At 41.1% G+C, this 144,179-nt stretch overlaps 4 protein-coding genes across 6 annotated transcripts in view; 1 reads left to right on the top strand and 3 right to left on the bottom strand.

Moving 5' to 3' along the window:
* Nucleotides 1-11,419: 11,419 nt before the first annotated feature.
* Nucleotides 11,420-20,339, bottom strand: LOC133413049 (potassium channel subfamily K member 17-like). Its single transcript, XM_061696933.1, is given in 9 exon segments — nt 11,420-11,558; nt 12,121-12,125; nt 14,949-15,079; nt 15,151-15,311; nt 15,374-15,485; nt 15,824-15,938; nt 19,007-19,092; nt 19,095-19,217; nt 20,315-20,339. Coding segments are annotated over 9 exon segments (897 nt in total).
* Nucleotides 20,340-21,190: 851 nt separating this feature from the next.
* LOC133412935 (potassium channel subfamily K member 16-like) lies at nt 21,191-23,753 on the bottom strand. The gene is made up of 5 exons (XM_061696718.1): nt 23,541-23,753; nt 22,028-22,142; nt 21,785-21,951; nt 21,508-21,676; nt 21,191-21,399 (listed from the first exon to the last, which is right to left on the bottom strand). The coding sequence occupies exons 1-5, from the start codon at nt 23,751-23,753 to the stop codon at nt 21,191-21,193; spliced, it is 873 nt and encodes a 290-aa protein (XP_061552702.1).
* Nucleotides 23,754-31,705: 7,952 nt separating this feature from the next.
* On the bottom strand, nt 31,706-82,930 carry kif6 (kinesin family member 6). Its single transcript, XM_061696934.1, has 22 exons — nt 82,830-82,930; nt 81,009-81,118; nt 79,596-79,670; nt 75,545-75,692; nt 74,900-75,009; nt 71,438-71,567; nt 68,668-68,874; nt 67,910-68,053; nt 67,702-67,788; nt 63,929-64,032; nt 63,084-63,189; nt 61,091-61,247; nt 55,544-55,741; nt 45,905-46,007; nt 45,234-45,289; nt 37,111-37,161; nt 36,881-36,968; nt 36,642-36,777; nt 35,869-35,951; nt 35,046-35,135; nt 34,862-34,930; nt 31,706-31,859 (listed from the first exon to the last, which is right to left on the bottom strand). The coding sequence occupies exons 1-22, from the start codon at nt 82,887-82,889 to the stop codon at nt 31,706-31,708; spliced, it is 2,466 nt and encodes an 821-aa protein (XP_061552918.1). The 5' UTR covers nt 82,890-82,930.
* Nucleotides 82,931-112,046: 29,116 nt separating this feature from the next.
* Nucleotides 112,047-144,179, top strand: part of daam2 (dishevelled associated activator of morphogenesis 2) — a 108,523-nt gene continuing 76,390 nt past the window's right edge. For 2 of the 3 annotated variants that reach the window (XM_061695957.1, XM_061695959.1), the window contains exon 1: nt 112,047-112,202. The gene's annotated coding sequence lies outside the window, so the exon portion shown is untranslated. Of the gene's footprint in view, nt 112,203-140,740; nt 141,014-144,179 lie in introns of those variants that run through there. The other variant, XM_061695958.1, reaches the window with a different exon arrangement.

A 144,179-nucleotide genomic window follows, 5' to 3' on the forward strand; every position in this document is an offset into this window, starting at 1 on the left:
GCCCAATTGATCAAGTCAGGATCACGTTTTTGTTCTACAGCCTGAGATTGCAATTTACATGTGGGAGTATGCAGCGGTTTCCCCTCCCTAAATGGAGAGGCCGAAATGTTGGGGAATGAAATGCAACACTGTATGACAAACTGCATGACAGCCACGAGCAGCAGCTGCACAGCTGATTTAAAAGAGAGCCTTCAGTGTGCTATGAAAACAGTACAAGACATTGTTGACCTAGCTCTGCAGTCATCAAAATGTATTTACTGCGTGTGTGTGTGTTTGTGAGAGAGAGGAGGGATAAATAGATCTCAGGACACACCTTGTACTCGTCTTTTCAAGCTCTTACCACGAAACAATGGTAATGAAGTAAAGCTGTAGTAGATTTTTCATGTACTGCATCTGTACTTGAGTATCTATTTTTCTGATGACTTTTTACTCTTCCTCCCTACATTCGTGTGACTGACTGGCAAGCAGTCCAGGGATAGGCTCCAGCTCGACACTAATGAGGATAACCTGTATAGGAAATAGATGGGTGAATTGACCAGGGGTGTCGAAGTGGGGGGGGACAAATGGGAAGATTTTCCCAAGGTCCCTAGCATGGGGGGTGGGTGTGGGTGGGGGTGGGTTGGTTGGAGGCTTGCTTTTAGGAAATGGTGACCCCCATTATTTGCAAAGTCCTTGAGCCCACCTTTCACCAAATCCTTTCTGATCAGGAAACTCAGTTTCAGGGAAACTATTTTTTTTGTGTAGAAATGTTTTTTGTTTTTTTCCTTGTACCAAATTATCAAAATGGGTTTCGCATATAATTGAATTTTAAAATGCATTTTTGAGTATACTTAGGTCTGTACTGTTTTTACTTTTACTTAAGTAAAGGTGTTGAATAAGTACTTCTGTTTTTACCAGACTTTTTTTTTCTTTCTTTTTTTTAACACGAGTATCTGTACTACTTCTTTTTTTTTTTTGGCCTGTTCGGCTGTTAAGCTAACTTACAATTCCATTGCAACATGCTGCCAATTTCTTTTGTCTGAGTTTGTTGTCACATTTCTGTCGGGCCAATTATACATACTCGTGCACATACTGTAGTCGTCTCGCCACGCTGCACTATTTGCATATCTGTTGTTGACCAATACTGGCCACTCATGCCAAAGTGACATCTGCACCACTTGCACACTGACTGAGGAGTATCTGCAACATTTGCACAATCAACATTGTCAGATTATCAGTCACTTTAAACTGCATACACTTCTTGAAGTCTCGGTGCCCTTTGCACAATGGTCATTGCACCGGACTATTGGTATATTAGTTATTCAAACTGCTCTGAGTGCTAGAGGACTGCATCTTTTTGCACAATTGTCAAAAGAAAATAATAAATTGTACCGGCATTACCAGATAACTCACAACCCTTTATTGCTCAGTGACTGTTTTTCTCAATGACTTTATGTCTCAAAAGTGTTCTCTGTCAATTGACTGTCTGTTGTCGTACTAGAACGGCTCCAACTGCCGGAGACAAATTCCTTGCGTGTTTTTTGGACATACTTGGCAAATAAAGATGATTCTGATTCTGATAATTGTAGAAGTGGCTGTCAAGTTTAACAAGTGCGAAAAGAGCACGTGAAAAAAGGCTGGATCATCTTTATTTGGAGCGTATACATTGACAATTGTATAAAGCTTGTTAAATATTGTAGCCTGTATAATTATATATCGGCCTTCTGGATCTGCTACTGTACTATTTATTGTAAAAAGTAGTCTTTTATGGACTAGTATTGAGACTCCTCTTTGGCTACAGTTACAAAAGGCCGAGATAATTGGCCTTTTGACTCTAAAAAAAGCCGAGATAATTGGCATTGACTCTAATTTCTAAGTGAAATTAGAGTCAATGAGGCATTTTTCTTCTGACTTAGTAAAGTGCGTTTCTTGTAATAGGAGGAGGTCTGTTTTAAGTTTAGTGGTGTAATTCATCATCTTAATTCTCTTTGCCTGTGATCAAATGCCATTGACATTCCAAGAATGTTAATTCTTTTTTGTTTGTTTTTTTGATAGGTTTCGGGAGATTTTTTGGTCTTGTGTTGACGAATGTTATTTAGAGAGGGTGATAGAGATGCTATATTTGAGTACTGCAAAGCCAAGCTACATAGAAAGGTAACGAGCAAACACTGAACATTGGAAACAAACAGTGACAAGGGGATAATATGGTGTGTGGTGGTGGTTTGTGGTGCGCACAAAGAGTTTTGAGCGACTTGTGCGTTTAGTGTGTGTGGAAGCAAGCAGAGCAGGAAAGCAGAGAGATAGGAGTGAGTATTCATGCTGGTGGAATGCGTGATTCTGTTTTTGTTTATCTAAGCAAAGTGGAAAGAATGAAACAAAATACAATACATTTTTGACAATTCATAACGACAACAGATCAAAAGTAGTACTTATCTAGAAGAGCCAGTGCGTGATGTTGGCATCACGAAACAGTTGGCCGTCGCCATATAGCTTTTCTACAACTAACCCCGCTTGTTTGCCTTTGTCGCGGAACCCTACTCCTTCATCAACTGGTACAAAACTCTACGCCTCTCATTAATCTCCTTGGGGAACTGTTCGTTCATTCCAAACGAAGTCCCTTTAAGCTCCCGACCTTTGGATTTTACAAACACGTTTTGCTGAAAATGTTCAAACTTTGCAATGATGGGACGTGGTCAGTTTCCTGGACGAGGGCCTCCCAATCGGTGGACACGGTGAAAAGTAATCTTGTCGACTATATCGTGCTGTATCTTGAGCGCGGACATCATAAACTTTTTAATCTGCACCTTGGGGTCTTCCGGAGCATTGTATGGAACACCTGAGAAAATGAGGTTGTCACGCATGCTTCTTGATTGAATATCCAACGTAGTTTCTTTCATGAGTTTATATAGCAGTCTAAGATTTTGTAGTTCTGCTGACGATGACATCATGTTTGATCGAAGTTTTGTTTTGATCGTTTTATCTAATCTTAGCTCATTCACTTGTTGCGTGAATTCCAAGCTCTTTCTGAGTTCGGTGAGCTCCTGGTGAAGCAAATCAAGTGCAATTGACAATTTCTTGTCGATTGAAAAGAGGACACTCGTCTGTATCTCTGTCGAATCAAGCAAATCCTCAATTGAGCTGGAAGAATCAGCTTTTTACCTCTTCAGTGGCAGCTTGACGCGTTGACTCGGATCCTCGATGGCGAGACGAGCTGGTGTTGACATAGCTGCGCGGATAGCAAGTGGCTCTGTGTAAGTTACTGCTGCTAGCAAAATAAGGAAAAAAGAAAAGAACGAAGTGACCATTCTTCATTGAAAAAGACTTGTGAAAAGAGAAATTTTATCTTGTAGTAGCTGTTTTTTTTTCCAAGACTGCAAGGGGCGCCGCCATGTTTTTCGTCTTCGGAAATCACGCAATCTCTCGCCTTGTCACAGCATGCTCCTGTCCGCCTTCAACTCCATCCGTCCGCCTTCCTTCTTCTTCTACTTCTACTTAAGTACAGTGCGAGTACTTTTGACACCTCTGCCAGACAAGCGCCTCTGAATAATTAGCACACACTGAAACGGACACTAAAAGTGACTGTATGATTGATTGCTGCTGTAAATAATGCAATTACAAAGTCTTCCAAGCCTTGTCACATTGTGAAATGTGTGTAAAATTATTTGATGAAGTTTCAGACTATATTAGATCCTGGTGCCACCATGACACATTAGGTACATTTGCACAATCAAAAGCGTGTTTTATCTCAAGCTTCTGTTTTTGTAAGTCTCAATGAAACTGTCAGAGTAGTAACCATCCATCAATTTCCTAATGGTTATCCTGTTCGGTGTCATGGGTAAACAGGAGTAAGATGACTTGTGTACACCATGGATTGGTTGTCAGTTTATCACAGGGCACATGGAGACAAACAACAATTCACACTCACATTCACACTTCTGGGTAATTTAGAGTCGTCAAGGAACCTGACATCTTTTTTGGACTGACTCTGAGGTATAGGTGCTTCACGTTGCTTGCCACTTGCTCTATTCTGCCACTTCAGCAGCGGTTATTATTGAGTAATAGGCAAAGCAAGGAAAATGTATTTATATAGCATATTTCATACACAAGATAACTATGTGCTTCACACGATTAAAAGCACTTAAAAACAAAAAGCAAAAAGACATTTAAAAACAAAAGTACAGAAAAAAAGGAGTTTTTAGCCTGGACTTAAAAACATTGACACTGAGGGATGACTTCACTTCTGCTGGCAGCTTATTGCATTTGTGTGCAGCATAACAGCAACCTGTACATGCTGCTTCATCTTGTTTGGTTTGGACTCTGTACTCCACTATTTGACTTGAGTCTGTAGCTCTCAGAGCCCTACTGGGTTTATATAACATTAGCATTTATTTCACATATTCAGGACCTAAACCATTGAGTGATTTATAGACCAGTATAAGAACTTTAAGGTCAACTGACTGGGAGCCAGTGTAGAGACTATAGAACTGGTGTAATCTGTTTAGAACAGAACATGCAACCCTTCACTCTGAATATTTTCTTCAGCTAGGAGAAGGCTGTTTTAGTAATTTTATTTGAGATGAGATGTTTAAAGTCAGATCAGAATCTATTAGCCGACCAAGGTGTCAGACTTGGTATGTGGTTTTTAAAGAGAGTGATTCCAGGTATTTACTAAGAGCAATCCTCTTTTCTTTTTTGCCAAAAACAATTACCTCGGTTTTATTGTGTTTTAAGTGAAGGAAATTTTGGTTCACCCAGTTATTTGTTTTAGATAATGACACAACACCTCAATTGAGGTGTGTCGTCATCTCAAGACACTGCTAGATATAACTGTGTGTCTTCTGCATAGCTATGATGGTCAACATTAAAGTGCTGAAGAATCTGACTCAAAGGTACCATATACAGGCTGAACAGAAGAGGTCCAAGAACTGTCCCTTGGGGGACCCCATATGTCACTGCCATTAGAGGGGAGTGAAAACTTCCAATGGTTCCGAAATAACTTCTTTCCTCCAGGTAGGACCTGAAACATTTAAGGATTGTTCCATTTAGTCCTACCCATGTTTCACACCTGTTCAACATTATGTTATGATCTACTGTATCAAACGCCGCACTAAGATCCAGCATTACAAGAACTCATAACTTTCCCAAGTCAGTGTTCAATATTATATCATTTATCACTATGATAAGAGCTAAGTCTGTACTGTGATGAGGTCGGAAACCTGATTGAAATTCGTCAAAATGTCCATTTACCTTTCGTAAATTGCGGAGGTAAAAAACTTTCTTGACAATCTTGGCTATGAAGGGGAGGTTTGAGATGAGTCTATAGTTTGCTAACATGGGAGCGTCCAGTGTTCTCTTTTTTAGAAGTGGCTTCAGAGGTTTAGGAAACTCTCCTGGGTGAAGTGAGCAATTATTTGCTGCAAATCAGCCAGCACGAACTTTGCAATGGTATTGAAAAAGTCAAACCTATCCAAAAGTTCATCAACTGTCCCTGCATTTACAGTTGGTAGCACAGCTATGGCTTCGATAATCTTAGAGCTGGGACTCTCATTTATGTACCTTTTCTTCACAGATCCAGAGGTTGTCTGAACTTTTGGGAGAATCTGTGTTTCAAAGAACACACAGGGCCATGTCCTTAATGTTAACAGATAAAATTTCAACATCCTTCGAGATTACTAGGTGTAAGATGTGACCTTGAGTGTGGGTCGGACTCTTTATATGATGAGAGAGTTCAAATGTGTCCAGTCTAGCAGAGTTCTTTTGAATTTTTTTCCATTTTATTGTCCACATAAATGTTAAAATCTACTGTTATGACAAAATAAGTAGCTGTATTCAGTACAGATAACTGACATCAGTTCTGTAAGTTCCTCCATAAATGTTTTCCTCCAATAGAAAGAATACCTTGATAATGTGATCTGAACAACGTCCGTTCAAATGATGAAATATGAAATTAATTAATTGACATTACGTCTCCATCCTGACAGAACCACCGTGATTTTCTGTCAGCATTTCTTCCATGTCATTTTTAACTCATGTTGCGTCACTAGCACATACTGTAAAGCTGTGTTAATAGGTCGTGGCCATTTCACATGTTCCTGTTAAATCGACTTACGGAAGTACGACACATAGTTTTACCCGACATTCAGTACAGTAGTAAGAAGCACAGAGGTGACTAGTTCCTCACGGCGTGGCTTTGACCTCTTGGTGTGCACGTACAGACATGTTTTTACACGTGTGTGCTATGTCAGAGCACTTAGAGGGGAAGAAGGTGGACTTTTTTGCAGTGTTTTTGTGCAGCTCACAGTGGCCTGGCAGTGTTGTGTGTTTGCATAGATGCTTTGTGCGTACGTAACTGTTTATGTACGGCCTTGCTGCTGCTGCTTGGCCAATGTCCTTCTGTTACATTCACATCTGTCCTGGTATGTTTTGTACATAACATAGGCATGCTGACGTTAAGATAAACACAGATGGGCAGAGGAGCAGCCCCAAGACAAACATGCAGGTCAACGCATGACTCAGCACACGTGTTTTTTTTTCTGGTCAGTGTTGTTTAAATGGCCACATCGTCACATGTAAACATACACTTACTTGCACGTGGCGGCGAAAAGGGCCAGAAGTACACTTATAGGGACAAAAGTATTTGGACGCACACGTGACCTCGAAATCTAAGTTGGATCCCATTTTGCAAGGCATCTAATTGTTTAGAGTGCAATTTTCAATGAAACAGCAGGTCATGTACATGCATATTATGTATATTAATGCTACATTGTTGGATTGTTTTTTGACTGAGCAATGAAATGAAATCAAAGAAACGTTAAATTGGAGATCTCGCTCTAGACGACACAAGAGACGTACTGTCATGGTATCTCAAAGTTACAAGCAATGTGTAAAAAATTGCTACTGAGGATATTGCGGACAGGAGATATGCCAAGTTAAAGAGAGGCTCTATTTGTCAGGAACCTGGCAGAGAAACCACAGCGAGAGAGGCAATATGTGCATTTGTAGTTAATGTCAGACTAGAAGCAGCATCATACTACTGCAAACTGCAAAGGGAAAGATACTTATTTTAGCAGCATAACTCTCCTATTTTCCCTGCAGGTATTGGCACATTCTGATCAATATGGATTTCCCAAAATGATTTTGTTTTATGCGTAATACCTTACATGTCATACAAAGTATAATTTAGGGTGAAAACTGAATTTTCACTCAGGGATAAAAATTCTAATACAATAAATATATATTTTACAAATCCCAATTTCAATTTGCAAAAAAAGCAATAAGGTAGATCAGTTTGAACATTAAATATCGACTATAGGCTGAAAAGGATTTGCAAATCATTCTATTATGTTTTTATTTACGTTTTGCACAATGTCCCAACTTCATTGGAATTGGAGTTCATTCATTCATTCATTTTCCGTTCTGCTTATCCCCACTAGGGGATGTGCTGGAGCCTATCCCAGCTTTCTTCGGTGAGAGGAAGAGCGTCATTTAGTCAGGCCATACCACTGTCTAATAGGAAAATTTTGCTTTGCCACCATCTTGTGACATATTTAGGCAATTACAAACTTTTTGGGGGGTGTCAGTTACTCAGTATTTGTGGCAGGGCATAGTCCCTAGCCGCGGGAAAGATATATATATATATATATATATATATATAAATCTATATAAATATATATAGGTTAGGTTTTAGTTGACTTTATGTTTGCAGGATGTAGGGAAGTATTGTCTTTGACCTCAGAAAATTAATTTTTCACCCTTCTGCGGCTCATAAAAGACCATCTTCTTCAGTTTAGCCCAGAGCCCTCACGCTTCTCTCTGGATGCATGACTCTGTGGTAACACACGTGCCATTCTGCTAGCTCAGCAGTGGCCTGATTACAGTTATCAGCTGATGGAAGTAAAAAAAACAGGTCGGAAAAGAGTGAGTCAGTAGTGGGAGAGGTTGAGGAGGGTCATCACACAGTGTTAAGTGTACTGTATTGCAGAGAAAGAGAGAGAGGTGGGAAATAAATGTTGGAGGCAGGATATGTGTTTTCTCATCCTATTGGTTCCCATAGCAGAAATGTGGACCAATGAGTGTGTTTGAAAAGGGACACACATAAGGCAAACAGATCTTTTGACTAATTTGAAAAAGGAAAAACAATTGGTTACAAGAAACATGTCAAAGTGTCACATGAATGTTTTGGCTGTGTTTGTTTCTTGAATGGCTTTATTTGCCAAGAATGTCCAAAAAAAACACACAAGGAATTTGTCTTCGGTAGTTGGAGCCGCTCGAGTATGACAACAGACAGTCAATTGACAGAGAAGATTTTTGAGACATAAAGACATTGAGAAAAACAGTCACTGAGCAATAAAGGGTTGCTAGTTATCTGGTAATGCCGGTACAATCTATTTATTTTTTTTGACAATTGTGCAAAAAGATGCAGAGTCTGACTAATATAGTAATAGTCCGGTGCAATGACCATTGTGCAAAGGGCGCCGAGACTTCAAGGAGTGTATGCAGTTTAAAGTGACTGATAATTTGGAACATGGTTCCATCCATCCATCCATTTTCTGAGCCGCTTCTCCTCACTAGGGTCACGGGCGTGCTGGAGCCTATCCCAGCTGTCATCGTGCAGGAGGCGGGGTACACCCTGAAGTGGTTGCCAGCCAATCGCATGGCAGGAACACTGTTGATTGTGCAAATATTGCAGATACTCTTCAGTCAGTGTGCAAGTGGTGCAGATGCCACTCTGGCACGAGTGGCCAGTATTGGTCAACAGCAGATATGCAAATAGTGCAGCGTGGCGAGACTACTACAGTGAGTGCACGAATAATGTATAATTGGCCCGACAGAAATGTGCCAACAAACTCAAGACAAACAAAATTGGCAGCATGTTACAATGGAATTGTAGGTTAGGTGTTTAAGAAGTTGATTGCAAGAGGGAAGAAGCTGTTGGAATGTCTGCTACTTCTAGTTTGCATTGATCGCTAGCGTCTGCCTGAGGGAAGGAGCTGGAAGAGCTGGTGACCGGGATGTGGAGGGTCCGAGAGGATTTTGCACGCTCTTGTCTTAGTTCTGGCAGCGTGCAGGTCCTCAAGGGTCGGTAGGGGGGTACCGACAATATTTTCAGCAGTTTTGATTGTCCGTTGCAGTCGGAGTTTGCCCTTTTTTGTAGCAGCACCAAACCAGACTGTGATGGAAGAACACAGGACTGATTCGATGACCGCTGTGTAGAATTGCCTCAGCAGTTCCCGTGGCAGGCCGTGCTTGGTCAGAAGCCAGAGGAAGTACATCCTCTGCTGGGCCTTTTTGAGGACGGAGTTGATGTTGATCGCCCACTTCAGGTCCTGAGAGACTGTAATTTCCAGGAACTTGATGGTCTCGATGGTTGACACAAGGCAGCTGGACAGTCCTTACGCTGTCCAGCTGCCTTGTGTCAGCTGTGGCGAAGGATGCCTCCTGAAGTCCACGATCATCTCTACAGCGTGTTCAGCTCCAGGTTGTGTCAGCCGCACCACAGCTCCAGCCGCTCCACTTCCTGTCGATATGCAGACTCGTCACCGTGTTTGATGAGGCCGATGACAGTGGTGTCATCTGCAAACTTCAGGAGTTTGACAGACGGGTGCATTGAGGTGCAGTCGTTCGTGTAGAGAGAGAAGAGCCTCAGTGCTGATGCTGCGTGTGGATGAGGTGGTCTCCCCCAGCCTCACCTGCTGTGTCCTGCCCGTTAGAAAGCTGTAAATCCACTGGCAGATGGCAGGTGAGACGCTGAGTTGGAGAAGCTTGGAGGAAAGGAGTTCAGGGATGGTGGTGTTGAACGCTGAGCTGAAGTCCACGAACAGGATCCTTGCGTAGGTGTCGAGGTGTTCTAGGATGATGAGTGTTTCCCTGCAGATATTTACTGGAGCTCAACGTCACTGTACTTAAGAAATAACTAGCCTGGTAACTTGTCGTAGCCCGTGATGTTCTTTATAACAATAGAAGTTTGACTTCAGGCATTCCTTTTCTTTGTCTTTAACAAGGAGGACTCCAGTGACACAGATGAAAGTAAGATCTGCCTCCAAACCACAACCTACATTCAGCACTTTGGAATGCTTTAAGAAACAGATTCAAGGAATATGACCTCTGCCTCTTTTTGACTTATCCCCTCTAACCACTGCCGCTTGTTTAAGGACTTTTGCCACTGCACTTGATTTTCTTGGTGTTCGTCGCAGGGCAGCGCGCAAGGACGACTGTGCAAGCTTGCCCATATTTGGAAGTGCTTGTGGAGCCGCAAACCTGTAAGTAATAGGCTTTTCCCGGTGGTTTGTCTGTTGCTGTTAGCACTCAGAAATTATTCAGCCAGCCCCTCTGCTATTGGATGTGCCTTCTGACATCACTGTGATGCCGCTCTCAAATTAAAACATTTTTAATTCAAGGGCAAACGCCCACCTTGCTGTAACGTGACATGGCGTTCCATCCATGCGCCTTCGCAGCACATACACAGTTTGTCAACAGCGCGCTGTGTGTTACTAAGTGCAGAGTGAAAAGGCCTTTAGGCCTTCAAAATCACAACAGAACACCTTTCCAAGATACTGGTTCTGTGCCCATTCTCAGTCGTGCGGTACTGCCCACATTTTTTAAGGGAGTTGGCCTCTACAATCCTTCTAGGTCTCCTTTGGTGCTGTGGCTGTTGGCGCTGGAGCAGTTGTGTTGCTGCTGACACCATTAAATACAAATTTGTCAGCATTTTGACCATCTAGAAATGTAACATTACATTTTCTATTTTTATTTAAGCTCTATTTAACCAGGAATAGTCCCAATGAGATTCAGAATCTCTTTTGCAAGGTAGTCCGGGCCAAGACAGCAGCACAATAGTTCCATATAAAATACACATTAAATACACAATTAAAAACAATCAACAGGAGTTACAGTGTGCAAATCACATCAATACATCAGGATTGTGAAAATAAGAGAATTCAGTACTCAAATGTTCCGTAATGCTTATTTTAAACTGCTTTATACTTTGCAAATAATCCAGTCTAAAATGATGGTGCAAATGCTATGAATGCAATTTCACCAAAGACAGTCATTGTCTGTGGAATGACAAACATAATTTGTCCATCAGATCGCAGATTGGCGCTAGGTGGCTTTTGGAATCAAGTGAGAACATAAATAAGGAGGCAGGTCACACGGAAGAGTCTTAAAAAGGAAACTGTACTAATGTTCCTATCAACGACAGTGTAGAGAAGGCCAACCGACATTTTTGTGTAAACTACAGGGATGAGTGGAGTGACAAATGTTCGATTCCCGATTGGACCTCACCAGGGAGGCATCCTAACCAAATTCCAGAGTAACTCATTTCAGCAGCTTGTATCCACAATTTGGTTCTTTTGGTCACAACCCACAGCTCGTAACCATAGATGAGGGTAGTTACGTAGATCGACAGATAAATCGTTGAACTTTCGGCTCAGCTCCTTCTTCACCACGACAGACACGACGCGACACACACATAGTCCGCATCACTGTAGACCCTGCACCAGTCGAGCTTGCACTCAATTATTCCCTCACTCTTGAACATGACCCCCAGATACTTGTACTCCTCCACTCCACTAGGAATTCTAGACAGATGGGCGATGCAGAGCATAGGATCAAAAAAGGGGTCACGATAGCCCATACATTGCCCGCTCACAACTGTAATTACAATTACAGTATTATTGTTACTCCTTTCACAAGCATGAAACATGATTTCACACGACATTCCCTTTCATCGTTTCAATTAAAGCAAAAACAAAAACAAGATTTCAAAGGAAGCCTTAAAGTCTTCAAATGGTCATGTACTCAGGATCAACACGTGAATGTTGAGGAGATGATGCTACACACTCATAGTACGCTATTGATGCTGTTCAGTACATTGCGGCGTACAGTACCCAAAGGAAGTTGGTCCCAAATAAAAGCAAACAAGCTTTCAAAGGAAGCCTTTGAGACTTCAAACGGCCATGTACTCAGGATCGACACGTGAATGTTGAGAGGACGATGCCGCAGACTCATAGTACACTATTGATGCTGTTCAGTACATTGCGACGTACAGTATTTCCAGACAGCATACAGTACGGTGATGAGCATATTTGGGCTTAGTGTTAAGTAGTGTAAGGCAATGCCATAGCATTGTTGCTGGCTTACCTCTGCTGGAAAAGGCCAAATATTTTGGAAGTGATTAGTGGACACAGAAAAATCATGTAGTGGAACCTCCACAGGCCAACAGCATCATTTTAGGGTCATTATGTCAAATAATTAAAAAAAAGAAAATACAACAATCTTCAGAATTCAAACCAGGATTAATGGTGAAGTTTTGCTTTTGGTTCTTGGCTTCTGGGTGACACTTTTTCCACAAACAACTTAAACAAAGCGTATTCACAGAAGACAAAGACAAGAAGTATAAGACCATATTGCATGTGTTGTCACTTGTTATCATAGTTAAGTATTGTTTTATTTACATTTACAGTGGGTAACTTGAGTTAAATTTAAGAATGGTTTAGAAATTGTCCTAATAAGGTGGACTGGCCTATAGTCTTCTGTCATAAAAGTTTTATGTAGAATGGTATGAGCATGTCAGAAATAGAAATTATAGATACATGCACCAAAATGTAGCAAATACAACATAAAAAATGCAAAATCAGCAACACTATGTACTTTCCCCACTAGAAATAGAACAGCAATAACCCAAATAAATTTTATACTTGTAAGAACCCATGAAATGTAAGTAAAATTGCTAAGACCACAGTGATAGTGTGATTTATTTATTTTAATTTTTTTCCCCCAGCATTCTCTACATACTGGGTAGTTGCTTCAGGCTCCTTTATAGATGTCGGCGTCATCTGGCCTGCCCTCTTAACATATGAAGCTGAGAGTGGCGTCCTCTTCTTCGTCTTCTTTTTTTCTAATGAGTCACCTCGTCTGTGTTAACTGACAAAAAGACATAAGACAACTACTAGCCTCAGAGGCACGAATGAAATCGTCAAGATGATTCAATTTGAAACAGTAAAACTGGATGAAATTTTACCACATTTTATCAGTCAACTTAAGCTGTTTTCAACCTTCATTTTACCACTTAAAAATAGCAGTTAACTTATTTTAACACTTGTATGATGATGAATGACAAAATGTTAGAGTGGTGAACCCCTGTTTATTGCAGGGTTCCAGACCGACCGATATAGAGAAATCAAAATGTAATCAAATGTAACTTTTCATCTTACTGTGAGAAAGTAATTGGAATAGTTACACTACTATTACATTTACAACAGGGTAACTTGTAACCAAGTACATTTCCAAAGTAAACCTCCCAACAATGCCTGTCAGCCTGTCACATTGAAAATGGGTGGGTTCAAACAAAAGGGGCTTCCAAGTTCGAGTCCAAAAACCTTGAAATTAAAGCTAAGATGATGGAATTGTCCTCAATGTTGCAACACGTTAGGGTAGTGTATATGCAAGAAGATGATTTCTTCATGAAAATGAGGCAAATATGTATTGATGCTAACTCCTCCGCGCTGCATACAACATTCCACTTCCTGTCTAACGCTAACATTAGATGTGCATCGTAAAAGAGGACGTGTTATGGAAATTGTACTTTTTATTTCCTTCTAAACTAAAAGCTGGGCCTCTGGAGTGCCTGCCTGGTCATCCATCAAGTGGGAGATTACACAACCCACTTTTGTGAGTTGCCTAATCTTAAAATGTGTCAGGGACAATTGAGCTCATGATGAAAAGCTTTGACACTATTCCTGTTATACCTTTTATATAATAATAAAAATATTTGTACGTACGACATGTTGGATATTTAAAACTATACAATGACAATGTTTCAACAACCCCTTTCATAAGTGACGTGGAAATTAGAGGCACCATTCCCATCACGCAAAGTCACTGAAGCAAGTTCTTTTTGTTTTTGTTTTTTCTCTCTCTCGTGCAATGGTTGCAAACCAGTCACTTTCACTCCCATAGCTTTCCCATAACCAAGCAGAGGAGGGGAAAGACACGCAGAACACCTCCTCCACTGTTTGGAGTTTTTCACTTTTCCCAATATCCCTCCCATTATTCTTTCCCCCCTTGCATGACTCTATATTTGTGGCCTTTGGCATATTCTCATTTTCCATTCTGTCGGTCCTTCTGCCCGCCATCTGTCTTTAACATTGCTCCTCCTCACTGACTTTCCATTAGATTAACAAACAATGAGAGATTTTTGTCCCTTGGAAGGCCCACTGTGACCTGTATGAATATCCAGAAAGCACAGGACTGCACATATTTATTTCCAAGTGGGGTTTATGTCTGTACAATACAAATGATCGCAGTTGTGGTGTGGAAAAACCATTCAGGAGAGCTGACGGTCCAGTTTTGTTTCCATTAGGGTGCTATTTGTGTAATACCACCACCTCGTGGGAAGAGGGCTTATTACAGCACAGATAAACGTACGACTGATCAGTTTAGAAAAAGAGGGGACAAAATAAAATAATTTATTGAGTATTTAAAGCAAATAAAATTGCAAAGGAGTACAACGCCAAACGGGTGTAAAAATTAGTGTTACATGATATCAAAATAATAAAGTAAAATGAGTTGAATGAAAATGTTCGAAAGAAAGAAGAATATTTGGACTTTATTCTCATATTTTCCCCCACAATATTACAATTATATTCTCAGAGTTTTGTTCATGTAATAATAGAAATGTAGCCACATTTTATAGTTGTATCATTTTGAGTTTTTGCTTCATAGTGTTACTTTTTCTTTTCAGTATGCCTTAATATGTCTTCATACTCAGCATGGTTCATTTTAGGCTTCATTAACACAGGTTGCTGCTGGGAAAATGTAAACGTTTTATCTTTGATAGTTTTCTTGAAATACTTCTAATTTCTACTCATTAAAATTCTGGATTTGTTTGCCATAATATTACGAGCTAAAAAGGTTTTTGTTGTCATATATCTTCTTTTGTGTGTATAATATTTTTTAGAATTTTTGACATGAGCTTTGAGCCTCTCCAGGATGTCAATGGAGTGGTTGATAACGAGCGCCAACCAGGTCAGGCCGAAGAATATCCAGGAGGCCATGAGGACACTGTACCACTCTGGGTACACCTTGTCTGGGTTACTGTCTGCAAATGAAACATCCAAATATGATGACGATGGCGGTGATAAAGCCTGATGAGCGTGTACGGAGATGTACCAGCCACAAAGTCTCCAAAGCCGATGGTGCTGAGGGTGATGAAGCAGTAGTAGATGGCCTGTGAGTAGGTCCAACCTTCATGGAGCTGGAACACGACTATTGGAGCGATGAAGAAGATGAGGGCTCCCGACAGGTAGGACACCAAGTGGACGAAGAAGCGTGTAACGCCTCTACGAGGCGAAAAGAGGGAGGTGAAAGGTCAACAAAACCATTGTAAAAAAATGTCCTCACCTGTCTGCCGGTCTTCCCCTCAATGATGCGCATGTACTTGCCCACCCTGTTGAGCAACACCATATTAAGCGGGATGCCAAAAATGGCAAAGATGTCTTTATAATCTGTGACATGTTTTTGTCAAAATACCCAAGGATCCACAATTATGCAACACGTTTTAGGATGTCTTGTGCAAGTGAGCCAGGCCTGATACGGTGTAGCCCGCTGGGCTGCCCTCCTCTACGAAATTACCAACCCCGGTCTAACCCGGCTCAGATGCACAGTTGCACCGTCAGCCATGTCGGATTTGTATCGTTCACGAAAATAGCGCCCATACAAACAGATTACCATTCACACTCACATTGACACTGTTACTGAGGAGGAAACGGAAGTGACCCAGATTGCCTGCGTGGAAGACAAGCAAGTGAACCACCTCACTGTTTGTGAGCAACACTAAACTAACCTACTGTTGTGACCACAGTGGCAGCAAACACAGCTGAGTTGGTGAATTTCCAAAATCCATGTGTGGTGCTGTTGCCTTTCAAACTCAGGCCCACTTTGGACGCATCTTGAATAACCTACAAAACGACAACAACAAGATGAAAAACCAAATGCCTGCAGACACAGTGTTGACGTTTGTTTTCTTGTGGTTTAAGCGAGGGTCAAGACACTTCTCAGAAATCAAGAGTCAGCGAGTTACATAACAGTCATCATCTCTGTGTGAAATACAGCCAGGAAAGACTAAATGTTCACACATCTGCAGCCTTGTGATCTACAAGAAGTGACATATCATCAATGACGTAATGCAACCTCCTCTCACCTTTTGAAAATGTGTCATTTCAACAGTAGCTTGCTGTACTTAAATAGGTTCTTCGTGTCCCTGAACTTTACTTGAAACATTTGTTTTGGGACAGTTTTTTTTGACTTTTACTCCCTACATTTGAAAACCGACATCGGCTTTATACTTCTTACTTTTTTAAGGTCATTTCTTTTTTCAGTCCCTGCGATGCTGTCACATAATGATGATAGCACAACATATTCAGAGAAGCAAGATATTCCCCATCCAATTCTTCATCAATTGTTAGATGTCGTCGGCTCCAAGAATAATTCATGGCGAATGTGCTGTGCCGGCCTAAAAAAACAGATTCTAGTATTCAAAAATGTTGATCATTTCATTCATTTTCCTTTTCATTTCTTCATCATCATCATCATCATCAATCGGATCATTAACTTATCTAGCTATTTTACTTATTCGTCACTTCACAACGCCAGCAATCCTACGGTAACGTTGTTTTGTGTCAAGTTATTGTTTTTCTTATGTAAGTTAATAAATGAGGGAAACATTTTTTGTGTGCAGAGAAGTTTTTGTTGTACCAAGTTACCAAAACAGATATCGCATTTAAAAGACAAAAATTCATTGATGTAAAGTGTACGTTTTTACTTTTTTTTTTTTTTTTTTAAGGAGTTGAATCAGTACTTCAACCTTTATGAGTCTTTTTTTTTTTTTTTTTTTTAAACACAAGTATCTGTATTTCTAAAGTACAGTGGGAGTACATTTTCCACCTTTGGATTTCAATTCACTCCATTTTATTCCTTTTACAAACCTATAGCGACAATTATTAAAAGACTTTTTGTAATCAACTATTTAAGGGTTGGCATAAAATAGTTGAAACTTTTACTACGAAGTCTCCTATTATCATCAAATTAGTCTCTATTGGTCCTGCAATTGGAAAAGAGCAGCAAAATGGAGAGAACAGATTTAGAATATCAGGCATTGAGATCGAATGAACCACTACACCATCAGTGACTCTTTTTATATTTTTGTCAATATGACCTCATAGGTAATGCCAGGGGGGGGCCACTTGTTTCTCCTCCCGAATAAGATGTTGATTCCGCAAATGATAGGAAGTGAATATTAAAGTGTCACTACGAAAGATGTGTTTTAAATCGGCGAGAGCAGTTCGCTTGAAATCTGAAAATTGAGAGTAAAACCATGACATGTAGTTATTCTAGCTGTCATCGTCACCAAAGCAACATTTTCTTTGGCGAGGATGTGCGGTAAAGAAAACTCAAGGATGTGGTGTGCATTTGGAAGTGAATGATGGTTCAAATGTGGCCCAAGGGTCCAACTGCAAACAGGACACGGTCAGGACTTTTCAGCCTATGACTTTTCAATATGACAGTATGACATGCTGTAAATTATTACTGAGCAGCCAGCTCGAGGCTTTGTGGTAATTACATGTCGAATGCAAATGAAGTTGATGCTCCATTAAAACTTGTCTTTCACACACTAAATGAAGCAATTGTGTACCTAGAAGCTGTAGAATCATAGCAAAAAAAAAAAAAAAGAGAGAAAAATCATGTTTTGCGTAGGTACAGCTTAAAAGAGCATCTGTTGAAGTATTTTAATGGGAGACATGCTGTCTGAAAGCAAATTGTAGGAACCGTATAAAAGCAAAGCGGTTAGATGGAAATCAGGTGGTCCCCCATTTAATGCCACAGGGTGTTAAGCTCTTCTCAGTAAAGCTAATGGCAGACTAGGAATGAATCCTTCAAGCACTTGCATGAAATACTTGCCTTGTCTTCAAGTATGGAACGATTCCAGCAGATATCAGATCGCTGGCGAGATCTTTTCTTTTTTTTAAATTCTATGCTCTTTATGCATCCATGATTCACTCATCCGTTTTCGATACCACTCATTATGTTCAGGGTGGAACGGAACTGGAGCCCATCCAGGATGACTTCTGGCGAAAGGCAGACCACACCTGGTCGCCAGTCAAACACCGGGCACATTTTGAAAAACTATTGTTCACACTGTCCAGGATATTTTGGGAATGAGGGAGGGCACCGCACAAGCACAGTAAGACCGAAGGCCGGATTCTCACCCCAAACCGCAGAATTGTGAGGCAGACTTGCACACAACTCATCCACCTTGCTGTCCCCATTTTCTTCCCGGATGTACAATCATTTAAATCAATAATGTATCTATACAATCAATTTGTCTTTCATTAAATCCAATTACAACTTTCTTTATCATCATCACATTTCTTCATTGATAGGCCGGGAGAAATTCCAAGGGTCTACTGTCTTAAAGCTCAATTTTAATTTTCCCAATATGGTGTGCCTTATAATTGCAAGTATGTTGCTAAATACAGAAAAAAAAACAGCCGCCATTTTCTTTGCATTTCCCTGCGCCGGATTTTGGCCACGTGAATTTAGTGGCGGTCCACCAAAATCGCGTTTCACATTGTTTCGTGCATGGTAATAATTTTTCTTTTTTGATTACTTTGCCCATCACCAGCTCGTTTTTGAGATTTTCAATTCAGATGAGATTTTCTGCGGGTCTAACAAAGATGAAAATGTTCCCTGATTTCGGCATCCAAAGTCACACATTCATAGGATTGGGACACAATAGGAATCAATATGGTTGTGATTCACTGTTATTATTCTTGTTTTCTGTGACGTTTTAAGTAAATCTGACGATGCACATAGACTGGTGTTTTGACATTTTTTTGTGACATACCTAGTGTAGGCTCCAATTCACCTGCGACCGGTATAGAAAGTGGATGGATAGATGAATGTGCACGTACACACTGGGACTTAAGGGTTGGATAGCACAGTGCTCACTGTTAGTGTTTGTCATCACCTGACTCACCTCCTCGAGGCCATCTTGGTCCAGACACGTGTACGTCGACAACAGCTTCTGTTTGTTCATCAATAAATCACTGATAATAAATCTCCGAGATCCCCCTCCAACTTCCAAAATACCACCCCGCCAATGAGCACGTAGGCCACATAAACCCCTCCCGGCATAAGGATGGAGGGCACTCGGGCCAAATTGAACATTTCCTTTATTCCTATCTCGATTCCCTGTGGAAGATATTTTTTTTTTTTGGGGGGGGGGGGGGGGGGGGGGTGAATAACTCCAGGTAAACACCAGAGCTCCCTGTATGAGCGTTGACTGCACAAATGTACAGGCAAATCAAACTCCGCCCGCACTACTGTTTCAATCACATCAGAGGCCTGTCATGCAAATTTGGTGTGCGGAGATGAGATGCCGGCTGTGGCTGAACCGCATTATAAAGTCAGATTTCACTATTTGTAGCCACAAACACACAGAATAGCTGACAAAAGTCATTTCAGGACCAGCATTTGAACCACCGGCAGATTTTTCCACGAACCAAACGACAAAGTGATAGAGTATTTACATTTCATCCATAAAGACAAGCTTTCTTACTGGTTGAAAAGTAAGGGGGGTGACAAAGTGTCCATTTTATAAGCAAATACAATGTGACAGGTAGAAGCCACTTTTGTCCTTCTTTTCTGGAGTCACTTCTGTGTGTAATGTGCTCTCAGGCTACCTCGCATCCTGATTAATGTGTTTGCTCGAGATAGCCCAAACACACGCTATTCACCGGATTTGTCCGTCGGCACACAAACACAGCTGTTGACTCACATGTTCATGCATTTATACTGAATACACAAAGTCTCCCTAGCCCTGTTCAAATGCCAGGTGTGACAAAAACAAGACCAAAATAAATAAATCATTTCAAAACCTTTTGCACCATTAATATGATTTATATTCTGTAAGACTAAATTGGAGAAAAAAAGAAATCTTTTCAAGAGGGGAAGTTAAAATAAACAACTGCGATGTGAGTTGCAGAAGTATGCAAACCGTCTTGTAACTGGGGATGTGGACGGGTTCAAAAATGTTAAAGTAAATAAACTAAAACGAATCTTACATGGGAGTCAGCACACATCATTCAAAGTGCCCCTGATTAACCCCAAATAAAGTTAAGATGTTGGAATAGGCTTTTCCCAACATTTTTGTAGTCACATTTTACAGCACAAGCCGTCGTCCGCAAAGAGCTCCCACAGCATCAGAGCCATCTCATTGTTCAAAGGTATTAGTCAAGAGAACAGTACAAAAGAATTTCCAAGCCATTAAATATACCTTGGAACAGAGTGAAGACAGTCATCATCAAGTGGAGAAAATATAGCACAATAGTGACATCACCAAGAACTGGACGCCAACAGCAACATTGAAGGGCAAAGACGGAAAAACATCCAAGCATGGCTACATTGTGTGAAAACACCTAAACACATAATCCAGTTACGGAGATGGAAAGTATATATTTTAAAAGGGCCTTTTCAAAGATAATAATGAAATGTATGTTTATTATTACGTGTATTGTAGATAAGATATTCGACATATCACACAATTCTCAGTAGGATGCAGTACAGTTCTACACCACTGCCAGCTGAAACTAGAATTTGCATTATTGTTAAACAGCATCAATCACAACTGACTTTTATTATCGCTTTGTTTTTGTTTTGATCCAGCTCTTGTATGGTATATCATTAGATTGTGGAGGCTAATAAAGTGTCCAGTATGCACATTCGATGCACGAGAATTTCAGTTCTGCCGAGTCATGTATTACAATAAAAAAAAAAAAAAAAGTACATACAGAATAGTACAAAAACAATATCAGTCTATCAGAATAATTGCAACAAAATACATGGCAATCTCAACGTTTCTTTCTTCTTGAAAGTTTCTACAGTGTGTGGTGACTCCGGTCGGCGTCGTGAGGTAGACTTGTCAAACTGGAGTGTTTTTCTTGCCGAAGCATCGCATGAAAATGGGATGCATAGAGGCGATAATATGAATGACCAAAGGGGGCAATGATTTTTTTGTGAAAGACAGTAATGCATGCCGCACAAAAAGTCTTGAAACGTAATTTGACTTTGCCTACAGGGATAAAATACAATAGCATCAAACCTGTACTTAACATTCATTCCACTATGTCAATATTCCAACCCAGCTCATGTGTCAGATCTTTGAGGTGTCCTCCAGTTTACCGGATGACACAACCCCATCCTCCGCTTGCTTCTTAAAGCCTGGATGAGCCAAGCCGATCACATGCGCCATTATTCTTGATCCCATGCCGAGGATAAGAGCAAGCCAGGCCAAGGCAAAGATGATCCATATACCTGCCAGGCTACGGTACAGAGAGATGTACTCCTTGTCTGGGTCGGTCCCTGTGAGAGTAGACATCTTATTAGGATACAATACTTCTATCGATCACAAAACTAACCAAACCGAAAACCTTTCCCCACCATTACTGCTCGTTTGCGCTCTCTACTCACCCACCACATAATCTCCAAACCCAATGGTGCTGAGGGTAATGAAAGCAAAGTAGAAGCCCTCGCCGAATGTCCAGCCTTCCACGTAACTGAACAGAAGCGGGGGGATGACCAGAAACAGCAGACTACCGGTGATGAAAAAGGAGCTCACTGCCAACGCCTCCAGTGTTTGCTACAGAGGAGCACGGCAAACGCATACTTGAACATTCCGCACGGAGCCCGACATAACAGACGTTACAACCAAAGACCAAACCAAAGTTTATTCTAGGTGTATTACTACCTTGTGTGGAACCACTGAGACCATGCCTCTCTCCAGGCGACCCAGGTGAATGGTGAGACACTTGCCCAACTGTTTGAGGAAGGCCAGGTTGAGCGGGATGCCGCACAGAGCGTAAAAGACACAGAACACCTGACCGGACACAGTGCTGGGAGACAGGTTCCCGTAACCTGTGAATCATACGACGACTTGTCATTCGGCCCAGTTCGGACATAAAACCGCCTGCCAGGCCTACAAGGCTCTCACCTATTGTTGTGACCACAGTGCCGGCAAAAAAGAAGGCGCTGCTGAAATCCCAGTTACTGGGGTTAGTCGAGTTGCCCGACGGATTCACGCCCCGTTCCCATGCATCTAAAATCACCTGCGAATGCATCCGTACATCCGTTCATTTACATCGGATTTGTTTTTACAGAACTAGAAATTGCAGTTTCAATATAAATTCCACGTGAAACCTGAAACATTCTGCTGCCAAACTGAAAAAAAAAAACATAACATACAGTAGTACACTATATACAGTATCATAGCAACCACCATACAAAATGTCCACTCTGATCAGTGATTCACAGCACAAGGGTGTGCCCTAAGAGATTAATTTGTCTGAAAATGATTATCTATTAATCACACATATATCTTTGTTTCTCTATCTATGCCAGCGACGTATCGTGACAGGCAAAACACATGTTTTAGTGTGCTACTAGTAGCACTAGTGGTAAGCAGGCTCCCTTCCGCGGTATGCAAAAAAAAATACTGAATTAAGTGTTCGCACTGCCAATAATGTTCCAGTGGCTTGAACTTCTTTTGAATCCAGTCAGTACATTTTGTGAGGTACATTTCAGTTGTATTAAACTTTTAAGTACAATACATTGTTCATTTAATGTTTTAGAGCTGTTTTGAAGCATTAACTTAGCTAAAAGAATTAAACTTCTATGTGCAATATATTTTAAATGAATTATTATTTCAGTCGGTTTTTCTTGTGTTTTGCTGATTTTCAAACTCCACAATGTTACTTTGGCTTGAAATAATATTAAATGTAATTTATGTTCGCTTTTTTGATGAACACTACCTACTAAGGGCCTACTACGCTACTATATTTTCATGTTGGTCATTGTGGTGGTACTTGGAGTGCCAAGTATTTTTTTTTTTTTTTTTTTTTTTTGACGTGATACTTAGTGTACAGTACAAAGTTTGAGGACCACTGCCTTAAAGGCTGTGAGCTATATAGAGGAAAACATCTGAGTAATCCAACTGGATAAGGGATCACATCAGAATCATGTTGTGACATCAGCGAACTATGGTTGGATGCTAAGGGTGATGTCATGGCATCATTATCGAATCATAGCTTTTGGTGAGAGATGATTAAAAATGTTTTTTTTTTTTTTTAAATCTCACTTGTTCCAAGCAAGCCATCCAATTGCATTCTATTCAAGTTTGAATTGTTGAGAAATAGCAACGGTATTACATCACTGACGCTACTGTCGAGCACATTACATACACACAACCCTGACAAGATTGATCGATTGTTGATTTATTAGGTCAGGCAGTTAAGTGCTCAGCATTTTATTAGTATGTGCTTTGCCCTTTAATTCTATTGATCTTTTGCCGTTTTTTCTTTTCCTCCTCAAATTTACTCAATGATTAAAATAGACAAGCTGTTGACAGGGTTACAACTACACTGACTAAGCTGTCTGTTTACCATCACATTAATGGCAAAGTTTTGTGCTACAGCAGATTAACAGACAGGAACAAAAACAAGCCAAACCTGAACAAACTTCTCCAAGGCCTGTCCATCCAGGCAGGTGTAATTAGCCAAGAAATTCAATTTCTCCAGTTGGAAGTGGTTTCGGTTGTTGCTCTCAGCCTCTCGCTCCAGAATTTGGAAAATGATGGCTCCAAATAGCAGATACGTGAGGTGGGCCAGAGCCAGAAGTACCGTCCAGCTCACTTTGACACGGACCAGCTGGATCCTCGCCATCAAAAACTTGCCCCTAAGCCACAATGGACACACAGGCTGGTGCACAGATTGAGGTTTAGAATTGAAGAAACGGTTTAACATTAAAGGCCTTGAGTAAATATGCAGATTTTTGAAAAGATTCCATGGAGACTGATGCCATTATTGTTGAATAAAAAAGAAGTCTTTTCTTTTATCTATCTTTACGTTCCGACAATATAATACAAGTGTTGTTCTTCAGTAAAGCTGCATCTTGTGACCATGGATTGCCCTCCAAAGGTAGCGCATCCACACTCACTGCTCCTCCTCTGATTGGTCAGAGAAGCCCACTATCTTGTGGGACATGATTTATGGCTCGCTCGGGTGATGACTAAACACCTCTTCTACATTAGGGCGACATCTGGACACAAACACACAACTGTTTAGACCGTTTGCACTAATAAGGAAGCATTTTGTCTGTAGAACAAAAGTTAATATTTCACCTGACTGCTGTTGGGCGGTTCAGCAGTTCAGTAGAGCTGTGTGCACTGTTAACCCTAAGGACACTGTCAAGTCAAGTGGAAACCCAAGGATAATGCAAATCCACCACAAATGATTTAACACCCTTGCGGAAATTGTCAAAGTAATACAGACTGGTGCCACAGCTTGACATGTGTCAAAGGGGAGTAATTTACTTTCATCATATATGGACAATTTGAAAATCTTTGTTTTTTTTCTTTCCTGAAGACGCCTGCTAGAACAATCATACAACGTTTTCACCAGCTTGAGAAGGCGTTAATGTTAATGGTCGAGTGGGAGGAAAAGAGTTGACATTTTGGAGATGTGAACCGAGCGGTACTTGACTGCGAGCCATAAAGCGCCCAGTTGAAAGATGCCTCAAGAGGGAACCTAATGGATTTCTGTGGTTTTTGTGTTTTAAAGGCATGTAAAGAATCATCGACCATATGGCCACAACAATTGTCTTAGTTGTTCAGAATTTTTACAAGCACTGCTATCCTTCTCTTTTTTAGATGGACTAATAATGCTGTAGGAAAACAGAACACTATTAAGATTGTGACATTTTTTTTCCCCGCCAGTAATTTACCAACCAGAACATTAGGTACACAAGCACAATGCCATCGAACAACTCCTGCATGCACAAATAAAACGTAACTTTTTTTCCTGACACTCTCAGAGCTATTAGTTTAAAATTCAGTATATTATTGTAGCTGTAGTTTGTAGTATTGTAGAAATGCTTTACAGAATGTGAGGTGTAATATTTGACCCCTCTAACAAAAAGCAATCTAATCGAAATACTTCTCTGGTGTATTAGCTCAGGTATATTATAAAATAATGATGTTTTTTTTTTTTTTTTTTTTTAAAGTCATATAATGTCTATCTATCCCTTATCTATATCCCTTGTCCCACTGCTAGCGTGAAGGGTGAGCTGGAAAGGCAGGGTGCGCCCCATACTGCTTGCCAGCCAAACGCAGAGCACATACTGTATAGCCAAACATATTTCACAGTCACATTCACACCGATGGACACATTTGAATCTTCATTTCCCTTATTCTGATGAGCATTGTCTGGAAGCATGAGATGTGAGTTAGCTTTAAGGAACCATTTGGCACTCAGTCAGTCTACCAGTCAGAAAATGCCATTCAAAACACAAAAACATGATGAAAACCACCCGATAAAATAACAGCTGCCATGACTTATTTCAAGAAGACTCAGTCTTTCTCCAAGGCAACTCAGATGCCTTGATGCAAATGGTGCAGCTGCTTGTCATCTGTCAAACAAATCAATGCAAAGCCATGCAAACAGATTGTTCCCACGTGGTTGCGCTCTCTCTTTGGTGGTGGGTGCGCAGCAACGGCTCCGAGGAGGTTGGATGCCTTGATTTTGATGATCCCCATATGCTGACAGAGGCATCGAATCAGTCAGGAGCTTTGAGACAGCCGGATGGGACAAATCTGCATCGGAATTTGCATTATTGTTGTAAAGTAAAAGCATAAATAGCACAACTGGGTCTTCTTCATACCCGTCAGACCGCTCGGACGTGCACAAGCAGGGCTCTAAGAAGCACTTTTACGGTCCCTAATATGAAGGAGACAGTCCAACTGTTTACAGTTCCTTAAACAACCATTGTCGTATGCAAGTACATTTTTGGAGTTTGAATTCAAATTGAACTACTGGAACTCACCGTTTGCAAATATTGGTAATAAAGACTCAATGCAAATTAAACTTAGTCATGGTGTCCCGCAGGAGTCTGTGCTTGGACCAGTACTCTTTAGTCTCTAACGTGCTTCCCTTGGGTAGTATTACAGTGTTCCCTCGTTTTTCGCGGTTAATGGGGACCAGAACAAAAGGCAAAAGGTGAAGAAAACGCACATTTTCGTGTATGTGGGTACCAGAATGTTTAAAATATGTAAACAGTATTTATACTTTACATATTTGAGGCAAAGATTACAACAGTACACATATTTACTTAAATCTTTAATTCTAAAACCTTATACAGTAATTGACATTCATCAACATTGCCTTCTGAGAGAGGCGAAGAGGCTTGCGTTGGTGGCGGAGTAGAGGCTCTCACTTGACTCGTAGAGGCTTTAGGTTCACTCGGAGTCTCTTCTGCTGGAGGTGCTGATGGTGTCGCTGGGGTTTTACCTTGGGGAAAAAACATGGTGAGGCCTAGTTGTTGTCTTTGTTTTTCCTTTTGCTTCAAAATTCCCCTTTACAAGGACATAACCCCGTCTCTTATTACGCGGGGTTACCACACGTTTTGCTTCCTTATCGAAGCAGTTTTGCGGATGTTTGCTTCCTCTTTCTCGATGTACCGCACTGTAGATTCATTCCCGCCATAAGATGCATAACTTCTGCCCTCTTTGATCAAATTTAAAAGTTCCACTTTTTCGCTGATGGTCATCATCTACTTCTTCCTCTCGGGTGCCCCGGAGGAAGCTTTCGCAGGGGCACAGCGCTTAGGCGGCATTGTAAGGGCTTAACTAATCAAAAAAGGTTATCGCTTAATCAAAAAAAGTTATTGCGAACACAACAGCGTGGACGAGACTGGCGAGACACAACATGCTGCGATGATGAACAGCCAATCAGCTCACGGGATAAATCCACCCGTGCTCTCATTGGTCGATGTCGCGCCGGGAACCAATCACGCGCCTTGTGTGAGTGCCGTATAGTACAGGCAGTACAAAGCCTCTGAGTCAACTCATCTCTTTGTTTGGAATGCAGGGAAACGAAACAACGCGTCTTTCCGCAATATGGCTGCCGATATGGCTGTATTTTTTATTCTTTTATACTTTTTTATTCTAATATTTTGGAAAAACCCGCGAAGCACTGAAACCGCAAAACGTGACGCGCGAAGTGGCGAGGGAACACTGTATTAGAAAATACTCATAGTATTACAAAACAATCTGTCAGCTTCCACTGCAATGCTGATGACACAACTCTACCTATCTACAAAACCTCAGAAAACTAATCAGTTAACCAATCTTCAGGCATGCCTAAAAGAAATCAAGTTGCATGACCGATTATTTCCTACTATTGAACTCTGATAAAACCGAAGTAATCATCCTTGGCTCCCACAACCGCAGAGGCAAAGCTTCCAGTGAGATAGCCACTTTAGATTCATTTGCACCCGCCCCAAACAGCACAGTGGGGAACTTCGTTATCACCTATGACCAGGATTTATCATTCAACACGGACAGCCTTCTTTCACTTGCGTAACATCAAAAAATGTGAAACTTCTTGCCATTAGCCAATGCTGAAAAACTACCGAAAACGACTTTGTCTTTAACCCACAGGTGTCAAACTCAAGGCCAAATCCAGCCAGCCACATCATTTTATCAGGCTCACAAGCTACTGAGAGCCAATACGAGAGCTCAATCAATAATACGATTAAAAAAAAAAAAACTGATAGGTATTGTTGAAACAAGTTTTATTATAACGTGTATGATAGCTAATATCATACTTAGCAATACAATTTTTACAGCACCTTTACAGTAATTTAACTATAACCACCACAATAATAACAGTAATATCAAGTAATGGATTTTGTACCACTTATCCAGGTGAACTGGAGACTATCCCAGTTGACATCCATTTCATCAAAACTGAGCATTTTTACACTTTGCGTCTTTTTACAGCTTATGTAATTCATCTTTGTGCAAATATTAACATTCAAGAAGTCACAACTCATGACATTGGAGCCAGCTGGCTTGCTCTTGTTGTGCCCCCTCTCATATCTTGAAACAACATTTGTTCAGATCAAATGGACAACAGGGGCTTTGATTTATACTGTGCTGCTGCACAGTAGAAGTACACTGGCAGTGACCCTAGCAAGACGTGTGTTGGCACCGAACCATTTTCTTCATCTCGTATGTTTAAGGTCCATCTTTGTTCCTCACGTCTCCATCATCGAGTGTCCATAATGTCCATTATGTTTTCCTGTATGAAGGATAACTTGAGGCTTCACGGGTTTCCGAATTACTTGATGTTATTTCTGAAGAGCGCCTGGAATATATACAAGACAGATGTTACTCCCCTTTTTGGGAAATGCATTATTAATTACATTTGCTGCTTGTTGCAGTAGGATTAAGCCTAGACTCCATTTGTGATTTATACATTTTGATTGGTAAGAAACAATACAAAAGTGACTAACTGACCCCTGAGAGGAGTTTGCTGTCAAAGTAGAACCATTATTACCACCAACACGCAAATGAGCCATTTGTCGCTAAAGTAGCTACTAGAAGTAGAAGCGGGGAACCTATGAAGGCAAATTCCTTCTTTAATTTGTTTTCCAGCTTGATGTCCTCACACACTAGCCTGTTTGTTTATATGAACTTAGCCTTTCTGGATATCTCGTGAAAAACCACAAGACATCCAAAGCCACTTAAATACCTGCCAAAACAAGCAGCTACACAAAAAGTCAATGTGGATGACTGACCACGAATTTCACAAAAGACGACAGAAAGCTGTGCGTTTTGGCATGCGGTACTGAAAGAAAAATTATAATTGAATCAAAACTATTCAGCTCATTTGATATAGAATCAGGCTTTTATAGCCAGAGATGGGTAGTAACACGCTACATTTACTGCGTTACATTTTACTCAAGTCACATTTTCAATAAACTGTACTTGCCAGAGTACTTTAAATGCACCGTACATTTTACTTTTACTTGAGTATTTATGTGAAGGATTGATACCTTTACTGCGTTACAATGATCGATATGCCGTTCGCTACTTTTATTTATTCATTCTTGCGTGTGCGTGCCTATTTTTAGACTCCATTTTTTACTTCCGCATAGGGCGCCCGTTGCGCCAATCCAACGTGATCGCTAATGTAATTTGACTCCAATTCACCAATCAGACGACACAAAGCAGTCACATGAACGCGCACGTAGCCTTTGCCAGCCAATCAAAATGACTCATTTGGGGTGAAAAAACAGCCGCAGTAGTCTGTTTACTTTACATACTTTATAAAACAACAGCTTTGTCATGCAGCTCTTAAATTGTGACTGCCAAACTTGGATATTTCAGCCCACTTCTAACTTGAGGAAACACCTTGCGGTAAGTTGCAGGTGTTTCTATTGTTGTTTTGGCAGTGGATATGGCAACATTAGCACTATCCCTATGGTGTCGCACATGCACACACTGTCACTAAGTCTGGTCAGCAAACAGCTTCTTCATGAAGTCATTTAAGCGAATAAAGCAAATATTGTTTCTGTAGGGCCCAATGCATGTGTTGTTGTTGTTTTTTGGGCACTGATAAATTGTAATGGTGTCAGGTGTGTGTCGACTCCCATATATTATTATTTTAAAAATGTTTTTTGATGTTCATGCTCCGATTTAAAAAAAAAAAAAACTCACAAGTTACTCTTTAGTTGAGTATTTTTTTTCATTGAGTACTAAACACCTCTGTTTACATTATATGGACATATTTGACACAACATTTGATGGCTCTCAGTCAAGACACCAGGCTCTGGATAAGCTGCCGCTAGAGGGCAGTGTTGATTGTTAAATTCGTACGTTTCAAATTGGCCAGCCTCTACAGGTATAGGCGTCTTTTCCAACCTCCACTGAACCACAGCACATATTTTACATTAGAAAAATCTCAAGGCACGTCACCAAACAAGTGTCGCAAAAAGTACTGCATGTATATAATTCAGTGAATACACAGGGTAATTGTAGCTTCCGTTGCCTAGTACAACCCCAATTCCAAAGAAGTAGGGACACTGTGTTAAACATAAATAAAAACATAATGCAATGATTTGCAAATGATGTTCAACCTATATTTAATTGAATACACTACAAAGACAAGATATTTAATGTTCGAACTGATAAACTTGATTGTTTTTAGCAAATAATCATTAACTTAAAATTTTATGGCTGCAACACGTTCCAAAAAAGCTGGGACAGGTGGCAAAAAAGACTGAGAAAGTTGAGGAATGCTCATCAAACACCTGTTTGGAACATCCCACAGGTGAACAGGCTACTTGGGAACAGGTGGGTGCCATGATTGGGTATAAAAGGAGCTTCCCTGAATTGCTCAGTCATTCACGAGCAAAGATGGGGCGAAGCTCACCTCTTTGTGAACAAGTGCGTGAGAAAATAGTCGAACAGTTTAAGGACAATGTTCCTCAACGTACAATTTCAAGGAATTTAGGAAGTTCATTATCTACGGTCCAGAATACCATCAAAAAGGTTCAGAGAATCTGGAGAAATCGCTGAATGTAAGCGGCAAGGCCGAAAACCAACATTGAATGCCCGTGCCCTTCTATCCCTCAGGCGGCACTGCATCAAAAACCGACATCAATGTGTAAAGGATATCACCACTGAACACTTCAGAAAGCCAATGTCAGTAAACACGGTTCGGCGCAACATCCGTAAGTGCAACTTGAAACTCTACTATGCAAACCAAAAGCCATTTATCAACAACACCCAGAAACGCCGCCGGCTTATCTGGGCCCGAGCTCATCTAAGATGGACTGATGCACAGTGGAAAAGTGTTTTGTGGTCCGAACGAGTCCACATTTCAAATTTTTTTTGGAAATTGTGGACGTCGTGTCCTCCGGGCCAAAGAGGAAAAGAACCATCCGGACTGTTATGGACGCAAAGTTCAAAAGCTAGCATCTGTGATGGTATGGGGCTGTGTTAGTGCCAATGGCATGGGTAACTTACACATCTGTCAAGGCACCATTAATGCTGAAAGGTACATTACTGGAGAAACATATGCTGCCATCCAAGCAACGTCTTTTTCATGGACGCCCCTGCTTATTTCAGCAAGACAATGCCAAACCACATTCTGCACGTGTTACAACAGCATAAAAGAGTGCAGGTACTAGACTGGCTTGCCTGCAGTCCAGACCTGTCTCCCATTGAAAATGTGTGGCGCATTATGAAGCGTAAAATACGACACCGGAGACCCCGGACTGTTGAACAGCTGAAGCTGTACATCAAGCAAGAATGGGAAAAAATTCCACCTACAAAGCTTCAACAATTAGTGTCCTCAGTTCCCAAACGTTTATTGAATGTTGTTAAAATAAAAGGTGATGTAACACAGTGGTAAACATGACCCTGGCCCAGCTTTTTTGGAACGTGTTGCAGCCATAAAATTCGAACTTAATGATTATTTATATCAAGTTTATCAGTTTGAAAATTAAATATCTTGTCTTCGTGTATCGTTGTGTTTCGTTGTGTATTCAATGAAATATAAATCGAACATGATTTGCAAATCATTGTATTCTGTTTTTATTCATGTTTAACACAACGTCCCAACTTCATTGGAATTGGGGTTGTCGAAGAGCATTAAATTGTTCTGCCTGTCACTATACATCACTTGCAAAGATAGCTCAACAAAGATACATTATTTGCAGTGAGTGAATTATAGCTTTCAGACCAGTTAGGTGAAATTGGATAATTTACCGCGGCACACTCAATGATCTCTCATAGCGCACTAATATGCTGCGGCACAGTAATAGGGAATCACTGCACTATACGATGCACGTGTGCTTGTGTGATACCCGTCCTGTTGAGGAGGTTTTGGCGGGCTCTGATGAAGGCCAGGATGTCTGCATCAGCCTGCTGGTCTCCAGTCCGGGGGATAGAAGACGGTGAGAGAGAAGACTTGGAAAGGGTTCTGAAAGACAAACAAAGCTTAATGTGGATCGGCAACATGCATATTGTTCATTTATTCATCTACAACTTATCCTGTTCAGGGCTGTGTACTAGCTGGAGTTTGGGCGGAAGGCAGGGCGCAAAAGAGAAACAACTGTTTACATTGAACACCTATGGGATATTTTGCATCTTCATTGAACCTAAAATTCATATTTTTAGAATGTGGGAGGAAGTTGGTGCACCTTGAGAAAATGCACGCAAGGATGGATAGAACATGCAAAGTTCACACAGAAAGGATTGCCAAAGTCAAACCAAGAACTTCTCAATTGTGAGGCAGGCACGCTAACCATATGCTGTACTGTGCTGCCATGAATACCATTCATTTAATCAAAACATTGTGGCATATATTCAGTAAGCCATAACTTTCTTAATGTGTATGTGTGTATTTTTAGAAGCAGGATTTTTAAAGCCCTTTCCTCCATCTAGTTCTTGTTACATCCATCCATCCATTTTCTTGTCCTCATTAGGGTTGTGGCTTGTTCTTTTTCCAAAAGTTAGAATTTTAATATATAATGGAATTTCTATCATAAACAACTAAGACGAACTTTTATAGTGTTATGAAAGCTGAAAGAGTGGCTACCGCAAACATATGTGACATATGGTGTAGATAAAGCGCTATATACGGTAAATGTAGTCCATTTACCATTTTACCATTACAACATGCGTTATTTTCACCAAGGGTGTTACCATGGCTGTGTGAATAAGTGACACATTAAGCAATGCTGTGGATGCAAAGTGGTTCTGTAGTGATTGGAAGCACTTGGAATTAGACACTGAACCTGTATTTTCTGCTGATTGGCACTTTGCACATGTCTGGACGAATGTTGCAAGTACCCTTGTCTAGCACTCTTATGACTGATATGATGCTTAAATTGCACCATCAAAATGAAATCAAAGATTATTTTGACCTTCCCTTTGTTGAATCTACTGAGATGTTATGTTACATGGAAATATAGTACATGTACAATATCTTTTCGTTCATAACGCAAATGTGGTGGTGTAGTGGTGCACACAGCTGACTTTCATGAGCCAGAGTGGAATCGATTCCCGCTATGTAAATATGAGCGTGAATGGTTGTCTATCTCCATGTGACCAAACGTCAGGTGGGATAAACTACAGCTCCCTGTGACCTTGAACAATAAACCAGTGCTGGTCATGGAATGGATGAAAGTTTAACAAACAAACAACAACAAAAACGGAATTGTTGAAATTTTTGCAGATTTATTAAAAAAGAAAAACTGAAATATCACATAGCCATAAGTATTCAGACCCTTTGCTCAGTATTTAGTAGAAGCACTCTGGGTACGGAAATTATTCAGACCCCCTTAAATTTTTCACTCTTTGTTATATTGCAGCCATTTGTTAAAATCATTTAAGTTCATTTTTTTCCTCATTAATGTACAGACAGTATTCAGTATTCAGACCCTTTGCTGTGACACTCATATATTTAAATCGGGTGCTGTCCATTTCTTCTGATCATCCTTGAGATGGTTCGACACCTTCATTGGAGTCCAGCTGTGTTTGATTATACTCATTGGACTTGATTAGGAAAGCCACATACCTGTCTATATAAGACCTTACAGCTCACAGGGCATGTCAGAGCAAATGAGAACCATGAGGTCAAAGGAACTGCCTGAAGAGCTCAGAGAGTATTGTGGCAAGGCACAGATCTGGCCAAGGTTACGAAAAAAATTCTGCTGCACTTGAGGTTCCTAAGAGCAAAGTAGCCTCCATAATCCTGAAATGGAAGACGTTTGGGACGACCAGAACCCTCCCTAGAGCTGGCCGCCCAGCCAAACTGAGCCATCGGGGGAGAAGAGCCTTGGTGAGAGAGGTAAAGAAGAACCCAAAGATCACTGTGGCTGAGCTCCAGAGATACAGAGAAAGTTCTAACCATCACTGCAGCCCTCCACCAGTCGGGGATTTATGGCAGAGTGGCCCGACGGAAGCCTCTCCTCAGTGCAAGACACATGGAAGCCCGCATGGAGTTTGCTAAAAAACAAACAAAAAGAAAAACACCTGAAGGACTCCAAGACGGTGAGAAATAAGATTCTCTGGTCTGATGAGACCAAAATAGAAATTGTTGGCCTTAATTCTAAGTGGCATGTGTGGAGAAAACCAGGCACTACTCATCACCTGTCCAATACAGTCCCAACAGTGAAGCATGGTGGTGGCAGCATCATGCTGTTTTCTTTTTTTTCAGCTGCAGGGACAAGACGACTGGTTGCAATCGAAGAAAATATGAAGGCAGCCAAGTACAGGGATATCCTGGATGAAAACCTTCTCCAGAGTGCTCAGTACCTCAGACTGGGCCAAAGGTTCACCTTCCAACAAGACAATGACCCTAAGCTCACAGCTAAAATACCGAAAGAGTGGCTTCAGAACAACTACGTGACTGTTCCTGAATGGCTCAGACTGAGCCCTGACTTAAACCCAATTGAGCATCTCTGGAGAGACCTGAAAGTGGCTGTCCACCAACGTTCACCATCCAACCTGACAGAACTAGAGAGGATCTGCGAGGAGAAATGGCAGCTGATCCCCAAATCCGGGTGTGAAAAACTTGTTGCATCATTCCCAAAAAGACTCATGGCTGTTTTAGCTCAAAAGGGTGCTTCTACTAAATACTGAGCAAAGGGTCTGAATACTTGTGGCTGTGTGATATTTCAGTTTTTGTTTTTTTTAATAAATCTGCAAAAATGTCAACAATTCCGTTCTTTTTCTGTCAATATGGGGTGCTTTGTGTACATTAATGTGGGGGGAAAAAGAACTTAAATGATTTTAGCAAATGGCTGCAATATAAAAAAGTGAAAAATTTAAAGGGGTTCTGAATACTTTCCGTACCCACTGCATATGTGTGCGTGTGTGTGTGTGTGTGTGTGTGTGTGTGCTAATCCCATTAATACTCATCAAAAACATTTTAGAAATATTTAGCCGATATTTAAGAAAGACTGGTTGCTCTTTTACCTCCACTCTGATGAAGAAGTGAAGTCCTCTCGCACCGTATTGGGCCACGCCGGCTTGGGAATGCGTGTTCTAAAATGGAAAGTAATTCGAAATTTGCATTAAAAGCCAACTCATCTCAGAGCACGGTGAGGAGCACCTTTAAGCAGTCAAGACATATGATGAGAGTTCAGAGATGCTGGCTGACCTCAAGTCCTGACGCGAAGAACTTGAGCAGTCTCCGTCTGCTGGATGAGGTCTGTCAGTGCAGTTCACACCAGCCATTGCCTGCATGTATCTATTTGAACCACACGAGGGAGTCATAATGAAAACTTGTGCTGCATTGTGTTTGGTCTGAGACGATGCCAATATGTAGTAAATGGGTGCTGAACTAAAGTGCACAGATAGATAAGATTAGACATGAAATGTGGTGTGCTCGGATTGGGCTTCCTCTCACATTCCAAACTCCTCCGGTGTGAGTGGGAATGATTGTTTGTCTATTTGTGCCCTGTTTTCCCCGCCTCTCACCCGCAGTCATCTGGGAGAGACTCATGCCCACGCACGACCCTAATGAGGATAAGCGCTATAGAAAATGGATGGAGGGGTGGTCTTAACACAACTCTGAAGTACTGAATACTAACTGAAACATTTTGAAAGGATAATCAAAAAAACATGAGCGCTTTTATCATGGTCGTCGTTATAAACTAACAGCATACTAATTAATACAAAGCACTGCTATCAGGCCTTTCTTTCTTTTTTTTTATAGCAACAGAAGCCATTAATATGAAAGGATGGGTTGTGTGTTTGAAAACATATACTGAAATTGGGTATTGTATGTAAGGTATAAAAGGGAATTTAAAAGGGCTACCTTTAACACCATACAGCCATAAACCTGAATAAAACTACCATATGACAAGAGCTGACGGACAATTACAGCCCTAATAAAAACTGACTCGGGACGCCTAAGTTCGGGAAAGGCTGCTACACACGATCAGAAACATCGACTTGAGGGATGAATGAAAGAAACTCACTCAAAGCCTGGAGTGCCAGGTGAGGATGGCGGCAAGGTTCCACACAGGGATCTTGTCCGACTTCTGGTTTCATCTTTTGACTCCTATACATCATGTCGCACAGAGAGAGTCATGAGCAAACATACCACTGGCTTCAGTGACTTTTCCCTTGTTTAAATCAATGGCACATGTACTACTTCTAAAAACAAGGTGCCGCTTTGCTGGACAAGGTACCATCTATAAGAGTTCATCATCTTTTCCAATTTGTTTTTGATGATAAATTCCCAAACATGCCAGAAGAGTCTGCTTGTCAGATGCTTGTACGACCTCTGCGGACGTAAGCGACTTCTGTGTGATGTGACATTTGAATCCTTCTTATTTTTTACTCTGCTGTACAAATCGTATTAGGCAAACACAATATAATGATCATACCTGATATCAAAGTTCCCCAGAAAAACTCATGTTTATTGAACATAAATTCTACACATTGTCTTTTCCTCCGACTAACAAATGACCAAGGACCTTTCCTGTATGATGTAGAACAGAGGCTGCAAGAGTCACACTGGCGCCATAAAAGCTTCCCAAGTCAGGGACATATGCATATCAACTTACATGCACTCACGTGCCCTTAGAAACTATAGCTGACGCGCCAAAAAACCTCCATCGACAAAAGGATACATTTAAAGCCCTCTAATGTAGTTCTGATTTGAAACCGAGTTAACCATTATGTGTCCCCCGCTGTAGTTTATGTGGTCTTTCCACATGGGTAGTTAAAGAGAGGTGAACTCAGTCACCTGCACATTGGAAGCCTCCTCGTTCCACCACTTTTGGAAGTCCTTGTGGAGCTTGACCTTGGCCCTTTCCAGTAACAGCTGCAGGTGTTCAATCTCTGTCCGCAATACTTTCAAGTGGCAAGCAGTGCTCTTGTAACTGATATGAGTAGTAAAACCTTAGCATTAGCTCCAGTCAACGGGTATTGGAATTAGCTTGGGGTTCTTGCTCATTAATATACAGGAAGTGGATTGAAGCTCACATCTTTTTTTCTTGCTCAATGTGTTCACGCAGGTTTTCCTCCACTGGATCCACCTCCGCCCCGACGTCGTCGTGATTTCCAATCACACCTACAGTATGCACATCACAGTACAGTGTTCAGCATTGAGGATCTGAAGGTAAGACTTCAATTGGATTCTAGCATTCAACTGAGACTGGGATTTCTGCACTTTGAATGTTTTTAATCTTTTGGGGGATCCAGAAGAAACTTACCATAAGCGGCTCTCTGTCTTCGACGCGCTTCCAACTGCTTCTTAAACTCATCTGACAAAGTGAGAAGAGGAAAAAATTGAATGGAAATTGGAATTTTTCCAACGCTATTTAAAAGACAATGGAGGTCTCGTACCGATTTGTCAAGCCTCGAGCACAGAATCTACATAAAACCAATTGCCTCATACTGTACTTTAATTGCACACGACAAAATGGAGGGGGCTTGGTTATGTTCTGGGGCTGCTCTGCACGGTCTCTTGAATCTGTGCAGGGTACAAGGAAATGTCAAGACTATCAAGGCACTCGGGAGTGAAATTTGAAATGAGCTGTCCCGTGTCAGAAAGTTTGGTCTCAGCCACAGGTCGTGAATGCTCCAAAAACCAATGATCGATAACAAAAAGCTAAAACTACCCAAGAATGGTCAAGAACAAAAGGAAAGGCTGATTTATGCATCTGGCGCATTTCATACACAAGGTAAATGAATGTGCTTCATATGATTAAAAGTACAACAAAGAGGAGCTTACTAAAATTACAAAACAACATAAAGTGCATGAAAAAAAAAAAAAACAATTTTAAAGTGCTTTAAAAGAACTCAATCATAGGCATATGAAAAAAAAGATTTCAAAACATTCATACCTGGGGCTGTCTTCACTACTTCACTTCAATTTTGAAGTGGCCTTCTATGAGCCCTAACCTCAATCCTAATGAACATTTGGGGAACGAGCTGAAACATGCAGTCAAGAGAAGGCAGCTGGAGAAGTTGCTCACTAGGAGTAGACCAAAAGTCCTGTCAACCACTGCACAGGTTTCATTGAGAGTTCAAGAAATTGTTTGATTGCAGTGATTGCTTCAGGAGGCTGTGCAACAAGTTCAGGTTAAGGGTACCATCATTTTCATCCAGGCCAGTTTCATTCGTTATTCTTTTTAAATAAACCAATGCCTGAGTTTAGTTCATTTTCAGCACATTTTTATGGATTACTTTGGTCAGTTTTAAGTTATTTCAGTAACCAGTGTGGGCAATTGTTTTATTAACAGAGGGATACCAGCAATGTTTTCCATGTGCGTAACAGCATAGTGATTGTGGTTATCTACAAAACCCCTGTAAGCCTGTTTTTCAATGGGAATTTCTTACTTTGAGACACGTTGTTTTGTTTCACTGCACCATGTGAGCTGTGGTCAGTCCATGTTACACCTGTCAGTTTCAAGTTATTAAGGTGAATATTAAGCATTTTTCTTTCTTAAATGGGTGGGGGGGGGGGAAATACCAGCAATTTAGTCCACATGGTTATGTGTGTAAAATGAAAGCGCTACACAAGGGAGGGTTTGGAGGAGGAGCTTCAGGTTGCCACAGGTTTTCACACTGTGAAGGGGATAAGGTATCGTGAACAAAATGGTATATAGTATATACTAGTATAAAATGCGTGTAAAATGCTAGGAAGCTTTGAATCTACTCATTTCAGTCGTCGCTCGTGAGCACAGGGTGCACTTGAACATCTGTTTGGTCACGCCTCCTGTCTCTAAAGCCACTGATTGGCTAGTTCACCTCGCACCGAGTCGCTTTTAAAATATGAATGAAATTGAATTAGAGGCACTGGAGGGATGATTTAACAAAATATTCCGTCAGGTCATTAAAGACAAAAAGTGTTGGTTTTGCAAATTTCATCTTATATATTCATCCATCATATTCAGTGGCATGCTTTAAAAACAACATCTCAATTAAAGTAGTGTTCATGGATGATGTCTGAAGACAAGTTCACTTCCAGGCTTGGACTGAAAAGTCATGTTTTTAACCAATTATTTGCTGTCGGATGTCACTGCGAAACACGTGCTTAAGTACGAGCCCATATAATTTGTGTAGATTTAATTAATTACCTGACATCATCAAGAAGGTAGAAGTATCTCGGTGCCAATTGTTCTGGCACAGTAGCATATCCATTGTGAATTTGGATTTGTAGGATCCCAAGGAGCCAAACAAGATGTGCCTATAGCCGCTTACTAGTATTACTGATAAGCCTCAAGTGAAGGTAGTTTGATTATAATGAATAATTTAACCACTGAATACAGTCATTCATGCAACACGGGCTTTTGACAGTGTACATGCTAGAAGCATGGTGTCGATTTTAAGTACTTTGCCACCATGTTGTGGTGTCTCCATGCAAATACAAACCCCTTTTGGTGTCTGCAGGTTTTAGCAATTCACAGCAGGGCCCCATCCCTTTCTCCCGTAAATACCAGCGTTTAACTGTACAGTCAGGTTCCTTTACCCAAAGATAAAAAAGTGTTCTTCAAAATTGAAAGACAGCCTGAGCATTATACCAGTAGCTCAGGTCTGGAAGGACTTAGCTTAGGTAACATAAGGTCTAAGGCTAAAGGGATTGTTTCGGGTCAAAGGGCCCAAAATATGGAAATTAGCACTAGTTGCATGAGTGGTGCCGTTTAACTTCTTCCAGTTCTTCCAGGGATATAAAGAGTTATGTCCGAAATGCAAAACGACTTGTCTGTCAAAATAACGATTGACATCTCAGCACTAAAAGTCCACACATATGGCTTAGGTGACCTTAAACTGCTCTGGGCAAATAATTCTGTGAATTGTTTTTGCGTCTCACTCTCTAAATGCACGTGGGAAGCGTTTATTGTTCTGCCATGCTAATCTGCAGCAGGAACATGCAGCAGACTGCCTTTCCTACTTGCCGTTGCCATTCCATCTGAATGACTCCCCAGACACAGTACCAGAGACTGCTGCTGTTTTCTCCATTCTCTTAACCACAATTCCCAGGTCTGGTTCATAGATGTCTGCAATGCCTGTCCAGAGACAAGCAGATACACACGCTGCACACCTACAGTACATGATGATGATGATGTCTGGTTTGCGTGTGCTTGTGCAAAAGCGACTGTACATATTATGAGTGGTGAGACCTGGGTTATGTACTGTATGTCTGGTTCCAGTAAACCTATGCTTCCGCATGGTAGCACATGTGGCCACCAAGACATTATCTGCTCAGAGACTTGGTGGCAAAGGCAGATAGTTCAATTCAATCTGGCAATAAGGCAGACATGTTTCTGTGTAGTGGAGAACCAATATATTCAAACCCTTACAATTGTCCTATCAGAAATAATCTCATTGGAAAAACATTCCAATGCATGTATGGAAGTGATGAATACTGAATTCTTGATGGAGCCAAGACTCACCACCGCTCAGGATGAACTGTGTCTCGTCAGCACATTAACGTTTATATTTGTTTCACATGAAAACGTCACCCGGTGATCGGATCAATGCTAACATTTCTAGCCTGCATCCAGGGAGCAAACAATTGATCCAAAGAGCTTCTGAAAGTGAAACAGGAAAAATATTTTGAAAATTGAACCACATCAACCGGGGTGGCAGATATGCATGTAATTGTAATGATTTGACATTAAAGAGGGACTGTGAGCGAGGAGGCAAGCATCATCCAAAAGGCTATTTAAATAATTGCCTCACTTGTGGGACGAACACTGGGTTAACATATGGGTAACTCATCTTTTCATCATTCTCTTTGCCAATAATTAAAAGCTTGAAATTCCCAAATGAAAATATTGAATTTCATATGTGAGGAACATCTCACAGCCACAACTGTTGAGTAAATATTAAGCAACTGAACTCAATTACAGTTAGGAATATTCTGGTATACACAGTACTAACCAAAAAGGAAGTCGTTTCAGCTTCAGATGAAATGAAATGGACTGTATATCAGATAGTAAGACAAGTAAATTACTGAAGCAATTATGTGTAGGAGTGAGAGCTTTTCAAGGTATTGGATGGCGGGATCTTCTGTGCTGAGTTTCCATAGCAATCCCCCAGGTCTCGTACATGTAGACTCTGGAAAGTGATCCTGTAGCCAGTCAAAGGTTTATAGTGCCAGCTCCAAAAACTGAAAGGGGTGTTGGATGCGTGGGAGATATTGGCTAGGTCCGGTATTACTACTCGGGGTTGCCAATGTTTTTAGCCATGACTGTATATGCTGCAGGTGCCATAATACAGATGGTTTACTGATACTTCTTGGACAAGAGCTAGACACTGAAAAGTAAAACGGAATGCCACAGACACTGTAAAGTTCAAAATCTGACCAATATTTTCAGGTAAAATGCAAGTTAAGTCGCACAAAACTTCAGAGTCAGAACCATCGTCACACATGCCGTGACAATATATATATATATATATATATATATATATATATATATATATATATATATATATATATATACATACACTGAGGATGCAGTATAGATCGCAGTTAACCTGGCATCAAAGGATCAACAAACAAGGATTAACAGTTATCATTATGTGTTATGCCTTTTTAATTGGCTTTTTTGTGGTTTCGCGCAGGCGGCACGGTGGACGACTGGTTAGCACATCTGCCTTACAGTTATGAGGACCGGGATTCAAATCCCGGCCCCCTCCTGTGTGGAGTTTGCATGTTCTCCACACGCCTGCGTGGGTTTTCTCCGGGCACTCCGGTTTCCTCCCACATCCTAAAAACATGCGCGGTAGGTTGATTGAAGACTCTAAATTGTCCTGAGGTGTGAGTGTGTGCGCCAATGGTTGTTTGTTTGTATGTGCCCCGCGATTGGCTGGCGACCGGTTCAGGGTGTACCCCGCCTCTCGCCCGAAGATAGCTGGGATAGGCTCCAGCACGCCCGCGACCCTAGTGAGGATAAAGCGGTACAGAAAATGGATGGATGGATGGTTTCCACCACCCCTCCAAAAAGGACATGGCTCATAAAGTGAACGTGAGAAGAGAAGAACATACAGCACACTGTGGGAGTCACGTGAATTCAAAACAGAAAGACTCCAGTGTCAACTCAGTGTCCTACATCATCAACGTTAAGGTAGAATCTTCTCTTGTTTTTACCTTTTCGAAATAGCAGCGGTTAACTCCTTTATTCAGCCGTAGCAGTGAAGAACGGTAACCAGTGAGACGTGTGAGAGGCATAACCGTGACTCACCTTCGCACTGCCCCTTTGTCATTCAAGACATTTCTGTTTTAATATTACCAGTTAAAATGTTGTCTGTACATACACTTAATACTGTATACTATGGTAAGTAAGAGGAGCAAGGCCAGATTGTAAAAGGATGGTTTACGTCATTCCCAGTGTGATATTAAAGTCCTAAGTCACACATATGCATATGACCTACAGTATATGAATCAGGATCCAAGTGTGATGAATTGGTTGACTTTACAGCGATGAAATGCAAGGATAACAATGACGACATACACAAAACAGAGACTTTGGGCAATTCTTAAACTATTCCTGACATCAAAGAAATCCATGAAAGAGGAATTTTACCACTGTGTCAAAATACTGTACGAGAAATGAGCAATGCTTCGTTACACATCAGTCCTCTCATCTCACCTCTCCGGGACGTGCCTGTGGGCTCAGACACCGAACTTCCTCAAATGCAGATCAACCTAATCCCCCTCCCATTATCTTAGAAGTCATGTTGTGGATGTAAAGCAACCGTTTCGAGCTCTAATCCACAATCAATATTTCCGGGCTGGAGGACAAACTTGTAATGCCGCATATTTACCACGGTGAGATCAAGATCCCAGGATGATAATAAATTCTATCCAGTTTCTGTGTGTGTTGATTTGAGTGAATGTAAAAAAATAAAAATAAATCAATAGCCTGTTAAATCAGCATGTGTTGCCATTTGAAATCCTCAACACGGCTATTTAAGCGATCAAATGTCATTAGACACAATAAGAAATGTTTCTGCACAAGAGTTATGTGTTGAAAACGAATTAGGAAACAAAAATAGTTATTTATACAAAACTGAGCGTTGGACACACAATCTGTGTTTTTACTGGATTGGGGTGCGAGCAGGTGATAATAGCTCAGTGAGCAGTAGTTATGTTTAATCTTGTGGGAAACGGATACAAAGAAGACAGGCTGTACTCCGGAAATGATGTCTTCAAAACCTTTCGATATTTCTATCATTAAAGCTGAGGGGACATGAAATACAAAATATCATATGCTCTATATGAGAGTGCGCTGCATTAATCCTTCACGTCTGGTGCCGAAATCGAGGGTTCCTGTCCATATCCTGCTGCTATGTATACTCTTCAATATGTGCACCAATGATCTTTCAAAATAAATATATGTCTGTGCACTTTTTGGACCGAAGGGCTCAGAACATATGCTCCTTCGTTGAGCTTCGATTCTATGACCATATGAAGCGGCCAAGAATAATCCTGTAAACCAAGGAAATGTTTGGACAAATGTCTGCAGAGGCTGCTATTCCTTGCTTTGATTTTGAGCCCAATGCTGAAAACATCCAACCGACAAAGCAGTAAAAAGCTTCTATCTATATTGCACTGTTTCTACAGTCTACTTCAACCAAGAGACAAATATTGCATTTAGTTTCCAAGCAGAGCTTCCAAGATGGCAGGCAAGCACACCGAGCTTAATATTATAGCACCACTTTCCAGCCAGAGGAGGCAACCACCGTCCACTAAAAACACTCCTCAGCGAGAAGGAATGCAGCACCATGTGTCTAATAATGCAGTAATACTTAACAGTGTCAAGACGTTTGCCGGGTGTTTTTCCAAAATCGAATACATTTGTACGCATTAAAATGCAGACTTAAGAGTAGCATTCTAAGGGCGCGTTAGTACTGTATGTATTGGCATGTTTTAGCCCCCAGGTGCGATCAGTGGCAGAAATCATGACGCATAATAATCTACTGCATGTATGTATGTACACACGTGGACAAAATTGTTGGTACACCTCCATTAATGAAAGAAAACCCCACAGTGGTCACAGAAATAACTTGAATCTGGCAAAAGTAATAATAAATACAAATGTAATGTAAATTAACCAATGAAAAGCAGGCATTCTTTTTTGGAATTGTGGTTCAACAAAATTATTTTCAAAAACAAACAAGTGAAACAGTCCTGTTTCGTTACTTATCAATAGTTGTGAGCTAAAAAGCCCAAGGTCTTGTGATGTATTGTTGGAAGCGGTTACAATACTTTGCGTCTGTCGGCAGCCATTGTGGCATAAATGCATCTTCGGTCCAGCGCATAATGAAGGATGAAAATAATGTCAGGGTGACAGCTGTAATGCACAGTACAATCGGCATCGACTTCAACGGTGAAGTAGCTTCATTTTGTATGTTGTTGATACTATGTATGTTTAAGAGTAGGAAAAGTGTTTACGAGTATAGGAAATGGTAGAGGTTAATAGGAGTGTGGGAAATATTAAGTGTAGGACTGGAGGGATTCATACAACTTAAGAATATGTAAAACAAAAAAACAAACATGGCTGCTACATCGCAGAATTCACCTAATGCGGGGGTGGTCTAGAACCCAAACCCCCGCGATAAAAGAGGGATCACTGTATACTCTAACGGCTGAAGACTTGAAAATTATGCTGTCATTTACATTGGCAGAAGAAAAGAAAGAGAGAAATATCATTTGCAAAATGATTTTGAACACGGTCGATTGAGTATGTGAACCACATGGAGCCCTACATTTGCGGCATACCCACGGCTTGTCTACCACTTTTGTCGAGTGACTGGCAGGATACACTCTGCGGTTTTTGGGAGACAAATGAAGAAATGGCAATAATGGAGGAGAATGATCATTCAAAATGAGATTGAGGGCAGTAAGACAATGGATTGTTGCAGTGAGCAAAGCGGAGACTGGAGAGTACAATACTAGTGTCCAGAGCTAAGGCACATAAAAGCGGTGAAGTTAATGTTTGGTTCTGAGTCCGGTTTTGTCATTTCTTGACTTGTATCCTTGAAATTGACAACGTTGCCATAATGCCACATCTGCAACCCAAAAGAAAAAGTACGGCAGAAGTACTGGGATTACAGCCATGGTGAGCAGAGTACGTACTATGCAGTGAAAAAGGGGCAAAAGTGGTATGCATTGCTCTCACATAGTCATTACTAAATGAGCAGGCAGGCAGGTTACATCTGCACTACTCACTCTAAAGAAACTGAACCCTTACAATGTTAATATCATTGAAATATTCCACAGGTCTGAATATTAGCACAAAGCTAAATCCTCAGGCAAGAAGTCCTGTATTTACCCAAACATAATTCATTCATAAAAATTATTCCATTCATGGCAACAACTTACTGATTTTGTGTTTGGCGTCGTGAAGTTGCTCCCCAAGTTTTCTGGCTTCTGCTGACCTGTTTTAAACAATAAAAGTACTCGACTATTTTCTAATTGCTGTCAAACAGTCTTCAAAGACTTTTTTAAAGGCAACATGCATTCCCCTCACCCCCCTCCCACAATTTAAAACTGTTCTTTGGTGTCTTAATATCCTGCTTTAGTCAAAGTACCCCAAGGATCAAAAATGATCAGACACTTTTCACCAATGTCAATGAAATTAGCCAGTTTTGAAGGGACGGTCCTGTCCCTTCAAAACTGTGGGGTCTGCCAATGCAAGAGTAGCTTTCATTACCATGACGACTAGGAGAAGCGCAAGGCAATGGTTACTTGTTGAGTCCCGAGTTTAACAAAATCTAATCTAGCTAATTGTGTTTCAAACACCGCAACGCACACTTGTACAGGTTTGACCTTTGACCTCAGCTACCCTGTCCATCTCGTCAGATATCACTCAACTTGATCATTTTGGCTCTGACAGAGACACAATCTCTGAAATGTTAAAGATTGGTTAAACATAGAACACTGAGGTGAAACGTCTTTGGATGCGGTGGACTACAAACTCTACTGTTTTGGGGACTACGATTATGGGCGGATAAATCTTTTCTTTTAATTATCATCTTAAGTCAGTGAACTACCTCTGTTTGAGCAGACTCTTGTTGTCTTCAATGATGTGATGGTCCTTATGGTCTGTGATAAAGGTCTCAAAGGCCTCTTGCTTTCCCATTGAGAGCTGCGGTCCTAAGAACAATAAAACACAATAGCGTGAATCACTGCAATACTCCACACATCAACCCCATCCAAACATGGCTGCTAGCTTTCAATACATCTGATATAAATCAGTCAACAGTCTGATGTGAAGTCTCGACGAGATCTGAGTTGATCTACATCCACAGGCATACCCCAACTCCTGAAAACCAGATGGGAGCTCAAACCCCACTGGCATTGTCAACTTCCCACCTACAACTCATAACAAAAATAAGGGACATAGTGTCTGCCAGGAAACACAGACACAAATACTGGATGCAGTAAACATCCATTTAGAACGCATCAGCGATATATGAAAGAAACTCCCCTCATGGCAGTTTTAGCAACTTACCACATCCAAGGCAGGGAAGGACATACTGTAAGTTCGGACGGAATCTCCCAGCGGTAGTTGCTTTTTAATGGGCTCATAATATGGTTTAACAACCACTTTTATTATAGCCGTAAACACAGGTTCATGCTTCTAACACTCAGGCCATTGTATTACTTGTAAATATGAAATTTAATTGGTAAGATACTGAATGCAAAAGATGGTGATAGGCAACGCTTGACACTGCTTCTATAGGTTAGGTTAGTTTTTATATTTCCGTGCCTAAAAAGCCTTAATTCACAACTATTATCAATGATATAATAAATAAAATATATGTTGCAAACATGGTATTATTTGGCAATTTGCCAGTGCCATGAAAAGTTTGACACATGAATTTTGATGAATTCAATGCACCTTTGTCAAATGTGTAGTATTTTACGACAAAGTAGACATAGGAGACAGCTACTCATGCGGGATTGGGACATTGGGGAATTCAGCCGTTATTTTCGGAAAGGCCTGATTGAAACCAGCAGGAATCTCCTAAACGTGTTGCTTCAGCCAACCTAGTTGAGTCCTGGGGGTTCGTAAGGGAAATGCATTGCATTTGACTCTTAAAGGGTAACTAACATTCTGGGAATATGTTCGGAATGACGTCGTTTACATTGTACTCACATCATCTGTGGGGTAATGAGATCACATGGATAACGTTACTAATTCTTTTCCGTGCCCCAAGTAGTGACAGACGGCCGCAGAGGAATGTGTTGGGATGACATTTTTCTTGTCTTTTCTCTAAACATTACAAAATAAAAAGCTGTGATGTTAAGCCTAATGATATATTTCCCTCAATGCTTTACACGACTTACTGTTATTTGCAAAGGGCAAGGACCTGCTCATGAGAATGAAAAAGAGACACCATATTGGGCGTGCTTCTATTGTGGTCTTCTGACAGGTAGACTACGACGGAAAAAAACCTCAGCCGAGTTCATAGATGTGTGTATAAAGCCTGCTCGAGCCATCAGCATCTCATTATATGCTAGCAGAGTTTATAGTAAAATGTAAGTCTTGACGTCTCAAGTCTCCTGTCAGCCCTAAGAAGCCTAATACAAGTCATCACCGGCCTGAATTACTACAGGAACACCTTTTATATTCGTTAGCTCGAAAAACAACACGTCCATCTGTACTTGTGAGGGTCAAAAATAAATCAACCTGAAAGGAAACTCACATGTGAAGTAGTTCAGTCTGCAACTTGCAAGGGACACAATAGAACTGTAGTTCAGACAACATCTACATTTTGTAATAAGGGCAGACTACTTCCAGTGTGGTCATCAAAAAGAAATAGAACTCCCTACTGGCCATGTTTTATGTGTTGGAAAAGTTAGAATGATGTGCTATGGAAAGAGCGGAGCGAATTATAGCAGGAATGGTTTCCACGGAAAGGTCATCATCATTACATTTACAGCTTTTCAACAGGGGACATCTGTTAAGCTTGCAGTTACAATAGAGGCTTTTTGGATGCAACACCAGAAGAAACATTCATTCAAATATAACCATCCAATGACCGACCCAGCATGAAAATAAAGATGTGGGTCAATATCACTGTAAAGTGAGTGCCTTTGGTGTCCTCATCAGAATCACTCAGTCATCATGAAAATGTAGCGTAATAATGAATCTCTGAGGTCTTATTGCAAGTGGCTGCACATTTATAGACATACCAGTTCAATGAAAATTCTATCAAAATGTGTTTCCTTCATTTTGTACAATTTTGTTCATTGGCTTTTGGTATGTCCCACACAGTGCTCTGCTAACGACATAAAGTGTGTGTAAAAAGTGGTTAAGTTATTCGATACGATGAGTAATTTAATCATGTTGATTTTATTTTCATAATCATATTGAACATTTTGCATGTGTTCCTTAAATTGCTGTGCACCCTGTAATTATGGGGTAACTGCCCCTTTTACGAAAGCCTTTGATGTGATATTATGACCAGCGATTTGTCTTTCTTCAGTGCTGGATAAAACAGTAGATAGTTGCAGAATAAATATCTGTTAATTTTTTTCATCACATTATGTGTGTAGTTGGATGTGGTCAGGCTTAACATGTCCACGCTGTCATCGTGAAATATCAATTAATATTAAAAAAAAAAACTTTCAGAAATCTCAAATATATTTGTTAAACAGTACAAAGTCAGCTTGAGCTACTGGATCATGTTGCTAAGTGAAGTTGCTCATTAGATGCTAACATTACCCACAAATGTCCACCCTGTCATTGTCTACCTGTTAGCAAGCTCCAATATTTAGCTATTTATGCAGGCATATATGGTATGGCATGGTATGGTATGCTATGGTAGCATTTTATTGTCAGTCCTTAATATACTGTATGTGGAACATAGAAGTGGCCAAATTACATTTCCAAAAAGCCAACATCACCCAAAAAATAAATAAATACAATTAATTTGCGTAATCAACACAAATAACCATTTTATGATGTACATAATACTAGTCTCCATGTGGGTCAAGGGAACTCCAGATGTAAAACACATTATGCATTATGATATTATATCATGACACATACGTTTTATGCACTATTTTTGTTGTTAACAAAGTAGAAAAAAAACAAAGTGTAAGAAAAATAGTGGAACATCCCAAAGCGGACATGTCTGAGTTGCTGAGAAGGTACCAACATACACACAGCAAAATGAACAATAACATACAGTATAGAGGTGTAGGGAAGCAATACAATTAAGTACTTATTGTATAGTCTATCCAAAGTACAGCACAAGGAAAATAAATCCAAATCATGACATTAATTAGGGTATTTTTCATGCAGGTATCGGAAGAGTTGATGACCTACTTTTGTGCCCATTTTGTTAAACTGTATTTGTTTGAAAACTAAATTACAGTTTGGAATTTATAACCCCAATTCCAATGAAGTTGGGACGTGTTAAACATAAATAAAAACAGAATACAATGATTTGCAAATCATGTTCAACCTATATTTAATTGAATACACTACAAAGACAAGATATTTAATGTTCAAACTGATAAACTTCATTGTTTTTAGCAAATAATCATTAACTTGGAATTGTATGGCTGCAACACGTTCCAAAAAAGCTGAGACAGGTGGCAAAAAGACTGAGAAAGTTGAGGAATGCTCATCAAACACCTGTTTGGAACATCCCACAGGTGAACAGGCTACTTGGGAACAGGTGGGTGCCATGATTGGGTATAAAAGGAGCTTCCTCATTCACATTCACAAGCAAAGATGGGGTGAGGTTCACTTCTTTGTGGACAAGTGCGTGAGAAAATAGTCGAACAGTTTAAGGACCATGTTCCTCAATGTACAATTGAAAGGAATTGAGGGATTTCATCATCTACGTTCCATAATATCATCAAAAGGTTCAGAGAATCTGGAGAAATCACTGCATGTAAGCGGCAAGGCCGAAAACCAACATTGAATACCCGTGACCTTCGATCCCTCAGGCGGCACTGCATCAAAATCTGACATCAATGTGTAAAGGACATCACCACATGGACTCAGGAACACTTCAGAAAACCAATGGCAGTAAATACAGTTTGGCACTACATCCGTAAGTGCAACTTGAAACTCTACTAAGCAAAGCAAAAGCCATTCATCAACAACACCCAGAAACCCCGCCGGCTTCTCTGGGCACGAGCTCATCAATGATGGACTAATGCAAAGTGGAAAAGTGTTCTGTGGTCCGACGAGTCCACATTTCAAATTGTTTTTGGAAATTGTGGATGTCGTGTCCTCCGGGCCAAAGAGGAAAAGAACCATCCGGACTGTTATGGACGCAAACTTCAAAACCCAGCATCGGTGATGGTATGGGGCTGTGTTAGTACCAATGGCATGGGTAACTTACACATCTGTCAAGGCACCATTAATGCTGAAAGGTACATACAGGTTTTGGAGAAACATATGCTGCCATCCAAGCGACGTCTTTTTCATAGACGCCCCTGCTTATTTCAGCAAGACAATGCCCAACTACATTCTGCATGTGTTACAACACCATGGCTTCGTAGTAAAAGAGTGCGGGTACTAGACTGCCATACCTGCAGTCCAGACCTGTCTCCCACTGAAAATGTATGGTGCATTATGAAGCATAAAATACGACAACGGAGTTGAACAGCTGAGCTATACATCAAGCAAGAATGGGAAAGAATTCCACCTACAAAGATTCAACAATTAGTGTCCTCAGTGGTAAACATGACCGTGTCCCAGCTTTTTTGGAACGTGCTGCAGCCATAAAATTCTAACTTAATGATTATTTGCTAAAACCATGAGTTTATTAGTTTGAACATTAAAGATCCTGTCTTTTTAGTGTATTCAATTAAATATGGGTTGAACATGATTTGCAAATCATTGCATTCTGTTTTTATTTATGTTTAACACAACGTCCCAAATTCATTGGAATTGGGGTTGCAGTTCGTTTTCTTATGCTTCTTACATTTAATTTCATATATATTATTTGGGTTACCATATGATATGGCAAAAACAAACACCAAATGGTATATTGAATTGCAGTACATCCAAGTAAGCAAAGTACAATAAACCTAATAATTGTAAGTAAGTAAATTAAACATGACATGCATCTACAACATACACACAACAGGGTAAACCACATCATCAGTATTCAGTGTTTAAGATATTACTCATGATAAAACATGATCCATTTAAGTCCACAACAATTGATATGCTCTTAAATCTATGTGACAACGATGCATTCTATCTTCATTAGAGGCCATCACCCATTGTGCTCTAAAACATGAACATGAACAAACCTCAAGAAAGCATTTCTTCATTGGTGCAGAGTTATGGTATTAGTGTGGCCCTTCACTATATTGTCAAGGTCACAAGGTCAGTTTTCCCACCTGCTATTTAATACTTTTTTTTAAATGACAGACTTCATTACCAAATATGAAAAGCTACAAGTATGAAAATGTTATTTGAAACCTGTTTTCCAGATTTTACTGTGCGCTTTTGCCAAAACTAACTTTGTGCAAAATTTGTTCACAGGGTCACTTATTATGGTTGGAAAGCAAAAGACTCTTTTCAATGCATAGTGTTCTGGAGACTGACAGGAGTGACCCGAGTCCTCTGATTAGATTATGGAGCAGCTGGATCATTTACATGGACTTTCATGTCAGTCATGCGCGTCTCATGTGGAGTAGGTATATTTATGCAAGTGGACCATGACTGGATGTAGACATTTTCAGATTTAGTTCAGAACATGATCATTGGAGTAAAAGCATTATTACATGCAATGCAAAGTTTCTTAATGTTAATATTTGCTTTGAAATGAAACATTTTGGCGTGGACACAATGCACAAAACCCGATTGTGACAGCGTTATCAAATAGCCATGATAGCTATCTAGGATTTAGTAGTAGTTGAAGAGCAGCAGATGCTTCACTTCCTTAGGTCACCACGAGGAAGAGGTTGCATTGGAGAATATTATCTACCATGCAAAAAAGTAACTAACGCCAGGTGAAATTATGGTCTACATTAGATCACCTACCATTCAAAAAGACATATAATGTGCTACATATGACCACTGCCCCGCCAACATCATAATGTTCCACGTTCCATTTCCCAGATTGATTGATTTGCCTACCAGTACCTTCATCTGTCTGGCCTGGATTCAAATGTGTGTTTATTTTTCTAATAGGCTCGTCTTTCAGAGACGCTGTTAGCAATTAGCCCTTCACTGGCCTTTTCACCGCACTGGGCACAGATATACAAAAATGAGAGGATGGGGGAACTGTGGTTAAAGCAGACAGGAGCGCAGCCTCAGTTTGATGAGTTGCTGGCTCAAAATCCCTGCCCAGTGGCTATGACTGAACTAGTTATGAAAGCTGGGGTTTATCATCATCCACTTACACAAAACCAGGCAGGAAAAGTTAAATAAATGCAGCCATGCAGCCGCTGCATCTAAGCGTCTCACCGCTTAAATGGCTTCACTCGCCGTAACCTCCGCATTCCGTTTGCATTCAAGGTAAGTTTAAAAGTACACTGACTGGCCCACAAAACAAAACAGGAGTTACTTGTTCTGCAGACTTCATCACACCAGCATGCTGTATGTTTTCTTTTTTTTTTTCCTCCATTTAGATTATTATCTAAACCCCTCAAAAGGATGCGGCAATGTGATGACGTTCTACTTTCAGAACACCAAGACACATCTGGGAGCAATCTGACAGATAATGAGACCTCTGGTCAGTAACATTATATTCACAATATTTATGTGTACATTTACAGAATAGAAACACCACAAATATCTCTGAGCATCTTTATCTTGTTTATGTATTTAATACGCTACGAATTATCATATAAGTCGTGTGAGTTCAGAGCGGGAATTCAGGGATTTGGTCTTAGTCATTTGTGTCACTTGTGTTGACATAATGGAATTTTCGGTCCTGCTCCAAACTTCACGTTCCAGAATGCATCATGGATATGAAACAAATCATTAAGTGTGCCCACACCTGCTGAGCACATCTCAATTGAAGAATCTAAATTGTCCGTAGGTATGAATTAATGCGCATGGTTGTTTGTTTATATGTGCCCTGCGATTGGTTGGCAACCAGTTCAGGTTGTACCCCGCCTCCTGCCCGCAGTTAGCTGGGATAGGCTCCTCCATACCCGCAAACCTAGTGAGGATAAGTGGTGTAGAAAATGGATGGGTGGATTCAAAAAGAGCAAAATACATTGACCGGACTGATGCTACTTTTATTGCTGTCGGCATACGACCCTTTACTAGCTTGGGGACAACGGCGGGTTTCATAAACATGCCGCGGAGTGGATGCTTGAGCCCCGTTAATAGGATTCCTTTGCAAACCTCGTTGTGGCACTGACCTCAGATGGCTGGCCGCTGAACTAGTTGACCGTTCGGGCACTATATTACTGCAGAATGGGAGATGAAAAGCAAGGTACTTCAGACACGCCGAGTACGACAGTCACTACTGATGATTTAAGCAAAGGTTTGACAGAAGCTGAGGAGGGTTCGTGTGACCAAATGTATTGGTACATCTCAATAAATTAGAATATGGTCGAAAAATTTACTTCAGTACTCATACATTATAAAGATTCTTGGGAAAATACTTTTCAGAAGGCAAATTCCTGCCTGTTTTCTACATACAAAAATCATTTTCATTGTTTATTGGTTGTTCCATAATATTCTAGTTTCTAGAGATGGTGAATTTTGTGTTTTCATTTGCTGTAAGCTATGATTGTCAAAATTATACATATACTGTATATGATAAATATCACAAAATCTTTCACTTTGCGTGGGTTTAGTACATCTCTATAATATGGGTTTCCCTTTTTTGAATTGAAATAATTGAACTAAATTAAGCTTTTGACACTATACTAATTTATTGAGCAGTACCTGTTACTATACCTGTGACTACTGACAATGGCAGGAATATAGATAATGCCGTCACAGCTGCCAGGCTAGTTATGCTATCACTTTTATTTTCCAAGGAGCTATTTATTTGTAAAATATACTTTGTTGATAAGAATGCACCACAGAAGATGGGGGATTTCTCCAGCAGATACATTTGTTTTTTTATTAATATCATTTTTACATGTTGGTAATGCCAAAAAAATTCATTAAAAAAGGCAAGAAAATGTGTTTTTGTATCTAGAAAATATCGAACCATGATACGTAAGTGGAATTGAGTTCAACCGCTCTCAAGAGGACTGAAAATGTTGTGTATTGTTGCACCCCTAATACATCCATCAATCCATTTTCCATACCCCTTCTCCTCACTACGGTCGCCGAGGGCGTGCTGGAGCCTATCCCAGCTATCTTCGGGCAAGGGGCTGGGTACACCCTGAACTGGTCACCAGCCAATCGCAGGGCACATGTAAACAAGGCAGGGATTTGAACCCCAGTCATCAGGACTGTGAGGCAGATGTACTAACCAGTCATCTACCGTGCTGCCCCCCCTAATACATGTGTGTGTGTGTGCGTGTGTGTGTGTGTGTGTATGTGTATATATATATATATATGTCTATATATATATATATATATGTATATATATATATATATATATATGTATATATATATATATATATATGTATATATATATATATATATATATATGTATATATATATATATATATATATATATACACACACACACACACAGACATACAGTACATGCTCACATGATCACCCAGCTGATGGCAATGTTTAGAAATAAAGTACTAAAGTGATGCCAGGTTGTCTGCCCATGGCCTACTATCCAACAATCAAGGATTTGTCATGCTCCTAAGAAAACCTCAACCGACACGTGAAAGATCAGCCGACATTCCACAGGAGGGAAATCACCTAGCTGCAGTCTCTGCATCTAATCCAGCACAAATTCTTTGTCTCCTCCAGCAAGAAAAACTAGTTGTCAGCTATACAAGAGACGACATCTGCGAAACATTTACTCAATTCACAAACTCCTTTGTTAGCGGGATCCATTTGTCTCATTCTCGCTATTTAACAGCAGCGACAAGTCACAATGAAGTGCTGAGAACCTGATGTGCTGATGTTTTCATGATGTTTGACTTCTTTTGCAAGGATGAGGACATTTGCTTAATCATATTTACTTCACATTCAAACTTCCTACCTGACATTGACTGGGTTCAAATCCAGAACTATTTTTGGCGTTGAAGAGTTCTGCCCAAACATTTTATGAGCTCTTGTGGGTCCAAGCTTCCTCCCCCACCACGTTTGATTGAAAATGTCCATTCAGTCTTTGAGCAACCCTGCTAACTGATGAGAAAACTGATCTTGTAAAGAAAGAAAAAATACGGGAAATGTTCAAGACTGTCCTATAACTAAGGAACATCCTAGAACTACAGTATATATTTATCCGGATCTCCACCAAAATTAAATGTGTTCTCACATCTACAAAATGAATGCAACTGAAGAAAGGGTGGTTTTTTTTCATGGTCCCACGATCATCAAAATGAAAGGACAATAAACTTTAAAAAAAAAAAAAAAGAGAGGAGGTAAGAAGCGTATACAATCACACTATCAGATGCGAACAATGGCACTCAGCCATTCTTTCAGGTAATGGCTGTCCTGAAAGATGCAAGAACATCTCCAAAGCAAGCCAGTCCAGTTTAGATCCCGGTTTGTCTGACTTAGAATCCCAAAAACTAGAAAGAGAAAGGAACGTGTTTAAGTGCGATACCTCTTTTCATGTACCGTACAGCTCGTCCGCCATGACCAGTTGAGGTGGGTTCATCGTTTCCCACTTTTAGCAGTGGCATTGCTGACAAACTGGCATCACTCTTGGCTGCATGCTCCTGTCCACTGGAAATACTTGCGACCTGCATCGTGGCATCATTGGCCCTTTCTTTCTCCTTCTTCAACATCTTAACCAGGATACCTATAGGCACTGAGTTAAAGAGAAAATGTGTCTTTTGTTTGTGAAGACCAAGATTAAATATTTGTACTTAATGGGAAACCATCCTTCAGATGACAAAACATGTTGTACCTGAAGGCCAATAGATATGCTTGAAAGCTAGACTGATGAATATGTGTTACTTTCAGAAAGAATTTCCACGAGGCGAGCCAAAAATGACAACAAAGTAAAGGGCAGCAAGCACATTAGTTTCCTCACGGCATGCACAATAGTAGGCTTTTAATAATGGCATATTGCTGACATGTGCTCCCTGTCAGACATTACAGACTCAGGGAGATGTCATGGTCTGGGATGAATCAGTGGAGAGAAGAGAGCCAGGGAGGCTGCAGGGACTTTGCCAAGATTCCACAAAATCTTCTCCACTGATGAGATTGTATGTGTTTGTCTACTCGGGTCAAAGTGTCAAAATGCTTGGGAGTCCGGGTGAACTTGCGTGAGTATGCCATAGACACTGACTGGCTACTATAATAGCCTGAAAGAGGAGAACTGACACTGTGATGCTGTTCACACTTCATCTGCCACGGGTTTCACTTCTCCATATGCCTCCATGCGTTTGAGGGACTTTAATACATTCTCTTTACTCCATATTCTGACTGCTGGTTTGACTGCCTACTACATACTGCTTTTTGGTACATACAAGAACACTGTTGCTGTTTCCACAACTAGTGTTTTTTGCTTTTTCTTTTCTTGTAGCTTAACTGTTGAAAGAAGGGACATTAAAACAGTACAAACAAATTGTATTGCTAAACACAAGGTAATATCCTACTGAATGTTTCCTAGGGAATGCCACCGGAGAGTAGGACTATTGTATTGTTATGGCTACCTCGGTGAGTCACAACTATTATACCGCGTCACATTTTTATGTCTATTGTTTACCACGAATAATGTCTTTTTTTAATCTCTCTATGCCAGTGACATATAGTCTCAGGCAGAAAAATTAAATGCTCTTCCACTAGATGCACAAGCAGAAGGCACAATAAACCTGCGTAACCACCTATTGCTAGTCTACAACAGAATAAAATTTGTTGGTAGATTGAGATGAGCTCATAATTATTTCAGTAGACTGTATATACACTTTTTGAGACATTTTTGTTTGAGGTGTGCCGTTCATGTACAATATGCGCTTAGCTAAATAAAGTTTGGAAAACTCTGAGTGATTGAAAACCTTCCATTATTCATTATTGATCGTACAGTATACAAAGGGTTCCCTTGCCACTTCGCGTTTCACGTTTTGCGGCTTCAGTGCTTCGCGGGTTTTTCCAAAATATTCATCAAAAAAATAATAATTCATCAAAAATGAAAAATACAGCCATATCGGCAGCCATATTGCGGAAAGACGCGTTGTTTCATGTTGATGCACAAGAGAGAAGGTTTCCCTGCATGCCAAACAAAGAGATGAGTTGACTCAGAGGCTTTGTACATGCCTGTACTGTACGGTACATGCCCTGGGGACTCATACAAGGCGCGCCCAGCACCTTCCCTTGTTGTGTCTCGCCAGTCTCGTCCACGCTGTTGGCTGTCTCCCATACTGTATCTTAGTGTTGTGTTTGCAATAACTTTTTTTGTTTCAGCGATAACCTTTTTTGATTAGTTAAGCCCTTACAATGCCGCCTAAGCGCTGTGCCCCTGCGAAAGCTTCCTGCCGGTGTGCCCAAGATGAAGAAGATGATGACCATCATATCTAAAAGTGAAACTTTTAGAAGTGAAACTTTTAGATATGATCAAAGGAGGGCAGAAGTTATGCATCTGTGGCACACCATTATGGCGTGAATGAATCTGCAATGCGGTACATCAAGAAAGAGGAAGCAAACATCCGCAAAACTGCTTCAATAACCTTCAACAAGGAAGCGAAACGTGTGGTAACTCCGCGTAATAAGAGAATTTTGAAAAAGGAAGCGGCATTGGAATTGTGCATTGCTGACTGCAGGGAAAAGACAGTGAGTTTGGACACTAATATGATCAGGACAAAGGCCAAAGCTCTCTACGACCAAATCTTGCCCGATGACGACAATGAAGAGGCTGAAGAAGGTGCTGATGAACCTGACAAACCTCAAGCCAGTACTAGCGCTGCCAGGAGTGATTCGCCTCCTCGAGGACGAGGCTTTTCAGCCAGCAAAGGCCGGTTCGAAAAATGTCAAAAAAGATACGGCCTCAGAAGCGTGCCTCTGTATGGTGAGGCTTCCTCTGCTGACAACGATGCTGCTCGTTGTTGCGTGGAGGAAGAGATTCCTAACTTCATCAGTGAGGGAGGCTACCTCCCTGAGCAAGTTTCTAACATGGATGAAACGGGCCTTTTTTGGAAGAGGATGCCTTCGCATACATTCCTCTTCAAGGACGAAGTGATGAGGCCAGCCTACAAGCCCCACAAGGACCGTGTGACTGTCATCATGTGTGGCAATGCTGCAGGTATTATGCTTAAGCCAGGCATAATTTATAAAGCCAAAAATCCACGGGCATTAAAAAACAAAAATAAGGCTCTGCTGCCCGTGTACTGGATGCATAACTCCAGGGCCTGGATAACGAAAGCTCTGACCCTCGAATGGTTCCTCCATTGCTTCATTCTCCAGGTGAAGCTGTATCTGGCTGAAAAGGGCCTCCCATTTAAGGTCCTTCTCCTGATGGACTGTGCAGGAGGCCATGCAACGGACCTGCAATATGACGGGGTGCAGATAGAGTTTCTGCCCCCGAACACCACATCTCTAATTCAGCCGATGGATCAAGGCGTCATTCGTGCCTTTAAGGCACTCTACACTCGCTCCACGACGGAGGGCCTCATCTCGGCAGTTGACGACGACAATGAAGAATTCATCTTGAAAGCATACTGGCGTAGTTACGACATTGCCTCATGTTTGTCTAATATCCAGCAAGCATTAAAGGACATGAAAAGTGAGACCATAAATTCTAGCTGGAAGAAATTATGGCCGAACGTGTGGTGCACGACTATCCAGGCTTCACTCCTGACGAAGTTCATCATTCAGCGGTGGAGAAGGGGGTGAGGCTGGCTCGCATCATAAGGGATGAAAGATTTGTCGACATGACGGAAGAAGATGTCAGCGCCCTTATCGATTGCCACTCGGACCCACTGACAGATCAAGACCTCCTTGAGATGACAAAGTCTGCAAGTGAGGAAGAAAACGAAGAGGAAGATGAAGAAGAAACTGAAAAACGTGGCCTTACCCTGGAGAACCTGCAACAATTGTGCAACATGGCATGGGCAACGCAACGATTTCCCCAAGACATTGACGACAATATGGTTCGAGCTGTCGAGTGTAGCAATCGTGTTGACGGGGTTGTGTCCTTGTACAGGGGAATTTTGAAGCAAAAGAAAAAACAAAGACAACAACTATCCATCACCATGTTTTTCTCCAAGGTAAAACCCCAGCTATACCGTCAGCGCCTCCAGCAGAAGAGACTCCGAGTGAACCTAAAGCCTCTACGAGTCAAGTGAGAGCCTCACCTCCGCCACCAACACAAGCCTCTTCGCCTCTCTCAGAAGGCAATGTTGATGAATGTTAATTACTGTATAAGGTTTTAGAATTAAAGATTTAAGTACATATGTGTACTGTTGTAATCTTTGTCTCAAATATGTAAAGTATAAATACCGTTTACATATTTTAAACATTCTGGTACCCACATACACATACACGAAAATTCCTGGGGGGGGGGGGGGGGGGGGGGGGGGGAATCCTACTTCGCCGGTTTTTCACCTTTCGTGGGGGGTTCCGGTCCCCATTAACCACAAAAAAACGAAGGATCACTGTATACTATGTATAGAATGACACGAATAAAACATTGTAGCATCATTAAATATTGATTGGGATTCTGGTGTATGTCCCACATAAACTGGATATACTGTACATTTGATGACCGAAGCACATTCCATAATAACACATTTGTATGTCTTGTCATGACATTGCCGCATGTTTAGCTGTGGACAGACAACACAGCAAAAACTGCGGTAGTCAGCAGAACATTTAGGACGTTCAGTAATGAAGAATCAGGAGAACATTTTTATTGCTGTCAGCCGCTAAAAAGGGGATGTTAGTGGAAACAACAGCATGACAGTTCCCAACTGTGTCTCCATTACGGTCTCTAATGACAGTGACTATGTCCTAATTTCGAAACCCACCACTAATTTAATCTATAGTGGCTGGCTATTCCAGGCAAAATATACTTTATCTCAAGGTTTCATTTCATTGTTTCATACAAGTTCTTATTTAAGATTAATGTCCACCAGGTTTTTCCATCATGGCGATGTCTGGCATCTGATATCTTCATTTATGCTAAGCACGACCATAAACTTGAAGTATAGAGTGAAAATATTTCTTGGTGGGGCTCCACACTGGATCAGTGGGCTCCCTCAAAAGCCATTCTCTGCAAATATTGTGGTCGCACATATCTCATGATGTTCATTCAATCTTTCGGCTCCATTTTTCTTGTCACTTTCTATTAAGTTGTCCAATAAAGCAAACATCACAGGAAATATAGAACATGCCTTTAAACCAGAGCGGTGGAGCACAAAACTAATTTGGAGGGCCACAGGTTGCTCCAGTTTGAGTGGACCACATGTTGACCATTGAATAAGACAAAGCTCTGCACTGTGAGATGAATATTTGAGATTTGAGTATCAAAAATAGGGATGCTTGAAACATTATTATGCTCATCACTGCCATCACTCCGTTGTTCACTAAACAGTTACTTGGAAAATGTAGGACCTCTTGTCAATTGCGAAGCAGCAATGTGCCACTCATTGATTCTCATTTGTTGTCACCCTGGCACTTACATTTTTTTTATTGTTGCCAAGGCGCGACCCACTATGACAGCAGTTAGGAGCAAGAAAGAACATGTTCAAAAATAGCCTTTGAAAAAATAGGAATACCATATTTTTAAACATAACTACTCATGCTGACATGTTTATGAGTGCTTTGCAGAGTACCTTATTAAGAAACTGAGGATGGACGATGAATTGGTTTTCGAGTGGCATCACCGAAGCGGTGTGTGCCCCGGGCAACAACACACCATTGCACGCCACTGTAAACATAACCGCATGTAAAGAATCGGATATCATGACACTGATCTCTTCTTTTTAGTGCAACATCTATTATTATCATTTTGGGGAACTGAAGGCCGCAGGCCGAAGCAACTGTAACGGTTATAACAGTCTGAATTATGCTATATATTTTTTTTTTTTTACTACCTGTCCGCAACTCAGCCTAAACAGCTCCACGACCCACGTTTGGGTCCCGAGCCACCAGTTGAGAATCATTGAGCAAACTAAGTATTATGCGATGACAACTCAATGCCAAAGGATACTGATTTCATGATCACGTTGCTTCAGCAACTCCTTTAGTGTGATGACTTCTTCTGCACAGTGGTGCTCTTGAATGTCGTTGTCCTCCGGTACGGCTGCTGGTGACTCCTGTAGATCATGGTTATTGCTGTTTCCATTCCTATTGCCCAGAATCATTGCCTGTTCCCACCAAAAAAAATAAAAAAATCACACATTTGGAAAACTTTGTGGGGATGGTAAGAAAATTAAAAAGAAAGTTAGGACTAAGGGTTCACCAACTTTGTAGAAAGGTTTAAGGCCAATACATTGAAAAGGATATGGCTTAAGGAGAGTTTGGCGCATTTGACAGAGCAGCACAGGAATGTTAGAGTGAAAAGGTGTCATCATGTACAGCAGCAAAGCAACAGTTGAGCATAAAAGAGCTGGTCAGCACAACAAAAAAACTTCCAACTGTCATTCGAGTGTGATTGAGGTTATGTTCGGATAATTGTTTATCTTAACGAAGGCAGAGTATTTTTGATGTATCGCTTGTTTTTCCATTTCATTTAAAGGTGTACTGAGCACATATAGAAAATGCACGCACACGCACGCACACACACACACACACACACACAAAGGTACGTTATCAACATTGTTTGGGAGTGTTAGAATATACAATTATATATGAACCTGATGGGCTTAACCAGGAAAGTATTATCCACAAAAAGACAATATACATACAATAAGTCATAGATAAAGCAAAATCACTTAGGACATCCGTCCACTTCTTTTCCACATTTCTCTCCCACTAGTTGAAGCAAGTAAGAGCTTGACCTTTTAGCTTAGCTCGATACACCGGCCGCATCACTGTGGATGCTGCACCAAAAACGTTTGTCAATCTATCGATCGAAAGAGAAGAGATGAGCTTGTCTGCCAACCGAACTGGACTATCACACACTTCAGCCGGGCTGAGGAATTCTTCCTATGAAAATAATAAACAGAATGGACAGAGGGCAATTCTGGAAGAGTCAAACGTCCACAGTGAACATGTTTAACTCACCCCCGGTAAAGCAAACCAAGCTCCTGTAACATTAACAGGAGCAACGTGAAAAGTGGTCACCATCTTTGTGGAATTTTGAAAAAAAGAACATGGAATGAGACCTTCAAAGGCCTCGAAAATTCATCCATCCATCCATCCATTTTCCGCACCGCTTCTCCTCACTAGGGTCGCGGGAGTGCTGGATCCTGTCCCAGCTATCTTCGGGCGGGAGGCGGGGTACACCCTGAACTGGTCACCAGCCAATCGCAGGGCACATAGAAACAAACTCTCATGAATAAATAGTGATACATTTGTGCTATTTTAATCCACTTGTTAGGGCAAGTGACGCTATTTGACCCGTCAACTCAGAAACCTCCTTGGACTTTCGGCCCGTACGATCTTATTGGTTGAAAATTTTAACTGAAGCTTGTCAACCAATTAAAGGGCTTCCCCGAATAGCAGACAAAATGAAAGGGTCGAGGAGAAATGCTAGGAAATATTCATTTAAATATTATTTAAATATTTATTCGAATTTGAATGCGTTTTGGACCAGATTTTCTATATCACACAAAAGTGTTCCCCAAAAAGGAAATTTTTCCAACACAAAAAAATCGATTTCTCCGGAGCCCATCATCCGATTTTTCTACTCAGGTTGGAGTGGCCATTCAAACCAGACTTGGCATTTTGACAGTGTCATCTTTGGAAAATCTTACGTTACGTTACTACTAATGGAGGGACCAAATCTCCCTTAGCGGTATATCTCGGATGTACTCATGGAGTACATTAACCCTCATAAAACACAGCAAAGTAAATGCCCTTTTTTTTTAAGATCACAAAGAACACATGGGCTGTTTGGAGAAAGTCTCCTGGTCCGCTGTTCCACAACCAGGATGAAAATGGCATTGTTCCTCCACCACAGCAATAGTGAGAAGAGACAGATATGAGTCAGACATACACAGTACTGACAGGGACTACTATAAATATTGCAAAACTATTACCTTCAGCAGGCCAAAACAGTACTGGATTTTTCTCATATCGGGTCCCAAAGTCAGTGTCACGTCTGGACCAGGATCATCTAGAAAGGCCTTGACTGACTCTTGCAACCTAATCAAACAGACAGAAATGTTAAACCACTGCACTTACATGTTACAATCAATCACACTCAACACCAGCTCAACAGACACTAAAACAGTGGTAATCTGTATTTTGGTTTTTAGTGTTTAAAGTTAGGTATGTTCAAAGACAACTATTTACTTAAATTCGTGTTCCAGCTACACTGGGCCAGTCAGTTGATAAACTATCTGTGGTGATAGTCCAAACATTGGTTTCCCACGTTTTGGAAGCAACCACTGGAAAGACTAGGAGGCAACCATCCAAGCGGATTCAAAGAAGACACAAATGTTGTCTTTATTTTTCACGCAATCATGATGAAGCACTGAAACAAATACTGAGGTCTCATTTTGGTACTCTCCAACGTGAGTGGTTTTTAGATAAATCAACGTTTGGTCCTGCCATGCCATGCGCAATCGCTCAAGGAGGAAAAAAAAACCTTGTCCTACAAACAAACGGGATTGCTTTTCTTAGGTGTGACGGGATATGTTATGAAGACTGCGGGTAACCCATTGACGGCAGATCAGAGAGGACTGCAGATGCTGTAGCAGGATAGACCAAACTGTGCGTGCGCAATACTAAGCATGAAAACCAAAACGTATACGACATATCAAAACAGACCTCACTAGCTTCGATTGGGTTAGTTTGTTATACGAACAGAGCAGACTTAGAGCGGTGCGTCAGAACCATCAGTCCATGGACGACTGATTTAGAATTTAGCAACAGCACGTACTTTGTCATCTCCTCCACAGTTAGCTGGTCATCTCTCTCCTCTCCCGTCAGCATGGTCAGCTCCTCCTTCAGAGATTGAACCTCCTGCTTCAGGCGAGCAATCAACTGTAATTTGCCCCAAAATAAGAGGTTAAAATGCATGTACACAGAATGTAAACTATACAGATGTGGCACACATTTCCATATATGACACAAAATGAAGCATCCTACAATTTACGCACAAATCCAGGTCATGTCACTGCTGCCAAGTGATGAGACAATTTAGTGGTTTATCATGCTAATGCGTTTTGAGGAACATTTAAGGGATTCAAGACAACTGGATACGGCAACAAGAAAAAGAAGGATGCCAAACATGCTCTAAGTAAACCTCCTGCTGCTCTCTGCTAGCACACATTAGGAGCCTGCATATTGAGTCTGTCTGATACTCTTTCTCCTTTTTTTCTAATAAATGGTGAATGGGGAAAAAAAAGAAGGATCTATTCCTCCAAAGGTTCAGCTAAACAATTTTGCATCACTTCAGTAGGGTTCAGTAGGCATCAAGCAATGAAGCATTCGGGATAGATGAGTTTAGATATTTTAGGTGTAGTAATAGTTGCATATTTAAAACTTGATTGGACAGCGTTAGATCAAACTGTAAAGCGCTTCGCACGCTGGACCCAAGATATGAGTTGCCAGATTCTTTTTGTTTGCCATAATGTGTGAACTGATTTTATACAACTGTATAATAAACCGCACTTTTCCATCCAATAGCAACAGAAATAGAGAAATGGGTTAGAGTAATGACACATGAGCCAAATTGGTTTACAGTTTTATTTTTAAAAGGAGAATATCATGTTCAACAATTACATCTGAACAAGGACCTTCAACAATATGCTTTTTTCCGTATCAGCTGGACGGGATGATTTAACAGGGGTGGTTTGCCAAAAGGCAAACTAAAGGCTGTCAGTTCCAGGCCCTTAAGAACAAGAAGTCATACACACACACACGCACGCACACACACACACACACACGCGCACACACACACACACACGCGCACACACACACACACACGCACGCACACACTATGGAATGCACCTTAATTTCTTAATTGAATGCCCTAAAAGCAAGTTTATCACATGCACCCTATTTTCCCTGGTTAAAGTCTGACTGGAGACAGTAATACTTGCTGGCAACATTTTCGTGAGTAAATACAACAACAGTGTGTCTGTCACACAATGACCCTTCCAGACACACAGTTGCAAGGTCAAAGGTCAGACTGACTTCTCCACCGTAACAATGCAGTGCCTATTTTAGCAAACACAATTACGAAGCACAAGGCAGGAATCTCACCTACTGTCAAACAGTGTGAACACAAAATGCTCGAAGAAGAAACAGACATGCCTTGTGGTTTTGGGCAGGTGCCATCGGACTGAATGAAAATGCATCCCTAATCCACCTCATATTTGTTTTGTTTTTTTCCACCATGAACATCACAGCTGACATTTGAGTGCCAAACTGCACCCTGTACCTTTTTTGGAGCCTGCGGTCTGATGCAAGACTCCCAGCTGCATCCTCAAAGGCTGACCACCAGTGGTCGGACAGCACAATCAGCAGTAGTCTATTTCAGCGGGCAGAGCCCACACTGGTACCACAACGCCAAAGCGGAATTTAAAAGATCGAAATAACCGCTAAGAATGCGTGACTGATGACGTCAGCATAGAAGCATATATTACAGCGGTCAAGATTAGTGCAGTGTAGCAACATGCAGATTTTATGGTCCCAGACAAATTCATTCTGTTCTCATTTTGGGTAAATGACATGTCACAAACAATGTCAATAAACTTACAAAACATTCATTCATTCATTTTCCCTACTGCTTATCCTCACTAGGGTCGCGGGCATGCTGGAGCCTACCCCAACTATCTTCGGGCGGGAGGCGGGGTACACCCTGAACTGGTCGCCAGCCAATCGCAGGGCACATAGAGACAAACAACCATTCGCACTCACTTTCACACCTACGGGCAATTTAGAGTCTTCAATTAACCTACCATATATGTTTTTGGGATGTGGGAGGAAACCGGAGTACCCGGAGAAAAGCCACGCTGGCACAGGGAGAACACGCAAACTCCATACAGGCGAGGCCGGATTTGAACTCAGAACTGTGAGGCAGATGCTCTAACCAGTCATCCATGTGCAGCCCACTTACAAAAGAGTCCTGACTGAAATAGACCCAGATCGTTTCTGCAAACAAACTATTCTGTGCTCACGAGAAAACCTCCACAGTACACTGTAAGCACTCCTGCATAACTACAAGTTACAATTCATAACTACTACATAGTTTACCACACACAAACATGCTGCAAATATGGGGCCCTGCTTTATGAAGGAAACAGAGGTGCCCACAAAATCTAAACACGGCTGTTCCCTGGTCACAACAAAATGATAGCATATGGGCATTTTAGACCAATGCACATTACAGCAATATGAAAAATCAGTATGAATGATAATTTGAACAAAAAATAAACAATAGAGATACTCACAGGGACTGTGTAGCATTTAAAGAAAGCTATATCAAGTAGATGATATGGTGTTTAAACTTGAGTGAAGGAGGTTTAGGCAAATCATTAAGTCTTAAAATGCAGGATTTTGCAGTTTTATTACGATATTGTATAGTATGTGTATATATAGTATAAGTATGGCTTTTAGTCTTTGGAGACCATAATTGCAACATTGAGGTCACGGCTTTAGGAAGAAACAAGATGAAATTGAAGTTTTTTAATTTCGGGTTGGAACAACCCTTAGCGCGCTTGAGGAAACCATTCTTGTCTGGAACACTTTTTACTGCATATTTTACCAAGAGATGAAACCAAACCTGAAAAGTGATGGAATTATAAAGTACGTAAGATTTGCCATTGGTCCACCACTTCCATTGAGGAGCTTTGTCAAATCACATTTCTCAATTTGGCTTCTTCAAACCTCCACAAATGATGTTCCTATTTCCATTAAAGACAACTATTAACTCTGATCAACAGCAGACAAGACGGCTAAGTTGAATTGCAACGCAAATTAAATCAGTACCTTTGTGTCCAATGCTCTATTTCTAGCAGTTTCTTTCCATGACGGCAGAACTGATATATTTCAAAACTTGAAAAGCTTATTATTTCAAAGGGTATCAGGATGGCCATCGAAATAATAATATTTCAGTTAAGGGGAGGTCTTGTATGATGTGTATTTGCATGAGTAAGGTCTACGGTGTAACTTGTCGGTTATTTTCAAAACCAAGTCACCAGAAGTCATTCTGTCTGGTGAGGTTAGGATGCAAGTGTGCAACTTGGACTTTTTGTGAGTGTGTAAAGCCTGACGGTATAGAAACTCAATGCTCTCCAGCTGGATGCTTTCTCAAGATATGAGGTACTGGGCTAAAATATGGCGAAACCAGAATTGGAGGCATGTAAACAAGACAAGAGTGAGAATACAAATGCAATGTGGGAATAGTTGAAATATAGCAAGACGGGCAAGCGTCGACGTGTTGAAGACAAAAAAAAAGTGATTATTTTAGAACATTGGAAAAAAGTGGTTTTGGATTGCTAAAGAGGACACTTAAAGACATGGCCGATTACGCTTAGTTCCATTTTGAAGCTAAAATCATACAGCAACTCATTTGCTGATCAAATTAAGGCTTGGAAGCCATGTGAAAGGCGCCTGGCTGTAATGGCAGATGTGGTGTGATGATCGTGTGTCTGAGTTATGGTATTTGTGACTGGTGAGGTATTGAAGAGTATGCAGCTGTCTCACCACGGCAGGATCAAGTTCTTCATTCAATATTGCCTCATTCTTGATAACAGCCACCCGCTGGGCAAAGCGACATGTAGAGATGGACTCCTGTATTTTGTTAGATTGCAAATTGTTCTTTAGTGGAAAGATGAACACACTTCAAACAGGATATTTGCATTTTGTTCACAAAGCCATGACTTTTGCAGTCCATCTGAACTCTGCGTCTTACATCTACGTTCTTCTTGTCAACTGCCACAGTGGCAATCATAGTGGTCTTGCAGTTGCCTCCAAGGCTATCCCTCAGCACAGATGTCAGCATAGAGTTCCTGTATGGAATATGGCAGCGACTCCGCTCTGACAGAGCAATGATAACCTGAAGAAAACACAAGTGAAGAGAGGCAAAATACCGGATGGAAATGAAGACCAAAGAAAATGACTTATTTTGCATGACAACACATCCGGTGGGTCATTGCTGTTGTTTGCTAAGATGAAATATATGAAGAGTTAAAACAGCATCCACTCTTGTGGAAAATCTTTCGCCACCATTTTTGACAGACACAAATGTGTCTGTGGGATATTTTGGCCTCTCTTCACAAAGAACATTTGTGAGGTCACCAGTGTTGGATGAAGATGAGGCTTTTCTCTCCAGTGCTTCCACACAACTCATCCAACAATGTCTCCATGGACTTAGCTGTGTGCACAGGCTCACAGAAAAGGGCCTTCCACAACCTGCTCCCACACAGCTAAATCATTTCGAATAGTCTAAAATAGTTGAATTGAGGAGGAATATAAAGATCCATCCGAACACCGAGCGTGTTTCTCAGTACTTGTGTTTTTTATAGTGTGTATTGTGTTGAATGGTGACGGTGAAAATGGGGGAATGAATGGTGGAGGTTGTGTCAAATGTTACACTGTTACTGCCACACACTTTGTCCCAATATTCCGTGCGACTGTAAATTAAAAAACAGCATTGTTTTTGCAAAGTACCTGTTCCAAGTAATGGAGGGAGAGGTTGATGTATTTGGCCTCGGTGAGCAGCTGCCCATTTAAGCCGGTCTTGCTGACTCGATCCGACCCGGCCAGGTCCACCAGGTGGAGCTTAGAGCGTCGCAGTGTCGCGGAGCCAGGCTCGCGCCTACACATGTGCACGGTGAAAATACAGTGGGACCGTGTTGAAGCCTGGTTCATGGGAGTCTGGAGAGCGGAAAAGGAAGGACAGTAAGTACGAACACAATCAAGTTTTGAATCAACAACAGTATTGGCCTTGGAAAGACATAAAACAACATTTAGTTTCCATCTGTGATTCATTCAGACAACAAACATGTTTCTTTTCATCCTCATTTCCCTTGCTTCTGCTGATTAAAACACGTTGCGGCATGTGTAAACAATGAGCAGTAAACAGATGGGTGGCAGCTTTGCAAAAGCTCAGCTGGATTTTAAGATGGTCACCAGTGTAGGACAAGTTAGGCTGTGACTTGTATGAGACAAAAACAGAATATGATTTATTCAGCATAAACAAACTTTATCCACAAAAACAAGATGTGCAACATATGCATGGTGGTCAATGAAAAACAATGTAGCCTGGCAGCAGTGACTCCGAAATGTGCTTAAATTGAATTGTAATTGAGTTCTTTGGAATTTTACACTCATTACTTACTCCTTATTACTATTTGGGCCTCTTTCTCTAACCGTATGTATGCACAGAGTTGCGCTTAAATGGTGCGTTTGTACGTTGGACGCAAAAATGTGTGATTAATCAAGATTGTTTTTGTTCCTACTCTGCGAACAAATTTAGAACCTCCTCAGACCTCGCGAACGCACAAATAACGACGCCTCAAGATTCGAAAATACATCAATTCCGTATTTTACCCAAGACGAACAACATTTGGGAACTACGGTCATTTACAAAAACAATCCTAACTTTAACGATAATGACTCAAACCGTGAATTTGCTCATGAGTTGACTAATGTACTAAATAATCATGAAAAGCGGACCGCTCGCATTTCCCAGTGTTTCCAAGGCTTCAGTATTCTTTCTAATCCTTATACGCTCAACTTTTCTACATATTTGTTGGCGGATAAGGCCCATTGAGATCATGTGTAATGTTGTCAGTACTGTGTTATAAAGTTATAGACTGATGAAAACTAACCATAATGACACAAGAATGAAGTCTTTATAATTTTGCAAAAGCAGCACACGATGCATCCTTTGTAAACAAATGTGTGGAGCTTTCTTTTGTTCTCAGTTGCACACATGTTGATCTTACATGCAACACATGTTGACCACACACTGTGTTAAGACAACTCACCAACCTGTTTCTACAAAAACTATCATTTGGTGAAATTGAGATCAACATTAATCCACCCCAGTCCTTGAAAAGTTTAAGTAAGGACAGGAAGTTTGGGGGATGAAGTTCATGCGCTTATCCTAACAAGAGGAAAAGGAACTCTGAGGTCGAGAAAAAAAAACAGACGAGAGGAAATATGTTTTGATGAGGTCATAGGAAAGGTGAGAAGTGGTGTAGGTGAATTTTATTTCCAATAAAACAGTAGAGGGTATTGTCAGTTCTCTAAATGAATGAGGTCATATTTTGCTGAGTGTGTGTCCATATGGCAGGGACTGAAAGAAGAGGGTTTTTGTTTTTTGCGATTTCGACTGCATATGGAGCAAAGACTTCGTTTTGTTTCTTTTTCTAGGCAGTGACAAATTGACAATGTGGATGTTGTTCGCTTCAGGCTCAAGTGAAAGTTTCTTGTCAAGAGGTCCCAGTGAGGGTGAGTTCACAAAAGGCTCTGTGTGGGTGGCTGCTGAGGGCTCCCCAACAAAAAATCCTAAGATGCTTGAGCAACACACTGATGTAAAAACAGTGCAATTTTTTTCATTGACAAAATGAGGTAAATGCAGTAAAAGACGTAATATTGTCAACACTTGTATCTGTAAAACTAGACAAAAAGACACATTTTGATTTATACCATCTGTGTTTCTTCTTCCAGAGAAAATCAATTCTACACAGTTTTTGGCAAATGGATTTGCTTCATTGAATTATCCCCAAAAATTATAAATGAAGCAAAAGAAAGCCTTATGCATGCCCCGCCTGCAGTCAGTGCAGCCTCTGCAGGTGGATGCCATGGAAATCAAGTACGATGTGTAATGCTTCAAATCACGCAGCGCAATAGAGCTAAAAACTCGGGCAGCAAAGCAAGAATGCTTTGGGTGGGAGGCACGCACTCTGCAGGGCATGTGCACGTGGCCGCGGTGTGCGTTGGCCAAGCACTCAGGTAGGTTGGTCGGATGGAGCGGGGGCTCCTAAATAGATATTTTCAGATATACAGTAGGCAGCTAACAAAACATTTACCTGGTTGTTCCATTTCACACCTGATTGGCTGGGCAGATGCTCCAGAAATGCAACTAAAAAAAAAAATTTGCTAGAAGTCATAACTCTCCTACGGCAAAGGGAGGCTTTAGGGAGTACATGTCTGGCTCTACAGATAAAATATAGGTGTCCCTCGACATCGCCAGTTGCCCATCCTTGATGATGAAACATCATCACTCAATATATCTTCAGTTTATTCAAAACCAATACACATTAAGTCAATGGTAGCTTTAATTGAACAAATCAAATGGGACGACAGAAGTGGTTCCTCTCGAAAACTAACAATATTTTAGTCTGTGGATCAAAAGGCATCTTAATTTTTAACTTATCTGAGCATAATATCTCCACAATGTCCCTCATTGGCCACAGCCTCTCTTACTTACTTCTGCAATCATTCGATTGGTGTCACCCAAGAACAACAGATTGAGAGCCTCCTCTTCATTTGCGGACTGCTGCAATGAAAGGTTCCGAAGATGGATGTTCTGGTCAGTGTCTTCCATGATAATTACTTTTCTGGGAATGAAAAAACTTGATTTTATTCTAGGAAAGAGCAGGATTATAAATCTATTTAGACTAGAACATGACAAAGCAAAACAGAGACAGACCAAACCAGACGCAGCCAACGCAGCGCCTGTCGGCATCTGGTCACCCGCACAGCCATGAACCTATTATATTATTGTGGCACATGCTAAAATGCTAGCTGCTCAAGTGAAGGTACACAATATGAAGGCTATTTATTCTTTTTTCTAATTAATGCCTTATATTTTTTTATCCAGGAAATGCTAAGTTTAAACTGAAACTTACTATATATTTTTTTCGAATTGCCCCACTGAAAATGTTTCTCGACAAGAAAATACAGTTTGCTTCTATGCACAATGAGAATTTAAGAAATAAAAAATGTTGATTTTATTTTTAAAAAAGGGGAGTCGATTATCATTCATTATTAAGCAAAATGTCTATTTCCCCTTTTCCATTCATAATTGCTCTTTAACCAAGCAAAAATACAGTTGATCCGAATACTCGATTATTCAATAGAGGGCACACTGTGAACATGGAGGAAGTAGGCTTCACACTATGAGGATTTTTGGGGCTGATCACCGATCAGCGAGTTTAAAAAAAACGATAACCGATCACCAATCTGATCACAAGATGGCTGACTAAATACTTTTTTGCCCCACTGTAGTAAATGACCTGCTCATTTACTGTATATACTTGTGTACTGTATACTGAGTACCTTCAAAAGTATTCTCGAGCATTTTAGACAAAAGGTAAAACCTTAATGACCTCTAGGGGCATTCAAGGATTGGCCAGTGACAGAAGTTTAGGTTTTCAGTCAGGTCAAACCAACATTACAACATGACAAAAATAATGGGTGCCAACTTCCATCCATCCATCCATCCATCCATCCATTTTCTTTACCGCTTATCCTCACCAGGGTCGCGGGCTGCTGGAGCCTATCCCAGCTATATTTTCACCCTGAACCGGTCGGCAGCCAATCGCAGGGTGCCAACTTAGTGTAATTAAATTACTTCGCACACACCAAAACTTTAGAGCATAATTCAACAAAACGCTGGCATGTTTACCTACAACTGTTAGTGCTAGCATTAGCTTGCTAGGCTACAGAACGTTTTGTTGCCCTTTTGCGAGCCGTATCGTATTAAAGGTACGTGAACATACCTCAAGCAATCTGTGAATGAACGTCCTCTCCAGAGCATCGGTGATGACCACCACACGTTTTTACTTATTTTATTATCTCCCCCAACACACAATCAATTTGCATGATCTATTGTTGTTGTCGTCGCCATGGTAACGAGTAGTGGCGTTTGATTTGACAAGATAAAGCCCAGTGATCGTAAAAGACGGGATGCGGTGGTATCGGAATACAAGATTTTATTGCAGTAGTCTGACATACTCTAGTGCAATCGTGAAAGACCAAATTAGTCTGATCCAGGCATTACGTGTTGTCTGTCTAAGGCACCGCAAAAAAGTCCCACACCGTCGAATTTGTTTTTGCACCGACAAGATTGAAATAAAACTTTATTGGCCATCAGATAGTGACAGTGATTCATCATAAGACACGTGATAAGGCTAAAAATAAAGTAGCTTTTAGATCGGTACGCGACGGCGACATGGAGTAAATGTATTTTGCGGAGACGATCGATCGGCGAATTATGACATTAAAGCCGATCAGCATAAAATGCTAAATATTGGCCGATACCGATCCAGCCGATCAGATCGTTGTAAATTGTAATAGGAAGGGCTACTGTAAGCCTGGATTCAAACCGCAAACCTTTTGATTATGAGGGTGACATGCTCACCACTACTACTTTAACACAGTAATACTAATGTTACTGTGGTTTTGCATTAACCATTATTTTTCCAAATCCACCAATCAAAAAATATCTATTTTACAAAAGGCTGAAAAATAATAAAGAGTCAATTCAATATGCAATGTAATTAGAGCGCTTTCGTCTGTCCTGTCCTGTCCTGTCACAGAGGAATGCCGCAGAGGAGGATAACAGAGTGCACTGATGTCACGAGAGATGGGAAGTGGAAGAGAAAGGCAGACCAACAGTGCCACAGCTTCTTCTTGAATCAGCAAGTGTAGCCACAGCATGGTTAACATCGGGCACTGTCTATTTCCAGAAGACTATGATTTGCGGGTATCTAAACCTTGAGCAGAAGCATCTGCAAACGAGAGAAGTGCCTTAAAAGGAAATGCTACCAAAAAATACAGGACAAACACCAAATTGATGGACCAAGATGATGTTGTGCCTGGAAGTCTAATATCTATTTTGGTGATGTATTGCCAGTGACAGAAAAAGATCACAGACCGACAACCCCCGAGACAGATGGGAGAGATGAGAGACAGGGAGAGGCAGAGAGTAAAGCAACAGAAGACAATAAAAGAAGAAGAAAAAATGGCTGAAGACAAAAAAAAAAAATAAGTTTCCTAAGACTAAAAAGAGTGCCAATAACAAGCGATCAAAAACCATTTCTTCACGTAACCATTTTTCTCCACGTCAGTTGCAAAATCTATCACCAATTTGACCGCATTAATCACTATCCAAAAGCGTTATTCCTGTTGGCAGTCTGTATTGGATTGGTAAACAGTACAGTCTCCATAATTCACCACACAATAGATTCCAGGCAGTTAAATGGGACTGTAGAAATAAGGCTCAGTTACGCCCACACATGCTTCAAACCATGATGGAACTCTTGGTGATTTGTCCTCCTTCATTCATTCATTTTCCATACCGCTTATCCTCACCAGGGTCGCCGGCGTGCTGGAGCCTATCCCAGCTATCTTCGGGCGAGAGGCGGAGCCAGTCGCAGGGCACATACTGTATTCACTCGCGTTCACTCCTATGGGCAATTCTGAGTCTTCAATTAACCTACCACGCACGCTTTTGGGATGTGGGAGGAAACCAGAGTACCTGGAGAAAACCCACGCAGGCACATGGCGAATGCAAGCTCTCCACAGGCGAGGCCGGGATTTGAACCCGGGTCCTCAGAACTGACCACCTTGCCGCCTGTGAATAGTCTTTTCAGTGTTAAAATAAGCATGCTAACGACTATCTTTGCTGTGGGTTCCTGCATTGTTTGGCATTTTTCTAACTTTCAGACGGATTAAAAAACTCCAACACCAAGTTACCTGAACCTTACTTGGGATTTAGGCAAAAATAAAAAAATGTGTAGCTCATATTCTTTCCTCGACAGAGTCACCTAAGGTTTTACATGCCTTGATGAGCAGGATCAGACAGACGGGGGCAGCCTAAAGTGGATAATTGTAAAATCCAATTGTTATAGCTGTCATGAAAAAGAGTTCCAAAAAGCATACTGACTGTAGGTCCTCCAATCGAGATGCTTCATGTCTGGAATCCAGGAGGTCATAACCCATTTCGTTGTAAATCTCCAAGTACGAAATGTGGGTACTATACACTGTACTGCTGTCCTGTAGGGCAGAATGTATATAATATTGAAAGCTGATTGAATTAATTCAAATGAAACGCGTTATTGACATTTGTACGTTTTCAACTACAAAACTGCCAGTGGACAGTGGTTTCGTGCTGTGAAGTGACCCGTTAGCAGTGAAGGAAATCATTTTAAAGAGCATTGAAAAATAGGTACCCACCTGACCTTTGACCTCAGCTACTGCTCAACATCTTGGTTCTGACATCCTTTGTAATGAATCATGTTCTCCCTTTCACATACAACATTCCCTGAAAGTCTACAGAAGACCATTTAAAAATTGACAGGGTGTGAAACTGCAACTAACTCATCTACTCTGAGCTCTGACCTCAAGTCACTTGAGTTGGATACAATAAACAATTTTTGTTCAACTTTGTTGAGACTGGAACAAGAAAGTGCATGTACAGTATGTGTGTTTGATTTATGGATGTGGTGAATAAGGACATGATGTTGGGAAAGCGGATGTAAAGGAAATGAGAATCTTAAAGGATATTAATTAGAGAGATTGATGTACCTACCTGACTGAAGCGCTCATAGAGGTATGAAAGTGTGCGGGGAATAATGCCACGATCATTGTAGCGCTCTGCTCCTCCTGTGATGGTGAATGTCTTCCCGCTGCCAGTTTGCCCGTAGGCAAAGATGGTGCCATTGTAGCCAGCCAATACACTGCGGAGACAAAACACATTCAAGTCAAAACTGAGAATGCTATCATCAGCAAAGGAATAGGTCATAACTTGGATAAAAAGCAAAGGGGATCCCATAGGTTCGAGTAAAAATATTGGGGGAAACAGCCTAGGTACCTCATATTCTTCTAAATTCTTTCATTGATTTAACCTTTATTTATCCAGGTAAGGCAATCGAGAACAGATGCCGACCTGCCCGCACTAACGGTAATGTTCACAGTCATGTGCGGTCCTTGCATACATTTTGTCACACGCTGAACAGATCTGACACATTTTGACATTTGTACTCTGGTTAGCAAATACATTGATTTGCTTTACTTACTACAGTCTGTGTTTATTATAGCAATTTACAATTCATAAATGTGTTGGGAGTTCTGAAGCAGAGAAAAAGAAACTAAATTGTACTCTACACATCTCAGCCTCCCATCAAGGCCTAGTAATTCTAATCAGGGTTGAAATATTGTTCCACCCCAATCCTGTAAGTGGCCGATTGGATGCTTAAGTCCACAAACAGTAAGCAGGCAAGTCACTACCCCACTCGGCCTTAAAGCGAGCGGACTGCAGCGGCAAAAGTGAAAATCGATGCCTTAACTGGCAGCTTTATCCGTATCTGCACCTGTAATGAACTCTTCCTTGGCCCAAGCCCTACCCTTCTCCCAAAATGTTGAAATCTGTTATTTTGTAAACCTACTACATAAAATAAATAAAACATTTGGGCTCGGCGTAGGTAAGAAATAATTTTTTCCTGCTGCTTTCAAAAGTACGTACTATCGTTACGCAATCTTAATTTCAGGTCATTTGCAATTTCATGACATCACCAATTTATTGTAATGCTTTTTTTTTTTTTTTTTTTTTTTTTAATACTGGAAGCCAAACGAGATCAAAGTCAGAGTGAATGAAATGTGACAATATAAATCCCCAGGAAAAGACGGATGTGCTACAAGGGGAGAGACGTGATGGCGACAGACATCTGACGGTAAAGGAAAAATGTCTTCAAGTGTGAGTGAAAGAAAACCCACTCAACTGGTACATTTTGGTTTGGCTCTGAATAGAAGCAATGGAAACCAATAGTATTTAGGTGCAATGGAGGGAAACAAAAAATTGAAGCAGGACAGTACAGTACTGTGGAAGAGTCTTATCCCGTTTTTCCACAGTTGAAGTACTGTAGATTATGTATGTAAAACTATAAACCAATTCTATAAGTGGCCCAAGACTTTTATTATTGACAACAACCAAGAAGAACGAGGTAAGTATCACAAACACAAGACTTGATCAAAAGGTGAGAATAAACATTTTTACGAGATGACTCACCTTTTCCAGCTCAGCACCCTGTACGGAAAAAAACTTCACAACAATTTATATTTAAAAAAAAATTTAAAAAAAACTGCCACCACTTATGAGAATGGCATTTGCCATTCTTACATTGATGTCTTTCAGTCTTGCGTGATTTACTGCTGTGATTGGTATCCAGGTGAATGAACAGTGTTTCGTTTAATGTCACTGCAAATGACGCAGCTCTGGAACCTGCCTTTGAGGCTTGGGCTTTTATCCATGCTTATTGCTGTTTACGCCACAGCATTTTTGGGGGGACCAGCATCTTCAATTGAATGAGGTTTAAAAAAAAAAAAAAAATGTAAGAAATAAAAATCCCATATTCCTCTAAAGTAGACGTATTGGTTTCATAGCCGTGATTGTCTGTGTTGCCATACCAACATAATTAGATTGGCTGTTCCTCTCAAACTATTTATGGTGATTCTTTTTTTGAACTAATGCCAGTTTGAGTAATACCAGACCCTTGTCGTCGTAACTCATCTTTCAAGAAACGAGAGGGTCAGGGTTTGAGAAACACTAAGGGCTAAAAAAAAAAAAAAAAAAAAAGAATTACGGTAACTTTTACGGTAATGAGATGTCTCTAATGAGGAAAAGCAGTATGGAAAATAGATGGATGTCTAGCACTAGATAAGACGTCAGAAATATGTTTGTTGGATGGTGGTGAAAGTAAAAGAACTGAGTTTCAGTTTTTTCATCACAGCAGTCCAAATTGGATTATTGTAGTGATTACTGACTACAAATTAGCTATAGTACCTGGTTAATAGAACGTGAACCTGTTTGAACCATGACTAGAATGGGAGGTTAAACATCTGAGACTCACTGCCTATTTGTTTCGAAAGTATTTGTAGTTATTGCACTTGAGCCGATATCGTCTCTTTGAACACGCACGCTGGAGACGGCCAATTCCCGCTTTGGTGAGTTCTGTCTGTAAGGGACAGCCAGACAACTGCCAGCTCTACTGTTACACTTCTGACGGAGACGGTTAGTGTGTGACACTCATCTTAAAACATTTATGGCCTGCAAAATTTGGGCTGATTTCGTCACAGTATTCACATTTTTTAAATTCCTGATTTGGTGCGTTTTCTGAGCTGGAAGCCCAAATTATGTAAAAATAAACAAGTAAAGACTTGAAATTGTTGAAATTCGTGGGCCATGAATCTATGATCTATGAAAGTTTAACTTTTTGAATGGAATTATGGAAATAAATAAACTTTTCCATGATATTCACATTTTTTGGAAAGCGTCTGTATATATTTAATATGGAGAGCAGTTGTGTGTCTATCGTGACCCATTACAGAGACAGTGAAGCGATCTGTCCATCCATTCATTTTCTTTATGCCACTTATCCTTACCAGGGTCATGGGTGAGCTGGAGCCTATCCCAGCTGACTTTGGACGGGAGGCAGGCTTCACCCTGGAATGGTCGACAACCAATTGGAGGGAATATATAGACAAACAAGCACACACACTTACATTGACTCTGATGAAAGGATGTTGAGGCTAAATTGTGCCAAATGCTTGTGGAGGAGGAGGAAACACCTTTTTACATTACAACACAACAAACTTTAATCACAGGAAATTCCATGTACATTCCCTCTCCTGGCTTTTTTCCCTACTGGAGAGCAAGTTGCAATTTTGGCAAGCATTGAAGCAGGAATTAACTAACCGCTGGACCAGAGTGAAGTTTGGGTGGAGAGGTTGTTTCGGAGGTAAACATTTAACTGCTGCTGCTCTAAGCAATTTGGGTTGGACATCCTTTTATATCAGTCGGGCAATAATTCCATAAACCGTGACGAACACTCTGGAAAGCAAAGCATAACTACAGTAACCATCTGGTATCTGACCTCTGCTGCACCTTGAATCAGATGCAGGAGGCCTTAACCTCACTTTTCTACTTCACATTAATCCCTGAAAGGCTGAAGATTGGTCGAGAATTTGGACTGTTCGGGTTAGAGAGCTCTGACAAAAAAAGAAAAAAAAAAGAAAACTGCCACTCTTAACGTATTTTTTCAGGAAGTACACTCATCCATAAATACACAACTACTAAGCATTATTTCTTTTTTTTTTTTTTTTTTTTACATTTTTCAAAGCTCACATTTTATCTTGATCTTGAGAGTGATTCTTCAGGAAGTTAGTCGAAGGACAGCATGTCCCTTTAAACAAAAGCGCAGAAAGCGCAAGCTGCAGCAGCTCATGGAATCCCTCTTGTGCTGTGGCTTATAAAAGTTGTGACACTCACAATGGCAGAATTTTCCATCTTGCCTGCCAGCCGAGTCTACTTTGTGGTTTACGTATGTCAAGTACACCAAAAATCAGGCACCCTTCTTTTGCATCATAAAACACTGAGTTTAGGTGATTTCCTGTTAGTAGGGCTGGGTGAAGTTAATGTTGGCGGACCTAATCATTGATGCGCTCTCTGTGGGAAAATCTTGAATTTCATAATTCGTAAATTAAATATAAAATGTATTCAAACTAAAATAAAAGCGTATAGCCCTGATGGTTTTAAAAGAAACTGTCATTTCAAAGTTATAGTGTAATGTCATTGATTGCTTTACCTGTCTGCAACTGGTTTCGCAACATGTTCAAATATTTCTTCTTGTTTGGTCGCTTGGTCAAACACTTTTTGGAACCTGGAAAAAAGTTGAAACAGTGACACATTGTTTTCAATGTTTGTACTACTCCGAAAATATCAAACCCTAAGTCGAGCACGAACACAACACCGTTAATCATGTGTACGCTAAAGGAGTTTAGCATTTAATTTCCACAATGGATTAAGAAGTCGTTATGTTTTCTAAAGAAGTCTACAATCGTGTTTTATCCCAGAAAAAAAAAAGATGAGAGGGATGTGAGTGGAATCCACCCAAGAGGGTTGTTAAATGTGGAAATCATATTTATACAAGGGCATAAGGGAACCTCCGCAAGCTATTATAAGAGCCTGTGGTTTGCAAAGACTCTCCATGTCCACTACTGTCTGACTCCCTAACTGTGAATTTAGGGCTTGGAAGCGTGGCGTGAGCCCTGCCCAGAGGGTTTACAGTATAAGGCTGCCTCTTTCACCACCAGATGTTCTGGTTCAGCAATGACAGAGCTGGTAGATGGATTGATTATTCCTTATATTCACCTTGGGGAGCAACAACTCTTTATTTTTGCAGTTTCAGCTTTCTTGCTGCTATTTATTTCAAGCCAAACTGCAATTCGTGTAAAGAGTCCACCTCGCCTCTCGATCAAACGATTCCTAATAAGTACACGGGTTGTAGAAAATGATGGATGTTTCGATGTCTTGAATATGTACAGTGAAGATACCGAAGTTCTTATGATTTTGCTTTGATACACCACCACACCATAGGATGGAAAAACACCATAGTGCAGTTTCCTAAACATACTGTGACTGTTATGAAACTAAAGAAATGTAATATTGGGGGTAATCTCAGCTCGACAGAGCATGCTTTTAACTTACTGAAGACAAAAGTGAAGGAAACCGCAAACAAACAGAACATGAGGGTCTGGCAGTGCTCTATTTTCGGGGGCATTCGGAATTTTAAGTCCAAATAATTTTGGACTTCAAATTGAGGTATTCTGAGGTATAGATTTCTAAATGGAAAAATCCATTTTATGACACTTTTCCCCTCAAAGCTGAACGTCTGCATTTTAATCACATATTCGTTTACTTCAAATTCATTGTGGTGGGGTATAAGGACAAAATCATAAAAAAAAAAGAAACATTGTCATTGTTCAAATATTTGTGGACGTTAACTGTATTAGCTATATGAGCTATATACAAGAAACATACTGATGCTATTTTGACAAAAAGGTTGTCGGCCAAATCAATCGAGCTTACAGTAGTACTGCATAATAGTATTTACACACATGCACCACTATTCTAGAGAATCGGTTTATCCATAGTAGATAAATGATTAAGGTTATGAAGCCAGAGGTTTCACAGAAACAAATTCCTCTAAAAGGAGCACCTGAAGCTGAAGGACTCCCTTTTGTTGTTAACAAAGCCATCAGCCATGTCCTTGGGCACCACAAACTCCAGCGAAGCACTCATCTGCTGCTCATTGTTGACAGAGTACACCTGAGGGAGCCAGAGACAACAGCACAGTCAATCAAACTCCTGGGGGTACCAGCTAAATATCAATCTATAATACCATATTCTAAAAACATGCATAATGAGTAAATAGAATACTCTAAATTGTCCATATGTGAGTGGGAATGGTTATGTGCAAAGTCAAGGGTGTACGCTGCCAAAATCAGGTGGCACAGGCTCCAAGTCACCCACAACCCTAATGAATTCAAGTGCTATAGAAAATTGACTGATGCATATATTAATACATATTTTGTCAATATGGTGAAGGTGCCATACTAGAAGGTCAAGCCAAACCATAAACTACAACGGACAATCTTGTGGCGTGGGCACTGTCTGCCCCGAAAAGAAAAACTGGAATTAAAGACGCATTATCATGTGGGAAGCTATAGAAATGAAATGAACAAGCAATCATGGTTGTGTTGTGTTGTGTTGTGTTATGAATCTTGCGTAGAATTGTGCTTACTAAGGCCATAGTCATGCCTCAGGGGATACAAGAAAAACTGTCGAACATGAACCTAATACAGACTGAATTCAGGCAGTGGAAGGCATTTCAAGTGAGGTCGGCTGGGTCAAGTTCAACACACGTTTTGATCTTCGACGCATGCGCTGGCATATGTCTCTTATAGACACAAATGTAATTACAAGCCAATGGGGGTTTAGGCAGCGAAAAGGATCCAACCTTAACAATTAGATTGTTTTCACTGCCACCCTTGTTTTGTTGCTTTCTCGTGGACGTGCAGAATGTCAAAAAGCCGCACGCAACGATGTGGCTGCGGTCATTTCATTGTGCTCAATATTGTCTGCGCTAGCTAAATGGCCACAGAAACCATCTGTGTCATTTGATTATTCCTCCCATCAGTTGTTGTGCTCAGACAATAGACTGGATTTGAGGGAGTGAATTCTTTGCCAGGGGCTTTGCTGGTGCAATTTGAATTTGTTCATATGCACAGCTGTTTGTAGCACCATTTTAGGGGTGCTGAAGCATTCCCCTAAAAGGAATCCCAGCACCACCAAGATTTGAGAGACCCCCCCCCCATATGTTTTAAATAATAATTCTGATTATAATAATAATAATAATAATGATACTACTACTAATAATAATAATTTATTTCAAGTGACTTTCAAAAAACCCAAAGACAATCACCAATAAAGTAGTGGTTAAAATCACACAGAGAAAAAAATGAATACTCGCTATAGGGGGCTAGTTTACTCCAGATAAAATAGCCTAAAAGCCTACTTTTCATGTGGTCAGGTGCTGTTGTCTCAAAATGAGTTGTCTTTACTGACAGATTAGGGCTAGAATATGTTTAAATTATTATTCCAATCCATTTCTCTTTATCTATGGTTTAGCTTTAAATAAGCTTTATCCAATTTGACGGTTTAGTCAGAGACTTCCCCCCCCCCCAAAAAAATAAAGGTTGTGCTTTTCTTTCCTAAATGGTGCACATGAAATTGCGTTAAAATGTACAAAACAATGACATTTATTTTGTCTGTCCGGGAGCTCAAATAAAAATTGCTAGGCCACTAGCAGCAAAATAAGCCAATTAAAAAAAAATTGAAGCAAGTGCATTATTTGTGCGCAGTTATTGTGACAGTCAGTTATTACACACACATTTATACCTGTATTCGTACTCCCATTGAAAGCCAACGTGAGTTTCGTATGCTAAATGAACTCAAATCACAGTACGTGTCAACTTACCGCCGCATTTTTCTTGGTGGGCTTTAAACGAGCATATATCGGAATCGTCTGTTTTACCATTTTTATTTTATTTTTTAAATTATTTTTGTAACTACCTTTCTAAACCTGTCTAATTGTTTACTTTCCGGCTGCTGCGCTTGCTAGCCAAAGTTGGCAGGATGCTGTTGTATGTTGACATTGGTTGCTGGGCGACCAAAAGGCTATTGAAAAAGATCGTATGTTAGTTGAAGATGATCCCTTGGAGAGGAAAAAATAAATAAAATACTTGACCTACACCTGCCCGTCGGTCACACCAGTTAAGAAGTTGTTTACGGGTGTTTGTTGGAGGAGCGGGCGTTTGTGTGTGTGTGTGTGTGTATGTGTGTGTGCCTCAAGGTACGCTTAAGAAAGACACCAGTGAATCATTCTCGTTATCCTTTGCTATGCTGGTGTTTGTATGGTCAAGAAAACTTCACCTCTGACTCACCTCCATTACTCACCATGCAAAAAGGTGCAACCACAGCTGTCACACTTGTGTCGCCGTTTGTGTGAAAGCATGACTTCATCACATGAATGCACCATCTACTAAGAAAAGAAATAATGGAACATTGGGGATCATACATAACAAAAGTGAGAATCTGGTTCTTTGTTGCACCACAAACAAATCTGGAAGAAATGTTTGAATGCAGAGGTGGAAAGCAACATATCATTGCAGTGACAGAGTGACAGTAATTGAGTAGCGCAGCATGGTGAATAGTGGTTAGCACACCTGCCACGCTGGATTCAAATCGCTGTTTTGACCTTCCGGTGCGTTTGCATGTTCTCCCTGTGCTTGCACGGGTTTACTCAGGCTTCCTCCAACAATGCAAAAAACATGCTTTTTAAGTTATTTGAAGCCTCTTTGCCAATAGGTGTAAATTATGAAACCTATGAATTGTTGTTTGTCTAATTGTGTCCTGCGATTGACTGGCGAATATTCCAGGGTGCTCCAAGTCAGTTGGGATGCGCTCCATCTCACCAGTGACCCGAATGTAGGCAAGTGGTGTAGAAAAATCCACTGATACTAAACATATACAAAAATGCATTCCATTTCATATACAGCATTTAGCACCATTCGCGCTGAGACACGGGTAAAATGGAGCATCAACATCAATGGACAAACTGAAAGTCAAATCTCATGGAAAAATAGGAACAGATGAAACAGAGTTGAGGAACTTTGAAAGGCATCTTTATTTATTGGTAACATGCTTCTATAAGATATATAATATAAAGGACCATATGTCTTGCATCTATGAGCTGGGTGATAGAGTGACGGCTTCACCCGGCTCTAGTTTCAGCGTGTGCATGTCCCGCTGTTTCTGCTATTTCACCTGAGCCCTGGATGTCTGCCAAATATAGCCAAGCAGGAGGCCTTCTTCTCAGCTCACCAGGCAGTGAATCAGGAATTATGTGTGGTTTCCAGTTGGCGCCACTGCAGTCCTTGGTGTTCCAAGAATATTGCATGCTTTTTGTGGCATTGTATGCACGTCTCGTGTTTGATTACTCACGGGTGTTAACGCATTTAGACACATTGAAAAAGTTTGTGGTCCTCTTTGTTACGTAAACCACCCTTTAATTTACAACACAAACATGATCGTGAGTTATGAAAAGAAGTGAAAGGGGTTAACATACAAATCATTATATTACAGCAACCTATATAGTGCCCACACTGGGATATAAATATTGCTGAGGGGACTGTGTGCAGAAAACCAATTGGACAGAATGTGTTCCACAATGGTGACACGCGCAGCCCTGCATTCCTCTGTGCTGGACTTTGTTTTTGGGGATATTTTGTATTATGCAAGAGACAATGGCTCTATAAGGAGACAGTGCAGCCTTTCAGTTGACTACTGCTGACGTGTGGTGCCCACATGCGGATGACCGGACGGCTGGACAAAAGATGTGCCCCTAGAATCCCGGACTGGCAAAGTGACTTGAAAGAGGTCACACTGGTCGCTACTGTCATTTTCTATCAGCAACATTAGTCCCATTTTGCACACAAAAAAAACCTAAAGGTAACATAAATGCATTTCATTTCTGTGTGTTGCTTGTTGGATTGATGCAGTTTTGTTAAGTGCTCGTGTTAAGAAGGAGTGCTTCAGTTCATGTTTCCAGTATATAAACATATATAGCAAATGCAGTGTTTCCAGTGTTGACCCCGTTTTTTTTTTTTTTTTTTTCAGAACGTCTGCAATCTTATTCCAGCTGTTCGTCACAATGTGAAAAATTTGAAAACCCACGCAGCAAAGTTAGAGAAAGACAAAAATTAAGTTCCCGCCACAACTGTGTAGTTTTTCTGCAATTTAGACAAAAGGCAAAATTGGCAGCACTTTGAAGCCAAAAAGTAAATAAAAACAAATGTTGTTTGGCAGAAATGTAATATGAAACTTTATTATCATTATTATTTATTAAGTAGGTTATGCAAAAATAATGGATTTAGGTTCCATTACTCAGGAATTGGTAACCGGCACGACAGTTGTTCTTTGTGTATACAAAAATGCAAAACTATATCCTGTTGAAATCATGAACGACTTGTATATCAATGTGATCAAATAAAAGTCTGCAAAGTCTTTTTTTCTGGTACAGTATTATAAAGATAATTTGACAGAAACTTAATACAGTCTTGACAGTAAGCATTGCTCCAAATGTCAAGTGCTGCATTTCTTATGCATAGACATACCATGAAAAGGTATTAAAATGTTTTATTCGAACAATCTTTGCCAATAATTATGTTGTCACGCTATATCTGGTTTGAGTTTACAAGATGCACATTTCTCCAAAAAGTGACAGTGGCTTGAAGAAAGGACCGACCACATCCACTTTCTATGAAGCAATTACGCAGCATAGTCAGACATGCACAAGAAAAGGAGCAAACACAAACCATGGGCTGGGCTGGGCCTGCTGGGGGAACTGTGAACTCTTATTTTAAATATCATCTGAAATAGCTGAGGTTTCAACCCAAAGGAGGGGAAAACGTGCAGACAGCAAGTTTCTAAAGTGTGGCAGTGAGCTTCAACTCGGCATGATAATGCACATTTGAACATTTACTTTCTTTGACACATTCATTCCCAATTGGGGCTGACTGTAATCGTGGCTTGATTTCCACATGTACAGTGTGTACAGTACAGGAACATTCAATGTCCATGCCATGTACGTAAGTGCAACAGTAAAGTTGAGAGTGGCACTTTAGATGATAAATATTCAATACTGTTTGAGGCACGAAGACATACATCCACATTCACGTGCACACATCTTTTCATCAAATATTTATTCAACTTGTGCAGCACAAACCAAAAGCAATGTTTTCTTGTCAGTAATGTCAATCAGTAAATGTGTTTTCACTTGTATTCCGCTTTTCTACCGTCAAGGTACTCAAAGCGCTTCAACAATGTCTCCTGATTCACCAACTGATGACGCAGCATCACAAGCAACTGGGGGTTCAGACTTCTATGCTATCGCATTCAACACCCTTGTCTCAATGGAGGGAGAAATCGACAAATAGAGTGAATCAGTCATGAACTGTACTTGCCATGGCTTGTTGATTCAGCACAAACTGAGGTTTGCCAGCTGACTGTGTGCATCTAGGGTTCTGTGTGTTTTGGGAGCTCTCTATGTGATTGCTTGAAATATATTTATAGGCGCGTTCCGTAACTTTGAACATGATTGTGGGCGTGTGGCCGCACCCACCCCGCAGAGCAACAAACATTGGACCCCCTTCTTGGCTAATGAATCCCTCCTGAAGGCATCTAGTGACCTCTCCAAACAGGGCGGTTTGGATTTGAGTAAGCCGATATTATAGAGAAGGATGATGGCTTGATGACTTGGTATTTGGCTGGTAGAGGGTTTGCGCGGAAATGCCAAGATGCTCTCTGATCAAAAAAAAAAAAAAAAAAAAGCATGATCAGATACAAGATCCTGCAGCCATGGCACCATGCTGTTGCAGGCCACTAGTCATTACATACTTGGACATGAAACATAAGATTTGGTGCTTGTAAAATCTTGGTGATTACCACGTTTATTGCAAATAATTGTCAACTGTTGAACAGATATGGTTTCACGCTGTCACTATCAAAGTGAATTAAGGCTGTGGTGCATGATTGGAGTGCTCATTGGAATACAGTCATCGCCAAGACGCTTTTCTTCCCTTGTTCTTTTTCTTTCTTTTTTCAAACCTGTCCTGTTCAGCTGTTTAGTCATGCAGTATGGTGGCTCTATATGCCTTTTATGCTGCGAAACAGGAATTTCATATACGCTGTTGTTATTTGCATTGGGATGGATATTTTTGGGGAATGCTGCTGGACGGAATAGAAAAGAGAGAACAGAACACAAACAAAAGATAATAATAACAGCATAAGAACAGTACCTGTATATGACAAAAATAATATTACATACAGTTGGAGTTTGTCAATGAGTGGACTGGGAAGGCAGTCCACACTGTGCGAGGAAGGGACATGATTGCAAACAAGCTACGCAGTGCCAATTACCCCTGAAAAGAATATGAGTGCAAATGACAAGACACTCTCGGAAAAATAACAATCATATTGTCATGCTTTTCACACCAGATGCAAAACGACCTTTAGTATTGCATCTCTATTTTATACACACTGAACGCACAAACTATAACCAGCAGACATCCCAACAGCTTCTTCCCTGTTGCCATTGACTTCTTGAACAGTTAACTTACAATTCCATTGTAAACTGCTGCCAATTTTGTCTTGAGATTGTTGTCTCATCTCTGTCGGGACACCTCTACATTATTCGTGCAATCGCTGTAGTAGGCGAGCCACTCTGCACTATTTGCATATCTGTTTTTGACCAATACTGGCCCCTCATGTGCTTGAGAAGTATCTGCACCATTTGCACAAATATCACTAGTCCAGATTATCGCACTAGTAGTCCCTTTAAACTGCTTAAATTGCTTGACTGCACCATTTGCACAATTTTCACTGTACCAGATTATTGCTCTAGTAGTCATTTCAAACTGCTCTAAATTTGATTGAGTCATTGTATCAACATTACCACATTACCAGTAACCTTTCATTGCTCGAGGACTCGCCATAGTGTGTTTTTATGATTTTATGTCTAAAAAGTATTTTTTTTGTCAAAATGACTGTCTGTTGTCATACTAGAGTGGCTGCAACTACCGGAGACAAATTCCTTGTGAGTTTTGACATACTTGGCAAATCAAGATGATTCTAATTCTGATTGTGATTCTGATTGCTTCATTTGCGCCACGTAATGCTCCTCCCACCTCTGGGTTCTTCAACGGGCCATCGGTGCTCTCGCATCTGAAGACGGTGTGCTGTAAAGTAGTAGAAGTAAATATCCACATTCTCTTGTGTTGACACTGAAAGATATGATATTTTCATCAACAATTTCTTCGTGAATCCATCCATCCATCCATTTTCTGAGCCGCTTCTCCTCACTAGGGTCGCGGGTCTTAGTGAATCATGAACACTTTTTAATGGCAAAGGTGGCAATCGAAGAAGGGACGTGTATGATAAGGAAGTTGGACTTTGGCGGAAGAATATGCCCATTATTGTGGTTTCACTGAATTTTATTTACCCTCTTACTAAGGGACAACACATTAGAAACATTGTTTCGCGTTTTGCCAGCCACGGTGGCTGTGGCTCAGTTGGTAGAGCAGGTTGGTAGAGCAGACCCTAATTGCCTTGTATGGGATGCAGAGGCTGAAGACGTTTCTGGAGAATGAATTGAGATTGGATTCGGAGTTGGACCTCTGAGGCGTAATGGCGGATTGTCGGCATAGGGAACGTGCAGGAGGCTGTGACGTGGTTGGAGAGATCAGCAAGGCAGGGAGCACGGAAGGAGCACTGAGGACAAGGAAGAACATGGAGGTCAGAACAATTGCGAGAAATGGCATAGCTTACGTGCAAGTAGAGAGCTGGTGTACCATGGGTGAACGTTAATACTCTGGTAGTGGAGTCCTGGATCTGGCAGGCTTAAATGCAGGCAATGATGAAGGCTGATCGACAACAGGTGCGCGGCCGAGGTGGTGCTGATTACTGGTGAGAGAGAGAGAGAGAGAGAGAGAGGGAGAGAGGGAGAGAGGGCGAGAGGGGTGCAAAGCGCCACCCAAGATCCACCAAAGGAAATGCAGGGCACAGCTCATGACAGTTTGGAATAATATCCACATTAGGAAATAACATATTACAACTCATTCTGCCTATTATTAACTATGCTGATATTGTTTAATCAGAGTGCATCAAAAACTGTTCTCCAGTCCCTCAATGTGGCATATTAAAAAAAATGTAGATTTATATTATTTGGTTTTTTTTTGTACACACCATTGTATATTATATGACAGACATGGATGGCTTTGTTTAGATAATAGATGGCAATTTCAGTGGTTTTAGTTTGTCTTTAAATGCATTCATTTTCACTCCCCCTGTTGTTTGAAACAATATTTTCTTCCACGTCTATCAAGTTACACACTGCAAAGTTCAGACAAGTCTCTCTTTACAATCCTTTTTGTCATTATAGAAACAGGCAAAAAATATTGAAGTCATTGGCACCTTCTAACTGAACACTCTACCTGCTATTATTCGACTGTTGTCCTCGTTACATCCCTTCAAAAATACCATGTCATTGTTTCTGAACATAATTGAATTATTGTCACTCTATATTATTTTATTTTACTTTTTTTCCCCCTTTATGACTATCATAAAATCCCGCGACCCTAGTGAGGATAAGCGGTACAGAAAATGGATGGCAGGACCATCATAAAATGATTTCAGACTTTTTTTCCCTTCCCCGCGCTGTGTTGAGAGTGAGGTTGTTAATGGTTGTTGAAGTGTTAAGTTTGATTTTGTTTCATTATTTTTATTTTATTTTGTGTTTAGTGTGATATTTTGGATTGCCCTATTTGTTGTATCTGTTGTGTGGGACCCCGTCGAAAAACAAGATGTTGCATCTCAAGGGGTTTATCCCACATACAGTAAATAAATAATTGTATGTATTGTCAAGATAACAATACATACAAGATTTCTCATACATGCAAAATAACCCATAATGCTGGGTGCGTAGTATTTGCAAACAAGACAAGGAAAAGCAATGAATCTAAAAAAAAAATGTAAAAAAGGCAGACAGAAAGCCGGCATACACAAATTATGAATGAAACCCAATGAGTCCACAAAGAAAACAAGCGTGTACAGTGTACGTCTCTTTATTTAGCATAAAACGCCTATTAGTTGAAAACACTCATTCAGGGGTAAAGTCCCCACAAAAACATGCACTTTGACACTAATTGTAATAGAGAATCTTTACTATCACAGTGACTGCATATGTATTGGAATCTAAATTCAGTAATGGTAAAAGAGACACTTACAAACTGCTGACTGTCTATTTGAGGCAGACTACAGCGGCAGAGTCCGAGTGGGCTATTTAAGGCTGCTGTCTCCTCCACTGCACAGTTTTCTGGTCAGCAGTTGTGTCCAAGGGAATTCTTTAGGGTTTTGGTTATGTGTTATTCTCTGAGGCTTCTGCCCTATTTTGCTTGCTAGGCCAGAGCATATCAGACTTCAGTCTGCATTCCTCAAATACTGTATATGACTCTCTTAAGCCTCAAAGTAAAATTTGACAGATGAGTGTGAGGATAAAGCAGCATAAAGACATGGGCTGGGTATCATTTAGATTCATTATTCTGGTAAAGTGTTTGCTTTACCAGAAGAAGATGGACAGAAGAGTCTGGGGGGAAAGTAAATGAAAAAAAAATGTGGTTTTCAATAATTTGTTTTGCTCAGCTCTGTGTCTCTACAGGCAGAATATGATGCAGTTTGGAAGCTGGCAGCAGTCAAGTGCCACAGTTTGTCTCAGATTGTCTCCTCGTGCGATCACATCTCAACTCAACAAATTTATTGAGTCCGTAAAATCGTATCGTGTCCACTGTATAGTGGATAATGATTCGCTGAAGCACTTCAGCAACACAAACATACAGTACGTGAGCAAGCGATGCTGTGCGTCTGTGGATGCAGATTCACCACGGTTTATGCGTCCCTGCTCATTTTTGTGCGTCTCAGACACAGGACGCACATCAAACGAGATCCCTGTTCCAGTACAGCTAAATTAGATTTTTTTTGACCAATCATGCCAATCTAATCTTCCCAGGGTCTTCAAAATCAGTGTGGCCAATATCACGATGAAGTGCTTTTGTTGTGCTCATCAGAATTACTCGCTCACCATGAAAATGTAGAAGAATAATGAAAAAATGAGGTATGATTTTCAGTGTCCAAGCATTTGCTATATATATGTGTGTGTGTGTGTGTGTGTGTGTGTGTGTGTGTATATATATCATTAATTGGAGACTCTAAATTGCCCATAGGTGTGAATGGGAGTGCAAATGGTTGTTTGTTTCTATGTGCCCTGCGATTGGATGGCAACCAGTTCAGGGTGTACCCCGGCTCCTGCCCGATGACAGCTGGGATAGGCTCCAGCACGCCCGCGACCCTTGTGAGGAGAAGCGGCTCAGAAAATGGATGGATGGATGGATATATATATATATATATAGCATTAAGAAACCCTCTGATGTTATCCTCACATGGGTCGCAGGAGTGCTGGAGCCTATCCCAGCTGTCACCGGGCAGGAGGCGGGGTTGGCTGGTTGCCCAACTCGGACAAAAGCAGGTACAAGAAAGCAAGTGAGCAAGAGAAGGAAGCCCATTCAGAACTTAAAGGTCTGGTGCGGAAAAGGCTAACTAGTCTTCAGTGGGCTGAGGGGCACAGGAAGAGGGTCAAGGAGAGGGCCTGCAGGCGCAGTGCCTTATTTGCCAATCCATTCAGGTTGACAAAGAATTTGATGGGAGAGAAACACAGTGGTCAACTCACCTGTCCAGAGGAGGACAGCAACTGCTACCTCAGTCACACCTACAGTGACGGCATGAGAGAGCAAGACCTACACCACTCAAATGAATCATAAATAGAACCTCTTTGAGAAAAATGATGTTGGCCAAAAGACCTCAAAAAGCTGCAACAAAATGCCACGATCCAAAGAAATTCAAGAGCAGTTGAGAAATAAAGCAATTGACATCTATCAGTCTGGAAACGGTTACAAAGCCATTTCTAAAGCTTTAGGATTCCAGCAAACCATGGTGAGAGCCATTAAGCTATTAAGCGGCGGATAAAGTCGTGTAAGTAAGGCTCGTGTACCAAATACGCAGCCCGCCTTTGGGTTTTAATGAGCTAAAATAAGTCAACCACTGTACCTAGGTAATCCTTCATTGCTGAATAAGCTGAAGTCTGGTTAGAGTTTTGAGTTGATTTTTGAAGCCTATTTTTTCCTCAATGATGTGGTCGCGTTGGGATACATTAGGCCAGGGATGTCAAACTCGTTTTTGTTGCGAGCCATATTGTTGGGCCGTTATGACTATGAAACCATATAAATGTTTAATTCCCTCATCATAGTATTACAGAGACACAACAAATTGAGGAAAAACTAGATCAGAAGTCAAGGATAAGCATTTGTTCAAGAATTGTTCACTGTAATAAGGAGTTTGATGACAAAAAAATGCTTGCAATATTTCAATTTATTAGATGTGATGAGACGGCACGGTGGACGACTGGTTAGAGCATCAGCCTCACAGTTCTGTGGACCCGGGTTCAATCCCCGGCCCCGCCTGTGTGGAGTTTGCATGTTCTCCCCGTGCCTGCGTGGGTTTTCTCCGGGCACTCCGGTTTCCTCCCACATCCCAAAAACATGCATGAATTGGAGACTCTAAATTGCCCGTAGGTGTGACTGTGCGTGCGAATGGTTGTTTGTTTGTATGTGCCCTGCGATTGGCTGGCAACCAGTTCAGGGTGTACCCCGATGACAGCTGGGATAGGCTCCAGCACGCCGGCGACCCGAGTGAGGAGAAGCGGCTCAGAAAATGGATGGATGGATGGATAGATGTGATGATTAAAAATTTTGAATCAGATGTTAGCAAGAATCATGGAAGTTGGCGCGCATAATTTGCTTTCGCGGACCCCATAAAATGATGATGATGACATGGTTCCCCGTCCTTGAGTTTGACACCTGTGCACTCGGCTGTATGTGAACTCTGGGGCATTGCAAATTTGAGGTTCCGCTGTGGTTTAACTCATTCTATGGCTTTGAACGTGGACATCTCTCGCAGTGTATGCTTGTTGACGGCCAGGAGACCATCTTGTCCATTTCCTTCCTCACTATCGCAGCTGCATGTGGCTCCAGGCTGGTAGGGCATGTCAGAGGCCAACGTTTGTGGACTAGATCTTACCTCTATCCATGTGTTTCTGTCACAACTCTTAACCGCACTGTACGTTGGCATAAAGTTTAACTGTCGTACGTATGTGGTACAGAAGAAATGGTGATGTGAGCCTTTGTAGTAAGGAAAGAGTAGCACAAGACCATGCAGAGTAATGGTGCAAAAATAAATGGATATGAAATGAGAGACAGGGTTGAAAGAGGATAGAGGATAAATATTTGCAGCTGGAATGACACACTCAAGCCCTCACTGGCCGTGCCTATAATAAATCCACTTTCTCCGCATTTTCCGTCACAAAACCACCAAGTGCCGGCAGCTTTTGTGCTTCCTGACGTGAGCCAGATCCAGGTGATGGTTCAGCACATAAACAGGCTTACATAAGAACCGAGGAAATGCTTGGAAGGAATTTGAAGTAGGCCATTGTAGGCCGGTCAAATCCCTGCTGTTTTAGAGGATTGTTGGCTTCAAATTCCTCATTATAGTATTGTACGTTGTAATTCTAAAAACATCTTATGTGCTTGTATGCTGAATTAGAGCTCTTGCTTGCGATTTCACACAAATTAAGCACAGTATGTGAGCGTTACCCCTGGCAAAACCTCCGGTCTAAATATGATCAACAAAAAGATGAGCAAAAAGTGAGTGGAAACAACAACCACCAAGTGCCCTTGAACGGTTTCCCAATGCAGTTAATGTCTCCTATGCTCCCACCCTTCTGCAATATGACAAATGGCAACAACTCCAGCCGACATGACGTCTCAGTGTATAAACTTGTGTCTGTGGTACTAATAGGAACTGGAACAGTTCATTGGGATATTTGGCATCCACATATTGATCAGTTGCAATGTGTCACACTGAATTAGGCCACAGTAAAGTGATGGCAGTGTGGATGCGAGGATGCCACTTCCGCTTGTTTTTCAGCCTCCCCGGGGGCCATGTAATGTTCTTCTCTGGTTGTAGCTGTAAATCGGCAAACATCTCCATCCATAAGCCAGTGTCCATTATTAAAGACTAACTTGTGTAAAAGTGCAGAGACACAACTCTATTGGACTTTTAAAAAAGTCTAAGAGAAATTTATCTCAAAGATAAATGCTGGTGGCACCTGCAAATAAAACAATGCAGTGGTGATGCACTGCGTCACCACATCCATCCAATAAATTGGTGTGTTTTTTCTTTCTTTGCAATGCATATCTTATAATTAACACAGAGGCATAGTTAAATTGTGAAATGTTTATACTTCCTGATCCTGATGGCTCACTGTTGAGGTGCATGATGCCATCCACCTCTACTTTTTGATTCAAATAGCCTAGTGGGCATGGCTAGCATATGCTAATTTTGTCATTAGCCTATGGGCAGTTATAAGATTGAGGCTATAAAAAAGAATATCAAACAGAAAGCTAAAGTGCCAAAGTGTTCTTGGTGTTATCGATTTACTCCTCAGAACATGGATTGTCAAAGCTTGGGTCCAGGGACCACTTCGAAGAAAAGAACATTCAAAGGCCTCCCTTATTATCCTCCTCAGTGGCAATTTGTGGGTGAGGGGGGCAGTGCCCCCTTAACACTGTGCCTGGACCCCCCTGTGGCACCCCTTCATACAGTTACTATGCAGTACTACAGTAAGACAGCAGCATCAGCAGCTCATGTGCTCTGACTTCGCACTTGCCGTACAATGAAAACAAGCAAGGAGTCACTTCAGGTGAGTAAAACACACAGACAACTGTTATAATGCGAAAACACAAAAAAATGTCTAACATTACGATTGACACGTAATTACCGCATGTACAACATGTCGTTAGGCATGCCGGGAAGTCTGCGTCCACTTCTCCCGGTGCTACAGTATGTACTATAAATATTAAAATTGTGATATTGCACCAATGCAAAAGGCAAGTTCAATATTCTAGTAGGACCCTTTAGGTGTGTTTTGTTGAAAACCACAGCACAAAGTTATCATCCACCTGGCAAGAGGCAATCAGAACCAAGAAACAATTACGACAAAGTATAAAGGAAATGCTTCAGGTCAAGAATTATTGTTAGCCAACTTCACGAATGATCGGAGCCTGTCAGGCGTTGCTATCAGCTTGAGTTGATTGCATGCTTCTAGCTAACATTAGCTAACCTTACCGCAACACAAACCCCAGCAAGCCTGCTACAGTAGCCTTTTATAATAAGTATTATTTATACAGGCTTACTGTGTTGCTGAAATGTTATGTATTCCGCTCCACTGCTCTTTGTTGCCTTTAAAAATGTGAATATGTGATACATAGACGTTGTCTAGCTTCAGTTCATTTTCAGTCTTAGTCCCTAGTCAGGCGTAGAATACAATGAAAGAATGTACTGAATACAATTAAAAATACAATTAACGAATACAATTAATAAATACCATGAATAGATACATTTAAACAGTGTATGTATGTGTGTGTGTGATAGTAAAATTGGTCTCGAACCGCCACTGCACTGTTAGTCATTCCTGTAAATTCTACAGTTATTTACCACATACTATACAGTAAAATACTTGAAGTATTATACAGTAAATGGTTTGCACTGCATCCTGGGATTTTGCTTGACATCACACAAGAGTGTTACTGTATTTTGTAGCAAAAGCCACGTGGCTTGCATTGCCAGCATGCATTGCACTATGAAATGTTGAACCGTTGCCGTAATAAAGACGTTAATCTTTAATGTCCATGATCGGAATGAATGTAACATGTAACAATGTGTGTCTATGTTACCCGTACTTTGCTGACTGTGTGTCTTATTTAACTCTCACATTGCATTTCTGTTGCACGCTGTTTTCATGTGAAACCCCGACTGTGTGTTGTGTGATAGAGTGACATCCCGATCTGTTCGGCTGTATACTAAATCAAGCGAAACTAACTCTTACCTGGTGACTTATCAACTGGATTAGATACAAGCGGGAGCTTCCTTGTGATTACTCACTTTGGCCTACTTCTTCTGCAAACCAAAATAGCTCCCATTTTACTTGTGTGACTCATCAGTAACTCTCTGTTTAGACTGTCTGACGTCCACCAAAATCCCATGATGCAGTGGAAAATATATTTAATTCAACTATAATAATCACTTTACAGTATTTTACTGCATGGTATGTGTTAAATAACTGTAGACTTTACAGCAATGTCTAAGTGGACTGTAATACAGTAGAAATAAGACGATTCAAATACATTGACAGTGAGGAGCCTTCGCAGTGAGGAGCTCCTCCAGCCTGTGGAAAAATGTCGCATTTCCCATAGTGCAATAAATGGAAATGAAGCCCGGCTTTTTGCCTGCGTTGGTACGTTCACATAAATATTTGCAATCTGTTATGATCAACAACCTGTTTTTTGTTTTGTTTTTTGTTTTTTTCATGCAAACACATTGACAGATACCAAATACTGCACACTGCTCTATTTAAAAACTAAGAGCTGTCCATGAAGTCATTTATTTATTTATTTAACCTTATCCAGGTAAGGTATTTTCAATGCCAACCTGGCTGCAGACAGCAGAGTTAAACAAAGCAAAATAAATGCAAATATGTGATATAGTAACAGGTTAAATACTACATTACATTATAGCACATGGTGAATAAAAGGCCCCTAAAAGGTATGTGAGTTTATGTTCTTCAAAGTTGGAGGACTTGGATGAAGAAAAATGTAATCGCCTGAATGCAAAGACATGAGAAAAACTCATCTTTTGGAATAAATATATAAATATATGTAGAAGCCTGCAGATGACTATAGATGTGATTTATTGTTCTCAAATTTGTAGTGGAAGCGTGAAGGGCTTCAGGCTCATGTCCCTATATATATTTAGGTATGTCATCTCAATATTTGTTTCTAATTTATTGAAATGTACCTGAATATAATCAAACTCCCTACCTCAAAGACTCTCTGCAGCCAGGTTGCCATTGCAAATGTGAATCAGTTCTCAATTTCCTCACCTGGAATAAGGGTTATGTTTTAAAGGTGGCAGAAATATTTCAAATTTAGATTAAGAAATAAAATAAGACATTAACTAGAACGCTTGCAATACCAGCCATTTTTAGATCCAATCGGTGTCAGTATTGAGCAACATCAGCCTCATTTGCTACAGCTACTCTGAACTAATAAGTGCGATGGAAAGACGAATCACATGGGCCACAGGAACCTTTTTCTACCAGGAACGCAAAGCCCTTTTTGTCAACGGACGTTTAAGTGACAAATGGAAACTATTTTTGCACACATTGTTCAGTCCCGACGGTCCGTTTTATCCAATATCTGTTATACCAGCGTCCGCTTTATCGAGGGTCCACTGTATGTGTTCCCAGCATGCATTTTAATATTCATGGCTCCAGATCGTACAAGCACTTCGGTGTAAATAACAAGACGCACGTATGTATAACAAGCGACCAGTTCAGGGTGTACCCCGCCTTTCGATAGCTGGGATAGGCGGTACAGAAAACGGAAGGATGGAAGAGACAAATGCAAGAAAATACGACAACGCAATTGCTGCTTTCGTAGAGTGTCACCCAATTCAGGTAAGCTAATCAACTAGTATTGAGCAAATAATTGCCAGAAAGTTTCTGTAACTTAAAGATTTACAGTCACTTACTGGCAACAGTAGTTACTGCTGTAAAAACGCTATAAAATATATGTGTGATTCTCATGCTGATTTTGCATTGTGAAATCCTGATTTCTACTGCCCGAGACCATAGCAATGATCAATGTACTGTATATTTAAAATGTTTTAACCTAATTACTTAACCCTTTAAGTTGCACTTTTTATTGGAATTTCACACAGCATCGTTAATTTTCAAGCAACGGAAACAGTAACAGGACTGGCACAGTCCTAATTAACCTGGGTCATTTTAAAACCAGTTAAAGCAACAGCTACACATTACTTACGTAAAGAACTAAATCACTAAATTAATGAGAAGGATGATCCTGTCTCTCAAAGCACCGATTCTGTATTTATGGAGACATGATTTTTGATTCTGTATTTATGTGACAGACAGATTTTGAAGATCATCCTCTGCTTTGTCAGTTTTGCTGTTGAGGAAGTGGACACACTTAAAAGGTTTCCATCATGCTTGCTAGATCAGAAGCAGGAGCAAGTGCGTCATAAACAAAGTGACTAAAACGAGTGAGGCGTAGCGGTTAGTCTGCCACACAACTAAGATGTTCTGAGTTTGAATCTCTGGTCAGGCATTCCTGGGTGGCGTTTGTAGGATCTCAAAGTGCTTTCAGTTGCTCTGGCTTCCTCCCACATTCCAAAAACATGCTCTTTGATTCATTTGAAAACCAGAAATTGGCCATAAGTGTGAATGTGAGTGTGAATGGCTCTCTGTCTAAATGTGCCCTGCGTGCACTGATCAGTCCAGTGTGTACCCCACTTCTTGCCCAAAGTGCGCTGGGATAGGCTCCAGCTCCATCATGACCTGAATGAGGACAAGCACTACAGAAGATGAATGGTTGGATGGATGGATGTTACAATCCTGTCAGAAATTGCCCAAATAGAATTAAAGCTAGAATTATTGGCTCAGATAGTGTGTTGTATTGGTGCAGTGGTTTCCAAGTGGCAACAAATTTTTTGGTCAATATTTCATGGATTCCCTAGTTTAAGAACACTGACGTAAAGAATCACCCCATTACAGGAAAAGGAGAAAGGAAGTGCCAGACGGAGAACAAATACAATAGACCTCCTATTGTTTCAGGGTGAAAGCTAATGTGGACATTTTGATTTAGACAGATTGACCTTCACTTTCTCAACCTTCACTTCCAACGACATCAAAGAGAGACTACACAGAGCAGAATAAAGCAGAGAGCAGATTACTCGGGACAAAACTAGCAGAGCATGCAGTTCCACGGACAAAAGACTGTGTTGTGTCAAAGAGCACAGCCGGCCGGGTCAGCTGTTCAGAGAATGTCAGGTGAGGAAAAACAAGACGCTTTAAATAACCGGAAACAATTCAACTGGCTCTCTACAAGACAAATATAACGGAGTAACGTCTGGGAATTTATTTGGGATTCTGTGAGGATGATTCAAAGGCCTCCCTTATTATCCTCCTCAGTGGCAATTTGTGGGTGAGGGGGGCAGTGCCCCCCAGTGACTCCTGACACTGGAAACAAATTTGGAAAAAGAATAATTCATAATTTAAGGATACAAAGTGTCACTCACAAAAAGATGAGTCAGAAAATAGAATCAGTCCAGATTCTTCTCTGTATACCTTTGGATTAAACATGTAAAGTTGACTTTATTTTAAATCATCGTGCAGCTGTCTGTTGTTGGTTCAAGGGGTCATGTGACTGAAACGAGGGCAATTCATGATAAAGGGCTTTTAATGTTTCTTTTGTAGGATGTGCTCTTTATGCTATAAATAAGTAGAGTGTGTGTGTGTGTGTGTGTGTGTGTGTGTGTGTGTGTGTGTTTCTGTGTCTGTGCATGTACATTCACTGGCCACTACATTTTGGCTGGACAATTTAATAATGTGCATTTTTGATAAAGCCTATGACAGAGTACCCAGAGAGGAACTGTGGTACTGCATGCGGAAGTCTGGAGTAGCAGAGAAGTATGTTAGAATACATACAGGACATGTATGAGGGCAGCAGAACAGGGGTGAGGTGTTCTGTAGGTGTGAGAGATGAGTTTAAGGTGGGGGTGGGACTGCATCAGGGATCAGCCCTGAGCCCCTTCCTGTTTGCAGTGGTGATGGATAGGCTGACAGATTAGTTTAGACTGGAATTCCCATGGACCGTGATGTCCCCAAATGACATTGTAATCTGCAGTGAAAACAGGGAGCAGGTGGAGGAACAGTTAGAAAGGTGGAGGCAGGCACTGGAAAAGAGAGGAATGAAGATTAGCTGAAGTAAGACAGAATACATGTGCATGAATGAGAGGGGTGGAGGGGGAAGAATGAGGCTACAGGGAGAAGAGATAGCAAGGGTAGAGGACTTTAAATACTTGGGGTCAACACTCCAGAGCAATGGTGAGTGTGGTCAGGAAGTGAAGAAACGAATCCAAGCAGGTTGGAACGGGTGGAGAAAGGTGTCAGGTGTTATGTGACAGAAGAGTCTCTGCTAGCATGAAGGGCAGAGTTAATAAGACAGTGAAGACACTGAAGAGACAACAGGAAACAGAGCTGCAGGTGGCGGAAATGAAGATGTTGAGGTTCTCTCTCGGAGTCACCAGGTTGGATTGGATGAGAAATGGAGCGGAGGTCCGAGCCCAAGCGGGCATGTGCGTCTAAATCGATTCGTAGCTCGAGACCAGTTAAAACAAATTCAAGTTTATTTCAGCTATTTTCACCTCCTCTCTCAAAATGATACAAAAATAAATCCGATGAGTTGTACAAATTCTAGGTCATATTAATGGTGGAAAAAGTTATTTATCTTGGTCAAAATTCTTTTACAACACAAAAACCTTGCATTTGAATAGAGGTGTGCATACTTTTTATACAGCATCTACTGCAGCCTTGTTCCTGTTTTTGTAATCTGCCTGGGCCTACAGTATTGTGCTGTTTAACAAGTAGAAACAAAACAGTATAAGACCATTTCTTGGAGCTGAATTTGCCTTTATTTGTTGGTTTACAAATATTTTATTTTATAAAGATTTTATTTATTTGGTTTTAGATTAAGTGATATTGTTCAGCAATATCTGAATTTGCAAATTCATATTTTATTTAGTTCTTTTTATTTGCCGTCCATGCGCTGATTTACAAAATAAATCAGAAGTTACTCAATAGTTACTCAGTACTTGAGTACTTTTTTCACAGAGTACTTTCTTACTCTTACACAAGTAATTATTTGGAGGACTACTTTTTAGTAACAGTAACAGTACTCTTATTTGAGTAAAATGTTTGGCGACTTTGCCCACCTCTGCCCACCCAGCATGTCATTTTACAATAAAGACAATCTGAAGGAGGAGGTCTGTACTCTTTTATCGGCTCTGATTTGACTGCGCAGGTGTATGTAATGGAGTGGTCGGTAAATGTGGATGTGTTTTACAACCTAGTTTAGTTGTGAAATTCACAGTGGACATTAATTTCTATTTTGGAAATGTGTCTCTGAGACATCTCAAAATGAATACATGCATAAAAATCAACCACAAATGACTTCCTGGCATTTGAACCCTCAAGGATATACAATTTGCCGGAACTATAAATCAGCAATTAATGAATTAAATTAACCTTTCAAAAGTGATTAAAAACAATTATAGTCCTTCTTTTCTGGTAGTGATTATAATTTCTGGCAGATACTGGGCAGGGGGGGGACCCAGATATAAGTACAAAAATCATAAAATGGAAAAAAGGGCTTCTAAGAACTTTAGGTGTGAGTTAAATTCCCACTTTTGTTTTTCAGAACACAACAAGCTACCTCTGGTTTTAATCGAGGCATCATCTGATAATAATTCTAGGATGACTCATGGGAGAAAAACTCACCGCAGCAAATGGAGGATTTAAATAGCTTTTATATTTGTTGGCTGATGCACTGCAACGTGGCATCTTAGCACATTAAATCCACGATCTACTGAATGCATACAGTATTAGTCTCCTTGTGAAAACCTATGAGAATTTTTTTTTTTTTTTTTTTTTTGTCCTGTTCGGCTGATTAGGTCAAACAGAAAGGAGGATCTGTATCCCTTTTATGTCGGAACAGTTTTACGGTGTCACAGCGGGCCTTTTAAGCTGCTGCTGTGGTTTCTTAGTATTTTGATGGATATTTATTGAGAATCAAAGTCGATCAGTTGAACAGAACAAGGTTTTTAGAGGGGAGTGAAAAAAAGGAGGGAGAGTGAAAAGACAACTAAATAATATAGGATAAGAAGACAAAAAAAAGGCAAAGCAGTTGCTGTAAACAAGAGGAAAGTAAATCATCATATACCTAGAACAATGACACTAGATTTGAGTGTTGTATGGGGCAGTAGTGCTACACCCTGTGAGGGAATGATAGGACAAGATAGGACAGGACTGGACAGGACAGGGACAGGGACAGGAGGGGAAGCATGCAGGACAGAGGTCATGGACCCGGCTGTACAACTGAAGTGTGGTGGGAGTGGCTATGTAAATTATAAACATCTAAAGGACCAGAGTGTAAGTGGAGGGGATACCCAAGAAATTCGCATAGTCATAAGATATTTGTCACAATGGGCCCAACACCCAGCGAATAAGTTCCAGGGGTGTGTGGTCACATGCAAGTGAATTGACGCCTTTTAGCATGCAACGTCTGTCAGAAGTGTGACGTAATCGCTGTGCCTGCACCGCATGGGCTGATTACCCCACCCACCGCAGCCAGAGGCAGGGTCGGGCCCAGGAGTCCACCTGAGAGTCGCCCGGTGGACAGGACACGTCCCACTTCGAGGGATCCGTGCCCAGCCCGAGGGTGAGACGGTGTCCCTTGTTTGGTTGGAAGGAGGGCGGATAGGGGCGCCCGACAAGGGAACGATAAGGGGAGGGGGAACCTAGAGAGCAGCCACCGGGCATGTGAGGGGAGCTCCCACGCCAACCAGCCATCCAGCCCAAGGGGCCCAGCCTCAGGAGCACTACCATGAGCCCCGTTACTATGACTGCCTGGCAGTCATTGGACCTGCACTGTGTATCAGTGTCCCCTGAGTGGTGTGGTGCATTACAATCTGGAGTGGCTCGTGAGACTGGGGGGTGCACGACTGCCAGGCACTGCTTCACCACAGCCACAGGTATTGTTCTGCACAGGTTAGTCTTTGTTGTTTGTTAGGATGAGAAATACTATAAGAGTCGTTCAGGTGTCTTTTGTCAAATTTCCATTGGGCCATTATACACAATTGCCGGTCAAAGTATGCATCTGTAGGGTTGACCCTGTGACAAAATGAAATCTGAATCTCCATTTAGTGTGACCATTACTTTCTTTTAAAGTCATTTTATAAAAATGGAGGTTGTCTGGTTAAACTGTCAAGGTACTCTATATGTTTTATTTTTAAGTTGTTCTTCAGATACATTTAATTGTCAGTGGGCTATTTATGTTATCCAGTATATTATTATTTATTTATTTATTTTTTAAAAACCATTACTGAGGTATAGTTTTGGGAAAAGAGGTCAAAACAATCAACAGCCATCTCTTTTCTATACTGCAGTTGAACAATTAAGAATGTTCAAAAAAATATTGAGTTAGACCACAGACCACCAAATGCAATCAAGATGGCGCATACCCGTGTGGTCGCCTCGGTTACGCACTCTCTAGTATTGTTTTTGTTTTTTTTCATTCGTCTTTGGAGACATTACACAACTCACTTACACAAGGGGAGACTTGCTAAGCATCAAGGAGGCTACTCCGGACTTTCTTTCACCAACTTTCGCGAGTCCGCTCAGTTTTTTCCCTGAGGTACTCCCCAGAGCAGCGACCACGGTCTTTGGCACATGGAGGCGGAGGCGACGCCACAGAGGGAAGCGAGCCATCATCCAGGTGAAACTCCGCAAGAGAGGATACAGACTGGCGTTTCCGTCCATCCACCTCACGAATCTACGCTCCCTACACAACAAAATGGACGAGCTTCATCTTCTGATAAAGACCAGTAAAGACTTCGGACGTTCCGCCGCCATGTGCTTTACGGAGACTTGGCTTTGTGATGCTGTACCCTGATGGCACCGTCATGCTCCCGGCTTCCATCTTCACAGGGCAGACCGCGAAATGGAATCATCGGGGAAAACAAAAGGCGGCGGGATATGCTTCTATATCAACGGAAAATGGTGTACAGACGTCACGGAGCCAAGCACACACTGCAGCCCGCATTTGCAGTCGCTGTTTTTGAACTGTAAGCCATTCTACTCGCCTCGCAAGTTCGCATCATTCATTCTGGCCGGTGTCTATATTCCGCCTCAAGCTAACACGAACGCCGCACTGCTAATGCTTGCCGAACAAGTAAACGAAATTGGAAAAAAACACTCGGACACACCCCTCATTATTCTCGGGCACTTTAACAAAGCTAAACTCAACCACGAACTCCCTAAATACAAGCAGCACATCGACTGTCCCACCAAGGAAAATAACATTTTAGACCAATGCTATACTACGCTAAATAACCCATACTGTGCCAAACCTCGTGCAGCCCTGGGCTCGTCTGATCACTGCTTAATTCACTTAACACCGACATACAGGCAAGAACTTAAATGCGCGAAGCCTACAGTGAATACAGTGAAAAAGTGGACCAATGAAGCAAAGATGGAACTTCAAAGCTGTTTAGACTTCACAGGCTGGAGTGTCTTTGAAAATTCGGCTGGCAGCCTGGATGAATATATGGACAATGTAACATCCTATATCAGTTTCTGTGAAGAGGTTTGTGTACCATTGTCAACACCGCTTATCATGGTTAGGGTCATGGGGTGCTGGAGCCTATCACAGCTGACTTCGGGCGAAAGGCGGACTACACCCTGATCTGGTCGCCAGTCAGTTGCAGGGCACATATAGCAACGAACAACCATTCATACTCACATTCACACCGTCACTGAGTGCCCACACCAAAGTCAGGTGAGTGTACCACTACACCATCAGTGACTCGATTCGTGAACCAACAAAGTTCATCCATCCATTTTCTGTGCCGCTTCTCCTCACTAGGGTCGTGGGCGTGCTGGAGCCTATCCCAGCTATCATCGGGCAGGAGGCGGGGTACACCCTGAACTGGTTGCCAGCCAATCGCAGGGCACATACAAACAAACAACCATTCGCACGCACAGTCACACCTACGGGCAATTTAGAGTCTTCAATTAATGGATGTTTTTGGGATGTGGGAGAAAACCCACGCAGGCACGGGGAGAACATGCAAACTCCACACAGGCGAGGCCGGGGATTGAACCCGGGTCCTCAGCACTGTGAGGCTGACGCTCTAACCAGTCGTCCACCGTGCCGCCCAACAAAGTCATTTCGCACATTCAATAACAACAAGCCGTGGTTCACTGGCAAACTTAAGCAACTTTGCCAAGCTAAGGAGGACGCGTATCAAAACGGGAACAGGGCCCTGTATAATCGAGCTAGAAACCTGCTGACTAAAGAAATTAACATTGCAAAGAGGAACTATGCTGCAAAGTTGAAAAAACAGTTTTGTGCTAATGACTCTATATCAGTCTGGCATGCATTACAATCGCTGACCAATTACAAGTGACAATCCCCCCAAGCTGAGAACAATAGCACACTAGCCAATGACTTGAATACCTTCTACTGCAGATTTGAAAAGGACACTTTCACACCGCACACCCACCCAGCCACACCACCGACCACAATCACACCTCTGACTTCTGCTTTGACCATCCACGAACAGGATGTGAGACGCATCTTCAAACAACAAAAGATTAACAAAGCGGCAGGCCCGGACCTTGTGTCCCCATCCTGCCTCAAAGTCTGCACGGACCAGCTCGCTCCAGTCTTCACACGGATCTTCAATATATCTCTGGAACTGTGCGAAGTACCATCCTGTTTCAAACGCTCCATCATCATCCCAGTCCCCAAGAAAACAACAATCTCAGGTCTGAATGACTACAGGCCTGTCACCCTGACATCTGTGGTCATGAAGTCCTTTGAACGTCTTGTGCTGGACCACCTCAAGAGCGTCACAGGTCCCCTGCTGGATCCCCTGCAGTTTGCCTACCGAGCAAACAGGTCTGCGGATGATGCAGTCAACATGGGACTGCACTTCATCCTAGATCACCTTGACAGAAGGGACCCGAACTTCTTTCCTCCAAGCTTCTCCAGCTCAGATGTCTGATGGCTCGCCTGCCATCTGCCAGTGGATTTACAGCTTCCTGATGGGCAGGACACAGCAGGTGAGGCTGGGAGAGAGCACTTTCATCCACACGCAGCATCAGCATCAACCCCAAGGTTGTGTCCTTTCTCCGCTCCTCTTCTCTCTCTACACGAACGACTGCACCTCAACGCACCCGGCTGTCAAACTCCTGAAGTTTGCAGGTGACACCACTGTCATCGGCCTGATCAAGGACGGTGACGAATCTGCATATCGACAGGAAGTGGAGCGGCTGGAGCTGTGGTGTGGCCGACACAACCTGGAGCTGAACACGTTCAAGACTGTAGAGACGATCGTGGACTTCAGGAGGCATCCTTTGCCACAGCTTCCCCTCACACTGTCCAGCTGCCTTGTGTCAACCGTCGAGACCTTCAAGTTCCTGGGAATTACAGTCTCTCAGGATCAACATCAACTCCGTCCTCAAAAAGGCCCAGCAGAGGATGTACTTCCTTTCTCCGGCTTAGGAGAAAGCACGGCCTGCTACGGGAGCTGCTGAGGCAGTTCTACACAGCGGTCATCGAATCAGTCCTGTGTTCTTCCATCACAGTCTGGTTTGGTGCTGCTACAAAAAAGGGCAAACTCCGACTGCAACGGACAATCAAAACTGCTGAAAAGATTGTCGGTACCCCCCTACCGACCCTTGAGGACTTGCACGCTGCCAGTACTAAGACAAGAGCGTGCAAAATCCTTTTGGACCCTCCACATCCCGGTCACCGGCTCTTCCGGCTCCTTCCCTCAGGTAGGCGCTACCGATCAATACAAACTAGAAGTAGCAGACATTCCAACAGCTTCTTCCCACTTGCAATCAACTTGTTAAACAGTTAACTTACAATTCCATTGCAACATGCTGCCAATTTCTTTTGTCCGAGTTTGTTGTCACATTTCTGTCGGGCCAATTATGTACTACTTGTGCACTCACTGTAGTAGTCTCGCCACGCTGCACTATTTGCATATCTGCTGTTGACCAATACTGGCCACTCATGCCAGAGTAGCATCTACCCCATTTGCACATTGGGAGATTAGTCATTCGAACTCCTCTAAGTGCTAGAGGACTGTACATCTTTTTTGCACAATTGTCAAAAAAACAAAAAAACAAAAAATATATATATATATAGATATATATTGTACCGGCATTACCAGATAACTAGCAACCCTTTATTGCTCAGTAACTGTTTTTCTCATGTCTTTATGTCTCAAAAGTTTTCTCTGTCAATTGACTGTCTGTTGTCGTACTAGAGTGACTTCAACTACTGGAGACAAATTCCTTGTGTGTTTTTTGGACATACTTGGCAAATAAAGATGATTCTGATTCTGAGGTGTCAAACTCAAGGCCCTAGGGCCAAATCTGGCCCGCCATGTCATTTCATGTGGCCCGCGAAAGCAAGTCATCTGTGTCAACTTCCATGATTCTTGCTCAAATTCTCATAAAATAATAACAATAAATAGTATCGTTGAGACATTGCAAGCATTTTCTGTTTAACTTCAACAATGGTTGAACAAACTATTATCCTTGACTTCTGATTTCAAAACTAGGTATCAATCAATTTGTTGTGTGAATGTAATAATATTATTAGGTGACTAAACCTTTATATGGTTTCACAGTCAACGGCCCTCTGAGGGAGACCGTGACTACAATGTGGCCCGCGACAAAAATGAGTTTGACACACCTGAGTTAGACTGTATTGAATTTTAGTGGTTTAGGTTTTTGGTCAGGGTCATCTCTAAATCAATATTTCAGATGATGCTATAACTGTCACAGTTGTACAGTTTAAACTTTAGGGATAACATCAAAACTGTCACCACTGCAAACATAAAAACCTAATTAGTTGGATGGACATGGCACTTAAGGAACATAGAAGATAATTAATTTTAAAACACTGTTTGTGTTCAGCTTTCATCATTCCAATGTCACCTCACTGAAAGTTAATTGACATTTGTGCATTCTGTGCCGAGATCCTTTCTGCATCACTACACATTTTAGCTTATTGACTGTTCACACAGTACTTGTGCACGTGTGTGGGCCTCCATACTGCATGGACACATGCACATGTCTCTGAAACCAGTAAGAAATCCTGCTGTTCTCCCAGACACCCCTGAGATTATAAGGTGTTGACGAGAACTTTTCACGTTTAACCCGATCAATTCAAGGCACATCTTCAAATACCTGGCGCCTGTCTAATAGACGCAACAAACTAAATGTTATTCTTGGCTTCTTGTGCAGACTGAGTGAAAACATGATCCAATCGCAAATTATTTAAATGACTTCAGACTGTAGTCATGACACACCAACAGCCCCAGGAGCATGCCAATCCCTCCAAGAGAGGTCCAGCAGTTATGTGTTTAAAACTGTACTTCTGTGGTGTTTTTGCTTGGTTCCATTCTTCGCTAGTTCCTTTGAGGCCAGTGTAAACCTGGAGTGACACTAAAGCTCGGACAGATTTCCCTGATTACTGACTTCAGTGGAAAACCACTTAATTCATGGTAGTGTCACTGAGGACACTGCTCACAGTGACATAGAGGTTTCATCTAGTAGTATAATATGTCACTTAAGTCTGTTCCAAACAATAGGAAAGTCAAGAAAACTCTAATCTTTCTCATTTACACAGTGTTTTGCCAAGTTAATCCAATGAGAAGAATTTTGGTGTCATTTTCTGACAAAATCCGAGTTCTCTATAATATCTGCTCTGGATTATAGATTTGACCTCCACCTGGTTTGACTAAATTAAAGGGATTAATACTTCCTTTTGCTTGGGTTCCTCCCAAGGGTAAAATGATTGGCCTTTACTGGAAAATGTCATCTTGGCTTTGACAGGCCAAGCCATCAGTTCACTGTCTTTCAACACCAGAATCTTTGCTCTAAAAACCAGACATACTGTATACGATTACAGACAGAATGACACCAGTACTGTAATTGTCTAGCAAGTCTTAAAACATTTTTTTGTGCCTCACACAGCAATATGTCCAGGCACCTGAATGCCAACGCAATACACCCAAGCGACTGCCCAGACTGATGTGCAGTGCTCCAACCAGCAATATCATTAATCTTTCAATTTGTTTCAACCAGGTGTTGCATGCTGCAATTGGCTGGTGACCAGTTTAGCGTGTACCCCGCCTCTCCCCCAACGTCAGCTGGGATGGGCCCCAGCACACCCGGGACCCCAATGAGGATATGCGGTTCAGAAAATAGATGGATGGGAGGTGTTAGATGAGCACAGGACCACATCGTGGCAATTTGTCAGTTGAGACCTACAAGTCGGATTGTTCTTGGGGAAGCATGCCACATTACCGTAGTGTTTTTGTGGGCATTCACAAATCCTACGTGTTACATGTCCCATTTGGGTCTCCTCCTGCATGACATTGTTTGTCACAAAGTTATCCCATCGCTACCCAAGAATTTTCCCCACATTTCCAAACTCAGACCACAAAGCAATACAGTGCTGGGAAAAATTATACCCCAAAATTTCTTGAATGCCTGGATTTGGGTATTTAACCAGGACACACACATTTTAGGACACTTCAGTTATAAAAATCATCCTTTGACTTAAGCAATACCACAGCAAAACTGGCCAAGTCGAGGCTGATAAATCTGTCTTGACTGATAGATAGTCCCACTCCCATCATAGCCTCATAGCACAACCAAATACCAAATCCGTATAGGTTTTGAATAGAATGTGAGTAAGAATTAATTAATTAATTAAGTTAATTAATTAATTAATCAAATGTTTTGTAGTAAACATACATAGCTTACTCGCTGTAAGTATTATCAATTGATTCTGTTAGTCCTGTTCTTCATTCCTTTTTGCAGTATCTTTGTATTATTATAATATTGAAGTAGATAATTCCCAGCGTTTTGAATTAAGCCCCAGTCATTTGGAAAATGTCCTGGTGCTGTTGCATCAGCAAAACTATATATCATTACAATATAAAAACATCATACCCCATGTCTGCGTGTCTTTTGAGGCCAGATTCATTATTTTAATGGTCCGTCATGTGATTTGGCTTTAATGAAAGTTGGAAGACTTAACTGGAGGAACACAGTTGGTGAAATTTAGTAAAATATTCTGCCTACTCTAAATCCAATGAGCCAACTAAATCCAATAATGTTTCTCATGATGCCTCTATAGCTCTATCATTTGTCTTCAGGCCATGTCATCATATTTTGTGAGCTTTTGACTCCGTCTTAACCAGTGTATCATGAGTAAATTTAACAGCATGGAAGGAATTGGTTATTGGCTATCCCTTTAGCCTCGAGAGATTATTACTACCAACTGTTGCTTCTTGTTAAACTAAAACATGAAGTCATCCTTACATTCACCTATAAACAGAAACAAAACTAATGCCATCTATTAAAATTTCCAGTCACCACAGGCATGCGAGAGTTGAGGAACAATATAATCACAACACAATACTGGGACAGCAAAAAAGCCACCCAAGTTGTCCTAATAATGTGACTGATCCTTTATTTCATGGCGACAAATCTAATTATTTTAGGCACCATCAATTTCCACTAATTTCTTTCAACTGCTTCATGCTGGCAAATGATCTCATGCACCAAAATAGCACAGCTGGACATGGATCTTTCTCAGACACATTAAATTAGATTTGATGTCTGCTTGAGCCACAGGTCAAAGTGGTTCCCTAGAATGTGCAATTAATGAAGGATTATGGGCTATGTGGAGATCAAAACACAGTCAATCGCTTAGTTTCTTCATATTTCAGAGGATTAAATGCTTACAGACACGAGACTATGCTCTGCAAACTTCTTTTGACTTGTTTTTATGTGTAAATGTGCAACATGTAACATAATGGGGTGTTTCCAAGAAATGGAAAATCTCTTACAAAATGGCAGAACCAAAATGCCAAACAAAGAAATGAACAGGGGACTATGACATAGGTTAATACTGTATATCACACCATATCATCTCAAAGCCCAGATACAGTAACATGCAAACGCACCCTAAGGATGCAAAGTATTTTACATTACACGCATCTTAACTACGCTGAAGCTACTCAACAGAAAAATGTAGCTAGCGAAGCTACAATAAAATGATAAAAGGAGCTAAACTGCTGTACATCACAGTGGAGTCTAAGAAAAACTACTATAGAATTTTTTTTAATGATACTATTGGGTTATAAGAGAACATTTACTTGTAAAATCTTTGGATAATCATGCTTCTTACTACCACGGCAACATCAATGTCTTGGATTAATGCAGTGACAGCACTGTGTTATTGTTAACATTTAGAAAAGTGTGTACTAAAATAATGTATTATTGTTGCAGATGTGATCATTACCCTCTATTAAATTTAGCCTTTTTTAAGTTAGCGAATATCACATTATTTAAATAGACCACAATTTGGTTTTATAGAGAAATAAAAACCTGCACAAATAATATTACCCGTAAGATACAGAAAAAAGATCTACTTTTTAGCTTCATCCGTCTTCTCATTTTCCCTACCTCTTCCTGTCTAAATTATATCATATTCAGGGCTTTGAAGAGATGACACATTATTTTCCATTGCAGAATCAATTTAGCTACATATTTTGTTCTGAATTTGAATGCTTTGGAAATGATGATGTTACATCGATAAAAAATAACAAAAATAAGTGGAAGAATAGATACTAGACGTTTCAGTTACACAAGAAATTGCATTACAATACCAAAGATGTTGTCACCAAGCAAAAATGTAAAAAAAAAAAAGAAAAAAAGAAAAAGAAATGAGGTACAGCATTTTATACTGGTCACCGCAGCAGCTTCCAGATATCATGCTACTATCCATCCATCTACTACCACGGCAACATCAAGTGGTAATAGTGGTAACCTTTTATTGTTCAGTGACTGTGTTTTGATGTTTTGGTCGAAGAAATGTGATCAGACAATACTGTATTGTACTTGATCACATTTCTTAAACCATAAAAAAAAAAAAAATAGAGAGACAACGTATGCAAGAATCAAAGTGAAAGTGTGGATATTTTGAAGGCGTCTCACTGACTCCATTCATTTGAACGTGCACACCATTAAAATGTGTCCAAATGTAAACCGTATCAATAAATGTTCAACGCACAACAGAATTCTTGACTCGAACTATTGAAATAGAAATACAGGACGTACGTCTCTCACGCGTGCCCTCGCTTGATCCACTCACGCACGTAGCGCGACAGAGAGCGTGGTCGCTTTAAGAAAGGAGGCGTGGTGCTGCTCTTATGCCCCACTTGACGGTCCCTGGGCACTTCGCTATCATTCAGCTGAGTGGGCAGCTCGGTACCACGCAGGACATCGCCGCCGCTCTCCCGCACCGTATTCATCCGGTGATAACATCAAGGGATTATTGTGAGCAACATTGTTGCCCATCCGAACCTGGTTTCTCCGCAAAGAACCGAGGCGGTAAGCACATTTTTAGACATTAACTGGTTTATTTTACCTGGTGAACCAGCGTGAGGTGGTCGGGTTGTGATGGTTCTCTCAACCCCGGCTGTGCTCTCATCACCCGGCGAAGTAAGCAGCGAGGCTGGGGTCGGCGTGGAGCTGGCACTCGTTCGGGGGCTTTGATTGCGTTCGACAACGGTTTTGCATTTTCAAATCCGATTCACATCACCTACGTGTTTTTGAAAAATGAAAACGGGAGCGTTATGGATGTTCACGCCACATCTCTTTGAAGCTGTGATGTAGAAATCGATGCCAACGGCAAGCGACGAACACCGGCCGTTAAAAAAAACGTCCGGTCTTTAGCATTAGCTTGTTTTAACATTTGATTGTATGATTTTTATTAGTCGCCGTAACGTTCTAGTTTCCTCCTATACGTGCTAAAATGCCAACGAGCTGCCTTTACATATATGCACATAGTATTTGTATTGCAGAATACTCGTCTAAATTGACGGTGGTACCCTCGAGTACCCATTGAGGGCGCTCTATCTCCTTATTAACAATCGTCCATGTCAGACAGCGAATGAAGGTTATGTAAAGTTGTGTTTGATTTTTTTAGGGGAATCACGTCACGGCATATCACTTCTTTAGAGGGCAATTTCATACTGACATGTAATTAACTGTGTCTATTTGGAATACAAGCAATTTATGCTGTTATGCTGAGCAGGTGCGTCTCTTGACTCTCCTCTGGGGCCCCGAGGGATAAGCAAAGATATCTTTTCTTAACTAATGGACATAAAATAGCAAATAACAACTACAAACCCCAGGAAGAGATAATTCCCAAACTGTTTGACTGTCCAACATCTCTTGTTAAGAAGCATTCAGAGTTCCTTTCACTGGAGCCCAGGGGCTAATATTTTGGACATTTTCAGCTTGGTGGGAACAGTTTGGAGATGGCCCCTTCCTGGTCCCACATGAGTGTGCATCAGTGCACTAATCAAGGGACATAAAGACATTGATGAGAGAGTTTAATGTAATGAACTTGACGAGCCTGCACAATCCCGACCGCAACCCTATAGAACACCTTTGGGTTGATTTCGAGTGGACAGGGAGCCAGGCCTTCTCGTCCAACATCAGTGTGTAGCCTCACAAATGGGATTTTGGAGAAATGGTCATAAATTACCAGGCACGCACTCCTAAACCTTGTGGCAAACCTTTCCAGAAGAGTTTAAGATGTTATAACTGCAGACGGTGGACTGATGGCAAATTAAACCCTAACCCTACTGCTCTAAGTGCTAGAGGACTCTGCATCTTTTTGCACAATTGTTTTTTGTCAATGTCTTTATGTCCCCAAAGTGTTCTGTAAATTGACTGTCTGTTGTACGAGAGCGGCTCCAACTACGGGAGACAAATTCCTTGTGTGTTTTGGACATACTTGGCAAATAAAGATGATTCTGATTCTGATTCTGATGAATTAAGAATGGGATGTCACTTAAATTAATATTTTGACTCAAGGCAGGTGAGTGAATACTTTCGGCAATACAGTATATATTGTTATGTCTCAACGAGTTTATTAGTTGCTCTGCTGTTTAACGTTAGCTAATAATGTGCAATAAATGTTTCTGGGATGGGGAAAATCTGGCATCACTACTTATGTCAGGTTTGATACCCATTCCCACTTACCACTATCACATTTCTTTCATTTGTTTTTCTTTTTACATGCCCTGAGTGATGTTTGCTTTATTTTGTTGTGCGGTAGGTGTATTCCAATAAGCCTGTTAGTCAGCGGCCCCTATATGGTAGCTTTCCGAATCCTTTACATATCATGGCAGTGTCTGGTTGTAGTTGTTGTCGATATGAACCAAAAGCTGCCGTTTCTTGAGGCCCCCTACTAGCCAGCAGCCAGCAACAGTAAGAGGCCTTGTGTGGGGGATTCCCAAAAGCGACATGTTGTCCTTGCAGTGTTCAAAGCAGTGCTTTGTCATTGATGTGGGCTAACGTCAGCTGTCTTTTGGGGCCGCCTTCAGTTCGAGATCTTCTGGCAATTGCCTCGGTCGCCTGCCCTGTGAGGTAAAATTATCCTGGGCAGCATGGTGTCTGAGTAGTGAGCATGTGTGTGTCACAGCTCTGAGGTCCGTGGTTCGAATCTTGGCTCTGACCTTCGAAGCTGTGGGGAGTTTTGCTGTGCTTGCATGGGTTTTCTCTGGCTTTCTCCCACTTCCAAAAACATGCTTCTTAGGTTCACTGAAGACACTAAATTGTCCATACATGTGAATGTGAGTGGTTGTTTGTTACATGTGGCCTGCAATTGGCTGGCTGCCAGCCCGTAATGCACCCTGCCTCTCGCCCAAAGTCAGTTGGGATAGGATCCAGGTCACCTGTGACCCAAGTGAGGATAAGTGGCGTAGAAAAGTGATGTCTCGATAAAGTTCTCCTCCAAAATCTTCTGATAGAATTTCAGTTAATGTCAGTGTAAATATAATACTCTAACTCGCCATAACATTAGAACGTTTAACATCCAAAAAGAGCTATATCAAAATTATATTTGAACAGATAATGTTAAAGTTTGATTGGCACCATCAGAGAGGTATTTATAAATTTTTATTTCGGTTGTGCATCATACTGACAGGTTCTTGGGGTGTGGGATATTTTAATGCTTTGATCATTATGTTGTAGGGCAGCTACACTACAGGAAACTTTAACCGGTAAACCATCCATCCATTTTCTATACTGCTTATTCTGTTCAGGGTTGTGGGAAGCTGATCCTATCCTAGCTGACTTCGGGCAAAAAGGTTGACTGGCCACCAGTCAATCACAAGCTACATAGGCTACTGTATGGAGAAGCGACACAACTATTTGTACTCACATTCACACCATCACTGAGTGGGAACTGAACCTGCGCTGCCTGCACAGAAGTTCAGCGAATTAACCACTACACTGTCTGTGACCTACAACATACAGACATGTTTTTGACTTCGTACCTTAGTGAGTGTCAATCAAGGCTGAGTAGTAGTACTATCTTTTGTAAAGGCTTCGGTTTTGAATGAATTTGATCGTGGAGATACCCCTAATGTCGTGGCGAGTTAATGTAAACCGGTTGTCTCGTTATTTCTTCACTGAATATCAGGAGTGGATCCAAACACTTCTCACAAATGTGTTTCAGTCAGAGCCCATTAGTTTCTTTCCATGGTTCTAAAATTAATATAGTGCATTCAGGATATATACAGTGGATGTTTACCTACTTGCAGGCCTCCATAGCTCTTAAAGCTCGATCTGTAAATCAAAGAGGATGAGGAAAATGATGGGGAGGTATCAAGAGCCATTTAATCTCACTGAACATCTGGCAGTGATGCGGCAATGTGTCCTCTTGCTCAAATGACCCGGCTTACAAGCAGTGCACCATGCCAAGCGCACAGTTATCCCCCACTCATCCTCCTCTTCCTCCTCCTCCACACAGCTTTGCAGTTAGCATCTGCCACATTCCACCTTATGGATCGTGACTGTGTTGTTTATGAGTGTCATGTAAGACCCGTTGATCCTCTAAGGTTTAGTTAGGCTGGAATAGATCATGTCACAGAAATGACATTTTTGTTATTTTTTTGTTAATCTTCTAAATAGGCAGGCCACTGAACACCACAGGATTGTGGACGTTGATGATGGATAGATTTATTGGGAAGCTTTGGTCATTGCTGGATCTACACAGCATAATGAGTAAACCGCATCCAAAAAGTTTTTCAGTGAACACAAGAACTTTTTTATTTTTAAATTGGCGAATAGACCTGCCTATAGTGGAATTGCTTGTGATTTTTATTATTTTTTTATTTATTTTTAAATCTAAAATTGAGCCTCTCTAGACTTTTATTGGTGTGCACTTTTTTTTTTTTTTTTTTTTTGAAACACTGCAACATTAAAGGCATTTGTCAGAAATAAGACAAATCTTTTGTGTGCGTCCATTGACAAATCTCATTTGGAATCAATGGCCCACATTTAAGGAGGCATTTAGTTGTATAGTATGCTTGCTAAAAGGAATATCAAGGTTCTCTTAACTAAATCTTTCAATGTGTACCTATTTATGTGAAGCACCTCACATCCCTAAGCATAGCTGCAATCCATTTGAAGCTTCAAAACTGTAAAATCATAAATACGAAACAAAGGGGTTTGACCTCCAGATCATCTGGAGCAGCTGTTGCAGGAGTTTGGCAGGAGTATTTTTAGGTCCAGTGTTTTGATTAGCAAGCGCAATCCTCGTCCAGCTACCTGTGTGTTTCCGAAGGGAGGGAGGAAAGAAAAATAGGTCTGGTCCAAGAGTAACAAAGCCCCTTGGCGGACGTGTGCTGCTTCTGGCTGTACCCTTGCTGACTGAGGACGATATAGAGAATTGGGTTGTGGGCGCATTACTGGGGGTGGAACGATGACTTGGAAGCTTGCTCAGATGGGTTGTGGCATATGTTAGCAGGTATCAAGCAGACTGCACTTGACAATGGTGTGTGCCCAGTCTAAGCTGCTCTGCCACAGGACAGGGATGGGTGGTGCAGGCTCATTCTTGAATCATGTTTATGCAATTCAGTGCGAAGCATGCTACCACTGTATGGTTTTGGGCTACATGTAGGATCAAGCCAGTGCAGCACAGCGTAACCTGTCCACAATTCTTAAAGGAATGAGAGAGCTGTGGTGGACAATCAGCATATAGTGTTCTTTGCTTGACATGTGGTTGTTTACTATAAAAAGAAGAGCAATGGTCAGGAAACGTCATGTTTCCTTCACATTCAATTCGTGATGTGACACAGAAGATATAATTCTTCATCACACAATCAATCAGTTCTGTGCTCCTGAAAGGGAAGGAAGACAAAACAGCAGTTTACTATAAACAAGGGTCCCACTGAGCAGCCCAGTTTAGTTACTCAAAACAAATTCCTCCTACAGATTTTATCTGATCGACTTTAAACTTTGGGTGTCTCATCTTACCATATTGAAGATGAAAACTTATTAAAAGCTTTTCATTCCGTGTGAAACTGTTGCTGTGGCGACATGCTGTTCGCCACACTGTTGTGTTGTGGTGCACATTTCTATTCACTGGATCCGCAATGTGCCAGTACCCCAACGTGGCCCGGGGTGCGAGGGCCCTAAATAGCTGCTCGCTGCCCTAGTTATTATTATTATGTTCACTGCTATCATGGAAATGACTGTCAACCAATCAACAGAGCAAAGTTTCTAGCCCCATCCTAACCTTTTAACAATGTAAACACACAACCTGGATCATGTTGAAATAAACCAAAATGTACTGTTTATTATATGGGCTGAGCTGATAAGCTTGTTTTTTGACCACCCCTTAGGCCGTTAAGGTGTAATCTAATCGTGGTCCAGGGAAAGCATTTTGCTGAAATATGTGAACACACAATTTAGGTTAGCCAAATCCTTGATTAAAATAATTAGTTACTGGTTGCATCTGAAACTATGTGGCAATTTAAGGTAAAATGTGCCTTGTCTCCTACAGATTCTGATCGTCAAGAATCCCCATGTCATTAACTTGCATTGTTAGTCACATTATGTGCCTATAAACACTTGCTAATAACTGTTTGTGCCTGCTCTTCCTCTATGTGCTGGCCATGCAGGCTGTTTTCATGCTTACGGCAGTTTCTGTCACAGGGGCTAAGAAAGAAGTCTGGGTGTAATTAGCTGTCAAGGCATAATCTTATTCCAGACACCGCATGTTGTGTCTGTTTAAAGTGACCCCCACCTCCCCAAAGCCCCCTAAAGCCCCTTTCTCGGTCATAGGTGGTGTTTATGACCTCCTGTCCAACCCTAACCCCTCATACCCGGACCTTATGAGTACAGTACATGCAAAAAATAGCAAACTGGATTGTCTTCATCTTTATTTTCGTACAATGAGGCAACCATATTTCTAGCCTCATGAAGTGCATTCCCATCGTGTGCATTTGCGCTTCCCAATATCTGAAGAGTGGTACAGAAATTATGTCCTACTGTAACATAACCTGTACATTCTCCTCAAGGTGTCAGGCAGTAAACTCTACAACGAGGACCACAATGTACAGAAGCTTACATAAAGCAGCATAAAATATACAGTTTATAAACATCAATGTCTTGGGTTACATTTTAGTGGATTAACAAAACCATGGAGTTTTTTTCATTTTTACGTGTAGAGAATAGGTAGGCAGTTCACTGACTAAAAAGCCATGTTTCAACTAACAGGTTATAAAAAAGTATGCATTGTATTGTATTTTATTTGATATATTTTTAGCACTTAGCCTAACATTGAATTGTTTGTGGACCAACCTGGATGCATCAGTTTTGGATTTTTGATAAGGATGAACATCTGCCACTGCCTGCCTTCATATGTCGTGCACCTTTTATTATTGAGCTTGCCACAGACATGGCAAAGTTTACTGACCATAGACTTCGAATTTGAGCGACTCTGGTACCAATTCTGGTTCCTTATTTCGATTCCAGTTCCAAACGATTCTCTATTCTGATTTTATTTTATTTTTTATTTATTTATTTTTTTAGGGGGCTGGGTCAAAAGAGTTTGCATGGTTTAAATAAAGGGTGTCCAAATTATGAACATCCATTTCCAAGTCGCTTTAACCATTACAGTACCTTATGCAGCGGACGTGTCGTTGCCAGTGGGCACCTCTGTGTCTAACACTACACTTTGAAGGAGGGCATGTTTTTTTTTTTAATTCTCTATGAAATAAATCCAATACAAGTTCTTTAATTGGAATACTGTGCTTATGACTGAACAAGTTTGATGGTCTATCAATAAAAAATTAGATGTGCCTGTCGTTCTATAGATCAGCGGTGCCCTGCAACCTTTCTGGCACCACAGACTTGGGTGAGTCACTTTAACGTATTTGTCGGCCGACATAGAAGCAAGTAAAAATAAATGATTCAATAACTAAGTCACCATGACGATGACTATAGTTAATGTAATAGTGGAAGCCCTGCACTTTCAAAGATAAAACTCCAAGCTGCCAGCAACATGTTTGAAGTGGAAAAGCTCCTCGCAGATGTGGGGGAAAAAAAAAAAAAAGTCTGTTGGCGCTGATTTTTTTTCAACAATTAATATGATAAAATATCTCGAAGTTGGCTGTCGTCATAATGTGGAAGGGAAATGTTACGGCCGTTGGGCAATCGGTGAGTGTTATGGACCAGGTGTGTCCTGCACTATGAGCACGAGTGAGCCGTCGTCAGCCTGTTAACGGAATCAAAACATGCAAAAGGCTGAGATGTTTCACCTTCAAGGGGCACTTGGCTTACTATAGCCTCTGCAGTCCGGAAGATGAAAAGTGCTTAAGTCCATGGGAGAATGCACGCAGAATTATTGAAATTTATTATTTGATTCACACGGTGAACGACTGTTTAGCACATCTGTCTCACAGTTCTGGGGACGGGGGTTCAAATCCCGGTCCCGCCTGTTTGGAGTTTGCATGTTCTCCCTGTGCCTTGGTGGGTTTTCTCTGGTTTCCTCCCACATCCCAAAAACATGCATGGTAGGTTAATTGGAAACTCTAAATTGCCCGTAGGTATGAATGTGAGCGCGAATAATTGTTTGTTTATATGTGCCCTGTGATTGGCTGGCGACCGGTTCAGGGTGTGCCCCGCCTACCGCCCGAAGATAGCGGGGATAGGCTCCAGCATGCCCGCGACCCTAGTGAGGAGAAGCGGTGGAGAAAATGGATGGATTCACACTGGTTTACATTTTCATCGTGATGCATCCACTATCCCAAACAAGAATGGGGATTCAATCGCAGGAAATTAATACTGGATACCCCATTCCTGAGTAGTAAAATCACTGCACATTTTCCAGAATATCAGTCTTTCCCTGATAATTTTCCCAGAGGAAAGTATCTTCTTTGCTGTCCTTCTTTAGACCACGCCATCCTCCAAAAGCCTTCACCTTACTGTGCACTCACACTTGCCTGCTGTGTTTCCTGAGCAAGCTCCGAATTGGTGGTGCTCCAATCCCGCAGCTAAATCAACTTTACTTTTTTTTGCTGGTATTTGCTAGAGTTTTTTGGGAGCCCTTAAGTTTTCTTCACAACAATTGAACCTCTCCCCTTGAAAGTTCTTGATAAGCCAGTAAATGTTTCTTTTGATGAAATTAAACTTAATTCAAGCCCATGTCCTATTTTTTTAGAATCTGTCTTGACCAGAAGGGATCAGTCTGCAGGTCTAGGTGAAGGGGGCCTGGAACAGGTTCTGGTCTATTACTTGTAGACAGTGGTAAATCTGTTCTCTGCTAGGACACACCTGAGTTAGAGAGGAAGTGCTGCATAGCAGGAATGTCCGATAGGGCAAAAACCTCTTAGCATCAGATGAGAATGTGGCTTAACCAGCTGTGAAGTTCAATTTTAATATTGGTCTTGACCCACTCTATCGTTGAACGGAAAAACAACATTTGCAATTTGTGATGTGTTACAAAACATAGGAGACTGTTTCTTGCCCCCTCAGTCTTGCACTGATTTCTTCTCAGTATCCCTCTTGTTCCTGATGTAGTAAAACGATTTCCAGACTTTGTTGTCAATTAAAATCCTCATCAATTACAGCTATTTTATCATAGACCAGACACCTTGTGACCTGTTTTTTTGCCATTCATTATGTTTCATTGTTTTCTAGGCTTTTGCACATTTAGGCCACAACTGTGTTTTTGGAAACCGTAGCTCACAGCATGGACTCACTAATTTGGCTTGCATGTTTCCAACCTGTGGTATAAATTTTGTTCTTGGTTTCACCAGTCTTTGTTCTGACTCCACAGCATGGGAGTTGGCGGCATCAGTAGAAGTTGCATTTTGCATTAAGAATTGGATCTTCAGTCATTAGAGCTAAACACAGTGGGAGCATGTGCACACCTAATGATTGCTGTCAGTGTTTTGGAGAATTATTTTCCCTTCAGATGATATTTCACTCAGGGGTCTGGAGGTTGTAAATAACATATTAGTGCAGTTTTTGCGTGACAGAAATTGTCAAGGTACAGACTACGGTACGCTCTTTCTGATGTGCTTTGAAAAAACATCCTTCGTTTGTAATACAGTATGATTCAGTGTAGAACGAAATTTTAGATGGGGAGACTCCACAAGGTTGGGTTAATTTTACTGGTCTTGTCAGACATTTACTTATCTCCTTTTTGCCAGTAAGAGTTAATGGGGTTCATTCATACCTCCCCCAAAGCACAATCAAAAATGGTATATGCCAGTCAAGCCCACACTAGTCTGTTTGAATGGCAAAGCGAAGGACTGAGAGCACCATCTTTCCATGTACTGTAGAAAACTGGCATGGAAATTAAGTTAACCACACACACCAAAACCTCTCTGTTCTCTCTATTAAACATAAATAATCCATACTGAAAAGAGAGAAAAACACTCCCTCTAATACAGAGTCAACACTGGGTCTTACTGTATGTCTTGAAGTGACTGCACTCTCTAACCTGCTTTTTCTTCCTTGTTCCCAGCCTTGGTTTGCTTTAACTTACACACATTTTCACACCCCGCACAACTTACTTGCTGGCAATTAGATTTCATTGATAGGCTGCAGAATGAAGGTTGAGACAGGAGCATCCTATCGTAGACCTCCTGACTCCCTATACTGAGCTAATAATACTCTGGGCTACAGAGAAAGGACCATATTGGTTTTGTCAGAAGCAAGGCGACTGATTGGTTGGTGGGGGTAACTGGGGGGGGGGGGTTCCATTTGGGAAATGTGCGATTGATACTTTGTTGAGCACAAAGCAACTCTTTCACTTGGGATCTGGAGCACATATGGAATGGTTTATAAAAACTCCATAACGTCAACCCCATAGTGTCAGCAGGTTCCCCTTCACCTATGCATCTCAAATTCAGTGTGCCACTGAACTGTTGGACCAGGAGTTGGACTTGTTCTCCTCAGTACTTTGTAGATCAGAAATAAAATGTTATTTTCAGGTCACCCAAAACCAATAAGATTTTGTTTATGCAATTAAATGTTTCTGTTTGATTATTGTCTGTATTTAGATGTAAATTGGACAACCCTTGATTCTTTATATATATATATTTTTCCCCCTCCAAATGTTTTTTTTTCAAATTTATTTATTTTAATGTATTTGTTTTTATCCCCCTCCCCAACATCAAATTACTACCTGGTTTTCCCTGTCGAGGTGGACCTTTATTGAAGCGCATTCTTGTTTGTACTTGGAAAGTTACCAAACTACTTTTGGGAGCATGTATTTGGCATTCATGGCATTTGGTGCCTGATAACTATTTTAGTTAATAGTTAAGTTGCGGCACGGTAGGCGACTGGTTAGAGCGTCTGCCTCACAGTTCTGAGGACCCGGGTTCAATCCCCGGCCCCACCTGTGTGGAGTTTGTATGTTCTCCCCGTGCCTGCGTGGGTTTTCTCCGGGCACTCTGGTTTCCTCCCACATCCCAAATACATGCAAGGTAGGTGAATTGACGACTCTAAATTGCCCGTAGGTGTGCAAGTGAGTGCGAATGGTTATTTGTTTGTATGTGCCCTGCAATTGGCTGGCAACCAGTTCAGGGTGTACCCTGCCCAATGATAGCTGGGGTAGGCTCCAGCACGCCCGCGACCCTAGTGAGGAGAAGCGGCTCAGAAAATGGATGGATGGATAGTTAAGTTGCCTAGTACTCAAGGTCCACATTTAGTGGGTTTGCTGCATGTCACATTATAGGAAGCTTATATTAACGGTAACACTGTGTGCCTGTATGACATCATCCTGAAAGGTTGTCTTCCAAATCTCACAGCTGGGTGTAGATAACAGACCAGCTTGGATGTTTATTTCTTGTCTTTCTGCATTCCTGCTTCTTATTGATAATATCCAGGATGGTGAGGTGGGGGGTTACTTCTATAAAAGGAAGTCTGAAGACTTTCGCTGACCCAGTGGAAACAAGGCAGGCATGCATATCAAATTTTGGTCAGCAGTCAAAATGGACAAAGCACGACAATCTTACATTTGCCCTCCGTCAGCCCTTAGGCCATGTATGTCAAACTCAGACCTGGAGGCCAAATTTGGCCCACGATGTAATTATATTTGGCCCGCAAGACCATATCAATTGTGTATTAGAGCTGGCCCGCCAGTATATAGCACATGCGCCACTAATATTACAAATCCCAGAATGCTTTGCTAGTGTGTTGGCCCATCAGTCTAGACCAGAGAGCGCCCCTTCCCTTTCTGTTGCTGTCATTAGCAACTATGCTACGAGTCTCCTCGGGCAAATTTACACTTCCCTTTCCCAAAAATGGCCAAATGAAAGATGGAAAACAGTTAACGTCCAAGACAGGTGGGAGGCAGATTATCTGTTCACTAAAGTAAAAGACAGACCTGTTTGTCGTGTGCGGAGCAACGTGGCTGTAAGAAAGACTATAACATAATTGAATTAATGTTTTTTTTAATGCCCTTTATCAACTCTTAGGCAGGGACTGCTAATAGTTTGAAGTTTGGCTTTTTATTGAACGACATTGAAATTTTTTTGGGTTGTTTTGTTGTTGGCCTTTGAAAAAAGATTTACATAAAAAAGAACGGTAGTTGGAAATAGATAAATAGAAGATAGAGGGACAGAAGAATTCATGTTATCTATTTAAATACAAAACAACAAACAAATACCACTGATGTCTTTTATCGCAAATTTGATTTCTCGTGTTTAGAATATTAGTTTTTTTTTATTCCAGATTCAGTGTTTAAGCAAAATTTAAGTTTGTTGTCATATGATAAACTTTAACGCTAAATTTCTGCAGAGAAGGGAAACATGTACACCGCAGTGATTTTTCATTAAATATTGAGTTTGCCCCGTGACATTGTCCCAATTTTTAATTTTGGCCCACTGTGAATTTGAGTGTGACACCACTGCCTTAGGCCCACCGCACACCCATTGACGCAACCGACTGCGACTGAATTCTTCTGCAATGTGTGGGGTTCTGCAAATATGTTCTAGGAGTTGCCAACTGTCTGCAACTTGTTTGACTGTGATTCGAAATTTGAAGTGCCAGTGAACAGCGTCACAACATTGCAGGCAAACGGACAATCAAAGTGCCATGTTTTATCAGTGACCTCTTGACTGTAATTTATGTCATTGTCCTGTTCCATCTAGTTCAGCAGCATAGATTTACCCCCCCTCCCCTTCTTTTATAATTGACAAACTCAAATAATTTCCTCTTTTGGCATGTGCTTTATATAGCCTTGATTTTATTTTATTATTATTATTATTATTATCCATCCATCCATCCATTTTCTGAGCCGCTTATCCTCACTAGGGTCGCGGGAGTGCTGGAGCCTATCCCAGCTATCTTCGGGCATGAGGCGGGGTACACCCTGAACTGGTTGCCAGCCAATCGCAGATTATTATTATTTTTTAAATGTATTTATTTTTCCATTTTTACTTTATTATACTTGAATTCAACTTTGCACTTTGCTGTACATTTGAGTTGCACACCACACACAGGACTGGATCACACCCATGCAGGCATGCAAGGAGAGATGTCAGAGTGAAAGGGGCATGCAAACAGTGCTGTACCTCTTGAGGTGGGTGGGTGGGCGGGCGGCTGGTGCCTTGCTCAAGGGCATGTCAACAGTAGTCAGAAAGCAGACTGGCATCTTTCCAACAAGCAATTTCAATTTGTTTTGCAGCCAGACAAATCTCAAGTCAGATGAGCTACTGCTGCCCAATAAATAAGGCTAAAATCTTAAATTTTCCCAATGCAGGAATCCTTAGTTATTGTAATTTGGCAAAAATTTATTTACTGACGCAATTTACCTATGAGCATTGTGATCCTTTGTTGTCAACAAAGTACCAGCCCAAAGGAGTTATGTGAATTTTTAATCTTTGTGTCATGCTAATGTAGTACATAGCATCTATTATAAATAGCCATTTTTGCACAAACATAACAGTGTTAGCATATGAAGTATGATTACAAGCAGTATGGCAGCATGAACTCATTTGGCCCCTGTTATTGTAACAGTCAGATATTCCTCATTCCACACATCACTTCCTTTCCCTCTCCTTGGCCCTTTTTGTTGCCCTGCGTGAATCCGTTTGTGTGTTTGATTGTGGGAAAGTTTACTGACATTCGTGAGAGTCCCCCGCTCTCTGGACCGTATTTTCCCTGGAGGCCCCTTTGGCTCACAGAGACTGAGCCCCATCACTGCTCTGGGACTCTTCTCCTAGCAACCCCTAGAGGTAGCAGAAGTGGCAGAATTCCTCCCCTTTCCCTTCCACTCTGGAGACTCGTAAACGCAGTTCATCTTTTTAGAAAAGGGAGATTAGTTAGGCGTCTCATCAATGCGATAAAAGGTCTTGGCACAAAAAAGTAACACTTCCCTCAAATTAATCACTTCAGATGGGGACTAATATGCAGACATAGTTGTTACTGATACACCGTTCGGGAATGTGCCACACTGTTTTCTTTGGCTAGCTCTGCAAAGCAAGTCTTTGCTCCAAAGCTAAACATTGAATCTAAAGGTAAAATGGTTTTGCAGCTTCGTTAATGAGACTTGTTTTCTGTGCCATGTATGCTGCTCGAATTGCCTCATTAAATTAGGCTTGTGTGTTGCTATATTTGGATGTTAAAATCCAACTTCCAGTTCAATGTATTCTTTAGTCATTTGTGTCGATTTGGTTCCCTTCTCAAATTTGCTGTTTCTATGTGATTCCTATAAAATAGTGAGTGCTCTTTTGTACCTGTTCACAATGTACAGTCTTTTTGCATGTATACTGACCAACACACACTGTCTATTGGTCACATGGTCAAAGTTGGAAAACAGCAATGAGATTTAATATGTAGATGAGTCTCATTTGTTCATAATTAGTTTCAATAACAAAGCTTTATTTGCTTCACTTTGTTTAAAGCCAAAATAAAACAGTAAACCATTTTGAAATGTTAATGCTGTAATGCTTGAGTGTATATAATATGGCATCCTTATCTTCTCATGTAGAGTATTTCATAAATATCACAAAATGATGGACTGTGCAGTTTAAAGCTCTAAAATAGGGTAAACATCACTGGCAGGGAGGCACCGTTTCTGTCTTCTACTGGCTCTCGCCCAAAACCTAATGCGTCATTTGCGTTAACTGTCATCTCATTGTGTTTGAGCAATGAGATGGATGAGTGAATGCAGGTGGGGATCCAAAAATAATGATAAACGGGTCTGTCTTTTGGCTATCGAGTAACAAAACAGATGAACATGGGTGAGAATACTGGACCTGAGCCATGGATCCTTCATCACTAGTAGTACGAGGAATCTTTTTTTTTTTTTTTTTTTTTTTTTTTTTTTTTTTCTCCTCCCAAGAACTGTTTTTGCCCAAGTAAAGGACCGCATGGTTGGAAACAGCTAAAGCATTTAGAGGCCTTATGAATAGGAGTCTTGTCTCTTGAGAGCCCTGCTAAAATGGGTTCTTTTGCTTTTATCCCTTTGGAGAGGCAGATTGATCTCAAACAGGCTCACTTCAAATGGTCTGTTGAAAGGCAAGGTGTTTATTTGTACAGCATTATAGCGCCCCATTTACCAGTTTTAGCATCTGTTTGTGGTTCTCCAACGTCCTTAAGCCATTGACTGCCATTCTTTTGCCCTTATTTCCATGCACAATAAAGCCTCTAACAGTTCCTTCCTTTCACTGCTTATTGGCACTGAGCTCACAGTCCCTCTTCGATCAACCTAAAGTAAAAGGATTTTGATGTAAATTTTAAGTCACGTTTCCATTTACAAGCATCTGCAGATGGGAAAGAGGAAAGTCAGAGCAAGGAAGCCTGTTAAAACAATTGTCATCCTCCCAAGATGTACACACCATCACTCTCATGTTAGATTTTGCATGTGGACATCAAGTGACCCTGGGCAATTTCTCCATAGTTACTCAGAACCCTCTCCTTTGCGTCATGAAGGAGTCTGTTAGATTTATTACTTTTTTTTTCAAATCATATAAACGAGGAAACTATTTGCTATCGGCATTCAGGAAGCGTGTGGATAAACAAACACCAGTAGCAAATAGAGCACACAGAAATGACCCAACCATGTCTTGTTTGGCAACCAGAGAATGCAGGCTATTTTTGGTCAATTTCTGTATCTCCGTCCATAAAGTGTCTATAAGATCGACTGCCCCATTTTGTATCAGGGGCCACCACTGACTGAAATTGAATTTTTTTTTTTTTTTCATGTATATTAGCACCTCTCTGCTAATGTGATGCTGGCAGTGGTTGTCATGCCTAATCTAGAATTTTCCTACTGCCAGTGTGCCTAAAACTACAAGCTCTGCATGTGTGCTGAAAGGTCCGTTCTGCCAACAATACAATGATAGAGATGACTAACCCATGGGCCACAGCACTGTGTGCTAATCCTTCTGTTTCAGTGCAAGCATCAACGCTCCCAAGAGGTGGATTTATTTGGGTTGATTTTGGTCTATCGTCCCCTTTTTCAACACACTGGGAAATCTGCCCCTTCCTTACAGTATTTGAATCTAAATTGTTTCCTCAATCTGGGAGCCATTGAGATGGCTACATTTTTTTTAAAGCCTGTCCCAACCAAATACCTTACATTGTGTGGCAGTTGCATGGATTAGCGGTGCCATGTTGTATGAGCAGACTGAAAGATATTTGGATTGTTGGAGAAAGCCGAAACGGATGAGCGTCAGTGCAGTGGCAGGAATGCGACCGGAATGGATCTGTGCCCTTGACCACGTGTATTTGAAGTCATGCAAACGGAGATGTTGGCTCAGCCGTATTGGACAGGCTGCACCTCCACTGCAGACATTTAATGCAGTTTTATCAACTGATAAAACACGCCTTTGTAGACCGAGTTTTATTCCATCTTAAATAATGAAAGAAGATTGAAGGGAATTTTTTAAATTTTAGTAAGTGGATAAAAGTGGTCTTCAGCCTTCCCATGATACCAAGAACCAGAGGGAGGGCTATCGACATATGTAGGCCTATTTGGAATCCATCCATGGATTAAAATCCTATTAGTCAATGAGAATTAAACAAGATTTTCCAACTGATTGGAGTGAGTTGTGCATCCTGTTAAGTCAATTAAGGCAAGCTATTTGCCTTAACACCAATAAGCGCCTTCCTTGATGGTGAGCGATATGCATTAGAAGGAAAACTAGATGAGATAAAAGCATAGACATTTTATTGATTTCAGTATTTCATGTGGCATATTTTCTGTAAAAAAACAACAACAAATATTTTCCACCAAAACCAACAATCGTGCTTAACTGTTTTTATTTTTGTACGTTCGTTGTTTTAGCACCACACATTTTGGACCTGGATTTGCTGCCAGGTTTCCTTGGCAATGGAGCATAAACCCAGGGATGTTTGGGGAGCAGTGGGTTGCAAAGCAGGAAAGTGAATGCATTCTGAATCTCTCACCCCTTGCTGCAGTCCTCTTTAAGTAAACAACTGTACTCACATTATTATACAAATAAACTAATGCAAGCATACTACACTGAATGTGACATTGCTTCCTGCCATTGCAGCCAAATTCTTGCTCTGGCTGATGGAACAGAATGAAGGAAAAGGTTCTGGTGTGTTCCATTTGTGTACGCTTACAAGTGTGCACACATGCAATGTTGACAGAGTTCTCTGAGTATTAAAACAGACGCTGATCATAAATCTGCTGGTAGTGTTCAGTACGTTTCAGTAGAATCCATTTCACTCAAAATCATTTTCTAAAACACTGTGTACACTATTCCAAAAATGTGTTGAGTTAATCGGACACTCTAAATTTGCCTTAGGGTTTGAATATGAGAGAATCATTCTCTGTCAGCTCCTGAAAATGAAAAACAATAGAAAATTAATGAATGACTGAATGTTCCTCTAATTCTGGTCCACCATCAGGCGTCTCAGAAGGGGGAAGCAGTGCACCATCAACACTGTGTATAGTGAGGATGGGGCGCTGCTGACCTCGACTCGGGACGTTGTGAGTCGTTGGGGAGAATACTTCGAAGACCTCCTCAAATCCACTGACCAGCCTTCCCATGAGGAAGCAGAGTCTGGGGTCTCTGAGGCAGGCTCTCCTATCTCTGGGGTTCAGGTCACCGAGGTGGTTAAGAAGCTCCTCGGTGGCAGGGCCCCGGGAGTGGATGAGATTCGCCTGGGGTTCTTAAAGGCTCTGGATGTTGTGGGTCTGTCCTGGTTTACATGCCTCTGCATCATTGGCACTGCCTCTGGATTGGCAGACTGGGGTGGCGGTCCCCCTTTTTAAAAAGGGTGGGGGGTTGGTGTGTTACAACTAGAGGGCAAAACACTCCTCAGCCGCCCTGGTAAGGTCTATTCAAGGGTGCTGGAGAGGACGGTCCGTCGGGAAGTCGAATCTCTGATTCAGGAGGAGCAGTGTGGTTTTCGTCCTGGCCGTGGAACAGTGGACCAGCTCAACACCCTCAGTAGGATCCTCGAGGGTGCATGGGAGGTCTCCAACCAGTCTACATGTGCTTTGTGGACTTGGAGAAGGTGTTCCCTCGGGGAGTCCTGTTTGGGGGTGCTTCGGGAGTATGGGGTACTGAACCACCTGATACGGGCTGTTCGGTGTCAAGAGTTTTGTTTTGTCCGCATTGCTGGTAGTAAGTCGGACTCGTTTCCAGTGAGGGTTGGCCAAGGCTGCCCTTTGTCACCGTCTCTGTTCATAACTTTTATGGACAAAATATCTAGGCGCAGCTGAGGGGTTCTGGTTTGGTGGACTTAGTATTACATCTCATCGTATTTTGCAGATGTTGTGCTTCTGTTGGCTTCATCAAGCAGTGATCTCCAACTCTCCCTGGAGCGGTTCACAGCAGAGTGTGAAGTGGCTGGGATGAGAATCAGCACCTCCAAATGTGAGACCATGGTCCTCAGTCGGACAAGGGTGGGGTGCCCTCTCCGGGTTGGGAATGAGATGCTCCCCCAAGTGGAGGAGTTAAAGTATCTTTGGTGTCTTGTTCACGAGTGAGGGAAGAATGGAACGACAGATCAACAAGCAGATCGGTGCAGCATCTGCAGTGATGCGGTCTGTTGTGGTGAAGAAGGAGCAAAGCCGAATTGCGAAGCTCTTAATTTACCGGTCGATCTACGTTCCTACCCTCACCTATGGTCACGAGCTGTGGGTTGTGACTGAAAGAACAAGATCCCAGATTCAAGCGGCCAAAATTAGTTTCCTCCGCAGGTGTCTGGGCTCTCCCTTAGAGAGAGGGTGAGAAGCTCGGTCATCCGGGAGGGGTTCAGAGTAGAGCCGCTGCTCCTCCACATTGAGAGAAGCCAGATGAGGCGGCTCAGGCATCTGATCAGGATGCCTCCTGGATGCCTCCCTGGTGAGGTGTTCCGTGCACGTCCCACCGGGAGGACACCCCGTGGATGACCCAGGACACGCTGGAGAGACTAAGTCTCTCGGCTGGCCTGGGAACGCCTCGGGATCCCCTCAGAAGAGCTAGAGGAAGTGGCTGGGGAGAGGGAAGTCTGGGCTTCCCTGCTAAAGCTACTGCCCCCGCAACTCGACCTAGGATAAGCTGAAGAAAATGGATGAATGTTCTTCTAATACACACTTGCATGCATGTCTCTAGCGTAGCTTGGTCTGCTTGTTCAAGCATTGTATGCAGTGAAACTAGAGCACGAGGCTAAATCTTAGTAAGCCGTCTTGCTGCCCTTGGGGGACGTTTTTCTACTGCTGCTGGTGGATGGTTTTATTCCTGTTACTGACTTGCAACTCCCTCCCGCCCTCCTTTCACCCTGGAGGTAATGATTGATCATACATATGAAAATAGCTGCCGAATTGTGTTTAACCATAAAAAATGTGTTAACGCAAGGTCTCCATCACAAAGTGCAGCCATGTTGGCTTTTGTGATCATTATCATGCCAACTCTCACTTTTTTCAACCCTATTGTCTCGTAAGGGGAACAGTGTCCGACTTATGAAGGAGGAGGAAGGAAACCAAGATGCAAGAAAGAAAAGAAAGTGTTTTGATTTGGGGGGTGTTTGACCCACATTTTTGTTCCACCATGCAATGGGACATCAATTGTAAGCCCAACTTGAGCGTTTAACTTAAATAGCATGTAATTGGAACAATGTGTATTGATTGTCCCCAGATTTGTGTTTGTAGTGGTCCTTTTTTTCTAGTTTCCTTCCACTTTAAGGAATACAACGTTAAACCTGTATTGTTTGATATGATGTTGAGCTGAGCTGTAATATGTGTGTTCATAAAGCCCATTAGCGGTCTTACTGTTGTATCCCCTTACTGGTAATGTTTGTGTGGAAGGGTTCTTGTTGTTGTTCTCAGTTGTGACGTGCAACATATAAGAGTCTTATCTCTACTTTTAACTTTTATTTGGTAAACACTCCCATTGATTCATCTTATAGTATTACCGGTAGCTCCTACTTCCTAAAAATGTTAATGCTCTGATGTGGTCCAATTATTTCCTCTGTATTTTAGAAACCAGCAGCTAGCAAGGAGTGGCTTTATTACACTGTTTTTGTTAAAAACGCCTGCCTGCTGCCAGGATAAGAGTTGCATGATTGAAGTGGATTTTGACTGGAAAATTATATCTGAGACAAAGGACCATGTAAACAATCCGAAATGTACCGTTAACTATTCTGGGAGGGTCCCAATGCCAAATCTTTTTCTTTTTGTAATTACAAACTTTTTGACATTTTCAAGTCTTCATTTCAAGTCTGATTAACCACTGTTTTCCATGCAGCTCTTGCCACATAAAAGAGCCAACTGCACTGAAAGAAGACAGATGGATTTCAGGGGCACGTGGCTAAGGGTGTGTGTCTGACACCCCAGGAAGCTTAGCTGGTTTTAATCAACACCATGATTTTGTGCACAATAGGCCCCCTTTACGCTGCTCCATCGCTGCTCCCAACAATAGCATGGTCTAAATATTTACTGTATGTCTTGCGTATACACTGTGGTAATGCTGCTCCATATGTTTTTAACATACAATTGCCATGAGAATACTACCGTACTTAGCATCAAATGGCCAGGAAACCCTATGATGTGACAGCTATGGATTGACATTTGAATTTCTAATTCCTTAAAAAATAATGATCACTTTGTGGATTATGTTTAGAAAAATAATTAATTATTTTTGCTGGATGAAAATATGAAGAAAAATGTTTTTTTTCCCCCCCCATACAAATATTTTATTTTGCTTTTTTCTTTACAAAAATACAGGAAACCAATCTAACTTGTGGCCCATCTAAACCTGTAAGCATGGAAATAAAAAAAATCAAGGCAATTCTGTATGTCCACTTGTATGTGCAAAAAGCCATCAAGTACTCAAAAGGTGGAAAAATAGTCAGTGTTGCCCTTTCGCAAAATAGGCATGTCCAAATTCAGATAATTGAAAATATGAATGCAGTTTAATCAGTAGAATGGTGTAGCACATCGGTGCACTATGGCTCAGACAGGAAAGAATGGTGTGACAAATTAAAATCGGATTGTTAATTCAATTATATTGTGGTGTCTCTACACACTTTACAGCAGCCGTCCAGATCAAGTTCTGAGACAGCAACCAGTGAACAACAGTATGAGTCATGTGACCATCTTTTGCAAAGATAATGAAGATGCTGAGGAACAGGATGTGCCAGAGGGCTTCTTAACTTTGGGAACCAGTAAATCAGATAAATAACATTGTCTGCCTCCTATTAGGCAGCTGCACAAACTCTGTTTGGCTGGTGAGAACACGAGGCACGTGGGCCCGGCTGATTCTGATAGGTCAAAGGTTGACTGTGTTTTGGTCTATTAGGTGGTGCAGTTTCTAAGCTTACCTGTCTAGGTATTTTCTCTGAGATACACTAAATTGCCCGTAGGTGTGAATGTGAGTGCGAATGGTTGTTTGTTTTTATGTGCCCTGCGATTGGCTGGCGACCAGTTCAGGGTGTACCCCGCCTCTTGCCCGAAGATAGCTGGGATAGGCTCCAGCACACCCGCGACCCTAGTGAGGATAAGCGGTACGGAAAATGGATGGATGGATATACAGATGCTTCTTCAAAAGCTTTCGGGCCAAGTCTTGTGGTCTTGTCCTCTATAAATGCTCACGAGGTCTGACGTGCACATAGTGCTCTGACTTAGAAGAGGGAAACAGTGTGTTGTTATTGGTTTCTACAAAGGAAGAGATCATGGCAATAGTGGACACAGTCTAGTACTACTCCTTATTCGATCATGACCAGTATTGCGGGATGGGTAAATATTCTTATTGGATAAAGATTTGTTTTTGCAATCCTATCTATATAATTTGAATAGACGTTGTCTGACACATACTAGATTTATTGGGCTGATCCAGATGGCAATATTTGGGAATAGCAGTACTTTCTAAAAAAATAAACTAAGAAAGTAACTGTACTAATTTAATGATAATTATTAAATATTTGTTCAACCTTCTTGCCATCAAGCTTTGCAAATATGCTCCTTCTCTCTTTCATCTGTAGTCTCTGGTAATACAACCTTGCCTGTTCAGACAGCTTGGTCTGTGTTCAGTGGTAAGATCAGGTTCAAAGAGTTCATAGCCTATTACAACAGACTAAAGGTCAAGAAAAAGGTCACAAAACCATGAGCACAGTTTCGCACCTGTTCACAGGGGGCCTACTTTAGCCAGGCAGATGACTCCCAGATGTTCTTGTGACAGCCATGACCATGTAAGAATAGAATGATTCAGCAGTGGAGTAAGCCTACTGTATTTCATTGTTCTATGCTGTTTAGAACGGCACTCCTTAGACACACGTCGCAATAATCGGACAGATGCAATACTTTGGAGAGAAGTAAAACTCTTGATTCACAGCATTGTAAAGAACCAATTTACACCTGGATAGGTCCAGATAGGGAATTAAAAGTGTTTTCCGGTTTCACTTTCCAGTCACCAAGCACTTCCTAAAGTGGTTTGTGCTGTTTTCTTTGACTAGAGGGATAAATGTCAGCACTGACATGTATGGCTGCTGTACAGCTGAGGCTGCACTCTGCAGATAGCTGTTCCCTTGTTGCCACTTATAATAGCAAGTGGATATGAAAAACATATTCTCAAATGAAATCTGGAAAAAGAACAAGGCCCACTTTTTTCAGTTTTACCATCAGTTCAGCTTTTTCTCCACTAGTATTCTCACGAAGGCCTCCCAATCCTAAAATTTGCACACCTGAATTATTTGAAGAAGTTACTTAATTGGTATCTAAAATGTCTGTTTGCTGTTTTTCCTTTTTATTTTATTTTTTAAAGTAACACTAAGCTAAAGCACTAAAAAAGGGCATGTAAATTCAACACACCACATAGAAGAGTAATTTTAACATGCTTGTCAAAATTGAATTAATAGTAATTTTTTTAAAAATCGCTAAGTATATCAGATCAGGTTTCAAAACTTGAATAATAACGGCCATCTCTCAGCTCTCAGACGCTGTGGGTGTGTCGAATGTGTACTTTAAGAACCCCTCTGGCACATCCTGTTCCTCAGCATCTTCATTATCTTTGCAAACATATTGAGTGGGTGGTAGTTTATACGATGTTAGGAAGCTCAACTTCGAAATTTAATGGTTATTGTGGACTATAATCAGAAAAATAAGCACACCAAGTCAACTTGGTGACATAATGTCTCAGCCGAACACGGCACCTGACGACATCGGGACAGTAGGTGGGAGCCCAGGTAGGCACTGCCCCATTCACTAGTATCAAGTTCCCACGAAGCCATGTTGTCTCTGGTGAAAGTATCCAAAATTATCCGTCGTAAAATGCGGACTGCAGTTGGCTGGTGTTTGATGTTCATCTCGCCATCTGCGTGTCTTAAAAAAGTCAATGAATCGCTTTTTTATTTCCTCATTTTGTGGGAGCTTACAAAACCGTCACCGAGCTGTCCTGTAAGTTGAGGCATCCAGCAAAAATGCATTTTCTGTGTGTAGCCATTGTTAGCTTGCTAACTGCAAGCTGGAGTGGTAAATGGGACTTGTTATGGAAGCTAAGCACAGCTAACTCACAACTGAGCGTAGCCAAACGACATGACAGCACTTTGTACTTATAAAGTGGCGGAGGGAGCTCGGGCTGTTTTAGCCCTCCCCCACAAAATCAGGAAAATTCAAACGGTGAAAAAGATGCTTAAAATCTAAATCTTTGCATATGTTTTCAATACTTATGTTCAAACATAATGTATTTAGAAACAAAACACATATATCTGCTTAGGGTCCCTTTAAGCAGGCACTCTATGAAATGTCTACAACAATGCTAAATTTACCATTCATTCCATTGATTGATTGATTGCTTTATTTGAACATATGAACAAAAAAAGCTAACAGATTTTTAGGAAACGGAAGAATACAAAAAAGTGGCAGCCAGTTACATAATTTGGATCCGTTTGTGTTAAAAAGGAATAGGAAGTAAAAAAAAAAAAAAAAAAACCTAGTCCTACACTATAGTCTGTAAATAGTTTTTAACTTACAATATCATGTTAATACAATCATGGGGTACAGTGGCTGAAATAAGTATTTCACAGTTCACCATTTTTCCTCAGTAAATATATTTCCAAAGGTGCTATTGACAAAATTTCACCAGATGTTGGGAACAACCTAAGTAATCCATACATACAAAGAAAGTAGAACAAATAAGATCAGAAATTAAGTTACGTGTAATAATGTGAAATGACACAGGGAAAAAGTATTGAACACGCCAACTGGTATTTATTTAATACTTTGTACCAAAGCCTTTGTTTGCAATGACTGCTTCAAGATTCCTCCTGTATGGAGAAACTAGTCTCATGCATTGCGCTGGTGTGATTTTGGCCCATTCCGCCACACAAGCAGTCTTCAAATCTTGAAGGTTCCGTGGGCTTCTTTTATGGACGTGGAGTTTCAGTTCTTTCCATAAATTTTCGATTGGATTCAAGTCAAGTGATTGGCTGGGCCATTCTAGCAGCTTTATTTTTTTTCTTTGAAACCAGTTAAGAGTTTCCTTGGCAGTATGTTTTGGATCATTATCCCACTGAAATGTCCACCCTCATTTCATTTTCATTATCCTTGTAGATGGCAGCAGATTTTTGTCAAGAATGTCTCTGTACATTTGCCCATTTATCCTTCCTTCAATAATGTGAAGTTTACCAGTACCATTTGCTAAAAAGCAGCCCCACACCATCATGTTCCCACCTCTGAACTTCACTGTTGGTATGGTGTTTTTAGGGTGATATGCAGTGCCATTTCTCCTCCAAACGTGGTGTGCATTATGGCATCCAAACAGTTCAATTTTGCTCTCATCCGACCAGACTATATTCTTCCAGTATTTAACTTCATTGTCAAAATGTTGTTCAGTAAACTTTAAACGAGCTTTGACATGCTTTTTTTTTCAGCAATATGGGGTCTCTCATGGTGAGTGTGCATACAGGCAATGGCGGCGGAGTACATTACTCACTGCTTTCCTTGTGACAACTGTACCTGCTAATTCCAGGTTTTTTTTAAGCTCTCCACAGGTGGTCCTTGGCTCTTGGACAACTCTTCTGATTCTTCTTTGCACTCCTCTGTCAGAAATCTTACGAGGACCAGCTAATCGAGGCAAATTTATGGTGGCATGATTGGCTTTCCACTTAGGTATTATGGCCCCAACCATGCCCACTGGAACGTTCAGAAGCTTAGATATGTGCCTTTAATCAATGCCATTGTTATGTTTTGCAACAATTAGTTTGCGATGGGCTTGCGACAGCTCTCTGCTCTTAGCCATCATGAGATGTGTCCTGACTCACACCTTGGCAGTGAGAGCTTTTTGTAGGCCATCAATTAGGACTGAACCAACTGATATTCATTTGCACTGATTAGGGGCTGGATTTCTGTTTATTATTGATAGATTTTAGGTGTTGTCTTGGCTTTCCATACCTTTTTGCACCTCCCTTTCTTCATGTGCTTGCTTTTTCTCTTTGTCATTTCACATTATTATACACAACTTAATTTCTGAGCTTATTTTTCTTTTTTGTATGCATCAATGACTTGGGTTGTTCCCAACATCTGGTGAAATTTTCATGTCAATAGCATCTTTGGAAATATATTCAATGAGAAAAATGGTGACGTGTTAAATACTTATTTCAGCTGTTGTATTCTTGTACAATATAGTGTTTAATATTATTTGGATACATTTATACATTGGATACATTTATAAATGTGTAAAAAAAAAAAGTCCAATGTATAAACCCTACATAAACAAATGCATACACATATACAGACATATAGACCCGATATAACCAACATTTGATATATTTATTTGCATACACTTTGTTTATTCCATGCCAAGAAATATTGTTATTACACAATAACTAGTCCTATCACTATTCAATCACTACATAAGGTCCATCTCATTCTTGTACTTCTTAAAAAATCCCCCAAACTTTATATTCCTTTTTAAACTATATACTGTAAATTGTGAGTGTGGTCAAGCTAACCAACAGTGTGGATTAAATGCCTGGCTTGTAGTATGCATAATGGATCAAGTGAAGTTTTGTTTGACTAAATCTCCTAACAGTAGTCAAAATATCATACAATCAATGAATTGTATGTGGTCATAGATTGGGCTTTCATGCCCAAAGATCAAAATATGCATGACAGCCAGATGTCATGAGTCAGTCTACGGAAAAGTTGAAAAACTGTCAGAAGGTGACAGCATTTAGCTGGCACAGGTCCAGGCAGACTGCAGAGGTACTGTGGAGCAAGCAGTTGACCTCTGACCCTGTCCAGTCTGCATCAAGGACAAAAACACTATTTAGACCATCAGCACTTTTGCAACACCACAAATGCAGTCCAGTATGAGCTGGAGAGGACATACGACTAGAATAAATGACTGTTTACTCTGAGTTAATGCTGCATAAAACCAGGTATTTGTGTTGGATGTAGACTGGGTGAGAAACAAATTGTATGGGAGAAGGAAGGAGGGAATTATAAAGGCAGCACGATCTCAGCAGGAATTTCACTATAAACTCCAAAATAACTATTAGATTTATTTATTTATTTATTCTGTGTATGAATTTGACAGATAGCGTCCCATATTGTACTCTATAACTAACAATTAAATTGGGGGGGGGGGGGAATCCTTCAAATTTGTTCTCCATTTTTATGGCATTCGGGCGTTTGGCGCGTGTGTTTAAATGTTTTTAAACAAGAGATGTTTGGTCTAAAGAAAGCCCAAACAAATAATGAATAAGGAGCAAATGCAATGAAACGTGATCATTCGTCATGTTGACACCAGCAGGGAGGTTTCAGGGCAATTGTCTCCAGTGCCAAGTTTGAAGCAGGCATGTGTCTTTACTTGCATCATCTTTAAATTAGGAGCCAGATGGAGGCCACTATTTAGTGAACATCTTCTTCCTACCAAATAGTTTCAGATTCCAGTTACGTGTTTGCTCTTCCCCTCAACAATATTTAGCACTAATCACCATTACCACATTGATTTCGGCTCCTCATCCTTTTGGCTGTGAATTTCCTGGAGTCTTTCATCCAGGCGCTCAGTTCCGACTTTAGCAGAGCAAACTTTACACTGCTGACTGACGGGTGACTTGACAGCTTGTCTGAAGCTATGCCGGCCTCACTTCACAGCGCACTGTTTGGAGGTGGAATGTAGCTTATATTAGTGGCAGAAATGCTCTGAAACTGATTGATCAGTTGTGACATGTGCCATACATTGTAATTTACGAGGGTCCACCCGAAATTCCCATTTATTTACAGTAATTACAAAGTGTACAGTGCAGGATTAACCACAATATGGTTCTTCTACTTGAGTCACACACTGACCATGTAGACATGCAGATGAGCGTGGAACTGACAATATTGTTTTAGTGCAAGCTACACTCTGTCCAACAATAGAATAATTTTTCTCTCCCAGTGACGTGATTTTCATAATAATGATAGCCAGCCAACTGCGTTGCATTAATTAGCCCAAGTAATGTAAAAATATTTTACCACGTTTGGGGTTAGTTTAGTTTTGTTTTGTTTTCCTTTTGAGAATGAACATTTTATCCCTGAGCTGGTAATACAAGTAATTCAAATTTAATTGGGAATGTTACACAGTGTCTGGGAATTTTGACATCTTGGAGGTCTGAAATTCAGAGGACACATACCCTGGATTTGCTTTGAAATGCAGCGAGCAACTTGAAATTTGTCCTCAGAGACAGATGACAAATCTTAGAATGGCTCCTCTGTTACTGCTCAAATGAATGCATACAAATTGGGTTGATGTAGTTGAGCGACAAATTTAAATCAAGACTTCATTCTGGTTGTTTTAGATTATATAACAAACTAAACTATAATTACAATAACATTTTGTTCAGCACATCCACAAAGGAAATGTGTGTTAGCTAGTTACTAAAGGGTCTCCAGAACGTCTTTGATTTTTGCAGTTAGCTGACAATCTTTCACATGCTGGTTAGATTAAAAATAAATTACTAAAACTAAAATGGCTCAAAATACTAACAGATGCTATTGGAAGCAAATGTCAAAGTAGATTAGCAAGTAAGAAAAACAGCACAGGGCTGTAAGATAATGAGTCTGAAAATGATTGTATTGATGAGTCTTAGTGATGTATGTTTGTCGAACTGGCATGACAATATTCCTCCAGATGCTTTGATAAAGGAGACGAGGTGATGAAATATTTGATTTCGGGATGACCTGTTTCCTCACAACAATGACAACGTTTTGTTTGATAACCTGAAGTAACCTAGATCGTGCCTGGCCAGTGCCAGGAGAGTGTCACATGTTGTGGTCTTGGTGAACTCCATTATCACAGTAAGATACTGTGTCACTAGGATGCCGCGCTGCAGCTGACCCCTCATTGCGTGTGGCCTGCAGCAATATGTACAGTCAGGAGTTTAACTCTCTTCTCTTATTGGACTTCAGGGAATCATCTTCTTCTCTAGGTGATAGGTTCTTCCTAATGAAATGGATGTGCTTATGTTGGCGCGTGTGCTTTTGAGCACGTGCCTGCGTTGAAATGTCACGCCAGGAAAAGGGGTTTCCTTTGGGCGTTGTGATATCTCCCACCAACCGCAGGCTGCTTACTAAGGGAATGTGAGGGGTGGAGCTGGAATTGTGGGTATAGGTGTATGGCAGGCCATGGGCGCCAAAGGGTCATTTCCTGTTTTTATCTTGGACTCTCACCACAGACCCACACATGCACATCCAATCAGGTCCATAAATATTGGGACATCGTCACAATTGTTATCTTTTAGGCTCTAAATACCACCACAATGGATTTGAAATGAAACAAACAAGATGCGCATTAACTGCAGACTTTAAGCTTTAATTTGAGGGTATTTACATCCAAATTAGGTTAACTGTGTCAGAATTAAAACAGTTTGTAAATATGCCTCCCACTTTTTAAGGGATAAAAGGTAATAGGACAATTTAACTTTCATTTGCATTACAATACAAGTAGTGCCATTAGTAAATTTATTGCGTCACTAGTGGTGTGCACTTTCTGTGGGCACTATAAAATTGGTTAAATTCAGAGCTAGATTTATGTAATAGAAATTAATTTCAGTAACAGCATATTCATATTAAAATGGATGCTGTAAAAGGGATACAATACCAAAGATGGGAAATGATGATTGAGAGAGGGAGCTATAAAGGGGGTGGGTCAGAGAAGAAGCAGGGACAATGTCAACAGTACAGCACAAAGCTATGTCAGCTGCAACCCATATCTAAGCTCAGAAGTCCAGAGAGGGAAAGCAGACGTAACACAGGAGTCTTGGCTAAAAGAGATTGTAGGACATAGAAATGCCTTGGAAATTTGATAGAAAGCTACAAAAGACAAAAATGGAACAATAATGGATTACTGCCCAGCAGTATTGTAAAATCTATTAGCCTTGATTTGTTTTCTCCTTGAGTCAATGTGACACAGGAGTGATCCATCTCTCAGCATTTGAAGCGGGTGAGTCAGATACTTAATCTTGATATTGATACTTCAAAACTCAGATGGTCATTGTGACTAATCACCGTGCTGTTCACTCAGTAGGGGACTGCAGACGCAAACAGATGAGTCAAAACTCAATTTCCCTTTCAACTGTGTCTCACTCATCATTCCAGCTAGAAAAATTGACTTTTGATACATTTAGCAATTCCAAGAATCCCATTCAAATAATAATAATCCTTCTTTTTATGTTGCTGTGCTGGAGGTAAGTGTAGCCTGGAGGTCATAAACTGCAGCAACTATAGGGTAGTGAAACACTGGTCGTAATGTTGCACTCTCTCTCCAGAGGTGTTGACAGCATGTCTGCATTTACCTACTTGTGGGGCTTTGTATGGAGGCATAAAGCTTTTATATGGATAAGAGACTTCCACTTTTAGCTGGGCTGGAGCCTATCCCAGCTAACTCTGGGTGAGAGGCTGGGTACACCCTAAACTGGTCACCAAACAATCGCAGGGCACATGTAAACAAACAAACATCTGCACTCACATTCACACATATGGGCAATTTAGAGTATTTAATCAACCTACAATGCAGGGTTTTGGAATGTGGGAGTTAACCGGAGTACTCAGAAAAAACCCACGCAGGGACGGGGAGAACATGCAAACACCACAGAAGGGAGGCCGGATTTGAACCCGGGTCCTCAGAACTGTGAGGCAGATGTAGCTGCAACCACCAGCAGAGTCGCTGATGATTTAGTTTGCTGCCTAAATTGGAAAAGAATGAAAGAAATATCAAGGTGCATCCACGAAGACCTTGGCTCAACTCTTCCGGCCAGCATTATTATGTACATTAGTTTTACATTACATCATTTTATAATTTATTCACATTTACTTTTTACTTTATTTTACTCTACTGTGCAGCCAGGTCAACATTGCAAATGAGATTCTATTTTCAATTGCCTTACCTGGATAAATTAAATAAATCTGCTCAAGAGAGAGATTCTAACCATCTCATGAGTGAATATTTAAACAATAATGATATTTTTTTTCCATAGTCAATTCAGGAAATTAAGTCAAATTACCTTCATTTGTGGGATCAATTTCAGTCTACCCCCCTTCGTTGTCAGTCATACCATATATGCTGTGTCTCTCTCCTCCCAGAAACTACCAAATTCAACCGAGTATCATTCACAGAACATAGTCGGAACTGTGAGGATTTTGTCCCGGTTCGTTGTGATGTGGGGTTGTTGCGGCGTTTCTTTTTCTTTTCCCCCCCCTGTTGTCGGCGCTTGTGTTGGTTTGGGGACTGGAGTGGGCGCTGAGGACATTCGGTGCGGGGGTGCGGCCGGCCGTTTGCCTTGTTTGCTATCTCTGTGTTTTCATGGATGTGTTTTGGTGGTTTCACTCACCCAGTTGACTGGAGGTTGGCTTCGCTGGGGCTCCGTGCGGTGTGGGCTGGGGCTCGTCGGGTGCTGCGCGTCGTGGGGGCCTCCTTTGCGCGGTATGGTCTTGTTGCGGTGGTTCGGTGCCCATGCCCCTCCCTTTGGGACTGATCGGGGCGCTTTGGTCAGGCTCGGGACTAACATGCATATGATATGGTGTTCATTCACTAATAGGTTTGATAGAAGCGCTCTAGACTTTAATTACTTGTGCTGGGATCACTAATAAGAATAATCAGCAGAAGGAGTATTTCAAACTCCCCTGTTGCACAGCAAAACTGTTCCAGCACAAAGCGATACAGATCCATCCACCATTCTGCAGGTCAATGCAGCTGAACAGGACGGGTTTAAAAAAAACAAAACAAAAAAAAACAGTTGAACTTGTAAAAATCTGCTCTTGCTTTGAATCCTGCTTTTAATTCCATGTTAACGCCTTCTATGTTTCCCAAGGCTACTCAAATACACAATGAAAGTTGTACCAACATAAACACTCGATCCCGATTTCCGGGGTTTCCCATTTTAAGAGGTTTTAAAGCTCAATTTCCAATGTGGAAGTTTTGCCTGTCCCAGTCAGGCTTTCATCTTAGCTGTAAATCCTTTGCGTGTGTTAAATGCACATTGATGAAAGTTTATGCATCAGCACTCCAAATTTCCACATCTGAAATTGGTTATGGATGCCCTTTGTAAGGCTTTCCTATGTCTGATATTTTATGGATGGAAAACATTCCATACAGACACCTCAGATTTTTTTCTTTCCAAGTTTACTACTTTTACTACTGCTTTTACGAGAGCCTGGCATTTGTGACAGGCGAAATAATACGAATGAGAATCATAAGTCTTTAATAGATTTTTTTTTACAATAATTTGTTAGATTAAACAAGTATAACTGTCACAATTGCAAGGTCTTATGTCTTGTCCTTGTTGTATTTTTGCTTTATCAACAAGGAAAAATCGACATTTAATCATGTGTTTATTCTCCATTCATGTGTGTGTGTGTGTGTGTGTGTAAGCACAGTGACGACCACTAAAAGATTTAACATGTTGGAAAGGTATTGATGAAAGTTGAGGACTGACATATTGCATACATACTCTGCTGCGTGCCCTGCTGCTGTCAGCACTCTTGGTTCCTTTCATATTTTATTGAGCATTATTGATGTATGAAGTGCTCTCTCAGGATTAGTGGGAGAGTGAGGGACAGTCACTTAGCTACTGTGAGACCCTTTATTGCGTCAATCCTGCTGCTGACTGGCAACTTAACGGCCTTTTCATAAGGACAGCGAAAAAAGTGGCACTATGTTTGAAAAGTTGCTTAAATATTATCATATTATATGATAATACGATCATATTATATGATAATATGATCATATTGATCATAATATGATCATATATTATTATCTGATCATTTGGACAAGTTACCATCATGTTGTATTCAACATAAAGTGCTTAAAGATGCTGCAGAACCTAACTCTTAGATACTGGATTAAATGATGCTTTGACCTCTGACCTTCATGGGAAGTCCCCAGATTTGACTGGCACCATTGTGCCAGTGACACACACACTTTCTGGGGCTTATGATGTGTAAGCATATCTCCTCTTTACAGTGCCTCAATTCAGTCTTGCATTACTTCAAGCTATTTAAAAAAACTGCCCTCCCCACATAGGGCTTACCCCTATTTGTGTTCCTATAACTGTCCTAGTAGAGCATTCCAGACATTACCCAGAAGCCTCTTATCCTCCATGTTGCACCTG

Source organism: Phycodurus eques, chromosome 14 (genome assembly GCF_024500275.1).
Source record: "Phycodurus eques isolate BA_2022a chromosome 14, UOR_Pequ_1.1, whole genome shotgun sequence".
In the NCBI taxonomy this organism is placed as follows: Eukaryota; Metazoa; Chordata; class Actinopteri; order Syngnathiformes; family Syngnathidae; genus Phycodurus; species Phycodurus eques.

What these genes read in the sequence shown, in the direction of transcription:
- LOC133412935 (XM_061696718.1), bottom strand. Translation starts at nt 23,753, where the DNA reads ATGGCGAGGATCCAGCTGGTCCGTGTCAAAGTGAGCTGGACGGTACTT. An exon ending in CACTGTGGTCACAACAATAG is followed by an intron (nt 21,952 to 22,027) that starts GTGAGAGCCTTG and finishes TATGATTCACAG; the next exon opens with GTTACGGGAACCTGTCTCCC. An exon ending in TCTCAGTGGTTCCACACAAG is followed by an intron (nt 21,677 to 21,784) that starts GTAGTAATACAC and finishes GCTCCTCTGTAG; the next exon opens with CAAACACTGGAGGCGTTGGC.
- kif6 (XM_061696934.1), bottom strand. Translation starts at nt 82,889, where the DNA reads ATGGTAAAACAGACGATTCCGATATATGCTCGTTTAAAGCCCACCAAG. An exon ending in ACTGTTTTGGCCTGCTGAAG is followed by an intron (nt 61,248 to 63,083) that starts GTAATAGTTTTG and finishes TGGTGGGAACAG; the next exon opens with GCAATGATTCTGGGCAATAG. An exon ending in AAGACAGAGAGCCGCTTATG is followed by an intron (nt 36,969 to 37,110) that starts GTAAGTTTCTTC and finishes TGCATACTGTAG; the next exon opens with GTGTGATTGGAAATCACGAC.